Source organism: Kogia breviceps, unplaced genomic scaffold (genome assembly GCF_026419965.1).
Source record: "Kogia breviceps isolate mKogBre1 unplaced genomic scaffold, mKogBre1 haplotype 1 scaffold_57, whole genome shotgun sequence".
Taxonomy (NCBI): domain Eukaryota; kingdom Metazoa; phylum Chordata; class Mammalia; order Artiodactyla; family Physeteridae; genus Kogia; species Kogia breviceps.
Genome location: NW_026712012.1, coordinates 2,166,445 through 2,310,623, shown reverse-complemented (window position 1 = coordinate 2,310,623; position 144,179 = coordinate 2,166,445).

Here is a 144,179-nt window from a genome sequence, read left to right as displayed (position 1 = left end):
TACGAAGAGGCGTTGAACGCAAGGCAGAACTGCAGGAAACGGATGTCAACGGCTACATCGGAATGGCCCCGATAGCACATGAAAAGCGCCAGAACGTGGACAATGATGCGGTTGGCCAAAAAGGGCGTATGCGTTTTTTCCTGAATATATTCAGGAAAAAACGCATACGCCCTTTTTGGCCAACCAAGCAACCTGGGAGAGCAAATCAGCACTACAAAGAAATCTCTCGCCCCCCCCCCCGGGGCAAAAGGGCCAGGCGAAAAAAGTCTAAAAACCAGAAAGGCAGGACAGGCCACGGAGTCAAGGGAGCCTTGTTAAGCTGATGGGCGGGATGTCAATGGCCAACAGCCAATCTTCACAAGTGTATCCTCTTTCCCAAACCATGTAAAACACAGAACCACAGAGCATAGGGCACTTCCACACATGGGCGTTGACCTTGGGAAAATGAAAAAATCAACCAGACACAGGGACCCCAAAGTTGAGGGCTGCTGTCTTGACAAGAACCTCCACTCCGGTACACGTTTCATATTCCAGGAAAGAGCCAAGTGGACAAAGACGAGTGGACAAGTGGACAAGTGCAGAAGTGGTGCTACGTAGGTCCAATGGAGTGTCACTCAGCCATGAAATCCACGTCATGAGGCTGGTAGCAGCATCCTGAGTGGATTTAGGTACGATCATCCTCAGTGAAATAAGTCCCACAAAAAAAGAAACTTATGATATCACTTATCGAGGGAATGTAAAAATCGCTCCCCATGCACTGAATCCCCAAACAGAACAGAGTCACGCTTTTAGAAAACACACTTATGCCTGCTTCAGGGGAAAGGTGAGGTGGGGTGACGCATAAAACTCGAGTTTGAAATGAGCACAGATACCCTTCCGAAAACCGAATATGGAATGGACACGACCTACTCCTTGCTCAATCAACTGGACTCACCAGACCCTGTTCATCGCACAAGTATCTATCCGACTAGTAAGCATCTTAAAAGCTAAGTCTTGATATCTCTGTGTAAGTGCATCAAGTGTGTGTAAAGCGGCCTAAAACCAGCAGGGAAAATCAGCTCAGACCCATTCTGAAGATACATTTCCAACATAAAGAAGAAACAAGCAGGGCAAAACAGAGAGAAATTCTTCCAAAATGCGTTCAGGGACTGGCATGCAACCAGGATTGACCACATCTACAGCCCCAGCGGCAGAAGACATAAGGCTGGACACTCTTGGGGCTGAGACGATTGGTGAGGTTGGGAAAGCAAATGCAGACCCTTGAAAGGAATCCTGCGTGCTCCCCATTCCATGGGTCCCAACTCTCCAGGTTCAACGCAATCTTCCGACAGCGAAAGCACTCATTGGAAACCCAGCGGATGCTACACCGTGGGATCGGGAAAGCTTTCTGAAACTCACCTCAGTTTTCATCTCCTGGTGCTCGTGTTCTCCATTCAGGCCCCCTTACTAACAATCTCCCCACTTGGAGACTCGGCGCCTTTCCATGCCTCTTTCGTACCGTCTGCAATTTGTCCGCAGGATGAACTGCAAGAGGGGGAACCAATGAGAGACTCGCTGGAGGTGTTTGGTCGGGCACATGTCACTCTCATTTCCCATCACGAAGAAGAATTCACCAGAGGTTCAGCCTGCCACCGCGGATCGACAATAGGGCGTGAAGCCATCCAGCCGTGTTGCGTCCCACTCACAAAAAAGCGACTTGGGAAATGGAGCTCAGGGGCACTGCACTTCCCAAACCTGCAGAGTTCTAAACGATAACTATCGCCCCAAAATATATTGAGGTCAGGCTACGAACAGGCACTGAACGCAAGGCAGAATTGCAGGAAACGGATGTCAACGGGTACATCGGAATGGCCCCGATAGCACATGAAAAGCGCCAGAACGTGGACAATGATGCGGTTGGCCAAAAAGGGCGTATGCGTTTTTTCCTGAATATATTCAGGAAAAAACGCATACGCCCTTTTTGGCCAACCAAGCAACCTGGGAGAGCAAATCAGCACTACAAAGAAATCTCTCGACCCCCCCGGGGCAAAAGGGCCAGGCGAAAAAAGTCTAAAAACCAGAAAGGCAGGACAGGCCACGGAGTCAAGGGAGCCTTGTTAAGCTGATGGGCGGGATGTCAATGGCCAACAGCCAATCTTCACAAGTGTATCCTCTTTCCCAAACCATGTAAAACACAGAACCACAGAGCATAGGGCACTTCCACACATGGGCGTTGACCTTGGGAAAATGAAAAATCAACCATACACAGGGACCCCAAAGTTGAGGGCTGCTGTCTTGACAAGAACCTCCACTCCTGTACACGTTTCATATCCCAGGAAAGAGCCAAGTGGACAAAGACGAGTGGACAAGTGGACAAAGACAAGTGGACAAGTGGACAAGTGGTGCTACGTAGGTCCAATGGAGTGTCACTCAGCCATGAAATCCACGTCATGAGGCTGGTAGCAGCATCCTGAGTGGATTTAGGTACGATCATCCTCAGTGAAATAAGTCCCACAAAAAAAGAAACTTATGATATCACTTATCGAGGGAATGTAAAAATCGCTCCCCATGAACGGAATCCCCAAACAGAACAGAGTCACGCTTTTAGAAAACACACTTATGCCTGCTTCAGGGGAAAGGTGAGGTGGGGTGACGCATAAAACTCGAGTTTGAAATGAGCACAGATACCCTTACGAAAACCGAATATGGAATGGACACGACCTACTCCTTGCTCAATCAACTGGACTCACCAGACCCTGTTCATCGCACAAGTATCTATCCGACTAGTAAGCATCTTAAAAGCTAAGTCTTGATATCTCTGTGTAAGTGCATCAAGTGTGTGTAAAGCGGCCTAAAACCAGCAGGGAAAATCAGCTCAGACCCATTCTGAGGATACATTTCCAACATAAAGAAGAAACAAGCAGGGCAAAACAGAGAGAAATTCTTCCAAAATGCGTTCAGGGACTGGCATGCAACCAGGATTGACCACATCTACAGCCCCAGCGGCAGAAGACATAAGGCTGGACACTCTTGGGGCTGAGACGATTGGTGAGGTTGGGAAAGCAAATGCAGACCCTTGAAAGGAATCCTGCGTGCTCCCCATTCCATGGGTCCCAACTCTCCAGGTTCAACGCAATCTTCCGACAGCGAAAGCACTCATTGGAAACCCAGCGGATGCTACACCGTGGGATCGGGAAAGCTTTCTGAAACTCACCTCAGTTTTCATCTCCTGGTGCTCGTGTTCTCCATTCAGGCCCCCTTACTAACAATCTCCCCACTTGGAGACTCGGCGCCTTTCCATGCCTCTTTCGTACCGTCTGCAATTTGTCCGCAGGATGAACTGCAAGAGGGGGAACCAATGAGAGACTCGCTGGAGGTGTTTGGTCGGGCACATGTCACTCTCATTTCCCATCACGAAAAAGAATTCACCAGAGGTTCAGCTTGCCACCCCGGATCGACAATAGGGCGTGAAGCCATCCAGCCGTGTTGCGTCCCACTCACAAAAAAGCGACTTGGGAAATGGAGCTCAGGGGCACTGCACTTCCCAAACCTGCAGAGTTCTACACGATAACTATCGCCCCAAAATATATTGAGGTCAGGCTACGAACAGGCACTGAACGCAAGGCAGAATTGCAGGAAACGGATGTCAACGGGTACATCGGAATGGCCCCAATAGCACATGAAAAGCGCCAGAACGTGGACAATGATGCGGTTGGCCAAAAAGGGCGTATGCGTTTTTTCCTGAATATATTCAGGAAAAAACGCATACGCCCTTTTTGGCCAACCAAGCAACCTGGGAGAGCAAATCAGCACTACAAAGAAATCTCTCGACCCCCCCGGGGCAAAAGGGCCAGGCGAAAAAAGTCTAAAAACCAGAAAGGCAGGACAGGCCACGGAGTCAAGGGAGCCTTGTTAAGCTGATGGGCGGGATGTCAATGGCCAACAGCCAATCTTCACAAGTGTATCCTCTTTCCCAAACCATGTAAAACCCAGAACCACAGAGCATAGGGCACTTCCACACATGGGCGTTGACCTTGGGAAAATGAAAAAATCAACCAGACACAGGGACCCCAAAGTTGAGGGCTGCTGTCTTGACAAGAACCTCCACTCCGGTACACGTTTCATATCCCAGGAAAGAGCCAAGTGGACAAAGACGAGTGGACAAGTGGACAAAGACAAGTGGACAAGTGGACAAGTGGTGCTACGTAGGTCCAATGGAGTGTCACTCAGCCATGAAATCCACGTCATGAGGCTGGTAGCAGCATCCTGAGTGGATTTAGGTACGATCATCCTCAGTGAAATAAGTCCCACAAAAAAAGAAACTTATGATATCACTTATCGAGGGAATGTAAAAATCGCTCCCCATGAACGGAATCCCCAAACAGAACAGAGTCACGCTTTTAGAAAACACACTTATGCCTGCTTCAGGGGAAAGGTGAGGTGGGGTGACGCATAAAACTCGAGTTTGAAATGAGCACACATACCCTTCCGAAAACCGAATATGGAATGGACACGACCTACTCCTTGCTCAATCAACTGGACTCACCAGACCCTGTTCATCGCACAAGTATCTATCCGACTAGTAAGCATCTTAAAAGCTAAGTCTTGATATCTCTGTGTAAGTGCATCAAGTGTGTGTAAAGCGGCCTAAAACCAGCAGGGAAAATCAGCTCAGACCCATTCTGAGGATACATTTCCAACATAAAGAAGAAACAAGCAGGGCAAAACAGAGAGAAATTCTTCCAAAATGCGTTCAGGGACTGGCATGCAACCAGGATTGACCACATCTACAGCCCCAGCGGCAGAAGACATAAGGCTGGACACTCTTGGGGCTGAGACGATTGGTGAGGTTGGGAAAGCAAATGCAGACCCTTGAAAGGAATCCTGCGTGCTCCCCATTCCATGGGTCCCAAGTCTCCAGGTTCAACGCAATCTTCCGACAGCGAAAGCACTCATTGGAAACCCAGCGGATGCTACACCGTGGGATCGGGAAAGCTTTCTGAAACTCACCTCAGTTTTCATCTCCTGGTGCTCGTGTTCTCCATTCAGGCCCCCTTACTAACAATCTCCCCACTTGGAGACTCGGCGCCTTTCCATGCCTCTTTCGTACCGTCTGCAATTTGTCCGCAGGATGAACTGCAAGAGGGGGAACCAATGAGAGACTCGCTGGAGGTGTTTGGTCGGGCACATGTCACTCTCATTTCCCATCACGAAAAAGAATTCACCAGAGGTTCAGCCTGCCACCCCGGATCGACAATAGGGCGTGAAGCCATCCAGCCGTGTTGCTTCCACTCACAAAAAAGCGACTTGGGAAATGGAGCTCAGGGGCACTGCACTTCCCAAACGTGCAGAGTTCTAAACGATAACTATCGCCCCAAAATATATTGAGGTCAGGCTACGAACAGGCACTGAACGCAAGGCAGAATTGCAGGAAACGGATGTCAACGGGTACATCGGAATGGCCCCGATAGCACATGAAAAGCGCCAGAACGTGGACAATGATGCGGTTGGCCAAAAAGGGCGTATGCGTTTTTTCCTGAATATATTCAGGAAAAAACGCATACGCCCTTTTTGGCCAACCAAGCAACCTGGGAGAGCAAATCAGCACTACAAAGAAATCTCTCGACCCCCCCGGGGCAAAAGGGCCAGGCGAAAAAAGTCTAAAAACCAGAAAGGCAGGACAGGCCACGGAGTCAAGGGAGCCTTGTTAAGCTGATGGGCGGGATGTCAATGGCCAACAGCCAATCTTCACAAGTGTATCCTCTTTCCCAAACCATGTAAAACACAGAACCACAGAGCATAGGGCACTTCCACACATGGGCGTTGACCTTGGGAAAATGAAAAAATCAACCAGACACAGGGACCCCAAAGTTGAGGGCTGCTGTCTTGACAAGAACCTCCACTCCGGTACACGTTTCATATCCCAGGAAAGAGCCAAGTGGACAAAGACGAGTGGACAAGTGGACAAGTGGTGCTACGTAGGTCCAATGGAGTGTCACTCAGCCATGAAATCCACGTCATGAGGCTGGTAGCAGCATCCTGAGTGGATTTAGGTACGATCATCCTCAGTGAAATAAGTCCCACAAAAAAAGAAACTTATGATATCACTTATCGAGGGAATGTAAAAATCGCTCCCCATGAACGGAATCCCCAAACAGAACAGAGTCACGCTTTTAGAAAACACACTTATGCCTGCTTCAGGGGAAAGGTGAGGTGGGGTGACGCATAAAACTCGAGTTTGAAATGAGCACTCATACCCTTCCGAAAACCGAATATGGAATGGACACGACCTACTCCTTGCTCAATCAACTGGACTCACCAGACCCTGTTCATCGCACAAGTATCTATCCGACTAGTAAGCATCTTAAAAGCTAAGTCTTGATATCTCTGTGTAAGTGCATCAAGTGTGTGTAAAGCGGCCTAAAACCAGCAGGGAAAATCAGCTCAGACCCATTCTGAGGATACATTTCCAACATAAAGAAGAAACAAGCAGGGCAAAACAGAGAGAAATTCTTCCAAAATGCGTTCAGGGACTGGCATGCAACCAGGATTGACCACATCTACAGCCCCAGCGGCAGAAGACATAAGGCTGGACACTCTTGGGGCTGAGACGATTGGTGAGGTTGGGAAAGCAAATTCAGACCCTTGAAAGGAATCCTGCGTGCTCCCCATTCCATGGGTCCCAACTCTCCAGGTTCAACGCAATCTTCCGACAGCGAAAGCATTCATTGGAAACCCAGCGGATGCTACACCGTGGGATCGGGAAAGCTTTCTGAAACTCACCTCAGTTTTCATCTCCTGGTGCTCGTGTTCTCCATTCAGGCCCCCTTACTAACAATCTCCCCACTTGGAGACTCGGCGCCTTTCCATGCCTCTTTCGTACCGTCTGCAATTTGTCCGCAGGATGAACTGCAAGAGGGGGAACCAATGAGAGACTCGCTGGAGGTGTTTGGTCGGGCACATGTCACTCTCATTTCCCATCACGAAAAAGAATTCACCAGAGGTTCAGCCTGCCACCCCGGATCGACAATAGGGCGTGAAGCCATCCAGCCGTGTTGCGTCCCACTCACAAAAAAGCGACTTGGGAAATGGAGCTCAGGGGCACTGCACTTCCCAAACCTGCAGAGCTCTAAACGATAACTATCGCCCCAAAATATATTGAGGTCAGGCTACGAACAGGCACTGAACGCAAGGCAGAATTGCAGGAAACGGATGTCAACGGGTACATCGGAATGGCCCCGATAGCACATGAAAAGCGCCAGAACGTGGACAATGATGCGGTTGGCCAAAAAGGGCGTATGCGTTTTTTCCTGAATATATTCAGGAAAAAACGCATACGCCCTTTTTGGCCAACCAAGCAACCTGGGAGAGCAAATCAGCACTACAAAGAAATCTCTCGCCCCCCCCGGGGCAAAAGGGCCAGGCGAAAAAAGTCTAAAAACCAGAAAGGCAGGACAGCCCACGGAGTCAAGGGAGCCTTGTTAAGCTGATGGGCGGGATGTCAATGGCCAACAGCCAATCTTCACAAATGTATCCTCTTTCCCAAACCATGTAAAACACAGAACCACAGAGCATAGGGCACTTCCACACATGGGCGTTGACCTTGGGAAAATGAAAAAATCAACCAGACACAGGGACCCCAAAGTTGAGGGCTGCTGTCTTGACAAGAACCTCCACTCCGGTACACGTTTCATATCCCAGGAAAGAGCCAAGTGGACAAAGACGAGTGGACAAGTGGACAAAGACAAGTGGACAAGTGGACAAGTGGTGCTACGTAGGTCCAATGGAGTGTCACTCAGCCATGAAATCCACGTCATGAGGCTGGTAGCAGCATCCTGAGTGGATTTAGGTACGATCATCCTCAGTGAAATAAGTCCCACAAAAAAAGAAACTTATGATATCACTTATCGAGGGAATGTAAAAATCGCTCCCCATGAACGGAATCCCCAAACAGAACAGAGTCACGCTTTTAGAAAACACACTTATGCCTGCTTCAGGGGAAAGGTGAGGTGGGGTGACGCATAAAACTCGAGTTTGAAATGAGCACACATACCCTTCCGAAAACCGAATATGGAATGGACACGACCTACTCCTTGCTCAATCAACTGGACTCACCAGACCCTGTTCATCGCACAAGTATCTATCCGACTAGTAAGCATCTTAAAAGCCAAGTCTTGATATCTCTGTGTAAGTGCATCAAGTGTGTGTAAAGCGGCCTAAAACCAGCAGGGAAAATCAGCTCAGACCCATTCTGAGGATACATTTCCAACATAAAGAAGAAACAAGCAGGGCAAAACAGAGAGAAATTCTTCCAAAATGCGTTCAGGGACTGGCATGCAACCAGGATTGACCACATCTACAGCCCCAGCGGCAGAAGACATAAGGCTGGACACTCTTGGGGCTGAGACGATTGGTGAGGTTGGGAAAGCAAATGCAGACCCTTGAAAGGAATCCTGCGTGCTCCCCATTCCATGGGTCCCAAGTCTCCAGGTTCAACGCAATCTTCCGACAGCGAAAGCACTCATTGGAAACCCAGCGGATGCTACACCGTGGGATCGGGAAAGCTTTCTGAAACTCACCTCAGTTTTCATCTCCTGGTGCTCGTGTTCTCCATTCAGGCCCCCTTACTAACAATCTCCCCACTTGGAGACTCGGCGCCTTTCCATGCCTCTTTCGTACCGTCTGCAATTTGTCCGCAGGATGAACTGCAAGAGGGGGAACCAATGAGAGACTCGCTGGAGGTGTTTGGTCGGGCACATGTCACTCTCATTTCCCATCACGAAAAAGAATTCACCAGAGGTTCAGCCTGCCACCCCGGATCGACAATAGGGCGTGAAGCCATCCAGCCGTGTTGCGTCCCACTCACAAAAAAGCGACTTGGGAAATGGAGCTCAGGGGCACTGCACTTCCCAAACGTGCAGAGTTCTAAACGATAACTATCGCCCCAAAATATATTGAGGTCAGGCTACGAACAGGCACTGAACGCAAGGCAGAATTGCAGGAAACGGATGTCAACGGGTACATCGGAATGGCCCCGATAGCACATGAAAAGCGCCAGAAGGTGGACAATGATGCGGTTGGCCAAAAAGGGCGTATGCGTTTTTTCCTGAATATATTCAGGAAAAAACGCATACGCCCTTTTTGGCCAACCAAGCAACCTGGGAGAGCAAATCAGCACTACAAAGAAATCTCTCGACGCCCCCGGGGCAAAAGGGCCAGGCGAAAAAAGTCTAAAAACCAGAAAGGCAGGACAGCCCACGGAGTCAAGGGAGCCTTGTTAAGCTGATGGGCGGGATGTCAATGGCCAACAGCCAATCTTCACAAGTGTATCCTCTTTCCCAAACCATGTAAAACACAGAACCACAGAGCATACGGCACTTCCACACATGGGCGTTGACCTTGGGAAAATGAAAAAATCAACCAGACACAGGGACCCCAAAGTTGAGGGCTGCTCTCTTGACAAGAACCTCCACTCCGGTACACGTTTCATATCCCAGGAAAGAGCCAAGTGGACAAAGACGAGTGGACAAGTGGACAAAGACAAGTGGACAAGTGGACAAGTGGTGCTACGTAGGTCCAATGGAGTGTCACTCAGCCATGAAATCCACGTCATGAGGCTGGTAGCAGCATCCTGAGTGGATTTAGGTACGATCATCCTCTGTGAAATAAGTCCCACAAAAAAAGAAACTTATGATATCACTTATCGAGGGAATGTAAAAATCGCTCCCCATGAACGGAATCCCCAAACAGAACAGAGTCACGCTTTTAGAAAACACACTTATGCCTGCTTCAGGGGAAAGGTGAGGTGGGGTGACGCATAAAACTCGAGTTTGAAATGAGCACAGATACCCTTACGAAAACCGAATATGGAATGGACACGACCTACTCCTTGCTCAATCAACTGGACTCACCAGACCCTCTTCATCGCACAAGTATCTATCCGACTAGTAAGCATCTTAAAAGCTAAGTCTTGATATCTCTGTGTAAGTGCATCAAGTGTGTGTAAAGCGGCCTAAAACCAGCAGGGAGAATCAGCTCAGACCCATTCTGAGGATACATTTCCAACATAAAGAAGAAACAAGCAGGGCAAAACAGAGAGAAATTCTTCCAAAATGCGTTCTGGGACTGGCATGCAACCAGGATTGACCACATCTACAGCCCCAGCGGCAGAAGACATAAGGCTGGACACTCTTGGGGTTGAGACGATGGGTGAGGTTGGGAAAGCAAATGCAGACCCTTGAAAGGAATCCTGCGTGCTCCCCATTCCATGGGTCCCAACTCTCCAGGTTCAACGCAATCTTCCGACAGCGAAAGCACTCATTGGAAACCCAGCGGATGCTACACCGTGGGATCGGGAAAGCTTTCTGAAACTCACCTCAGTTTTCATCTCCTGGTGCTCGTGTTCTCCATTCAGGCCCCCTTACTAACAATCTCCCCACTTGGAGACTCGGCGCCTTTCCATGCCTCTTTCGTACCGTCTGCAATTTGTCCGCAGGATGAACTGCAAGAGGGGGAACCAATGAGAGACTCGCTGGAGGTGTTTGGTCGGGCACATGTCACTCTCATTTCCCATCACGAAGAAGAATTCACCAGAGGTTCAGCCTGCCACCGCGGATCGACAATAGGGCGTGAAGCCATCCAGCCGTGTTGCGTCCCACTCACAAAAAAGCGACTTGGGAAATGGAGCTCAGGGGCACTGCACTTCCCAAACCTGCAGAGTTCTAAACGATAACTATCGCCCCAAAATATATTGAGGTCAGGCTACGAACAGGCACTGAACGCAAGGCAGAATTGCAGGAAACGGATGTCAACGGGTACATCGGAATGGCCCCGATAGCACATGAAAAGCGCCAGAACGTGGACAATGATGCGGTTGGCCAAAAAGGGCGTATGCGTTTTTTCCTGAATATATTCAGGAAAAAACGCATACGCGCTTTTTGGCCATCCAAGCAACCTGGGAGAGCAAATCAGCACTACAAAGAAATCTCTCGACCCCCCCGGGGCAAAAGGGCCAGGCGAAAAAAGTCTAAAAACCAGAAAGGCAGGACAGCCCACGGAGTCAAGGGAGCCTTGTTAAGCTGATGGGCGGGATGTCAATGGCCAACAGCCAATCTTCACAAGTGTATCCTCTTTCCCAAACCATGTAAAACACAGAACCACAGAGCATAGGGCACTTCCACACATGGGCGTTGACCTTGGGAAAATGAAAAATCAACCATACACAGGGACCCCAAAGTTGAGGGCTGCTGTCTTGACAAGAACCTCCACTCCTGTACACGTTTCATATCCCAGGAAAGAGCCAAGTGGACAAAGACGAGTGGACAAGTGGACAAAGACAAGTGGACAAGTGGACAAGTGGTGCTACGTAGGTCCAATGGAGTGTCACTCAGCCATGAAATCAACGTCATGAGGCTGGTAGCAGCATCCTGAGTGGATTTAGGTACGATCATCCTCAGTGAAATAAGTCCCACAAAAAAAGAAACTTATGATATCACTTATCGAGGGAATGTAAAAATCGCTCCCCATGAACGGAATCCCCAAACAGAACAGAGTCACGCTTTTAGAAAACACACTTATGCCTGCTTCAGGGGAAAGGTGAGGTGGGGTGACGCATAAAACTCGAGTTTGAAATGAGCACAGATACCCTTACGAAAACCGAATATGGAATGGACACGACCTACTCCTTGCTCAATCAACTGGACTCACCAGACCCTGTTCATCGCACAAGTATCTATCCGACTAGTAAGCATCTTAAAAGCTAAGTCTTGATATCTCTGTGTAAGTGCATCAAGTGTGTGTAAAGCGGCCTAAAACCAGCAGGGAAAATCAGCTCAGACCCATTCTGAGGATACATTTCCAACATAAAGAAGAAACAAGCAGGGCAAAACAGAGAGAAATTCTTCCAAAATGCGTTCTGGGACTGGCATGCAACCAGGATTGACCACATCTACAGCCCCAGCGGCAGAAGACATAAGGCTGGACACTCTTGGGGTTGAGACGATGGGTGAGGTTGGGAAAGCAAATGCAGACCCTTGAAAGGAATCCTGCGTGCTCCCCATTCCATGGGTCCCAACTCTCCAGGTTCAACGCAATCTTCCGACAGCGAAAGCACTCATTGGAAACCCAGCGGATGCTACACCGTGGGATCGGGAAAGCTTTCTGAAACTCACCTCAGTTTTCATCTCCTGGTGCTCGTGTTCTCCATTCAGGCCCCCTTACTAACAATCTCCCCACTTGGAGACTCGGCGCCTTTCCATGCCTCTTTCGTACCGTCTGCAATTTGTCCGCAGGATGAACTGCAAGAGGGGGAACCAATGAGAGACTCGCTGGAGGTGTTTGGTCGGGCACATGTCACTCTCATTTCCCATCACGAAGAAGAATTCACCAGCGGTTCAGCCTGCCACCCCGGATCGACAATAGGGCGTGAAGCCATCCAGCCGTGTTGCGTCCCACTCACAAAAAAGCGACTTGGGAAATGGAGCTCAGGGGCACTGCACTTCCCAAACCTGCAGAGTTCTAAACGATAACTATCGCCCCAAAATATATTGAGGTCAGGCTACGAAGAGGCGTTGAACGCAAGGCAGAACTGCAGGAAACGGATGTCAACGGCTACATCGGAATGGCCCCGATAGCACATGAAAAGCGCCAGAACGTGGACAATGATGCGGTTGGCCAAAAAGGGCGTATGCGTTTTTTCCTGAATATATTCAGGAAAAAACGCATACGCCCTTTTTGGCCAACCAAGCAACCTGGGAGAGCAAATCAGCACTACAAAGAAATCTCTCGCCCCCCCCCCCGGGGCAAAAGGGCCAGGCGAAAAAAGTCTAAAAACCAGAAAGGCAGGACAGGCCACGGAGTCAAGGGAGCCTTGTTAAGCTGATGGGCGGGATGTCAATGGCCAACAGCCAATCTTCACAAGTGTATCCTCTTTCCCAAACCATGTAAAACACAGAACCACAGAGCATAGGGCACTTCCACACATGGGCGTTGACCTTGGGAAAATGAAAAAATCAACCAGACACAGGGACCCCAAAGTTGAGGGCTGCTGTCTTGACAAGAACCTCCACTCCGGTACACGTTTCATATTCCAGGAAAGAGCCAAGTGGACAAAGACGAGTGGACAAGTGGACAAGTGCAGAAGTGGTGCTACGTAGGTCCAATGGAGTGTCACTCAGCCATGAAATCCACGTCATGAGGCTGGTAGCAGCATCCTGAGTGGATTTAGGTACGATCATCCTCAGTGAAATAAGTCCCACAAAAAAAGAAACTTATGATATCACTTATCGAGGGAATGTAAAAATCGCTCCCCATGCACTGAATCCCCAAACAGAACAGAGTCACGCTTTTAGAAAACACACTTATGCCTGCTTCAGGGGAAAGGTGAGGTGGGGTGACGCATAAAACTCGAGTTTGAAATGAGCACAGATACCCTTCCGAAAACCGAATATGGAATGGACACGACCTACTCCTTGCTCAATCAACTGGACTCACCAGACCCTGTTCATCGCACAAGTATCTATCCGACTAGTAAGCATCTTAAAAGCTAAGTCTTGATATCTCTGTGTAAGTGCATCAAGTGTGTGTAAAGCGGCCTAAAACCAGCAGGGAAAATCAGCTCAGACCCATTCTGAAGATACATTTCCAACATAAAGAAGAAACAAGCAGGGCAAAACAGAGAGAAATTCTTCCAAAATGCGTTCAGGGACTGGCATGCAACCAGGATTGACCACATCTACAGCCCCAGCGGCAGAAGACATAAGGCTGGACACTCTTGGGGCTGAGACGATTGGTGAGGTTGGGAAAGCAAATGCAGACCCTTGAAAGGAATCCTGCGTGCTCCCCATTCCATGGGTCCCAACTCTCCAGGTTCAACGCAATCTTCCGACAGCGAAAGCACTCATTGGAAACCCAGCGGATGCTACACCGTGGGATCGGGAAAGCTTTCTGAAACTCACCTCAGTTTTCATCTCCTGGTGCTCGTGTTCTCCATTCAGGCCCCCTTACTAACAATCTCCCCACTTGGAGACTCGGCGCCTTTCCATGCCTCTTTCGTACCGTCTGCAATTTGTCCGCAGGATGAACTGCAAGAGGGGGAACCAATGAGAGACTCGCTGGAGGTGTTTGGTCGGGCACATGTCACTCTCATTTCCCATCACGAAGAAGAATTCACCAGCGGTTCAGCCTGCCACCCCGGATCGACAATAGGGCGTGAAGCCATCCAGCCGTGTTGCGTCCCACTCACAAAAAAGCGACTTGGGAAATGGAGCTCAGGGACACTGCACTTCCCAAACCTGCAGAGTTCTAAACGATAACTATCGCCCCAAAATATATTGAGGTCAGGCTACGAAGAGGCGCTGAACGCAAGGCAGAACTGCAGGAAACGGATGTCAACGGGTACATCGGAATGGCCCCGATAGCACATGAAAAGCGCCAGAACGTGGACAATGATGCGGTTGGCCAAAAAGGGCGTATGCGTTTTTTCCTGAATATATTCAGGAAAAAACGCATACGCCCTTTTTGGCCAACCAAGCAACCTGGGAGAGCAAATCAGCACTACAAAGAAATCTCTCGCCCCCCCCCGGGGGGCAAAAGGGCCAGGCGAAAAAAGTCTAAAAACCAGAAAGGCAGGACAGGCCACGGAGTCAAGGGAGCCTTGTTAAGCTGATGGGCGGGATGTCAATGGCCAACAGCCAATCTTCACAAGTGTATCCTCTTTCCCAAACCATGTAAAACACAGAACCACAGAGCATAGGGCACTTCCACACATGGGCGTTGACCTTGGGAAAATGAAAAAATCAACCAGACACAGGGACCCCAAAGTTGAGGGCTGCTGTCTTGACAAGAACCTCCACTCCGGTACACGTTTCATATCCCAGGAAAGAGCCAAGTGGACAAAGACGAGTGGACAAGTGGACAAAGACAAGTGGACAAGTGGACAAGTGGTGCTACGTAGGTCCAATGGAGTGTCACTCAGCCATGAAATCCACGTCATGAGGCTGGTAGCAGCATCCTGAGTGGATTTAGGTACGATCATCCTCAGTGAAATAAGTCCCACAAAAAAAGAAACTTATGATATCACTTATCGAGGGAATGTAAAAATCGCTCCCCATGCACTGAATCCCCAAACAGAACAGAGTCACGCTTTTAGAAAACACACTTATGCCTGCTTCAGGGGAAAGGTGAGGTGGGGTGACGCATAAAACTCGAGTTTGAAATGAGCACAGATACCCTTCCGAAAACCGAATATGGAATGGACACGACCTACTCCTTGCTCAATCAACTGGACTCACCAGACCCTGTTCATCGCACAAGTATCTATCCGACTAGTAAGCATCTTAAAAGCTAAGTCTTGATATCTCTGTGTAAGTGCATCAAGTGTGTGTAAAGCGGCCTAAAACCAGCAGGGAAAATCAGCTCAGACCCATTCTGAGGATACATTTCCAACATAAAGAAGAAACAAGCAGGGCAAAACAGAGAGAAATTCTTCCAAAATGCGTTCAGGGACTGGCATGCAACCAGGATTGACCACATCTACAGCCCCAGCGGCAGAAGACATAAGGCTGGACACTCTTGGGGCTGAGACGATTGGTGAGGTTGGGAAAGCAAATGCAGACCCTTGAAAGGAATCCTGCGTGCTCCCCATTCCATGGGTCCCAACTCTCCAGGTTCAACGCAATCTTCCGACAGCGAAAGCACTCATTGGAAACCCAGCGGATGCTACACCGTGGGATCGGGAAAGCTTTCTGAAACTCACCTCAGTTTTCATCTCCTGGTGCTCGTGTTCTCCATTCAGGCCCCCTTACTAACAATCTCCCCACTTGGAGACTCGGCGCCTTTCCATGCCTCTTTCGTACCGTCTGCAATTTGTCCGCAGGATGAACTGCAAGAGGGGGAACCAATGAGAGACTCGCTGGAGGTGTTTGGTCGGGCACATGTCACTCTCATTTCCCATCACGAAGAAGAATTCACCAGCGGTTCAGCCTGCCACCCCGGATCGACAATAGGGCGTGAAGCCATCCAGCCGTGTTGCGTCCCACTCACAAAAAAGCGACTTGGGAAATGGAGCTCAGGGGCACTGCACTTCCCAAACCTGCAGAGTTCTAAACGATAACTATCGCCCCAAAATATATTGAGGTCAGGCTACGAAGAGGCGCTGAACGCAAGGCAGAACTGCAGGAAACGGATGTCAACGGGTACATCGGAATGGCCCCGATAGCACATGAAAAGCGCCAGAACGTGGACAATGATGCGGTTGGCCAAAAAGGGCGTATGCGTTTTTTCCTGAATATATTCAGGAAAAAACGCATACGCCCTTTTTGGCCAACCAAGCAACCTGGGAGAGCAAATCAGCACTACAAAGAAATCTCTCGCCCCCCCCGGGGCAAAAGGGCCAGGCAAAAAAAGTCTAAAAACCAGAAAGGCAGGACAGGCCACGGAGTCAAGGGAGCCTTGTTAAGCTGATGGGCGGGATGTCAATGGCCAACAGCCAATCTTCACAAGTGTATCCTCTTTCCCAAACCATGTAAAACACAGAACCACAGAGCATAGGGCACTTCCACACATGGGCGTTGACCTTGGGAAAATGAAAAAATCAACCAGACACAGGGACCCCAAAGTTGAGGGCTGCTGTCTTGACAAGAACCTCCACTCCGGTACACGTTTCATATCCCAGGAAAGAGCCAAGTGGACAAAGACGAGTGGACAAGTGGACGTGGACAAGTGCAGAAGTGGTGCTACGTAGGTCCAATGGAGTGTCACTCAGCCATGAAATCCACGTCATGAGGCTGGTAGCAGCATCCTGAGTGGATTTAGGTACGATCATCCTCAGTGAAATAAGTCCCACAAAAAAAGAAACTTATGATATCACTTATCGAGGGAATGTAAAAATCGCTCCCCATGCACTGAATCCCCAAACAGAACAGAGTCACGCTTTTAGAAAACACACTTATGCCTGCTTCAGGGGAAAGGTGAGGTGGGGTGACGCATAAAACTCGAGTTTGAAATGAGCACAGATACCCTTCCGAAAACCGAATATGGAATGGACACGACCTACTCCTTGCTCAATCAACTGGACTCACCAGACCCTGTTCATCGCACAAGTATCTATCCGACTAGTAAGCATCTTAAAAGCTAAGTCTTGATATCTCTGTGTAAGTGCATCAAGTGTGTGTAAAGCGGCCTAAAACCAGCAGGGAAAATCAGCTCAGACCCATTCTGAGGATACATTTCCAACATAAAGAAGAAACAAGCAGGGCAAAACAGAGAGAAATTCTTCCAAAATGCGTTCAGGGACTGGCATGCAACCAGGATTGACCACATCTACAGCCCCAGCGGCAGAAGACATAAGGCTGGACACTCTTGGGGCTGAGACGATTGGTGAGGTTGGGAAAGCAAATGCAGACCCTTGAAAGGAATCCTGCGTGCTCCCCATTCCATGGGTCCCAACTCTCCAGGTTCAACGCAATCTTCCGACAGCGAAAGCACTCATTGGAAACCCAGCGGATGCTACACCGTGGGATCGGGAAAGCTTTCTGAAACTCACCTCAGTTTTCCTCTCCTGGTGCTCGTGTTCTCCATTCAGGCCCCCTTACTAACAATCTCCCCACTTGGAGACTCGGCGCCTTTCCATGCCTCTTTCGTACCGTCTGCAATTTGTCCGCAGGATGAACTGCAAGAGGGGGAACCAATGAGAGACTCGCTGGAGGTGTTTGGTCGGGCACATGTCACTCTCATTTCCCATCACGAAGAAGAATTCACCAGCGGTTCAGCCTGCCACCCCGGATCGACAATAGGGCGTGAAGCCATCCAGCCGTGTTGCGTCCCACTCACAAAAAAGCGACTTGGGAAATGGAGCTCAGGGACACTGCACTTCCCAAACCTGCAGAGTTCTAAACGATAACTATCGCCCCAAAATATATTGAGGTCACGCTACGAAGAGGCGTTGAACGCAAGGCAGAATTGCAGGAAACGGATGTGAACGGGTACATCGGAATGGCCCCGATAGCACATGAAAAGCGCCAGAACGTGGACAATGATGCGGTTGGCCAAAAAGGGCGTATGCGTTTTTTCCTGAATATATTCAGGAAAAAACGCATACGCCCTTTTTGGCCAACCAAGCAACCTGGGAGAGCAAATCAGCACTACAAAGAAATCTCTCGCCCCCCCCCCCGGGGCAAAAGGGCCAGGCGAAAAAAGTCTAAAAACCAGAAAGGCAGGACAGGCCACGGAGTCAAGGGAGCCTTGTTAAGCTGATGGGCGGGATGTCAATGGCCAACAGCCAATCTTCACAAGTGTATCCTCTTTCCCAAACCATGTAAAACACAGAACCACAGAGCATAGGGCACTTCCACACATGGGCGTTGACCTTGGGAAAATGAAAAAATCAACCAGACACAGGGACCCCAAAGTTGAGGGCTGCTGTCTTGACAAGAACCTCCACTCCGGTACACGTTTCATATTCCAGGAAAGAGCCAAGTGGACAAAGACGAGTGGACAAGTGGACAAGTGCAGAAGTGGTGCTACGTAGGTCCAATGGAGTGTCACTCAGCCATGAAATCCACGTCATGAGGCTGGTAGCAGCATCCTGAGTGGATTTAGGTACGATCATCCTCAGTGAAATAAGTCCCACAAAAAAAGAAACTTATGATATCACTTATCGAGGGAATGTAAAAATCGCTCCCCATGCACTGAATCCCCAAACAGAACAGAGTCACGCTTTTAGAAAACACACTTATGCCTGCTTCAGGGGAAAGGTGAGGTGGGGTGACGCATAAAACTCGAGTTTGAAATGAGCACAGATACCCTTCCGAAAACCGAATATGGAATGGACACGACCTACTCCTTGCTCAATCAACTGGACTCACCAGACCCTGTTCATCGCACAAGTATCTATCCGACTAGTAAGCATCTTAAAAGCTAAGTCTTGATATCTCTGTGTAAGTGCATCAAGTGTGTGTAAAGCGGCCTAAAACCAGCAGGGAAAATCAGCTCAGACCCATTCTGAAGATACATTTCCAACATAAAGAAGAAACAAGCAGGGCAAAACAGAGAGAAATTCTTCCAAAATGCGTTCAGGGACTGGCATGCAACCAGGATTGACCACATCTACAGCCCCAGCGGCAGAAGACATAAGGCTGGACACTCTTGGGGCTGAGACGATTGGTGAGGTTGGGAAAGCAAATGCAGACCCTTGAAAGGAATCCTGCGTGCTCCCCATTCCATGGGTCCCAACTCTCCAGGTTCAACGCAATCTTCCGACAGCGAAAGCACTCATTGGAAACCCAGCGGATGCTACACCGTGGGATCGGGAAAGCTTTCTGAAACTCACCTCAGTTTTCATCTCCTGGTGCTCGTGTTCTCCATTCAGGCCCCCTTACTAACAATCTCCCCACTTGGAGACTCGGCGCCTTTCCATGCCTCTTTCGTACCGTCTGCAATTTGTCCGCAGGATGAACTGCAAGAGGGGGAACCAATGAGAGACTCGCTGGAGGTGGTTGGTCGGGCACATGTCACTCTCATTTCCCATCACGAAGAAGAATTCACCAGCGGTTCAGCCTGCCACCCCGGATCGACAATAGGGCGTGAAGCCATCCAGCCGTGTTGCGTCCCACTCACAAAAAAGCGACTTGGGAAATGGAGCTCAGGGACACTGCACTTCCCAAACCTGCAGAGTTCTAAACGATAACTATCGCCCCAAAATATATTGAGGTCAGGCTACGAAGAGGCGCTGAACGCAAGGCAGAACTGCAGGAAACGGATGTCAACGGGTACATCGGAATGGCCCCGATAGCACATGAAAAGCGCCAGAACGTGGACAATGATGCGGTTGGCCAAAAAGGGCGTATGCGTTTTTTCCTGAGGAAAAAACGCATACGCCCTTTTTGGCCAACCAAGCAACCTGGGAGAGCAAATCAGCACTACAAAGAAATCTCTCGCCCCCCCCGGGGCACAAGGGCCAGGCAAAAAAAGTCTAAAAACCAGAAAGGCAGGACAGGCCACGGAGTCAAGGGAGCCTTGTTAAGCTGATGGGCGGGATGTCAATGGCCAACAGCCAATCTTCACAAGTGTATCCTCTTTCCCAAACCATGTAAAACACAGAACCACAGAGCATAGGGCACTTCCACACATGGGCGTTGACCTTGGGAAAATGAAAAAATCAACCAGACACAGGGACCCCAAAGTTGAGGGCTGCTGTCTTGACAAGAACCTCCACTCCGGTACACGTTTCATATCCCAGGAAAGAGCCAAGTGGACAAAGACGAGTGGACAAGTGGACAAGTGCAGAAGTGGTGCTACGTAGGTCCAATGGAGTGTCACTCAGCCATGAAATCCACGTCATGAGGCTGGTAGCAGCATCCTGAGTGGATTTAGGTACGATCATCCTCAGTGAAATAAGTCCCACAAAAAAAGAAACTTATGATATCACTTATCGAGGGAATGTAAAAATCGCTCCCCATGCACTGAATCCCCAAACAGAACAGAGTCACGCTTTTAGAAAACACACTTATGCCTGCTTCAGGGGAAAGGTGAGGTGGGGTGACGCATAAAACTCGAGTTTGAAATGAGCACAGATACCCTTCCGAAAACCGAATATGGAATGGACACGACCTACTCCTTGCTCAATCAACTGGACTCACCAGACCCTGTTCATCGCACAAGTATCTATCCGACTAGTAAGCATCTTAAAAGCTAAGTCTTGATATCTCTGTGTAAGTGCATCAAGTGTGTGTCAAGCGGCCTAAAACCAGCAGGGAAAATCAGCTCAGACCCATTCTGAGGATACATTTCCAACATAAAGAAGAAACAAGCAGGGCAAAACAGAGAGAAATTCTTCCAAAATGCGTTCAGGGACTGGCATGCAACCAGGATTGACCACATCTACAGCCCCAGCGGCAGAAGACATAAGGCTGGACACTCTTGGGGCTGAGACGATTGGTGAGGTTGGGAAAGCAAATGCAGACCCTTGAAAGGAATCCTGCGTGCTCCCCATTCCATGGGTCCCAACTCTCCAGGTTCAACGCAATCTTCCGACAGCGAAAGCACTCATTGGAAACCCAGCGGATGCTACACCGTGGGATCGGGAAAGCTTTCTGAAACTCACCTCAGTTTTCATCTCCTGGTGCTCGTGTTCTCCATTCAGGCCCCCTTACTAACAATCTCCCCACTTGGAGACTCGGCGCCTTTCCATGCCTCTTTCGTACCGTCTGCAATTTGTCCGCAGGATGAACTGCAAGAGGGGGAACCAATGAGAGACTCGCTGGAGGTGTTTGGTCGGGCACATGTCACTCTCATTTCCCATCACGAAGAAGAATTCACCAGCGGTTCAGCCTGCCACCCCGGATCGACAATAGGGCGTGAAGCCATCCAGCCGTGTTGCGTCCCACTCACAAAAAAGCGACTTGGGAAATGGAGCTCAGGGGCACTGCACTTCCCAAACCTGCAGAGTTCTAAACGATAACTATCGCCCCAAAATATATTGAGGTCAGGCTACGAAGAGGCGCTGAACGCAAGGCAGAACTGCAGGAAACGGATGTCAACGGGTACATCGGAATGGCCCCGATAGCACATGAAAAGCGCCAGAACGTGGACAATGATGCGGTTGGCCAAAAAGGGCGTATGCGTTTTTTCCTGAATATATTCAGGAAAAAACGCATACGCCCTTTTTGGCCAACCAAGCAACCTGGGAGAGCAAATCAGCACTACAAAGAAATCTCTCGCCCCCCCCCCGGGGCAAAAGGGCCAGGCAAAAAAAGTCTAAAAACCAGAAAGGCAGGACAGGCCACGGAGTCAAGGGAGCCTTGTTAAGCTGATGGGCGGGATGTCAATGGCCAACAGCCAATCTTCACAAGTGTATCCTCTTTCCCAAACCATGTAAAACACAGGACCACAGAGCATAGGGCACTTCCACACATGGGCGTTGACCTTGGGAAAATGAAAAAATCAACCAGACACAGGGACCCCAAAGTTGAGGGCTGCTGTCTTGACAAGAACCTCCACTCCGGTACACGTTTCATATCCCAGGAAAGAGCCAAGTGGACAAAGACGAGTAGACAAGTGGACAAGTGCAGAAGTGGTGCTACGTAGGTCCAATGGAGTGTCACTCAGCCATGAAATCCACGTCATGAGGCTGGTAGCAGCATCCTGAGTGGATTTAGGTACGATCATCCTCAGTGAAATAAGTCCCACAAAAAAAGAAACTTATGATATCACTTATCGAGGGAATGTAAAAATCGCTCCCCATGCACTGAATCCCCAAACAGAACAGAGTCACGCTTTTAGAAAACACACTTATGCCTGCTTCAGGGGAAAGGTGAGGTGGGGTGACGCATAAAACTCGAGTTTGAAATGAGCACAGATACCCTTCCGAAAACCGAATATGGAATGGACACGACCTACTCCTTGCTCAATCAACTGGACTCACCAGACCCTGTTCATCGCACAAGTATCTATCCGACTAGTAAGCATCTTAAAAGCTAAGTCTTGATATCTCTGTGTAAGTGCATCAAGTGTGTGTAAAGCGGCCTAAAACCAGCAGGGAAAATCAGCTCAGACCCATTCTGAGGATACATTTCCAACATAAAGAAGAAACAAGCAGGGCAAAACAGAGAGAAATTCTTCCAAAATGCGTTCAGGGACTGGCATGCAACCAGGATTGACCACATCTACAGCCCCAGCGGCAGAAGACATAAGGCTGGACACTCTTGGGGCTGAGACGATTGGTGAGGTTGGGAAAGCAAATGCAGACCCTTGAAAGGAATCCTGCGTGCTCCCCATTCCATGGGTCCCAACTCTCCAGGTTCAACGCAATCTTCCGACAGCGAAAGCACTCATTGGAAACCCAGCGGATGCTACACCGTGGGATCGGGAAAGCTTTCTGAAACTCACCTCAGTTTTCATCTCCTGGTGCTCGTGTTCTCCATTCAGGCCCCCTTACTAACAATCTCCGCACTTGGAGACTCGGCGCCTTTCCATGCCTCTTTCGTACCGTCTGCAATTTGTCCGCAGGATGAACTGCAAGAGGGGGAACCAATGAGAGACTCGCTGGAGGTGTTTGGTCGGGCACATGTCACTCTCATTTCCCATCACGAAGAAGAATTCACCAGAGGTTCAGCCTGCCACCCCGGATCGACAATAGGGCGTGAAGCCATCCAGCCGTGTTGCGTCCCACTCACAAAAAAGCGACTTGGGAAATGGAGCTCAGGGACACTGCACTTCCCAAACCTGCAGAGTTCTAAACGATAACTATCGCCCCAAAATATATTGAGGTCACGCTACGAAGAGGCGTTGAACGCAAGGCAGAATTGCAGGAAACGGATGTCAACGGGTACATCGGAATGGCCCCGATAGCACATGAAAAGCGCCAGAACGTGGACAATGATGTGGTTGGCCAAAAAGGGCGTATGCGTTTTTTCCTGAATATATTCAGGAAAAAACGCATACGCCCTTTTTGGCCAACCAAGCAACCTGGGAGAGCAAATCAGCACTACAAAGAAATCTCTCGCCCCCCCCCCCCCCGGGGCAAAAGGGCCAGGCGAAAAAAGTCTAAAAACCAGAAAGGCAGGACAGGCCACGGAGTCAAGGGAGCCTTGTTAAGCTGATGGGCGGAATGTCAATGGCCAACAGCCAATCTTCACAAGTGTATCCTCTTTCCCAAACCATGTAAAACACAGAACCACAGAGCATAGGGCACTTCCACACATGGGCGTTGACCTTGGGAAAATCAAAAAATCAACCAGACACAGGGACCCCAAAGTTGAGGGCTGCTGTCTTGACAAGAACCTCCACTCCGGTACACGTTTCATATCCCAGGAAAGAGCCAAGTGGACAAAGACGAGTGGACAAGTGGACAAGTGCAGAAGTGGTGCTACGTAGGTCCAATGGAGTGTCATTCAGCCATGAAATCCACGTCATGAGGCTGGTAGCAGCATCCTGAGTGGATTTAGGTACGATCATCCTCAGTGAAATAAGTCCCACAAAAAAAGAAACTTATGATATCACTTATCGAGGGAATGTAAAAATCGCTCCCCATGCACTGAATCCCCAAACAGAACAGAGTCACGCTTTTAGAAAACACACTTATGCCTGCTTCAGGGGAAAGGTGAGGTGGGTTGACGCATAAAACTCGAGTTTGAAATGAGCACAGATACCCTTCCGAAAACCGAATATGGAATGGACACGACCTACTCCTTGCTCAATCAACTGGACTCACCAGACTCTGTTCATCGCACAAGTATCTATCCGACTAGTAAGCATCTTAAAAGCTAAGTCTTGATATCTCTGTGTAAGTGCATCAAGTGTGTGTAAAGCGGCCTAAAACCAGCAGGGAAAATCAGCTCAGACCCATTCTGAGGATACATTTCCAACATAAAGAAGAAACAAGCAGGGCAAAACAGAGAGAAATTCTTCCAAAATGCGTTCAGGGACTGGCATGCAACCAGGATTGACCACATCTACAGCCCCAGCGGCAGAAGACATAAGGCTGGACACTCTTGGGGCTGAGACGATTGGTGAGGTTGGGAAAGCAAATGCAGACCCTTGAAAGGAATCCTGCGTGCTCCCCATTCCATGGGTCCCAACTCTCCAGGTTCAACGCAATCTTCCGACAGCGAAAGCACTCATTGGAAACCCAGCGGATGCTACACCGTGGGATCGGGAAAGCTTTCTGAAACTCACCTCAGTTTTCATCTCCTGGTGCTCGTGTTCTCCATTCAGGCCCCCTTACTAACAATCTCCCCACTTGGAGACTCGGCGCCTTTCCATGCCTCTTTCGTACCGTCTGCAATTTGTCCGCAGGATGAACTGCAAGAGGGGGAACCAATGAGAGACTCGCTGGAGGTGTTTGGTCGGGCACATGTCACTCTCATTTCCCATCACGAAGAAGAATTCACCAGCGGTTCAGCCTGCCACCCCGGATCGACAATAGGGCGTGAAGCCATCCAGCCGTGTTGCGTCCCACTCACAAAAAAGCGACTTGGGAAATGGAGCTCAGGGGCACTGCACTTCCCAAACCTGCAGAGTTCTAAACGATAACTATCGCCCCAAAATATATTGAGTTCAGGCTACGAAGAGGCGCTGAACGCAAGGCAGAACTGCAGGAAACGGATGTCAACGGGTACATCGGAATGGCCCCGATAGCACATGAAAAGCGCCAGAACGTGGACAATGATGCGGTTGGCCAAAAAGGGCGTATGCGTTTTTTCCTGAATATATTCAGGAAAAAACGCATACGCCCTTTTTGGCCAACCAAGCAACCTGGGAGAGCAAATCAGCACTACAAAGAAATCTCTCGCCCCCCCCCCGGGGCAAAAGGGCCAGGCGAAAAAAGTCTAAAAACCAGAAAGGCAGGACAGGCCACGGAGTCAAGGGAGCCTTGTTAAGCTGATGGGCGGGATGTCAATGGCCAACAGCCAATCTTCACAAGTGTATCCTCTTTCCCAAACCATGTAAAACACAGAACCACAGAGCATAGGGCACTTCCACACATGGGCGTTGACCTTGGGAAAATGAAAAAATCAACCAGACACAGGGACCCCAAAGTTGAGGGCTGCTGTCTTGACAAGAACCTCCACTCCGGTACACGTTTCATATCCCAGGAAAGAGCCAAGTGGACAAAGACGAGTGGACAAGTGGACAAAGACAAGTGGACAAGTGGACAAGTGGTGCTACGTAGGTCCAATGGAGTGTCACTCAGCCATGAAATCCACGTCATGAGGCTGGTAGCAGCATCCTGAGTGGATTTAGGTACGATCATCCTCAGTGAAATAAGTCCCACAAAAAAAGAAACTTATGATATCACTTATCGAGGGAATGTAAAAATCGCTCCCCATGCACTGAATCCCCAAACAGAACAGAGTCACGCTTTTAGAAAACACACTTATGCCTGCTTCAGGGGAAAGGTGAGGTGGGGTGACGCATAAAACTCGAGTTTGAAATGAGCACAGATACCCTTCCGAAAACCGAATATGGAATGGACACGACCTACTCCTTGCTCAATCAACTGGACTCACCAGACCCTGTTCATCGCACAAGTATCTATCCGACTAGTAAGCATCTTAAAAGCTAAGTCTTGATATCTCTGTGTAAGTGCATCAAGTGTGTGTAAAGCGGCCTAAAACCAGCAGGGAAAATCAGCTCAGACCCATTCTGAGGATACATTTCCAACATAAAGAAGAAACAAGCAGGGCAAAACAGAGAGAAATTCTTCCAAAATGCGTTCAGGGACTGGCATGCAACCAGGATTGACCACATCTACAGCCCCAGCGGCAGAAGACATAAGGCTGGACACTCTTGGGGCTGAGACGATTGGTGAGGTTGGGAAAGCAAATGCAGACCCTTGAAAGGAATCCTGCGTGCTCCCCATTCCATGGGTCCCAACTCTCCAGGTTCAACGCAATCTTCCGACAGCGAAAGCACTCATTGGAAACCCAGCGGATGCTACACCGTGGGATCGGGAAAGCTTTCTGAAACTCACCTCAGTTTTCATCTCCTGGTGCTCGTGTTCTCCATTCAGGCCCCCTTACTAACAATCTCCCCACTTGGAGACTCGGCGCCTTTCCATGCCTCTTTCGTACCGTCTGCAATTTGTCCGCAGGATGAACTGCAAGAGGGGGAACCAATGAGAGACTCGCTGGAGGTGTTTGGTCGGGCACATGTCACTCTCATTTCCCATCACGAAGAAGAATTCACCAGAGGTTCAGCCTGCCACCCCGGATCGACAATAGGGCGTGAAGCCATCCAGCCGTGTTGCGTCCCACTCACAAAAAAGCGACTTGGGAAATGGAGCTCAGGGACACTGCACTTCCCAAACCTGCAGAGTTCTAAACGATAACTATCGCCCCAAAATATATTGAGGTCACGCTACGAAGAGGCGTTGAACGCAAGGCAGAATTGCAGGAAACGGATGTCAACGGGTACATCGGAATGGCCCCGATAGCACATGAAAAGCGCCAGAACGTGGACAATGATGTGGTTGGCCAAAAAGGGCGTATGCGTTTTTTCCTGAATATATTCAGGAAAAAACGCATACGCCCTTTTTGGCCAACCAAGCAACCTGGGAGAGCAAATCAGCACTACAAAGAAATCTCTCGCCCCCCCCCCCCCGGGGCAAAAGGGCCAGGCGAAAAAAGTCTAAAAACCAGAAAGGCAGGACAGGCCACGGAGTCAAGGGAGCCTTGTTAAGCTGATGGGCGGAATGTCAATGGCCAACAGCCAATCTTCACAAGTGTATCCTCTTTCCCAAACCATGTAAAACACAGAACCACAGAGCATAGGGCACTTCCACACATGGGCGTTGACCTTGGGAAAATCAAAAAATCAACCAGACACAGGGACCCCAAAGTTGAGGGCTGCTGTCTTGACAAGAACCTCCACTCCGGTACACGTTTCATATCCCAGGAAAGAGCCAAGTGGACAAAGACGAGTGGACAAGTGGACAAGTGCAGAAGTGGTGCTACGTAGGTCCAATGGAGTGTCATTCAGCCATGAAATCCACGTCATGAGGCTGGTAGCAGCATCCTGAGTGGATTTAGGTACGATCATCCTCAGTGAAATAAGTCCCACAAAAAAAGAAACTTATGATATCACTTATCGAGGGAATGTAAAAATCGCTCCCCATGCACTGAATCCCCAAACAGAACAGAGTCACGCTTTTAGAAAACACACTTATGCCTGCTTCAGGGGAAAGGTGAGGTGGGTTGACGCATAAAACTCGAGTTTGAAATGAGCACAGATACCCTTCCGAAAACCGAATATGGAATGGACACGACCTACTCCTTGCTCAATCAACTGGACTCACCAGACTCTGTTCATCGCACAAGTATCTATCCGACTAGTAAGCATCTTAAAAGCTAAGTCTTGATATCTCTGTGTAAGTGCATCAAGTGTGTGTAAAGCGGCCTAAAACCAGCAGGGAAAATCAGCTCAGACCCATTCTGAGGATACATTTCCAACATAAAGAAGAAACAAGCAGGGCAAAACAGAGAGAAATTCTTCCAAAATGCGTTCAGGGACTGGCATGCAACCAGGATTGACCACATCTACAGCCCCAGCGGCAGAAGACATAAGGCTGGACACTCTTGGGGCTGAGACGATTGGTGAGGTTGGGAAAGCAAATGCAGACCCTTGAAAGGAATCCTGCGTGCTCCCCATTCCATGGGTCCCAACTCTCCAGGTTCAACGCAATCTTCCGACAGCGAAAGCACTCATTGGAAACCCAGCGGATGCTACACCGTGGGATCGGGAAAGCTTTCTGAAACTCACCTCAGTTTTCATCTCCTGGTGCTCGTGTTCTCCATTCAGGCCCCCTTACTAACAATCTCCCCACTTGGAGACTCGGCGCCTTTCCATGCCTCTTTCGTACCGTCTGCAATTTGTCCGCAGGATGAACTGCAAGAGGGGGAACCAATGAGAGACTCGCTGGAGGTGTTTGGTCGGGCACATGTCACTCTCATTTCCCATCACGAAGAAGAATTCACCAGCGGTTCAGCCTGCCACCCCGGATCGACAATAGGGCGTGAAGCCATCCAGCCGTGTTGCGTCCCACTCACAAAAAAGCGACTTGGGAAATGGAGCTCAGGGGCACTGCACTTCCCAAACCTGCAGAGTTCTAAACGATAACTATCGCCCCAAAATATATTGAGTTCAGGCTACGAAGAGGCGCTGAACGCAAGGCAGAACTGCAGGAAACGGATGTCAACGGGTACATCGGAATGGCCCCGATAGCACATGAAAAGCGCCAGAACGTGGACAATGATGCGGTTGGCCAAAAAGGGCGTATGCGTTTTTTCCTGAATATATTCAGGAAAAAACGCATACGCCCTTTTTGGCCAACCAAGCAACCTGGGAGAGCAAATCAGCACTACAAAGAAATCTCTCGCCCCCCCCCCGGGGCAAAAGGGCCAGGCGAAAAAAGTCTAAAAACCAGAAAGGCAGGACAGGCCACGGAGTCAAGGGAGCCTTGTTAAGCTGATGGGCGGGATGTCAATGGCCAACAGCCAATCTTCACAAGTGTATCCTCTTTCCCAAACCATGTAAAACACAGAACCACAGAGCATAGGGCACTTCCACACATGGGCGTTGACCTTGGGAAAATGAAAAAATCAACCAGACACAGGGACCCCAAAGTTGAGGGCTGCTGTCTTGACAAGAACCTCCACTCCGGTACACGTTTCATATCCCAGGAAAGAGCCAAGTGGACAAAGACGAGTGGACAAGTGGACAAAGACAAGTGGACAAGTGGACAAGTGGTGCTACGTAGGTCCAATGGAGTGTCACTCAGCCATGAAATCCACGTCATGAGGCTGGTAGCAGCATCCTGAGTGGATTTAGGTACGATCATCCTCAGTGAAATAAGTCCCACAAAAAAAGAAACTTATGATATCACTTATCGAGGGAATGTAAAAATCGCTCCCCATGCACTGAATCCCCAAACAGAACAGAGTCACGCTTTTAGAAAACACACTTATGCCTGCTTCAGGGGAAAGGTGAGGTGGGGTGACGCATAAAACTCGAGTTTGAAATGAGCACAGATACCCTTCCGAAAACCGAATATGGAATGGACACGACCTACTCCTTGCTCAATCAACTGGACTCACCAGACCCTGTTCATCGCACAAGTATCTATCCGACTAGTAAGCATCTTAAAAGCTAAGTCTTGATATCTCTGTGTAAGTGCATCAAGTGTGTGTAAAGCGGCCTAAAACCAGCAGGGAAAATCAGCTCAGACCCATTCTGAGGATACATTTCCAACATAAAGAAGAAACAAGCAGGGCAAAACAGAGAGAAATTCTTCCAAAATGCGTTCAGGGACTGGCATGCAACCAGGATTGACCACATCTACAGCCCCAGCGGCAGAAGACATAAGGCTGGACACTCTTGGGGCTGAGACGATTGGTGAGGTTGGGAAAGCAAATGCAGACCCTTGAAAGGAATCCTGCGTGCTCCCCATTCCATGGGTCCCAACTCTCCAGGTTCAACGCAATCTTCCGACAGCGAAAGCACTCATTGGAAACCCAGCGGATGCTACACCGTGGGATCGGGAAAGCTTTCTGAAACTCACCTCAGTTTTCATCTCCTGGTGCTCGTGTTCTCCATTCAGGCCCCCTTACTAACAATCTCCCCACTTGGAGACTCGGCGCCTTTCCATGCCTCTTTCGTACCGTCTGCAATTTGTCCGCAGGATGAACTGCAAGAGGGGGAACCAATGAGAGACTCGCTGGAGGTGTTTGGTCGGGCACATGTCACTCTCATTTCCCATCACGAAGAAGAATTCACCAGAGGTTCAGCCTGCCACCCCGGATCGACAATAGGGCGTGAAGCCATCCAGCCGTGTTGCGTCCCACTCACAAAAAAGCGACTTGGGAAATGGAGCTCAGGGGCACTGCACTTCCCAAACCTGCAGAGTTCTAAACGATAACTATCGCCCCAAAATATATTGAGGTCAGGCTACGAAGAGGCGCTGAACGCAAGGCAGAACTGCAGGAAACGGATGTCAACGGGTACATCGGAATGGCCCCGATAGCACATGAAAAGCGCCAGAACGTGGACAATGATGCGGTTGGCCAAAAAGGGCGTATGCGTTTTTTCCTGAATATATTCAGGAAAAAACGCATACGCCCTTTTTGGCCAACCAAGCAACCTGGGAGAGCAAATCAGCACTACAAAGAAATCTCTCGCCCCCCCCCGGGGCAAAAGGGCCAGGCGAAAAAAGTCTAAAAACCAGAAAGGCAGGACAGGCCACGGAGTCAAGGGAGCCTTGTTAAGCTGATGGGCGGGATGTCAATGGCCAACAGCCAATCTTCACAAGTGTATCCTCTTTCCCAAACCATGTAAAACACAGAACCACAGAGCATAGGGCACTTCCACACATGGGCGTTGACCTTGGGAAAATGAAAAAATCAACCAGACACAGGGACCCCAAAGTTGAGGGCTGCTGTCTTGACAAGAACCTCCACTCCGGTACACGTTTCATATCCCAGGAAAGAGCCAAGTGGACAAAGACGAGTGGACAAGTGGACAAAGACAAGTGGACAAGTGGACAAGTGGTGCTACGTAGGTCCAATGGAGTGTCACTCAGCCATGAAATCCACGTCATGAGGCTGGTAGCAGCATCCTGAGTGGATTTAGGTACGATCATCCTCAGTGAAATAAGTCCCACAAAAAAAGAAACTTATGATATCACTTATCGAGGGAATGTAAAAATCGCTCCCCATGCACTGAATCCCCAAACAGAACAGAGTCACGCTTTTAGAAAACACACTTATGCCTGCTTCAGGGGAAAGGTGAGGTGGGGTGACGCATAAAACTCGAGTTTGAAATGAGCACAGATACCCTTCCGAAAACCGAATATGGAATGGACACGACCTACTCCTTGCTCAATCAACTGGACTCACCAGACCCTGTTCATCGCACAAGTATCTATCCGACTAGTAAGCATCTTAAAAGCTAAGTCTTGATATCTCTGTGTAAGTGCATCAAGTGTGTGTAAAGCGGCCTAAAACCAGCAGGGAAAATCAGCTCAGACCCATTCTGAGGATACATTTCCAACATAAAGAAGAAACAAGCAGGGCAAAACAGAGAGAAATTCTTCCAAAATGCGTTCAGGGACTGGCATGCAACCAGGATTGACCACATCTACAGCCCCAGCGGCAGAAGACATAAGGCTGGACACTCTTGGGGCTGAGACGATTGGTGAGGTTGGGAAAGCAAATGCAGACCCTTGAAAGGAATCCTGCGTGCTCCCCATTCCATGGGTCCCAACTCTCCAGGTTCAACGCAATCTTCCGACAGCGAAAGCACTCATTGGAAACCCAGCGGATGCTACACCGTGGGATCGGGAAAGCTTTCTGAAACTCACCTCAGTTTTCATCTCCTGGTGCTCGTGTTCTCCATTCAGGCCCCCTTACTAACAATCTCCCCACTTGGAGACTCGGCGCCTTTCCATGCCTCTTTCGTACCGTCTGCAATTTGTCCGCAGGATGAACTGCAAGAGGGGGAACCAATGAGAGACTCGCTGGAGGTGTTTGGTCGGGCACATGTCACTCTCATTTCCCATCACGAAGAAGAATTCACCAGAGGTTCAGCCTGCCACCCCGGATCGACAATAGGGCGTGAAGCCATCCAGCCGTGTTGCGTCCCACTCACAAAAAAGCGACTTGGGAAATGGAGCTCAGGGACACTGCACTTCCCAAACCTGCAGAGTTCTAAACGATAACTATCGCCCCAAAATATATTGAGGTCACGCTACGAAGAGGCGTTGAACGCAAGGCAGAATTGCAGGAAACGGATGTCAACGGGTACATCGGAATGGCCCCAATAGCACATGAAAAGCGCCAGAACGTGGACAATGATGTGGTTGGCCAAAAAGGGCGTATGCGTTTTTTCCTGAATATATTCAGGAAAAAACGCATACGCCCTTTTTGGCCAACCAAGCAACCTGGGAGAGCAAATCAGCACTACAAAGAAATCTCTCGCCCCCCCCCCCGGGGCAAAAGGGCCAGGCGAAAAAAGTCTAAAAACCAGAAAGGCAGGACAGGCCACGGAGTCAAGGGAGCCTTGTTAAGCTGATGGGCGGGATGTCAATGGCCAACAGCCAATCTTCACAAGTGTATCCTCTTTCCCAAACCATGTAAAACACAGAACCACAGAGCATAGGGCACTTCCACACATGGGCGTTGACCTTGGGAAAATCAAAAAATCAACCAGACACAGGGACCCCAAAGTTGAGGGCTGCTGTCTTGACAAGAACCTCCACTCCGGTACACGTTTCATATCCCAGGAAAGAGCCAAGTGGACAAAGACGAGTGGACAAGTGGACAAAGACAAGTGGACAAGTGGACAAGTGGTGCTACGTAGGTCCAATGGAGTGTCACTCAGCCATGAAATCCACGTCATGAGGCTGGTAGCAGCATCCTGAGTGGATTTAGGTACGATCATCCTCAGTGAAATAAGTCCCACAAAAAAAGAAACTTATGATATCACTTATCGAGGGAATGTAAAAATCGCTCCCCATGCACTGAATCCCCAAACAGAACAGAGTCACGCTTTTAGAAAACACACTTATGCCTGCTTCAGGGGAAAGGTGAGGTGGGGTGACGCATAAAACTCGAGTTTGAAATGAGCACAGATACCCTTCCGAAAACCGAATATGGAATGGACACGACCTACTCCTTGCTCAATCAACTGGACTCACCAGACCCTGTTCATCGCACAAGTATCTATCCGACTAGTAAGCATCTTAAAAGCTAAGTCTTGATATCTCTGTGTAAGTGCATCAAGTGTGTGTCAAGAGGCCTAAAACCAGCAGGGAAAATCAGCTCAGACCCATTCTGAGGATACATTTCCAACATAAAGAAGAAACAAGCAGGGCAAAACAGAGAGAAATTCTTCCAAAATGCGTTCAGGGACTGGCATGCAACCAGGATTGACCACATCTACAGCCCCAGCGGCAGAAGACATAAGGCTGGACACTCTTGGGGCTGAGACGATTGGTGAGGTTGGGAAAGCAAATGCAGACCCTTGAAAGGAATCCTGCGTGCTCCCCATTCCATGGGTCCCAACTCTCCAGGTTCAACGCAATCTTCCGACAGCGAAAGCACTCATTGGAAACCCAGCGGATGCTACACCGTGGGATCGGGAAAGCTTTCTGAAACTCACCTCAGTTTTCATCTCCTGGTGCTCGTGTTCTCCATTCAGGCCCCCTTACTAACAATCTCCCCACTTGGAGACTCGGCGCCTTTCCATGCCTCTTTCGTACCGTCTGCAATTTGTCCGCAGGATGAACTGCAAGAGGGGGAACCAATGAGAGACTCGCTGGAGGTGTTTGGTCGGGCACATGTCACTCTCATTTCCCATCACGAAGAAGAATTCACCAGAGGTTCAGCCTGCCACCCCGGATCGACAATAGGGCGTGAAGCCATCCAGCCGTGTTGCGTCCCACTCACAAAAAAGCGACTTGGGAAATGGAGCTCAGGGACACTGCACTTCCCAAACCTGCAGAGTTCTAAACGATAACTATCGCCCCAAAATATATTGAGGTCACGCTACGAAGAGGCGTTGAACGCAAGGCAGAATTGCAGGAAACGGATGTCAACGGGTACATCGGAATGGCCCCAATAGCACATGAAAAGCGCCAGAACGTGGACAATGATGTGGTTGGCCAAAAAGGGCGTATGCGTTTTTTCCTGAATATATTCAGGAAAAAACGCATACGCCCTTTTTGGCCAACCAAGCAACCTGGGAGAGCAAATCAGCACTACAAAGAAATCTCTCGCCCCCCCCCCCGGGGCAAAAGGGCCAGGCGAAAAAAGTCTAAAAACCAGAAAGGCAGGACAGGCCACGGAGTCAAGGGAGCCTTGTTAAGCTGATGGGCGGGATGTCAATGGCCAACAGCCAATCTTCACAAGTGTATCCTCTTTCCCAAACCATGTAAAACACAGAACCACAGAGCATAGGGCACTTCCACACATGGGCGTTGACCTTGGGAAAATCAAAAAATCAACCAGACACAGGGACCCCAAAGTTGAGGGCTGCTGTCTTGACAAGAACCTCCACTCCGGTACACGTTTCATATCCCAGGAAAGAGCCAAGTGGACAAAGACGAGTGGACAAGTGGACAAAGACAAGTGGACAAGTGGACAAGTGGTGCTACGTAGGTCCAATGGAGTGTCACTCAGCCATGAAATCCACGTCATGAGGCTGGTAGCAGCATCCTGAGTGGATTTAGGTACGATCATCCTCAGTGAAATAAGTCCCACAAAAAAAGAAACTTATGATATCACTTATCGAGGGAATGTAAAAATCGCTCCCCATGCACTGAATCCCCAAACAGAACAGAGTCACGCTTTTAGAAAACACACTTATGCCTGCTTCAGGGGAAAGGTGAGGTGGGGTGACGCATAAAACTCGAGTTTGAAATGAGCACAGATACCCTTCCGAAAACCGAATATGGAATGGACACGACCTACTCCTTGCTCAATCAACTGGACTCACCAGACCCTGTTCATCGCACAAGTATCTATCCGACTAGTAAGCATCTTAAAAGCTAAGTCTTGATATCTCTGTGTAAGTGCATCAAGTGTGTGTCAAGCGGCCTAAAACCAGCAGGGAAAATCAGCTCAGACCCATTCTGAGGATACATTTCCAACATAAAGAAGAAACAAGCAGGGCAAAACAGAGAGAAATTCTTCCAAAATGCGTTCAGGGACTGGCATGCAACCAGGATTGACCACATCTACAGCCCCAGCGGCAGAAGACATAAGGCTGGACACTCTTGGGGCTGAGACGATTGGTGAGGTTGGGAAAGCAAATGCAGACCCTTGAAAGGAATCCTGCGTGCTCCCCATTCCATGGGTCCCAACTCTCCAGGTTCAACGCAATCTTCCGACAGCGAAAGCACTCATTGGAAACCCAGCGGATGCTACACCGTGGGATCGGGAAAGCTTTCTGAAACTCACCTCAGTTTTCATCTCCTGGTGCTCGTGTTCTCCATTCAGGCCCCCTTACTAACAATCTCCCCACTTGGAGACTCGGCGCCTTTCCATGCCTCTTTCGTACCGTCTGCAATTTGTCCGCAGGATGAACTGCAAGAGGGGGAACCAATGAGAGACTCGCTGGAGGTGTTTGGTCGGGCACATGTCACTCTCATTTCCCATCACGAAGAAGAATTCACCAGAGGTTCAGCCTGCCACCCCGGATCGACAATAGGGCGTGAAGCCATCCAGCCGTGTTGCGTCCCACTCACAAAAAAGCGACTTGGGAAATGGAGCTCAGGGGCACTGCACTTCCCAAACCTGCAGAGTTCTAAACGATAACTATCGCCCCAAAATATATTGAGGTCAGGCTACGAAGAGGCGCTGAACGCAAGGCAGAACTGCAGGAAACGGATGTCAACGGGTACATCGGAATGGCCCCGATAGCACATGAAAAGCGCCAGAACGTGGACAATGATGCGGTTGGCCAAAAAGGGCGTATGCGTTTTTTCCTGAGGAAAAAACGCATACGCCCTTTTTGGCCAACCAAGCAACCTGGGAGAGCAAATCAGCACTACAAAGAAATCTCTCGCCCCCCCCCCCCCCCGGGGCAAAAGGGCCAGGCGAAAAAAGTCTAAAAACCAGAAAGGCAGGACAGGCCACGGAGTCAAGGGAGCCTTGTTAAGCTGATGGGCGGGATGTCAATGGCCAACAGCCAATCTTCACAAGTGTATCCTCTTTCCCAAACCATGTAAAACACAGAACCACAGAGCATAGGGCACTTCCACACATGGGCGTTGACCTTGGGAAAATCAAAAAATCAACCAGACACAGGGACCCCAAAGTTGAGGGCTGCTGTCTTGACAAGAACCTCCACTCCGGTACACGTTTCATATCCCAGGAAAGAGCCAAGTGGACAAAGACGAGTGGACAAGTGGACAAGTGCAGAAGTGGTGCTACGTAGGTCCAATGGAGTGTCACTCAGCCATGAAATCCACGTCATGAGGCTGGTAGCAGCATCCTGAGTGGATTTAGGTACGATCATCCTCAGTGAAATAAGTCCCACAAAAAAAGAAACTTATGATATCACTTATCGAGGGAATGTAAAAATCGCTCCCCATGCACTGAATCCCCAAACAGAACAGAGTCACGCTTTTAGAAAACACACTTATGCCTGCTTCAGGGGAAAGGTGAGGTGGGGTGACGCATAAAACTCGAGTTTGAAATGAGCACAGATACCCTTCCGAAAACCGAATATGGAATGGACACGACCTACTCCTTGCTCAATCAACTGGACTCACCAGACCCTGTTCATCGCACAAGTATCTATCCGACTAGTAAGCATCTTAAAAGCTAAGTCTTGATATCTCTGTGTAAGTGCATCAAGTGTGTGTCAAGCGGCCTAAAACCAGCAGGGAAAATCAGCTCAGACCCATTCTGAGGATACATTTCCAACATAAAGAAGAAACAAGCAGGGCAAAACAGAGAGAAATTCTTCCAAAATGCGTTCAGGGACTGGCATGCAACCAGGATTGACCACATCTACAGCCCCAGCGGCAGAAGACATAAGGCTGGACACTCTTGGGGCTGAGACGATTGGTGAGGTTGGGAAAGCAAATGCAGACCCTTGAAAGGAATCCTGCGTGCTCCCCATTCCATGGGTCCCAACTCTCCAGGTTCAACGCAATCTTCCAACAGCGAAAGCACTCATTGGAAACCCAGCGGATGCTACACCGTGGGATCGGGAAAGCTTTCTGAAACTCACCTCAGTTTTCATCTCCTGGTGCTCGTGTTCTCCATTCAGGCCCCCTTACTAACAATCTCCCCACTTGGAGACTCGGCGCCTTTCCATGCCTCTTTCGTACCGTCTGCAATTTGTCCGCAGGATGAACTGCAAGAGGGGGAACCAATGAGAGACTCGCTGGAGGTGTTTGGTCGGGCACATGTCACTCTCATTTCCCATCACGAAGAAGAATTCACCAGCGGTTCAGCCTGCCACCCCGGATCGACAATAGGGCGTGAAGCCATCCAGCCGTGTTGCGTCCCACTCACAAAAAAGCGACTTGGGAAATGGAGCTCAGGGGCACTGCACTTCCCAAACCTGCAGAGTTCTAAACGATAACTATCGCCCCAAAATATATTGAGGTCAGGCTACGAAGAGGCGCTGAACGCAAGGCAGAACTGCAGGAAACGGATGTCAACGGGTACATCGGAATGGCCCCGATAGCACATGAAAAGCGCCAGAACGTGGACAATGATGCGGTTGGCCAAAAAGGGCGTATGCGTTTTTTCCTGAATATATTCAGGAAAAAACGCATACGCCCTTTTTGGCCAACCAAGCAACCTGGGAGAGCAAATCAGCACTACAAAGAAATCTCTCGCCCCCCCCCGGGGCAAAAGGGCCAGGCGAAAAAAGTCTAAAAACCAGAAAGGCAGGACAGCCCACGGAGTCAAGGGAGCCTTGTTAAGCTGATGGGCGGGATGTCAATGGCCAACAGCCAATCTTCACAAGTGTATCCTCTTTCCCAAACCATGTAAAACACAGAACCACAGAGCATAGGGCACTTCCACACATGGGCGTTGACCTTGGGAAAATGAAAAAATCAACCAGACACAGGGACCCCAAAGTTGAGGGCTGCTGTCTTGACAAGAACCTCCACTCCGGTACACGTTTCATATCCCAGGAAAGAGCCAAGTGGACAAAGACGAGTGGACAAGTGGACAAAGACAAGTGGACAAGTGGACAAGTGGTGCTACGTAGGTCCAATGGAGTGTCACTCAGCCATGAAATCCACGTCATGAGGCTGGTAGCAGCATCCTGAGTGGATTTAGGTACGATCATCCTCAGTGAAATAAGTCCCACAAAAAAAGAAACTTATGATATCACTTATCGAGGGAATGTAAAAATCGCTCCCCATGCACTGAATCCCCAAACAGAACAGAGTCACGCTTTTAGAAAACACACTTATGCCTGCTTCAGGGGAAAGGTGAGGTGGGGTGACGCATAAAACTCGAGTTTGAAATGAGCACAGATACCCTTCCGAAAACCGAATATGGAATGGACACGACCTACTCCTTGCTCAATCAACTGGACTCACCAGACCCTGTTCATCGCACAAGTATCTATCCGACTAGTAAGCATCTTAAAAGCTAAGTCTTGATATCTCTGTGTAAGTGCATCAAGTGTGTGTAAAGCGGCCTAAAACCAGCAGGGAAAATCAGCTCAGACCCATTCTGAGGATACATTTCCAACATAAAGAAGAAACAAGCAGGGCAAAACAGAGAGAAATTCTTCCAAAATGCGTTCAGGGACTGGCATGCAACCAGGATTGACCACATCTACAGCCCCAGCGGCAGAAGACATAAGGCTGGACACTCTTGGGGCTGAGACGATTGGTGAGGTTGGGAAAGCAAATGCAGACCCTTGAAAGGAATCCTGCGTGCTCCCCATTCCATGGGTCCCAACTCTCCAGGTTCAACGCAATCTTCCGACAGCGAAAGCACTCATTGGAAACCCAGCGGATGCTACACCGTGGGATCGGGAAAGCTTTCTGAAACTCACCTCAGTTTTCATCTCCTGGTGCTCGTGTTCTCCATTCAGGCCCCCTTACTAACAATCTCCCCACTTGGAGACTCGGCGCCTTTCAATGCCTCTTTCGTAACGTCTGCAATTTGTCCGCAGGATGAACTGCAAGAGGGGGAACCAATGAGAGACTCGCTGGAGGTGTTTGGTCGGGCACATGTCACTCTCATTTCCCATCACGAAGAAGAATTCACCAGCGGTTCAGCCTGCCACCCCGGATCGACAATAGGGCGTGAAGCCATCCAGCCGTGTTGCGTCCCACTCACAAAAAAGCGACTTGGGAAATGGAGCTCAGGGGCACTGCACTTCCCAAACCTGCAGAGTTCTAAACGATAACTATCGCCCCAAAATATATTGAGGTCAGGCTACGAAGAGGCGCTGAACGCAAGGCAGAACTGCAGGAAACGGATGTCAACGGGTACATCGGAATGGCCCCGATAGCACATGAAAAGCGCCAGAACGTGGACAATGATGCGGTTGGCCAAAAAGGGCGTATGCGTTTTTTCCTGAATATATTCAGGAAAAAACGCATACGCCCTTTTTGGCCAACCAAGCAACCTGGGAGTGCAAATCAGCACTACAAAGAAATCTCTCGCCCCCCCCGGGGCAAAAGGGCCAGGCGAAAAAAGTCTAAAAACCAGAAAGGCAGGACAGGCCACGGAGTCAAGGGAGCCTTGTTAAGCTGATGGGCGGGATGTCAATGGCCAACAGCCAATCTTCACAAGTGTATCCTCTTTCCCAAACCATGTAAAACACAGAACCACAGAGCATAGGGCACTTCCACACATGGGCGTTGACCTTGGGAAAATGAAAAAATCAACCAGACACAGGGACCCCAAAGTTGAGGGCTGCTGTCTTGACAAGAACCTCCACTCCGGTACACGTTTCATATCCCAGGAAAGAGCCAAGTGGACAAAGACGAGTGGACAAGTGGACAAAGACAAGTGGACAAGTGGACAAGTGGTGCTACGTAGGTCCAATGGAGTGTCACTCAGCCATGAAATCCACGTCATGAGGCTGGTAGCAGCATCCTGAGTGGATTTAGGTACGATCATCCTCAGTGAAATAAGTCCCACAAAAAAAGAAACTTATGATATCACTTATCGAGGGAATGTAAAAATCGCTCCCCATGCACTGAATCCCCAAACAGAACAGAGTCACGCTTTTAGAAAACACACTTATGCCTGCTTCAGGGGAAAGGTGAGGTGGGGTGACGCATAAAACTCGAGTTTGAAATGAGCACAGATACCCTTCCGAAAACCGAATATGGAATGGACACGACCTACTCCTTGCTCAATCAACTGGACTCACCAGACCCTGTTCATCGCACAAGTATCTATCCGACTAGTAAGCATCTTAAAAGCTAAGTCTTGATATCTCTGTGTAAGTGCATCAAGTGTGTGTAAAGCGGCCTAAAACCAGCAGGGAAAATCAGCTCAGACCCATTCTGAGGATACATTTCCAACATAAAGAAGAAACAAGCAGGGCAAAACAGAGAGAAATTCTTCCAAAATGCGTTCAGGGACTGGCATGCAACCAGGATTGACCACATCTACAGCCCCAGCGGCAGAAGACATAAGGCTGGACACTCTTGGGGCTGAGACGATTGGTGAGGTTGGGAAAGCAAATGCAGACCCTTGAAAGGAATCCTGCGTGCTCCCCATTCCATGGGTCCCAACTCTCCAGGTTCAACGCAATCTTCCGACAGCGAAAGCACTCATTGGAAACCCAGCGGATGCTACACCGTGGGATCGGGAAAGCTTTCTGAAACTCACCTCAGTTTTCATCTCCTGGTGCTCGTGTTCTCCATTCAGGCCCCCTTACTAACAATCTCCCCACTTGGAGACTCGGCGCCTTTCCATGCCTCTTTCGTACCGTCTGCAATTTGTCCGCAGGATGAACTGCAAGAGGGGGAACCAATGAGAGACTCGCTGGAGGTGTTTGGTCGGGCACATGTCACTCTCATTTCCCATCACGAAGAAGAATTCACCAGCGGTTCAGCCTGCCACCCCGGATCGACAATAGGGCGTGAAGCCATCCAGCCGTGTTGCGTCCCACTCACAAAAAAGCGACTTGGGAAATGGAGCTCAGGGGCACTGCACTTCCCAAACCTGCAGAGTTCTAAACGATAACTATCGCCCCAAAATATATTGAGGTCAGGCTACGAAGAGGCGCTGAACGCAAGGCAGAACTGCAGGAAACGGATGTCAACGGGTACATCGGAATGGCCCCGATAGCACATGAAAAGCGCCAGAACGTGGACAATGATGCGGTTGGCCAAAAAGGGCGTATGCGTTTTTTCCTGAATATATTCAGGAAAAAACGCATACGCCCTTTTTGGCCAACCAAGCAACCTGGGAGAGCAAATCAGCACTACAAAGAAATCTCTCGCCCCCCCCCCCGGGGCAAAAGGGCCAGGCGAAAAAAGTCTAAAAACCAGAAAGGCAGGACAGCCCACGGAGTCAAGGGAGCCTTGTTAAGCTGATGGGCGGGATGTCAATGGCCAACAGCCAATCTTCACAAGTGTATCCTCTTTCCCAAACCATGTAAAACACAGAACCACAGAGCATAGGGCACTTCCACACATGGGCGTTGACCTTGGGAGAATGAAAAAATCAACCAGACACAGGGACCCCAAAGTTGAGGGCTGCTGTCTTGACAAGAACCTCCACTCCGGTACACGTTTCATATTCCAGGAAAGAGCCAAGTGGACAAAGACGAGTGGACAAGTGGACAAAGACAAGTGGACAAGTGGACAAGTGGTGCTACGTAGGTCCAATGGAGTGTCACTCAGCCATGAAATCCACGTCATGAGGCTGGTAGCAGCATCCTGAGTGGATTTAGGTACGATCATCCTCAGTGAAATAAGTCCCACAAAAAAAGAAACTTATGATATCACTTATCGAGGGAATGTAAAAATCGCTCCCCATGCACTGAATCCCCAAACAGAACAGAGTCACGCTTTTAGAAAACACACTTATGCCTGCTTCAGGGGAAAGGTGAGGTGGGGTGACGCATAAAACTCGAGTTTGAAATGAGCACAGATACCCTTCCGAAAACCGAATATGGAATGGACACGACCTACTCCTTGCTCAATCAACTGGACTCACCAGACCCTGTTCATCGCACAAGTATCTATCCGACTAGTAAGCATCTTAAAAGCTAAGTCTTGATATCTCTGTGTAAGTGCATCAAGTGTGTGTAAAGCGGCCTAAAACCAGCAGGGAAAATCAGCTCAGACCCATTCTGAGGATACATTTCCAACATAAAGAAGAAACAAGCAGGGCAAAACAGAGAGAAATTCTTCCAAAATGCGTTCAGGGACTGGCATGCAACCAGGATTGACCACATCTACAGCCCCAGCGGCAGAAGACATAAGGCTGGACACTCTTGGGGCTGAGACGATTGGTGAGGTTGGGAAAGCAAATGCAGACCCTTGAAAGGAATCCTGCGTGCTCCCCATTCCATGGGTCCCAACTCTCCAGGTTCAACGCAATCTTCCGACAGCGAAAGCACTCATTGGAAACCCAGCGGATGCTACACCGTGGGATCGGGAAAGCTTTCTGAAACTCACCTCAGTTTTCATCTCCTGGTGCTCGTGTTCTCCATTCAGGCCCCCTTACTAACAATCTCCCCACTTGGAGACTCGGCGCCTTTCCATGCCTCTTTCGTACCGTCTGCAATTTGTCCGCAGGATGAACTGCAAGAGGGGGAACCAATGAGAGACTCGCTGGAGGTGTTTGGTCGGGCACATGTCACTCTCATTTCCCATCACGAAGAAGAATTCACCAGCGGTTCAGCCTGCCACCCCGGATCGACAATAGGGCGTGAAGCCATCCAGCCGTGTTGCGTCCCACTCACAAAAAAGCGACTTGGGAAATGGAGCTCAGGGGCACTGCACTTCCCAAACCTGCAGAGTTCTAAACGATAACTATCGCCCCAAAATATATTGAGGTCAGGCTACGAAGAGGCGCTGAACGCAAGGCAGAACTGCAGGAAACGGATGTCAACGGGTACATCGGAATGGCCCCGATAGCACATGAAAAGCGCCAGAACGTGGACAATGATGCGGTTGGCCAAAAAGGGCGTATGCGTTTTTTCCTGAATATATTCAGGAAAAAACGCATACGCCCTTTTTGGCCAACCAAGCAACCTGGGAGAGCAAATCAGCACTACAAAGAAATCTCTCGCCCCCCCCCCCGGGGCAAAAGGGCCAGGCGAAAAAAGTCTAAAAACCAGAAAGGCAGGACAGCCCACGGAGTCAAGGGAGCCTTGTTAAGCTGATGGGCGGGATGTCAATGGCCAACAGCCAATCTTCACAAGTGTATCCTCTTTCCCAAACCATGTAAAACACAGAACCACAGAGCATAGGGCACTTCCACACATGGGCGTTGACCTTGGGAGAATGAAAAAATCAACCAGACACAGGGACCCCAAAGTTGAGGGCTGCTGTCTTGACAAGAACCTCCACTCCGGTACACGTTTCATATCCCAGGAAAGAGCCAAGTGGACAAAGACGAGTGGACAAGTGGACAAAGACAAGTGGACAAGTGGACAAGTGGTGCTACGTAGGTCCAATGGAGTGTCACTCAGCCATGAAATCCACGTCATGAGGCTGGTAGCAGCATCCTGAGTGGATTTAGGTACGATCATCCTCAGTGAAATAAGTCCCACAAAAAAAGAAACTTATGATATCACTTATCGAGGGAATGTAAAAATCGCTCCCCATGCACTGAATCCCCAAACAGAACAGAGTCACGCTTTTAGAAAACACACTTATGCCTGCTTCAGGGGAAAGGTGAGGTGGGGTGACGCATAAAACTCGAGTTTGAAATGAGCACAGATACCCTTCCGAAAACCGAATATGGAATGGACACGACCTACTCCTTGCTCAATCAACTGGACTCACCAGACCCTGTTCATCGCACAAGTATCTATCCGACTAGTAAGCATCTTAAAAGCTAAGTCTTGATATCTCTGTGTAAGTGCATCAAGTGTGTGTCAAGAGGCCTAAAACCAGCAGGGAAAATCAGCTCAGACCCATTCTGAGGATACATTTCCAACATAAAGAAGAAACAAGCAGGGCAAAACAGAGAGAAATTCTTCCAAAATGCGTTCAGGGACTGGCATGCAACCAGGATTGACCACATCTACAGCCCCAGCGGCAGAAGACATAAGGCTGGACACTCTTGGGGCTGAGACGATTGGTGAGGTTGGGAAAGCAAATGCAGACCCTTGAAAGGAATCCTGCGTGCTCCCCATTCCATGGGTCCCAACTCTCCAGGTTCAACGCAATCTTCCGACAGCGAAAGCACTCATTGGAAACCCAGCGGATGCTACACCGTGGGATCGGGAAAGCTTTCTGAAACTCACCTCAGTTTTCATCTCCTGGTGCTCGTGTTCTCCATTCAGGCCCCCTTACTAACAATCTCCCCACTTGGAGACTCGGCGCCTTTCCATGCCTCTTTCGTACCGTCTGCAATTTGTCCGCAGGATGAACTGCAAGAGGGGGAACCAATGAGAGACTCGCTGGAGGTGTTTGGTCGGGCACATGTCACTCTCATTTCCCATCACGAAGAAGAATTCACCAGCGGTTCAGCCTGCCACCCCGGATCGACAATAGGGCGTGAAGCCATCCAGCCGTGTTGCGTCCCACTCACAAAAAAGCGACTTGGGAAATGGAGCTCAGGGGCACTGCACTTCCCAAACCTGCAGACTTCTAAAGGATAACTATCGCCCCAAAATATATTGAGGTCAGGCTACGAAGAGGCACTGAACGCAAGGCAGAACTGCAGGAAACGGATGTCAACGGGTACATCGGAATGGCCCCGATAGCACATGAAAAGCGCCAGAACGTGGACAATGATGCGGTTGGCCAAAAAGGGCGTATGCGTTTTTTCCTGAATATATTCAGGAAAAAACGCATACGCCCTTTTTGGCCAACCAAGCAACCTGGGAGAGCAAATCAGCACTACAAAGAAATCTCTCGCCCCCCCCGGGGCAAAAGGGCCAGGCGAAAAAAGTCTAAAAACCAGAAAGGCAGGACAGGCCACGGAGTCAAGGGAGCCTTGTTAAGCTGATGGGCGGGATGTCAATGGCCAACAGCCAATCTTCACAAGTGTATCCTCTTTCCCAAACCATGTAAAACACAGAACCACAGAGCATAGGGCACTTCCACACATGGGCGTTGACCTTGGGAAAATCAAAAAATCAACCAGACACAGGGACCCCAAAGTTGAGGGCTGCTGTCTTGACAAGAACCTCCACTCCGGTACACGTTTCATATCCCAGGAAAGAGCCAAGTGGACAAAGACGAGTGGACAAGTGGACAAAGACAAGTGGACAAGTGGACAAGTGGTGCTACGTAGGTCCAATGGAGTGTCACTCAGCCATGAAATCCACGTCATGAGGCTGGTAGCAGCATCCTGAGTGGATTTAGGTACGATCATCCTCAGTGAAATAAGTCCCACAAAAAAAGAAACTTATGATATCACTTATCGAGGGAATGTAAAAATCGCTCCCCATGCACTGAATCCCCAAACAGAACAGAGTCACGCTTTTAGAAAACACACTTATGCCTGCTTCAGGGGAAAGGTGAGGTGGGGTGACGCATAAAACTCGAGTTTGAAATGAGCACAGATACCCTTCCGAAAACCGAATATGGAATGGACACGACCTACTCCTTGCTCAATCAACTGGACTCACCAGACCCTGTTCATCGCACAAGTATCTATCCGACTAGTAAGCATCTTAAAAGCTAAGTCTTGATATCTCTGTGTAAGTGCATCAAGTGTGTGTCAAGCGGCCTAAAACCAGCAGGGAAAATCAGCTCAGACCCATTCTGAGGATACATTTCCAACATAAAGAAGAAACAAGCAGGGCAAAACAGAGAGAAATTCTTCCAAAATGCGTTCAGGGACTGGCATGCAACCAGGATTGACCACATCTACAGCCCCAGCGGCAGAAGACATAAGGCTGGACACTCTTGGGGCTGAGACGATTGGTGAGGTTGGGAAAGCAAATGCAGACCCTTGAAAGGAATCCTGCGTGCTCCCCATTCCATGGGTCCCAACTCTCCAGGTTCAACGCAATCTTCCGACAGCGAAAGCACTCATTGGAAACCCAGCGGATGCTACACCGTGGGATCGGGAAAGCTTTCTGAAACTCACCTCAGTTTTCATCTCCTGGTGCTCGTGTTCTCCATTCAGGCCCCCTTACTAACAATCTCCCCACTTGGAGACTCGGCGCCTTTCCATGCCTCTTTCGTACCGTCTGCAATTTGTCCGCAGGATGAACTGCAAGAGGGGGAACCAATGAGAGACTCGCTGGAGGTGTTTGGTCGGGCACATGTCACTCTCATTTCCCATCACGAAGAAGAATTCACCAGAGGTTCAGCCTGCCACCCCGGATCGACAATAGGGCGTGAAGCCATCCAGCCGTGTTGCGTCCCACTCACAAAAAAGCGACTTGGGAAATGGAGCTCAGGGGCACTGCACTTCCCAAACCTGCAGAGTTCTAAACGATAACTATCGCCCCAAAATATATTGAGGTCAGGCTACGAAGAGGCGCTGAACGCAAGGCAGAACTGCAGGAAACGGATGTCAACGGGTACATCGGAATGGCCCCGATAGCACATGAAAAGCGCCAGAACGTGGACAATGATGCGGTTGGCCAAAAAGGGCGTATGCGTTTTTTCCTGAGGAAAAAACGCATACGCCCTTTTTGGCCAACCAAGCAACCTGGGAGAGCAAATCAGCACTACAAAGAAATCTCTCGCCCCCCCCCCCCCGGGGCAAAAGGGCCAGGCGAAAAAAGTCTAAAAACCAGAAAGGCAGGACAGGCCACGGAGTCAAGGGAGCCTTGTTAAGCTGATGGGCGGGATGTCAATGGCCAACAGCCAATCTTCACAAGTGTATCCTCTTTCCCAAACCATGTAAAACACAGAACCACAGAGCATAGGGCACTTCCACACATGGGCGTTGACCTTGGGAAAATGAAAAAATCAACCAGACACAGGGACCCCAAAGTTGAGGGCTGCTGTCTTGACAAGAACCTCCACTCCGGTACACGTTTCATATCCCAGGAAAGAGCCAAGTGGACAAAGACGAGTGGACAAGTGGACAAGTGCAGAAGTGGTGCTACGTAGGTCCAATGGAGTGTCACTCAGCCATGAAATCCACGTCATGAGGCTGGTAGCAGCATCCTGAGTGGATTTAGGTACGATCATCCTCAGTGAAATAAGTCCCACAAAAAAAGAAACTTATGATATCACTTATCGAGGGAATGTAAAAATCGCTCCCCATGCACTGAATCCCCAAACAGAACAGAGTCACGCTTTTAGAAAACACACTTATGCCTGCTTCAGGGGAAAGGTGAGGTGGGGTGACGCATAAAACTCGAGTTTGAAATGAGCACAGATACCCTTCCGAAAACCGAATATGGAATGGACACGACCTACTCCTTGCTCAATCAACTGGACTCACCAGACCCTGTTCATCGCACAAGTATCTATCCGACTAGTAAGCATCTTAAAAGCTAAGTCTTGATATCTCTGTGTAAGTGCATCAAGTGTGTGTAAAGCGGCCTAAAACCAGCAGGGAAAATCAGCTCAGACCCATTCTGAGGATACATTTCCAACATAAAGAAGAAACAAGCAGGGCAAAACAGAGAGAAATTCTTCCAAAATGCGTTCAGGGACTGGCATGCAACCAGGATTGACCACATCTACAGCCCCAGCGGCAGAAGACATAAGGCTGGACACTCTTGGGGCTGAGACGATTGGTGAGGTTGGGAAAGCAAATGCAGACCCTTGAAAGGAATCCTGCGTGCTCCCCATTCCATGGGTCCCAACTCTCCAGGTTCAACGCAATCTTCCGACAGCGAAAGCACTCATTGGAAACCCAGCGGATGCTACACCGTGGGATCGGGAAAGCTTTCTGAAACTCACCTCAGTTTTCATCTCCTGGTGCTCGTGTTCTCCATTCAGGCCCCCTTACTAACAATCTCCCCACTTGGAGACTCGGCGCCTTTCCATGCCTCTTTCGTACCGTCTGCAATTTGTCCGCAGGATGAACTGCAAGAGGGGGAACCAATGAGAGACTCGCTGGAGGTGTTTGGTCGGGCACATGTCACTCTCATTTCCCATCACGAAGAAGAATTCACCAGCGGTTCAGCCTGCCACCCCGGATCGACAATAGGGCGTGAAGCCATCCAGCCGTGTTGCGTCCCACTCACAAAAAAGCGACTTGGGAAATGGAGCTCAGGGGCACTGCACTTCCTAAACCTGCAGAGTTCTAAACGATAACTATCGCCCCAAAATATATTGAGGTCAGGCTACGAAGAGGCGCTGAACGCAAGGCAGAACTGCAGGAAACGGATGTCAACGGGTACATCGGAATGGCCCCGATAGCACATGAAAAGCGCCAGAACGTGGACAATGATGCGGTTGGCCAAAAAGGGCGTATGCGTTTTTTCCTGAATATATTCAGGAAAAAACGCATACGCCCTTTTTGGCCAACCAAGCAACCTGGGAGAGCAAATCAGCACTACAAAGAAATCTCTCGCCCCCCCCCCCCGGGGCAAAAGGGCCAGGCGAAAAAAGTCTAAAAACCAGAAAGGCAGGACAGGCCACGGAGTCAAGGGAGCCTTGTTAAGCTGATGGGCGGGATGTCAATGGCCAACAGCCAATCTTCACAAGTGTATCCTCTTTCCCAAACCATGTAAAACACAGAACCACAGAGCATAGGGCACTTCCACACATGGGCGTTGACCTTGGGAAAATCAAAAAATCAACCAGACACAGGGACCCCAAAGTTGAGGGCTGCTGTCTTGACAAGAACCTCCACTCCGGTACACGTTTCATATCCCAGGAAAGAGCCAAGTGGACAAAGACGAGTGGACAAGTGGACAAGTGCAGAAGTGGTGCTACGTAGGTCCAATGGAGTGTCACTCAGCCATGAAATCCACGTCATGAGGCTGGTAGCAGCATCCTGAGTGGATTTAGGTACGATCATCCTCAGTGAAATAAGTCCCACAAAAAAAGAAACTTATGATATCACTTATCGAGGGAATGTAAAAATCGCTCCCCATGCACTGAATCCCCAAACAGAACAGAGTCACGCTTTTAGAAAACACACTTATGCCTGCTTCAGGGGAAAGGTGAGGTGGGGTGACGCATAAAACTCGAGTTTGAAATGAGCACAGATACCCTTCCGAAAACCGAATATGGAATGGACACGACCTACTCCTTGCTCAATCAACTGGACTCACCAGACCCTGTTCATCGCACAAGTATCTATCCGACTAGTAAGCATCTTAAAAGCTAAGTCTTGATATCTCTGTGTAAGTGCATCAAGTGTGTGTCAAGCGGCCTAAAACCAGCAGGGAAAATCAGCTCAGACCCATTCTGAGGATACATTTCCAACATAAAGAAGAAACAAGCAGGGCAAAACAGAGAGAAATTCTTCCAAAATGCGTTCAGGGACTGGCATGCAACCAGGATTGACCACATCTACAGCCCCAGCGGCAGAAGACATAAGGCTGGACACTCTTGGGGCTGAGACGATTGGTGAGGTTGGGAAAGCAAATGCAGACCCTTGAAAGGAATCCTGCGTGCTCCCCATTCCATGGGTCCCAACTCTCCAGGTTCAACGCAATCTTCCGACAGCGAAAGCACTCATTGGAAACCCAGCGGATGCTACACCGTGGGATCGGGAAAGCTTTCTGAAACTCACCTCAGTTTTCATCTCCTGGTGCTCGTGTTCTCCATTCAGGCCCCCTTACTAACAATCTCCCCACTTGGAGACTCGGCGCCTTTCCATGCCTCTTTCGTACCGTCTGCAATTTGTCCGCAGGATGAACTGCAAGAGGGGGAACCAATGAGAGACTCGCTGGAGGTGTTTGGTCGGGCACATGTCACTCTCATTTCCCATCACGAAGAAGAATTCACCAGCGGTTCAGCCTGCCACCCCGGATCGACAATAGGGCGTGAAGCCATCCAGCCGTGTTGCGTCCCACTCACAAAAAAGCGACTTGGGAAATGGAGCTCAGGGGCACTGCACTTCCCAAACCTGCAGAGTTCTAAACGATAACTATCGCCCCAAAATATATTGAGGTCAGGCTACGAAGAGGCGCTGAACGCAAGGCAGAACTGCAGGAAACGGATGTCAACGGGTACATCGGAATGGCCCCGATAGCACATGAAAAGCGCCAGAACGTGGACAATGATGCGGTTGGCCAAAAAGGGCGTATGCGTTTTTTCCTGAATATATTCAGGAAAAACCGCATACGCCCTTTTTGGCCAACCAAGCAACCTGGGAGAGCAAATCAGCACTACAAAGAAATCTCTCGCCCCCCCCCGGGGCAAAAGGGCCAGGCGAAAAAAGTCTAAAAACCAGAAAGGCAGGACAGGCCACGGAGTCAAGGGAGCCTTGTTAAGCTGATGGGCGGGATGTCAATGGCCAACAGCCAATCTTCACAAGTGTATCCTCTTTCCCAAACCATGTAAAACACAGAACCACAGAGCATAGGGCACTTCCACACATGGGCGTTGACCTTGGGAAAATGAAAAAATCAACCAGACACAGGGACCCCAAAGTTGAGGGCTGCTGTCTTGACAAGAACCTCCACTCCGGTACACGTTTCATATCCCAGGAAAGAGCCAAGTGGACAAAGACGAGTGGACAAGTGGACAAAGACAAGTGGACAAGTGGACAAGTGGTGCTACGTAGGTCCAATGGAGTGTCACTCAGCCATGAAATCCACGTCATGAGGCTGGTAGCAGCATCCTGAGTGGATTTAGGTACGATCATCCTCAGTGAAATAAGTCCCACAAAAAAAGAAACTTATGATATCACTTATCGAGGGAATGTAAAAATCGCTCCCCATGCACTGAATCCCCAAACAGAACAGAGTCACGCTTTTAGAAAACACACTTATGCCTGCTTCAGGGGAAAGGTGAGGTGGGGTGACGCATAAAACTCGAGTTTGAAATGAGCACAGATACCCTTCCGAAAACCGAATATGGAATGGACACGACCTACTCCTTGCTCAATCAACTGGACTCACCAGACCCTGTTCATCGCACAAGTATCTATCCGACTAGTAAGCATCTTAAAAGCTAAGTCTTGATATCTCTGTGTAAGTGCATCAAGTGTGTGTAAAGCGGCCTAAAACCAGCAGGGAAAATCAGCTCAGACCCATTCTGAGGATACATTTCCAACATAAAGAAGAAACAAGCAGGGCAAAACAGAGAGAAATTCTTCCAAAATGCGTTCAGGGACTGGCATGCAACCAGGATTGACCACATCTACAGCCCCAGCGGCAGAAGACATAAGGCTGGACACTCTTGGGGCTGAGACGATTGGTGAGGTTGGGAAAGCAAATGCAGACCCTTGAAAGGAATCCTGCGTGCTCCCCATTCCATGGGTCCCAACTCTCCAGGTTCAACGCAATCTTCCGACAGCGAAAGCACTCATTGGAAACCCAGCGGATGCTACACCGTGGGATCGGGAAAGCTTTCTGAAACTCACCTCAGTTTTCATCTCCTGGTGCTCGTGTTCTCCATTCAGGCCCCCTTACTAACAATCTCCCCACTTGGAGACTCGGCGCCTTTCAATGCCTCTTTCGTAACGTCTGCAATTTGTCCGCAGGATGAACTGCAAGAGGGGGAACCAATGAGAGACTCGCTGGAGGTGTTTGGTCGGGCACATGTCACTCTCATTTCCCATCACGAAGAAGAATTCACCAGCGGTTCAGCCTGCCACCCCGGATCGACAATAGGGCGTGAAGCCATCCAGCCGTGTTGCGTCCCACTCACAAAAAAGCGACTTGGGAAATGGAGCTCAGGGGCACTGCACTTCCCAAACCTGCAGAGTTCTAAACGATAACTATCGCCCCAAAATATATTGAGGTCAGGCTACGAAGAGGCTCTGAACGCAAGGCAGAACTGCAGGAAACGGATGTCAACGGGTACATCGGAATGGCCCCGATAGCACATGAAAAGCGCCAGAACGTGGACAATGATGCGGTTGGCCAAAAAGGGCGTATGCGTTTTTTCCTGAATATATTCAGGAAAAAACGCATACGCCCTTTTTGGCCAACCAAGCAACCTGGGAGTGCAAATCAGCACTACAAAGAAATCTCTCGCCCCCCCCGGGGCAAAAGGGCCAGGCGAAAAAAGTCTAAAAACCAGAAAGGCAGGACAGGCCACGGAGTCAAGGGAGCCTTGTTAAGCTGATGGGCGGGATGTCAATGGCCAACAGCCAATCTTCACAAGTGTATCCTCTTTCCCAAACCATGTAAAACACAGAACCACAGAGCATAGGGCACTTCCACACATGGGCGTTGACCTTGGGAAAATGAAAAAATCAACCAGACACAGGGACCCCAAAGTTGAGGGCTGCTGTCTTGACAAGAACCTCCACTCCGGTACACGTTTCATATCCCAGGAAAGAGCCAAGTGGACAAAGACGAGTGGACAAGTGGACAAAGACAAGTGGACAAGTGGACAAGTGGTGCTACGTAGGTCCAATGGAGTGTCACTCAGCCATGAAATCCACGTCATGAGGCTGGTAGCAGCATCCTGAGTGGATTTAGGTACGATCATCCTCAGTGAAATAAGTCCCACAAAAAAAGAAACTTATGATATCACTTATCGAGGGAATGTAAAAATCGCTCCCCATGCACTGAATCCCCAAACAGAACAGAGTCACGCTTTTAGAAAACACACTTATGCCTGCTTCAGGGGAAAGGTGAGGTGGGGTGACGCATAAAACTCGAGTTTGAAATGAGCACAGATACCCTTCCGAAAACCGAATATGGAATGGACACGACCTACTCCTTGCTCAATCAACTGGACTCACCAGACCCTGTTCATCGCACAAGTATCTATCCGACTAGTAAGCATCTTAAAAGCTAAGTCTTGATATCTCTGTGTAAGTGCATCAAGTGTGTGTAAAGCGGCCTAAAACCAGCAGGGAAAATCAGCTCAGACCCATTCTGAGGATACATTTCCAACATAAAGAAGAAACAAGCAGGGCAAAACAGAGAGAAATTCTTCCAAAATGCGTTCAGGGACTGGCATGCAACCAGGATTGACCACATCTACAGCCCCAGCGGCAGAAGACATAAGGCTGGACACTCTTGGGGCTGAGACGATTGGTGAGGTTGGGAAAGCAAATGCAGACCCTTGAAAGGAATCCTGCGTGCTCCCCATTCCATGGGTCCCAACTCTCCAGGTTCAACGCAATCTTCCGACAGCGAAAGCACTCATTGGAAACCCAGCGGATGCTACACCGTGGGATCGGGAAAGCTTTCTGAAACTCACCTCAGTTTTCATCTCCTGGTGCTCGTGTTCTCCATTCAGGCCCCCTTACTAACAATCTCCCCACTTGGAGACTCGGCGCCTTTCCATGCCTCTTTCGTACCGTCTGCAATTTGTCCGCAGGATGAACTGCAAGAGGGGGAACCAATGAGAGACTCGCTGGAGGTGTTTGGTCGGGCACATGTCACTCTCATTTCCCATCACGAAGAAGAATTCACCAGCGGTTCAGCCTGCCACCCCGGATCGACAATAGGGCGTGAAGCCATCCAGCCGTGTTGCGTCCCACTCACAAAAAAGCGACTTGGGAAATGGAGCTCAGGGGCACTGCACTTCCCAAACCTGCAGAGTTCTAAACGATAACTATCGCCCCAAAATATATTGAGGTCAGGCTACGAAGAGGCGCTGAACGCAAGGCAGAACTGCAGGAAACGGATGTCAACGGGTACATCGGAATGGCCCCGATAGCACATGAAAAGCGCCAGAACGTGGACAATGATGCGGTTGGCCAAAAAGGGCGTATGCGTTTTTTCCTGAATATATTCAGGAAAAAACGCATACGCCCTTTTTGGCCAACCAAGCAACCTGGGAGAGCAAATCAGCACTACAAAGAAATCTCTCGCCCCCCCCCCCCGGGGCAAAAGGGCCAGGCGAAAAAAGTCTAAAAACCAGAAAGGCAGGACAGCCCACGGAGTCAAGGGAGCCTTGTTAAGCTGATGGGCGGGATGTCAATGGCCAACAGCCAATCTTCACAAGTGTATCCTCTTTCCCAAACCATGTAAAACACAGAACCACAGAGCATAGGGCACTTCCACACATGGGCGTTGACCTTGGGAGAATGAAAAAATCAACCAGACACAGGGACCCCAAAGTTGAGGGCTGCTGTCTTGACAAGAACCTCCACTCCGGTACACGTTTCATATCCCAGGAAAGAGCCAAGTGGACAAAGACGAGTGGACAAGTGGACAAAGACAAGTGGACAAGTGGACAAGTGGTGCTACGTAGGTCCAATGGAGTGTCACTCAGCCATGAAATCCACGTCATGAGGCTGGTAGCAGCATCCTGAGTGGATTTAGGTACGATCATCCTCAGTGAAATAAGTCCCACAAAAAAAGAAACTTATGATATCACTTATCGAGGGAATGTAAAAATCGCTCCCCATGCACTGAATCCCCAAACAGAACAGAGTCACGCTTTTAGAAAACACACTTATGCCTGCTTCAGGGGAAAGGTGAGGTGGGGTGACGCATAAAACTCGAGTTTGAAATGAGCACAGATACCCTTCCGAAAACCGAATATGGAATGGACACGACCTACTCCTTGCTCAATCAACTGGACTCACCAGACCCTGTTCATCGCACAAGTATCTATCCGACTAGTAAGCATCTTAAAAGCTAAGTCTTGATATCTCTGTGTAAGTGCATCAAGTGTGTGTAAAGCGGCCTAAAACCAGCAGGGAAAATCAGCTCAGACCCATTCTGAGGATACATTTCCAACATAAAGAAGAAACAAGCAGGGCAAAACAGAGAGAAATTCTTCCAAAATGCGTTCAGGGACTGGCATGCAACCAGGATTGACCACATCTACAGCCCCAGCGGCAGAAGACACAAGGCTGGACACTCTTGGGGCTGAGACGATTGGTGAGGTTGGGAAAGCAAATGCAGACCCTTGAAAGGAATCCTGCGTGCTCCCCATTCCATGGGTCCCAACTCTCCAGGTTCAACGCAATCTTCCGACAGCGAAAGCACTCATTGGAAACCCAGCGGATGCTACACCGTGGGATCGGGAAAGCTTTCTGAAACTCACCTCAGTTTTCATCTCCTGGTGCTCGTGTTCTCCATTCAGGCCCCCTTACTAACAATATCCCCACTTGGAGACTCGGCGCCTTTCCATGCCTCTTTCGAACCGTCTGCAATTTGTCCGCAGGATGAACTGCAAGAGGGGGAACCAATGAGAGACTCGCTGGAGGTGTTTGGTCGGGCACATGTCACTCTCATTTCCCATCACGAAGAAGAATTCACCAGAGGTTCAGCCTGCCACCCCGGATCGACAATAGGGCGTGAAGCCATCCAGCCGTGTTGCGTCCCACTCACAAAAAAGCGACTTGGGAAATGGAGCTCAGGGGCACTGCACTTCCCAAACCTGCAGAGTTCTAAACGATAACTATCGCCCCAAAATATATTGAGGTCAGGCTACGAAGAGGCTCTGAACGCAAGGCAGAACTGCAGGAAACGGATGTCAACGGGTACATCGGAATGGCCCCGATAGCACATGAAAAGCGCCAGAACGTGGACAATGATGCGGTTGGCCAAAAAGGGCGTATGCGTTTTTTCCTGAATATATTCAGGAAAAAACGCATACGCCCTTTTTGGCCAACCAAGCAACCTGGGAGAGCAAATCAGCACTACAAAGAAATCTCTCGCCCCCCCCCGGGGCAAAAGGGCCAGGCAAAAAAGTCTAAAAACCAGAAAGGCAGGACAGCCCACGGAGTCAAGGGAGCCTTGTTAAGCTGATGGGCGGGATGTCAATGGCCAACAGCCAATCTTCACAAGTGTATCCTCTTTCCCAAACCATGTAAAACACAGAACCACAGAGCATAGGGCACTTCCACACATGGGCGTTGACCTTGGGAGAATGAAAAAATCAACCAGACACAGGGACCCCAAAGTTGAGGGCTGCTGTCTTGACAAGAACCTCCACTCCGGTACACGTTTCATATCCCAGGAAAGAGCCAAGTGGACAAAGACGAGTGGACAAGTGGACAAAGACAAGTGGACAAGTGGACAAGTGGTGCTACGTAGGTCCAATGGAGTGTCACTCAGCCATGAAATCCACGTCATGAGGCTGGTAGCAGCATCCTGAGTGGATTTAGGTACGATCATCCTCAGTGAAATAAGTCCCACAAAAAAAGAAACTTATGATATCACTTATCGAGGGAATGTAAAAATCGCTCCCCATGCACTGAATCCCCAAACAGAACAGAGTCACGCTTTTAGAAAACACACTTATGCCTGCTTCAGGGGAAAGGTGAGGTGGGGTGACGCATAAAACTCGAGTTTGAAATGAGCACAGATACCCTTCCGAAAACCGAATATGGAATGGACACGACCTACTCCTTGCTCAATCAACTGGACTCACCAGACCCTGTTCATCGCACAAGTATCTATCCGACTAGTAAGCATCTTAAAAGCTAAGTCTTGATATCTCTGTGTAAGTGCATCAAGTGTGTGTAAAGCGGCCTAAAACCAGCAGGGAAAATCAGCTCAGACCCATTCTGAGGATACATTTCCAACATAAAGAAGAAACAAGCAGGGCAAAACAGAGAGAAATTCTTCCAAAATGCGTTCAGGGACTGGCATGCAACCAGGATTGACCACATCTACAGCCCCAGCGGCAGAAGACACAAGGCTGGACACTCTTGGGGCTGAGACGATTGGTGAGGTTGGGAAAGCAAATGCAGACCCTTGAAAGGAATCCTGCGTGCTCCCCATTCCATGGGTCCCAACTCTCCAGGTTCAACGCAATCTTCCGACAGCGAAAGCACTCATTGGAAACCCAGCGGATGCTACACCGTGGGATCGGGAAAGCTTTCTGAAACTCACCTCAGTTTTCATCTCCTGGTGCTCGTGTTCTCCATTCAGGCCCCCTTACTAACAATATCCCCACTTGGAGACTCGGCGCCTTTCCATGCCTCTTTCGAACCGTCTGCAATTTGTCCGCAGGATGAACTGCAAGAGGGGGAACCAATGAGAGACTCGCTGGAGGTGTTTGGTCGGGCACATGTCACTCTCATTTCCCATCACGAAGAAGAATTCACCAGAGGTTCAGCCTGCCACCCCGGATCGACAATAGGGCGTGAAGCCATCCAGCCGTGTTGCGTCCCACTCACAAAAAAGCGACTTGGGAAATGGAGCTCAGGGGCACTGCACTTCCCAAACCTGCAGAGTTCTAAACGATAACTATCGCCCCAAAATATATTGAGGTCAGGCTACGAAGAGGCTCTGAACGCAAGGCAGAACTGCAGGAAACGGATGTCAACGGGTACATCGGAATGGCCCCGATAGCACATGAAAAGCGCCAGAACGTGGACAATGATGCGGTTGGCCAAAAAGGGCGTATGCGTTTTTTCCTGAATATATTCAGGAAAAAACGCATACGCCCTTTTTGGCCAACCAAGCAACCTGGGAGAGCAAATCAGCACTACAAAGAAATCTCTCGCCCCCCCCCGGGGCAAAAGGGCCAGGCAAAAAAGTCTAAAAACCAGAAAGGCAGGACAGCCCACGGAGTCAAGGGAGCCTTGTTAAGCTGATGGGCGGGATGTCAATGGCCAACAGCCAATCTTCACAAGTGTATCCTCTTTCCCAAACCATGTAAAACACAGAACCACAGAGCATAGGGCACTTCCACACATGGGCGTTGACCTTGGGAAAATGAAAAAATCAACCAGACACAGGGACCCCAAAGTTGAGGGCTGCTGTCTTGACAAGAACCTCCACTCCGGTACACGTTTCATATCCCAGGAAAGAGCCAAGTGGACAAAGACGAGTGGACAAGTGGACAAAGACAAGTGGACAAGTGGACAAGTGGTGCTACGTAGGTCCAATGGAGTGTCACTCAGCCATGAAATCCACGTCATGAGGCTGGTAGCAGCATCCTGAGTGGATTTAGGTACGATCATCCTCAGTGAAATAAGTCCCACAAAAAAAGAAACTTATGATATCACTTATCGAGGGAATGTAAAAATCGCTCCCCATGCACTGAATCCCCAAACAGAACAGAGTCACGCTTTTAGAAAACACACTTATGCCTGCTTCAGGGGAAAGGTGAGGTGGGGTGACGCATAAAACTCGAGTTTGAAATGAGCACAGATACCCTTCCGAAAACCGAATATGGAATGGACACGACCTACTCCTTGCTCAATCAACTGGACTCACCAGACCCTGTTCATCGCACAAGTATCTATCCGACTAGTAAGCATCTTAAAAGCTAAGTCTTGATATCTCTGTGTAAGTGCATCAAGTGTGTGTAAAGCGGCCTAAAACCAGCAGGGAAAATCAGCTCAGACCCATTCTGAGGATACATTTCCAACATAAAGAAGAAACAAGCAGGGCAAAACAGAGAGAAATTCTTCCAAAATGCGTTCAGGGACTGGCATGCAACCAGGATTGACCACATCTACAGCCCCAGCGGCAGAAGACATAAGGCTGGACACTCTTGGGGCTGAGACGATTGGTGAGGTTGGGAAAGCAAATGCAGACCCTTGAAAGGAATCCTGCGTGCTCCCCATTCCATGGGTCCCAACTCTCCAGGTTCAACGCAATCTTCCGACAGCGAAAGCACTCATTGGAAACCCAGCGGATGCTACACCGTGGGATCGGGAAAGCTTTCTGAAACTCACCTCAGTTTTCATCTCCTGGTGCTCGTGTTCTCCATTCAGGCCCCCTTACTAAAAATCTCCCCACTTGGAGACTCGGCGCCTTTCCATGCCTCTTTCGTACCGTCTGCAATTTGTCCGCAGGATGAATTGCAAGAGGGGGAACCAATGAGAGACTCGCTGGAGGTGTTTGGTCGGGCACATGTCACTCTCATTTCCCATCACGAAGAAGAATTCACCAGCGGTTCAGCCTGCCACCCCGGATCGACAATAGGGCGTGAAGCCATCCAGCCGTGTTGCGTCCCACTCACAAAAAAGCGACTTGGGAAATGGAGCTCAGGGGCACTGCACTTCCCAAACCTGCAGAGTTCTAAACGATAACTATCGCCCCAAAATATATTGAGGTCAGGCTACGAAGAGGCGCTGAACGCAAGGCAGAACTGCAGGAAACGGATGTCAACGGGTACATCGGAATGGCCCCGATAGCACATGAAAAGCGCCAGAACGTGGACAATGATGCGGTTGGCCAAAAAGGGCGTATGCGTTTTTTCCTGAATATATTCAGGAAAAAACGCATACGCCCTTTTTGGCCAACCAAGCAACCTGGGAGAGCAAATCAGCACTACAAAGAAATCTCTCGCCCCCCCCCGGGGCAAAAGGGCCAGGCGAAAAAAGTCTAAAAACCAGACAGGCAGGACAGGCCACGGAGTCAAGGGAGCCTTGTTAAGCTGATGGGCGGGATGTCAATGGCCAACAGCCAATCTTCACAAGTGTATCCTCTTTCCCAATCCATGTAAAACACAGAACCACAGAGCATAGGGCACTTCCACACATGGGCGTTGACCTTGGGAAAATGAAAAAATCAACCAGACACAGGGACCCCAAAGTTGAGGGCTGCTGTCTTGACAAGAACCTCCACTCCGGTACACGTTTCATATCCCAGGAAAGAGCCAAGAGGACAAGTGGACAAAGACAAGTGGACAAGTTGACAAGTGGTGCTACGTAGGTCCAATGGAGTGTCACTCAGCCATGAAATCCACGTCATGAGGCTGGTAGCATCATCCTGAGTGGATTTAGGTACGATCATCCTCAGTGAAATAAGTCCCACAAAAAAAGAAACTTATGATATCACTTATCGAGGGAATGTAAAAATCGCTCCCCATGCACTGAATCCCCAAACAGAACAGAGTCACGCTTTTAGAAAACACACTTATGCCTGCTTCAGGGGAAAGGTGAGGTGGGGTGACGCATAAAACTCGAGTTTGAAAAGAGCACAGATACCCTTCCGAAAACCGAATATGGAATGGACACGACCTACTCCTTGCTCAATCAACTGGACTCACCAGACCCTGTTCATCGCACAAGTATCTATCCGACTAGTAAGCATCTTAAAAGCTAAGTCTTGATATCTCTGTGTAAGTGCATCAAGTGTGTGTAAAGCGGCCTAAAACCAGCAGGGAATATCAGCTCAGACCCATTCTGAGGATACATTTCCAACATAAAGAAGAAACAAGCATGGCAAAACAGAGAGAAATTCTTCCAAAATGCGTTCAGGGACTGGCATGCAACCAGGATTGACCACATCTACAGCCCCAGCAGCAGAAGACATAAGGCTGGACACTCTTGGGGCTGAGACGATTGGTGAGGTTGGGAAAGCAAATGCAGACCCTTGAAAGGAATCCTGCGTGCTCCCCATTCCATGGGTCCCAACTCTCCAGGTTCAACGCAATCTTCCGACAGCGAAAGCACTCATTGGAAACCCAGCGGATGCTACACCGTGGGATCGGGAAAGCTTTCTGAAACTCACCTCAGTTTTCATCTCCTGGTGCTCGTGTTCTCCATTCAGGCCCCCTTACTAAAAATCTCCCCACTTGGAGACTCGGCGCCTTTCCATGCCTCTTTCGTACCGTCTGCAATTTGTCCGCAGGATGAACTGCAAGAGGGGGAACCAATGAGAGACTCGCTGGAGGTGTTTGGTCGGGCACATGTCACTCTCATTTCCCATCACGAAGAAGAATTCACCAGAGGTTCAGCCTGCCACCCCGGATCGACAATAGGGCGTGAAGCCATCCAGCCGTGTTGCGTCCCACTCACAAAAAAGCGACTTGGGAAATGGAGCTCAGGGGCACTGCACTTCCCAAACCTGCAGAGTTCTAAACGATAACTATCGCCCCAAAATATATTGAGGTCAGGCTACGAAGAGGCGCTGAACGCAAGGCAGAACTGCAGGAAACGGATGTCAACGGGTACATCGGAATGGCCCCGATAGCACATGAAAAGCGCCAGAACGTGGACAATGATGCGGTTGGCCAAAAAGGGCGTATGCGTTTTTTCCTGAATATATTCAGGAAAAAACGCATACGCCCTTTTTGGCCAACCAAGCAACCTGGGAGAGCAAATCAGCACTACAAAGAAATCTCTCGCCCCCCCCCGGGGCAAAAGGGCCAGGCGAAAAAAGTCTAAAAACCAGAAAGGCAGGACAGCCCACGGAGTCAAGGGAGCCTTGTTAAGCTGATGGGCGGGATGTCAATGGCCAACAGCCAATCTTCACAAGTGTATCCTCTTTCCCAAACCATGTAAAACACAGAACCACAGAGCATAGGGCACTTCCACACATGGGCGTTGACCTTGGGAAAATGAAAAAATCAACCAGACACAGGGACCCCAAAGTTGAGGGCTGCTGTCTTGACAAGAACCTCCACTCCGGTACACGTTTCATATCCCAGGAAAGAGCCAAGTGGACAAAGACGAGTGGACAAGTGGACAAAGACAAGTGGACAAGTGAACAAGTGGTGCTACGTAGGTCCAATGGAGTGTCACTCAGCCATGAAATCCACGTCATGAGGCTGGTAGCAGCATCCTGAGTGGATTTAGGTACGATCATCCTCAGTGAAATAAGTCCCACAAAAAAAGAAACTTATGATATCACTTATCGAGGGAATGTAAAAATCGCTCCCCATGCACTGAATCCCCAAACAGAACAGAGTCACGCTTTTAGAAAACACACTTATGCCTGCTTCAGGGGAAAGGTGAGGTGGGGTGACGCATAAAACTCGAGTTTGAAATGAGCACAGATACCCTTCCGAAAACCGAATATGGAATGGACACGACCTACTCCTTGCTCAATCAACTGGACTCACCAGACCCTGTTCATCGCACAAGTATCTATCCGACTAGTAAGCATCTTAAAAGCTAAGTCTTGATATCTCTGTGTAAGTGCATCAAGTGTGTGTAAAGCGGCCTAAAACCAGCAGGGAAAATCAGCTCAGACCCATTCTGAGGATACATTTCCAACATAAAGAAGAAACAAGCAGGGCAAAACAGAGAGAAATTCTTCCAAAATGCGTTCAGGGACTGGCATGCAACCAGGATTGACCACATCTACAGCCCCAGCGGCAGAAGACACAAGGCTGGACACTCTTGGGGCTGAGACGATTGGTGAGGTTGGGAAAGCAAATGCAGACCCTTGAAAGGAATCCTGCGTGCTCCCCATTCCATGGGTCCCAACTCTCCAGGTTCAACGCAATCTTCCGACAGCGAAAGCACTCATTGGAAACCCAGCGGATGCTACACCGTGGGATCGGGAAAGCTTTCTGAAACTCACCTCAGTTTTCATCTCCTGGTGCTCGTGTTCTCCATTCAGGCCCCCTTACTAACAATCTCCCCACTTGGAGACTCGGCGCCTTTCCATGCCTCTTTCGTACCGTCTGCAATTTGTCCGCAGGATGAACTGCAAGAGGGGGAACCAATGAGAGACTCGCTGGAGGTGTTTGGTCGGGCACATGTCACTCTCATTTCCCATCATGAAGAAGAATTCACCAGAGGTTCAGCCTGCCACCCCGGATCGACAATAGGGCGTGAAGCCATCCAGCCATGTTGCGTCCCACTCACAAAAAAGCGACTTGGGAAATGGAGCTCAGGGGCACTGCACTTCCCAAACCTGCAGAGTTCTAAACGATAACTATCGCCCCAAAATATATTGAGGTCAGGCTACGAAGAGGCGCTGAACGCAAGGCAGAACTGCAGGAAACGGATGTCAACGGGTACATCGGAATGGCCCCGATAGCACATGAAAAGCGCCAGAACGTGGACAATGATGCGGTTGGCCAAAAAGGGCGTATGCGTTTTTTCCTGAATATATTCAGGAAAAAACGCATACGCCCTTTTTGGCCAACCAAGCAACCTGGGAGAGCAAATCAGCACTACAAAGAAATCTCTCGCCCCCCCCCCGGGGCAAAAGGGCCAGGCGAAAAAAGTCTAAAAACCAGAAAGGCAGGACAGGCCACGGAGTCAAGGGAGCCTTGTTAAGCTGATGGGCGGGATGTCAATGGCCAACAGCCAATCTTCACAAGTGTATCCTCTTTCCCAAACCATGTAAAACACAGAACCACAGAGCATAGGGCACTTCCACACATGGGCGTTGACCTTGGGAAAATGAAAAAATCAACCAGACACAGGGACCCCAAAGTTGAGGGCTGCTGTCTTGACAAGAACCTCCACACCGGTACACGTTTCATATCCCAGGAAAGAGCCAAGTGGACAAAGACGAGTGGACAAGTGGACAAAGACAAGTGGACAAGTGGACAAGTGGTGCTACGTAGGTCCAATGGAGTGTCACTCAGCCATGAAATCCACGTCATGAGGCTGGTAGCAGCATCCTGAGTGGATTTAGGTACGATCATCCTCAGTGAAATAAGTCCCACAAAAAAAGAAACTTATGATATCACTTATCGAGGGAATGTAAAAATCGCTCCCCATGCACTGAATCCCCAAACAGAACAGAGTCACGCTTTTAGAAAACACACTTATGCCTGCTTCAGGGGAAAGGTGAGGTGGGGTGACGCATAAAACTCGAGTTTGAAATGAGCACAGATACCCTTCCGAAAACCGAATATGGAATGGACACGACCTACTCCTTGCTCAATCAACTGGACTCACCAGACCCTGTTCATCGCACAAGTATCTATCCGACTAGTAAGCATCTTAAAAGCTAAGTCTTGATATCTCTGTGTAAGTGCATCAAGTGTGTGTAAAGCGGCCTAAAACCAGCAGGGAAAATCAGCTCAGACCCATTCTGAGGATACATTTCCAACATAAAGAAGAAACAAGCAGGGCAAAACAGAGAGAAATTCTTCCAAAATGCGTTCAGGGACTGGCATGCAACCAGGATTGACCACATCTACAGCCCCAGCGGCAGAAGACATAAGGCTGGACACTCTTGGGGCTGAGACGATTGGTGAGGTTGGGAAAGCAAATGCAGACCCTTGAAAGGAATCCTGCGTGCTCCCCATTCCATGGGTCCCAACTCTCCAGGTTCAACGCAATCTTCCGACAGCGAAAGCACTCATTGGAAACCCAGCGGATGCTACACCGTGGGATCGGGAAAGCTTTCTGAAACTCACCTCAGTTTTCATCTCCTGGTGCTCGTGTTCTCCATTCAGGCCCCCTTACTAACAATCTCCCCACTTGGAGACTCGGCGCCTTTCCATGCCTCTTTCGTACCGTCTGCAATTTGTCCGCAGGATGAACTGCAAGAGGGGGAACCAATGAGAGACTCGCTGGAGGTGTTTGGTCGGGCACATGTCACTCTCATTTCCCATCACGAAGAAGAATTCACCAGAGGTTCAGCCTGCCACCCCGGATCGACAATAGGGCGTGAAGCCATCCAGCCGTGTTGCGTCCCACTCACAAAAAAGCGACTTGGGAAATGGTGCTCAGGGGCACTGCACTTCCCAAACCTGCAGATTTCTAAAAGATAACTATCGCCCCAAAATATATTGAGGTCAGGCTACGAAGAGGCGCTGAACGCAAGGCAGAACTGCAGGAAACGGATGTCAACGGGTACATCGGAATGGCCCCGATAGCACATGAAAAGCGCCAGAACGTGGACAATGATGCGGTTGGCCAAAAAGGGCGTATGCGTTTTTTCCTGAATATATTCAGGAAAAAACGCATACGCCCTTTTTGGCCAACCAAGCAACCTGGGAGAGCAAATCAGCACTACAAAGAAATCTCTCGCCCCCCCCCGGGGCAAAAGGGCCAGGCGAAAAAAGTCTAAAAACCAGACAGGCAGGACAGGCCACGGAGTCAAGGGAGCCTTGTTAAGCTGATGGGCGGGATGTCAATGGCCAACAGCCAATCTTCACAAGTGTATCCTCTTTCCCAATCCATGTAAAACACAGAACCACAGAGCATAGGGCACTTCCACACATGGGCGTTGACCTTGGGAAAATGAAAAAATCAACCAGACACAGGGACCCCAAAGTTGAGGGCTGCTGTCTTGACAAGAACCTCCACTCCGGTACACGTTTCATATCCCAGGAAAGAGCCAAGAGGACAAGTGGACAAAGACAAGTGGACAAGTTGACAAGTGGTGCTACGTAGGTCCAATGGAGTGTCACTCAGCCATGAAATCCACGTCATGAGGCTGGTAGCATCATCCTGAGTGGATTTAGGTACGATCATCCTCAGTGAAATAAGTCCCACAAAAAAAGAAACTTATGATATCACTTATCGAGGGAATGTAAAAATCGCTCCCCATGCACTGAATCCCCAAACAGAACAGAGTCACGCTTTTAGAAAACACACTTATGCCTGCTTCAGGGGAAAGGTGAGGTGGGGTGACGCATAAAACTCGAGTTTGAAATGAGCACAGATACCCTTCCGAAAACCGAATATGGAATGGACACGACCTACTCCTTGCTCAATCAACTGGACTCACCAGACCCTGTTCATCGCACAAGTATCTATCCGACTAGTAAGCATCTTAAAAGCTAAGTCTTGATATCTCTGTGTAAGTGCATCAAGTGTGTGTAAAGCGGCCTAAAACCAGCAGGGAATATCAGCTCAGACCCATTCTGAGGATACATTTCCAACATAAAGAAGAAACAAGCAGGGCAAAACAGAGAGAAATTCTTCCAAAATGCGTTCAGGGACTGGCATGCAACCAGGATTGACCACATCTACAGCCCCAGCAGCAGAAGACATAAGGCTGGACACTCTTGGGGCTGAGACGATTGGTGAGGTTGGGAAAGCAAATGCAGACCCTTGAAAGGAATCCTGCGTGCTCCCCATTCCATGGGTCCCAACTCTCCAGGTTCAACGCAATCTTCCGACAGCGAAAGCACTCATTGGAAACCCAGCGGATGCTACACCGTGGGATCGGGAAAGCTTTCTGAAACTCACCTCAGTTTTCATCTCCTGGTGCTCGTGTTCTCCATTCAGGCCCCCTTACTAAAAATCTCCCCACTTGGAGACTCGGCGCCTTTCCATGCCTCTTTCGTACCGTCTGCAATTTGTCCGCAGGATGAACTGCAAGAGGGGGAACCAATGAGAGACTCGCTGGAGGTGTTTGGTCGGGCACATGTCACTCTCATTTCCCATCACGAAGAAGAATTCACCAGAGGTTCAGCCTGCCACCCCGGATCGACAATAGGGCGTGAAGCCATCCAGCCGTGTTGCGTCCCACTCACAAAAAAGCGACTTGGGAAATGGAGCTCAGGGGCACTGCACTTCCCAAACCTGCAGAGTTCTAAACGATAACTATCGCCCCAAAATATATTGAGGTCAGGCTACGAAGAGGCGCTGAACGCAAGGCAGAACTGCAGGAAACGGATGTCAACGGGTACATCGGAATGGCCCCGATAGCACATGAAAAGCGCCAGAACGTGGACAATGATGCGGTTGGCCAAAAAGGGCGTATGCGTTTTTTCCTGAATATATTCAGGAAAAAACGCATACGCCCTTTTTGGCCAACCAAGCAACCTGGGAGAGCAAATCAGCACTACAAAGAAATCTCTCGCCCCCCCCCGGGGCAAAAGGGCCAGGCGAAAAAAGTCTAAAAACCAGAAAGGCAGGACAGCCCACGGAGTCAAGGGAGCCTTGTTAAGCTGATGGGCGGGATGTCAATGGCCAACAGCCAATCTTCACAAGTGTATCCTCTTTCCCAAACCATGTAAAACACAGAACCACAGAGCATAGGGCACTTCCACACATGGGCGTTGACCTTGGGAAAATGAAAAAATCAACCAGACACAGGGACCCCAAAGTTGAGGGCTGCTGTCTTGACAAGAACCTCCACTCCGGTACACGTTTCATATCCCAGGAAAGAGCCAAGTGGACAAAGACGAGTGGACAAGTGGACAAAGACAAGTGGACAAGTGAACAAGTGGTGCTACGTAGGTCCAATGGAGTGTCACTCAGCCATGAAATCCACGTCATGAGGCTGGTAGCAGCATCCTGAGTGGATTTAGGTACGATCATCCTCAGTGAAATAAGTCCCACAAAAAAAGAAACTTATGATATCACTTATCGAGGGAATGTAAAAATCGCTCCCCATGCACTGAATCCCCAAACAGAACAGAGTCACGCTTTTAGAAAACACACTTATGCCTGCTTCAGGGGAAAGGTGAGGTGGGGTGACGCATAAAACTCGAGTTTGAAATGAGCACAGATACCCTTCCGAAAACCGAATATGGAATGGACACGACCTACTCCTTGCTCAATCAACTGGACTCACCAGACCCTGTTCATCGCACAAGTATCTATCCGACTAGTAAGCATCTTAAAAGCTAAGTCTTGATATCTCTGTGTAAGTGCATCAAGTGTGTGTAAAGCGGCCTAAAACCAGCAGGGAAAATCAGCTCAGACCCATTCTGAGGATACATTTCCAACATAAAGAAGAAACAAGCAGGGCAAAACAGAGAGAAATTCTTCCAAAATGCGTTCAGGGACTGGCATGCAACCAGGATTGACCACATCTACAGCCCCAGCGGCAGAAGACACAAGGCTGGACACTCTTGGGGCTGAGACGATTGGTGAGGTTGGGAAAGCAAATGCAGACCCTTGAAAGGAATCCTGCGTGCTCCCCATTCCATGGGTCCCAACTCTCCAGGTTCAACGCAATCTTCCGACAGCGAAAGCACTCATTGGAAACCCAGCGGATGCTACACCGTGGGATCGGGAAAGCTTTCTGAAACTCACCTCAGTTTTCATCTCCTGGTGCTCGTGTTCTCCATTCAGGCCCCCTTACTAACAATCTCCCCACTTGGAGACTCGGCGCCTTTCCATGCCTCTTTCGTACCGTCTGCAATTTGTCCGCAGGATGAACTGCAAGAGGGGGAACCAATGAGAGACTCGCTGGAGGTGTTTGGTCGGGCACATGTCACTCTCATTTCCCATCACGAAGAAGAATTCACCAGAGGTTCAGCCTGCCACCCCGGATCGACAATAGGGCGTGAAGCCATCCAGCCATGTTGCGTCCCACTCACAAAAAAGCGACTTGGGAAATGGAGCTCAGGGGCACTGCACTTCCCAAACCTGCAGAGTTCTAAACGATAACTATCGCCCCAAAATATATTGAGGTCAGGCTACGAAGAGGCGCTGAACGCAAGGCAGAACTGCAGGAAACGGATGTCAACGGGTACATCGGAATGGCCCCGATAGCACATGAAAAGCGCCAGAACGTGGACAATGATGCGGTTGGCCAAAAAGGGCGTATGCGTTTTTTCCTGAATATATTCAGGAAAAAACGCATACGCCCTTTTTGGCCAACCAAGCAACCTGGGAGAGCAAATCAGCACTACAAAGAAATCTCTCGCCCCCCCCCGGGGCAAAAGGGCCAGGCGAAAAAAGTCTAAAAACCAGAAAGGCAGGACAGCCCACGGAGTCAAGGGAGCCTTGTTAAGCTGATGGGCGGGATGTCAATGGCCAACAGCCAATCTTCACAAGTGTATCCTCTTTCCCAAACCATGTAAAACACAGAACCACAGAGCATAGGGCACTTCCACACATGGGCGTTGACCTTGGGAAAATGAAAAAATCAACCAGACACAGGGACCCCAAAGTTGAGGGCTGCTGTCTTGACAAGAACCTCCACACCGGTACACGTTTCATATCCCAGGAAAGAGCCAAGTGGACAAAGACGAGTGGACAAGTGGACAAAGACAAGTGGACAAGTGGACAAGTGGTGCTACGTAGGTCCAATGGAGTGTCACTCAGCCATGAAATCCACGTCATGAGGCTGGTAGCAGCATCCTGAGTGGATTTAGGTACGATCATCCTCAGTGAAATAAGTCCCACAAAAAAAGAAACTTATGATATCACTTATCGAGGGAATGTAAAAATCGCTCCCCATGCACTGAATCCCCAAACAGAACAGAGTCACGCTTTTAGAAAACACACTTATGCCTGCTTCAGGGGAAAGGTGAGGTGGGGTGACGCATAAAACTCGAGTTTGAAATGAGCACAGATACCCTTCCGAAAACCGAATATGGAATGGACACGACCTACTCCTTGCTCAATCAACTGGACTCACCAGACCCTGTTCATCGCACAAGTATCTATCCGACTAGTAAGCATCTTAAAAGCTAAGTCTTGATATCTCTGTGTAAGTGCATCAAGTGTGTGTAAAGCGGCCTAAAACCAGCAGGGAAAATCAGCTCAGACCCATTCTGAGGATACATTTCCAACATAAAGAAGAAACAAGCAGGGCAAAACAGAGAGAAATTCTTCCAAAATGCGTTCAGGGACTGGCATGCAACCAGGATTGACCACATCTACAGCCCCAGCGGCAGAAGACATAAGGCTGGACACTCTTGGGGCTGAGACGATTGGTGAGGTTGGGAAAGCAAATGCAGACCCTTGAAAGGAATCCTGCGTGCTCCCCATTCCATGGGTCCCAACTCTCCAGGTTCAACGCAATCTTCCGACAGCGAAAGCACTCATTGGAAACCCAGCGGATGCTACACCGTGGGATCGGGAAAGCTTTCTGAAACTCACCTCAGTTTTCATCTCCTGGTGCTCGTGTTCTCCATTCAGGCCCCCTTACTAACAATCTCCCCACTTGGAGACTCGGCGCCTTTCCATGCCTCTTTCGTACCGTCTGCAATTTGTCCGCAGGATGAACTGCAAGAGGGGGAACCAATGAGAGACTCGCTGGAGGTGTTTGGTCGGGCACATGTCACTCTCATTTCCCATCACGAAGAAGAATTCACCAGAGGTTCAGCCTGCCACCCCGGATCGACAATAGGGCGTGAAGCCATCCAGCCGTGTTGCGTCCCACTCACAAAAAAGCGACTTGGGAAATGGTGCTCAGGGGCACTGCACTTCCCAAACCTGCAGATTTCTAAAAGATAACTATCGCCCCAAAATATATTGAGGTCAGGCTACGAAGAGGCGCTGAACGCAAGGCAGAACTGCAGGAAACGGATGTCAACGGGTACATCGGAATGGCCCCGATAGCACATGAAAAGCGCCAGAACGTGGACAATGATGCGGTTGGCCAAAAAGGGCGTATGCGTTTTTTCCTGAATATATTCAGGAAAAAACGCATACGCCCTTTTTGGCCAACCAAGCAACCTGGGAGAGCAAATCAGCACTACAAAGAAATCTCTCGCCCCCCCCCGGGGCAAAAGGGCCAGGCGAAAAAAGTCTAAAAACCAGACAGGCAGGACAGGCCACGGAGTCAAGGGAGCCTTGTTAAGCTGATGGGCGGGATGTCAATGGCCAACAGCCAATCTTCACAAGTGTATCCTCTTTCCCAATCCATGTAAAACACAGAACCACAGAGCATAGGGCACTTCCACACATGGGCGTTGACCTTGGGAAAATGAAAAAATCAACCAGACACAGGGACCCCAAAGTTGAGGGCTGCTGTCTTGACAAGAACCTCCACTCCGGTACACGTTTCATATCCCAGGAAAGAGCCAAGAGGACAAGTGGACAAAGACAAGTGGACAAGTTGACAAGTGGTGCTACGTAGGTCCAATGGAGTGTCACTCAGCCATGAAATCCACGTCATGAGGCTGGTAGCATCATCCTGAGTGGATTTAGGTACGATCATCCTCAGTGAAATAAGTCCCACAAAAAAAGAAACTTATGATATCACTTATCGAGGGAATGTAAAAATCGCTCCCCATGCACTGAATCCCCAAACAGAACAGAGTCACGCTTTTAGAAAACACACTTATGCCTGCTTCAGGGGAAAGGTGAGGTGGGGTGACGCATAAAACTCGAGTTTGAAATGAGCACAGATACCCTTCCGAAAACCGAATATGGAATGGACACGACCTACTCCTTGCTCAATCAACTGGACTCACCAGACCCTGTTCATCGCACAAGTATCTATCCGACTAGTAAGCATCTTAAAAGCTAAGTCTTGATATCTCTGTGTAAGTGCATCAAGTGTGTGTAAAGCGGCCTAAAACCAGCAGGGAATATCAGCTCAGACCCATTCTGAGGATACATTTCCAACATAAAGAAGAAACAAGCAGGGCAAAACAGAGAGAAATTCTTCCAAAATGCGTTCAGGGACTGGCATGCAACCAGGATTGACCACATCTACAGCCCCAGCAGCAGAAGACATAAGGCTGGACACTCTTGGGGCTGAGACGATTGGTGAGGTTGGGAAAGCAAATGCAGACCCTTGAAAGGAATCCTGCGTGCTCCCCATTCCATGGGTCCCAACTCTCCAGGTTCAACGCAATCTTCCGACAGCGAAAGCACTCATTGGAAACCCAGCGGATGCTACACCGTGGGATCGGGAAAGCTTTCTGAAACTCACCTCAGTTTTCATCTCCTGGTGCTCGTGTTCTCCATTCAGGCCCCCTTACTAACAATCTCCCCACTTGGAGACTCGGCGCCTTTCCATGCCTCTTTCGTACCGTCTGCAATTTGTCCGCAGGATGAACTGCAAGAGGGGGAACCAATGAGAGACTCGCTGGAGGTGTTTGGTCGGGCACATGTCACTCTCATTTCCCATCACGAAGAAGAATTCACCAGAGGTTCAGCCTGCCACCCCGGATCGACAATAGGGCGTGAAGCCATCCAGCCGTGTTGCGTCCCACTCACAAAAAAGCGACTTGGGAAATGGAGCTCAGGGGCACTGCACTTCCCAAACCTGCAGAGTTCTAAACGATAACTATCGCCCCAAAATATATTGAGGTCAGGCTACGAAGAGGCGCTGAACGCAAGGCAGAACTGCAGGAAACGGATGTCAACGGGTACATCGGAATGGCCCCGATAGCACATGAAAAGCGCCAGAACGTGGACAATGATGCGGTTGGCCAAAAAGGGCGTATGCGTTTTTTCCTGAATATATTCAGGAAAAAACGCATACGCCCTTTTTGGCCAACCAAGCAACCTGGGAGAGCAAATCAGCACTACAAAGAAATCTCTCGCCCCCCCCCGGGGCAAAAGGGCCAGGCGAAAAAAGTCTAAAAACCAGAAAGGCAGGACAGCCCACGGAGTCAAGGGAGCCTTGTTAAGCTGATGGGCGGGATGTCAATGGCCAACAGCCAATCTTCACAAGTGTATCCTCTTTCCCAAACCATGTAAAACACAGAACCACAGAGCATAGGGCACTTCCACACATGGGCGTTGACCTTGGGAAAATGAAAAAATCAACCAGACACAGGGACCCCAAAGTTGAGGGCTGCTGTCTTGACAAGAACCTCCACTCCGGTACACGTTTCATATCCCAGGAAAGAGCCAAGTGGACAAAGACGAGTGGACAAGTGGACAAAGACAAGTGGACAAGTGAACAAGTGGTGCTACGTAGGTCCAATGGAGTGTCACTCAGCCATGAAATCCACGTCATGAGGCTGGTAGCAGCATCCTGAGTGGATTTAGGTACGATCATCCTCAGTGAAATAAGTCCCACAAAAAAAGAAACTTATGATATCACTTATCGAGGGAATGTAAAAATCGCTCCCCATGCACTGAATCCCCAAACAGAACAGAGTCACGCTTTTAGAAAACACACTTATGCCTGCTTCAGGGGAAAGGTGAGGTGGGGTGACGCATAAAACTCGAGTTTGAAATGAGCACAGATACCCTTCCGAAAACCGAATATGGAATGGACACGACCTACTCCTTGCTCAATCAACTGGACTCACCAGACCCTGTTCATCGCACAAGTATCTATCCGACTAGTAAGCATCTTAAAAGCTAAGTCTTGATATCTCTGTGTAAGTGCATCAAGTGTGTGTAAAGCGGCCTAAAACCAGCAGGGAATATCAGCTCAGACCCATTCTGAGGATACATTTCCAACATAAAGAAGAAACAAGCATGGCAAAACAGAGAGAAATTCTTCCAAAATGCGTTCAGGGACTGGCATGCAACCAGGATTGACCACATCTACAGCCCCAGCAGCAGAAGACATAAGGCTGGACACTCTTGGGGCTGAGACGATTGGTGAGGTTGGGAAAGCAAATGCAGACCCTTGAAAGGAATCCTGCGTGCTCCCCATTCCATGGGTCCCAACTCTCCAGGTTCAACGCAATCTTCCGACAGCGAAAGCACTCATTGGAAACCCAGCGGATGCTACACCGTGGGATCGGGAAAGCTTTCTGAAACTCACCTCAGTTTTCATCTCCTGGTGCTCGTGTTCTCCATTCAGGCCCCCTTACTAACAATCTCCCCACTTGGAGACTCGGCGCCTTTCCATGCCTCTTTCGTACCGTCTGCAATTTGTCCGCAGGATGAACTGCAAGAGGGGGAACCAATGAGAGACTCGCTGGAGGTGTTTGGTCGGGCACATGTCACTCTCATTTCCCATCACGAAGAAGAATTCACCAGAGGTTCAGCCTGCCACCCCGGATCGACAATAGGGCGTGAAGCCATCCAGCCGTGTTGCGTCCCACTCACAAAAAAGCGACTTGGGAAATGGAGCTCAGGGGCACTGCACTTCCCAAACCTGCAGAGTTCTAAACGATAACTATCGCCCCAAAATATATTGAGGTCAGGCTACGAAGAGGCGCTGAACGCAAGGCAGAACTGCAGGAAACGGATGTCAACGGGTACATCGGAATGGCCCCGATAGCACATGAAAAGCGCCAGAACGTGGACAATGATGCGGTTGGCCAAAAAGGGCGTATGCGTTTTTTCCTGAATATATTCAGGAAAAAACGCATACGCCCTTTTTGGCCAACCAAGCAACCTGGGAGAGCAAATCAGCACTACAAAGAAATCTCTCGCCCCCCCCCGGGGCAAAAGGGCCAGGCGAAAAAAGTCTAAAAACCAGAAAGGCAGGACAGCCCACGGAGTCAAGGGAGCCTTGTTAAGCTGATGGGCGGGATGTCAATGGCCAACAGCCAATCTTCACAAGTGTATCCTCTTTCCCAAACCATGTAAAACACAGAACCACAGAGCATAGGGCACTTCCACACATGGGCGTTGACCTTGGGAAAATGAAAAAATCAACCAGACACAGGGACCCCAAAGTTGAGGGCTGCTGTCTTGACAAGAACCTCCACTCCGGTACACGTTTCATATCCCAGGAAAGAGCCAAGTGGACAAAGACGAGTGGACAAGTGGACAAAGACAAGTGGACAAGTGAACAAGTGGTGCTACGTAGGTCCAATGGAGTGTCACTCAGCCATGAAATCCACGTCATGAGGCTGGTAGCAGCATCCTGAGTGGATTTAGGTACGATCATCCTCAGTGAAATAAGTCCCACAAAAAAAGAAACTTATGATATCACTTATCGAGGGAATGTAAAAATCGCTCCCCATGCACTGAATCCCCAAACAGAACAGAGTCACGCTTTTAGAAAACACACTTATGCCTGCTTCAGGGGAAAGGTGAGGTGGGGTGACGCATAAAACTCGAGTTTGAAATGAGCACAGATACCCTTCCGAAAACCGAATATGGAATGGACACGACCTACTCCTTGCTCAATCAACTGGACTCACCAGACCCTGTTCATCGCACAAGTATCTATCCGACTAGTAAGCATCTTAAAAGCTAAGTCTTGATATCTCTGTGTAAGTGCATCAAGTGTGTGTAAAGCGGCCTAAAACCAGCAGGGAAAATCAGCTCAGACCCATTCTGAGGATACATTTCCAACATAAAGAAGAAACAAGCAGGGCAAAACAGAGAGAAATTCTTCCAAAATGCGTTCAGGGACTGGCATGCAACCAGGATTGACCACATCTACAGCCCCAGCGGCAGAAGACACAAGGCTGGACACTCTTGGGGCTGAGACGATTGGTGAGGTTGGGAAAGCAAATGCAGACCCTTGAAAGGAATCCTGCGTGCTCCCCATTCCATGGGTCCCAACTCTCCAGGTTCAACGCAATCTTCCGACAGCGAAAGCACTCATTGGAAACCCAGCGGATGCTACACCGTGGGATCGGGAAAGCTTTCTGAAACTCACCTCAGTTTTCATCTCCTGGTGCTCGTGTTCTCCATTCAGGCCCCCTTACTAACAATCTCCCCACTTGGAGACTCGGCGCCTTTCCATGCCTCTTTCGTACCGTCTGCAATTTGTCCGCAGGATGAACTGCAAGAGGGGGAACCAATGAGAGACTCGCTGGAGGTGTTTGGTCGGGCACATGTCACTCTCATTTCCCATCACGAAGAAGAATTCACCAGAGGTTCAGCCTGCCACCCCGGATCGACAATAGGGCGTGAAGCCATCCAGCCATGTTGCGTCCCACTCACAAAAAAGCGACTTGGGAAATGGAGCTCAGGGGCACTGCACTTCCCAAACCTGCAGAGTTCTAAACGATAACTATCGCCCCAAAATATATTGAGGTCAGGCTACGAAGAGGCGCTGAACGCAAGGCAGAACTGCAGGAAACGGATGTCAACGGGTACATCGGAATGGCCCCGATAGCACATGAAAAGCGCCAGAACGTGGACAATGATGCGGTTGGCCAAAAAGGGCGTATGCGTTTTTTCCTGAATATATTCAGGAAAAAACGCATACGCCCTTTTTGGCCAACCAAGCAACCTGGGAGAGCAAATCAGCACTACAAAGAAATCTCTCGCCCCCCCCCCGGGGCAAAAGGGCCAGGCGAAAAAAGTCTAAAAACCAGAAAGGCAGGACAGGCCACGGAGTCAAGGGAGCCTTGTTAAGCTGATGGGCGGGATGTCAATGGCCAACAGCCAATCTTCACAAGTGTATCCTCTTTCCCAAACCATGTAAAACACAGAACCACAGAGCATAGGGCACTTCCACACATGGGCGTTGACCTTGGGAAAATGAAAAAATCAACCAGACACAGGGACCCCAAAGTTGAGGGCTGCTGTCTTGACAAGAACCTCCACACCGGTACACGTTTCATATCCCAGGAAAGAGCCAAGTGGACAAAGACGAGTGGACAAGTGGACAAAGACAAGTGGACAAGTGGACAAGTGGTGCTACGTAGGTCCAATGGAGTGTCACTCAGCCATGAAATCCACGTCATGAGGCTGGTAGCAGCATCCTGAGTGGATTTAGGTACGATCATCCTCAGTGAAATAAGTCCCACAAAAAAAGAAACTTATGATATCACTTATCGAGGGAATGTAAAAATCGCTCCCCATGCACTGAATCCCCAAACAGAACAGAGTCACGCTTTTAGAAAACACACTTATGCCTGCTTCAGGGGAAAGGTGAGGTGGGGTGACGCATAAAACTCGAGTTTGAAATGAGCACAGATACCCTTCCGAAAACCGAATATGGAATGGACACGACCTACTCCTTGCTCAATCAACTGGACTCACCAGACCCTGTTCATCGCACAAGTATCTATCCGACTAGTAAGCATCTTAAAAGCTAAGTCTTGATATCTCTGTGTAAGTGCATCAAGTGTGTGTAAAGCGGCCTAAAACCAGCAGGGAAAATCAGCTCAGACCCATTCTGAGGATACATTTCCAACATAAAGAAGAAACAAGCAGGGCAAAACAGAGAGAAATTCTTCCAAAATGCGTTCAGGGACTGGCATGCAACCAGGATTGACCACATCTACAGCCCCAGCGGCAGAAGACATAAGGCTGGACACTCTTGGGGCTGAGACGATTGGTGAGGTTGGGAAAGCAAATGCAGACCCTTGAAAGGAATCCTGCGTGCTCCCCATTCCATGGGTCCCAACTCTCCAGGTTCAACGCAATCTTCCGACAGCGAAAGCACTCATTGGAAACCCAGCGGATGCTACACCGTGGGATCGGGAAAGCTTTCTGAAACTCACCTCAGTTTTCATCTCCTGGTGCTCGTGTTCTCCATTCAGGCCCCCTTACTAACAATCTCCCCACTTGGAGACTCGGCGCCTTTCCATGCCTCTTTCGTACCGTCTGCAATTTGTCCGCAGGATGAACTGCAAGAGGGGGAACCAATGAGAGACTCGCTGGAGGTGTTTGGTCGGGCACATGTCACTCTCATTTCCCATCACGAAGAAGAATTCACCAGAGGTTCAGCCTGCCACCCCGGATCGACAATAGGGCGTGAAGCCATCCAGCCGTGTTGCGTCCCACTCACAAAAAAGCGACTTGGGAAATGGTGCTCAGGGGCACTGCACTTCCCAAACCTGCAGATTTCTAAAAGATAACTATCGCCCCAAAATATATTGAGGTCAGGCTACGAAGAGGCGCTGAACGCAAGGCAGAACTGCAGGAAACGGATGTCAACGGGTACATCGGAATGGCCCCGATAGCACATGAAAAGCGCCAGAACGTGGACAATGATGCGGTTGGCCAAAAAGGGCGTATGCGTTTTTTCCTGAATATATTCAGGAAAAAACGCATACGCCCTTTTTGGCCAACCAAGCAACCTGGGAGAGCAAATCAGCACTACAAAGAAATCTCTCGCCCCCCCCCGGGGCAAAAGGGCCAGGCGAAAAAAGTCTAAAAACCAGACAGGCAGGACAGGCCACGGAGTCAAGGGAGCCTTGTTAAGCTGATGGGCGGGATGTCAATGGCCAACAGCCAATCTTCACAAGTGTATCCTCTTTCCCAATCCATGTAAAACACAGAACCACAGAGCATAGGGCACTTCCACACATGGGCGTTGACCTTGGGAAAATGAAAAAATCAACCAGACACAGGGACCCCAAAGTTGAGGGCTGCTGTCTTGACAAGAACCTCCACTCCGGTACACGTTTCATATCCCAGGAAAGAGCCAAGAGGACAAGTGGACAAAGACAAGTGGACAAGTTGACAAGTGGTGCTACGTAGGTCCAATGGAGTGTCACTCAGCCATGAAATCCACGTCATGAGGCTGGTAGCAGCATCCTGAGTGGATTTAGGTACGATCATCCTCAGTGAAATAAGTCCCACAAAAAAAGAAACTTATGATATCACTTATCGAGGGAATGTAAAAATCGCTCCCCATGCACTGAATCCCCAAACAGAACAGAGTCACGCTTTTAGAAAACACACTTATGCCTGCTTCAGGGGAAAGGTGAGGTGGGGTGACGCATAAAACTCGAGTTTGAAATGAGCACAGATACCCTTCCGAAAACCGAATATGGAATGGACACGACCTACTCCTTGCTCAATCAACTGGACTCACCAGACCCTGTTCATCGCACAAGTATCTATCCGACTAGTAAGCATCTTAAAAGCTAAGTCTTGATATCTCTGTGTAAGTGCATCAAGTGTGTGTAAAGCGGCCTAAAACCAGCAGGGAAAATCAGCTCAGACCCATTCTGAGGATACATTTCCAACATAAAGAAGAAACAAGCAGGGCAAAACAGAGAGAAATTCTTCCAAAATGCGTTCAGGGACTGGCATGCAACCAGGATTGACCACATCTACAGCCCCAGCGGCAGAAGACACAAGGCTGGACACTCTTGGGGCTGAGACGATTGGTGAGGTTGGGAAAGCAAATGCAGACCCTTGAAAGGAATCCTGCGTGCTCCCCATTCCATGGGTCCCAACTCTCCAGGTTCAACGCAATCTTCCGACAGCGAAAGCACTCATTGGAAACCCAGCGGATGCTACACCGTGGGATCGGGAAAGCTTTCTGAAACTCACCTCAGTTTTCATCTCCTGGTGCTCGTGTTCTCCATTCAGGCCCCCTTACTAACAATCTCCCCACTTGGAGACTCGGCGCCTTTCCATGCCTCTTTCGTACCGTCTGCAATTTGTCCGCAGGATGAACTGCAAGAGGGGGAACCAATGAGAGACTCGCTGGAGGTGTTTGGTCGGGCACATGTCACTCTCATTTCCCATCACGAAGAAGAATTCACCAGAGGTTCAGCCTGCCACCCCGGATCGACAATAGGGCGTGAAGCCATCCAGCCATGTTGCGTCCCACTCACAAAAAAGCGACTTGGGAAATGGAGCTCAGGGGCACTGCACTTCCCAAACCTGCAGAGTTCTAAACGATAACTATCGCCCCAAAATATATTGAGGTCAGGCTACGAAGAGGCGCTGAACGCAAGGCAGAACTGCAGGAAACGGATGTCAACGGGTACATCGGAATGGCCCCGATAGCACATGAAAAGCGCCAGAACGTGGACAATGATGCGGTTGGCCAAAAAGGGCGTATGCGTTTTTTCCTGAATATATTCAGGAAAAAACGCATACGCCCTTTTTGGCCAACCAAGCAACCTGGGAGAGCAAATCAGCACTACAAAGAAATCTCTCGCCCCCCCCCGGGGCAAAAGGGCCAGGCGAAAAAAGTCTAAAAACCAGAAAGGCAGGACAGGCCACGGAGTCAAGGGAGCCTTGTTAAGCTGATGGGCGGGATGTCAATGGCCAACAGCCAATCTTCACAAGTGTATCCTCTTTCCCAAACCATGTAAAACACAGAACCACAGAGCATAGGGCACTTCCACACATGGGCGTTGACCTTGGGAAAATGAAAAAATCAACCAGACACAGGGACCCCAAAGTTGAGGGCTGCTGTCTTGACAAGAACCTCCACACCGGTACACGTTTCATATCCCAGGAAAGAGCCAAGTGGACAAAGACGAGTGGACAAGTGGACAAAGACAAGTGGACAAGTGGACAAGTGGTGCTACGTAGGTCCAATGGAGTGTCACTCAGCCATGAAATCCACGTCATGAGGCTGGTAGCAGCATCCTGAGTGGATTTAGGTACGATCATCCTCAGTGAAATAAGTCCCACAAAAAAAGAAACTTATGATATCACTTATCGAGGGAATGTAAAAATCGCTCCCCATGCACTGAATCCCCAAACAGAACAGAGTCACGCTTTTAGAAAACACACTTATGCCTGCTTCAGGGGAAAGGTGAGGTGGGGTGACGCATAAAACTCGAGTTTGAAATGAGCACAGATACCCTTCCGAAAACCGAATATGGAATGGACACGACCTACTCCTTGCTCAATCAACTGGACTCACCAGACCCTGTTCATCGCACAAGTATCTATCCGACTAGTAAGCATCTTAAAAGCTAAGTCTTGATATCTCTGTGTAAGTGCATCAAGTGTGTGTCAAGCGGCCTAAAACCAGCAGGGAAAATCAGCTCAGACCCATTCTGAGGATACATTTCCAACATAAAGAAGAAACAAGCAGGGCAAAACAGAGAGAAATTCTTCCAAAATGCGTTCAGGGACTGGCATGCAACCAGGATTGACCACATCTACAGCCCCAGCGGCAGAAGACATAAGGCTGGACACTCTTGGGGCTGAGACGATTGGTGAGGTTGGGAAAGCAAATGCAGACCCTTGAAAGGAATCCTGCGTGCTCCCCATTCCATGGGTCCCAACTCTCCAGGTTCAACGCAATCTTCCGACAGCGAAAGCACTCATTGGAAACCCAGCGGATGCTACACCGTGGGATCGGGAAAGCTTTCTGAAACTCACCTCAGTTTTCATCTCCTGGTGCTCGTGTTCTCCATTCAGGCCCCCTTACTAACAATCTCCCCACTTGGAGACTCGGCGCCTTTCCATGCCTCTTTCGTACCGTCTGCAATTTGTCCGCAGGATGAACTGCAAGAGGGGGAACCAATGAGAGACTCGCTGGAGGTGTTTGGTCGGGCACATGTCACTCTCATTTCCCATCACGAAGAAGAATTCACCAGAGGTTCAGCCTGCCACCCCGGATCGACAATAGGGCGTGAAGCCATCCAGCCGTGTTGCGTCCCACTCACAAAAAAGCGACTTGGGAAATGGTGCTCAGGGGCACTGCACTTCCCAAACCTGCAGATTTCTAAAAGATAACTATCGCCCCAAAATATATTGAGGTCAGGCTACGAAGAGGCGCTGAACGCAAGGCAGAACTGCAGGAAACGGATGTCAACGGGTACATCGGAATGGCCCCGATAGCACATGAAAAGCGCCAGAACGTGGACAATGATGCGGTTGGCCAAAAAGGGCGTATGCGTTTTTTCCTGAATATATTCAGGAAAAAACGCATACGCCCTTTTTGGCCAACCAAGCAACCTGGGAGAGCAAATCAGCACTACAAAGAAATCTCTCGCCCCCCCCCGGGGCAAAAGGGCCAGGCGAAAAAAGTCTAAAAACCAGACAGGCAGGACAGGCCACGGAGTCAAGGGAGCCTTGTTAAGCTGATGGGCGGGATGTCAATGGCCAACAGCCAATCTTCACAAGTGTATCCTCTTTCCCAATCCATGTAAAACACAGAACCACAGAGCATAGGGCACTTCCACACATGGGCGTTGACCTTGGGAAAATGAAAAAATCAACCAGACACAGGGACCCCAAAGTTGAGGGCTGCTGTCTTGACAAGAACCTCCACTCCGGTACACGTTTCATATCCCAGGAAAGAGCCAAGAGGACAAGTGGACAAAGACAAGTGGACAAGTTGACAAGTGGTGCTACGTAGGTCCAATGGAGTGTCACTCAGCCATGAAATCCACGTCATGAGGCTGGTAGCATCATCCTGAGTGGATTTAGGTACGATCATCCTCAGTGAAATAAGTCCCACAAAAAAAGAAACTTATGATATCACTTATCGAGGGAATGTAAAAATCGCTCCCCATGCACTGAATCCCCAAACAGAACAGAGTCACGCTTTTAGAAAACACACTTATGCCTGCTTCAGGGGAAAGGTGAGGTGGGGTGACGCATAAAACTCGAGTTTGAAATGAGCACAGATACCCTTCCGAAAACCGAATATGGAATGGACACGACCTACTCCTTGCTCAATCAACTGGACTCACCAGACCCTGTTCATCGCACAAGTATCTATCCGACTAGTAAGCATCTTAAAAGCTAAGTCTTGATATCTCTGTGTAAGTGCATCAAGTGTGTGTAAAGCGGCCTAAAACCAGCAGGGAATATCAGCTCAGACCCATTCTGAGGATACATTTCCAACATAAAGAAGAAACAAGCAGGGCAAAACAGAGAGAAATTCTTCCAAAATGCGTTCAGGGACTGGCATGCAACCAGGATTGACCACATCTACAGCCCCAGCAGCAGAAGACATAAGGCTGGACACTCTTGGGGCTGAGACGATTGGTGAGGTTGGGAAAGCAAATGCAGACCCTTGAAAGGAATCCTGCGTGCTCCCCATTCCATGGGTCCCAACTCTCCAGGTTCAACGCAATCTTCCGACAGCGAAAGCACTCATTGGAAACCCAGCGGATGCTACACCGTGGGATCGGGAAAGCTTTCTGAAACTCACCTCAGTTTTCATCTCCTGGTGCTCGTGTTCTCCATTCAGGCCCCCTTACTAAAAATCTCCCCACTTGGAGACTCGGCGCCTTTCCATGCCTCTTTCGTACCGTCTGCAATTTGTCCGCAGGATGAACTGCAAGAGGGGGAACCAATGAGAGACTCGCTGGAGGTGTTTGGTCGGGCACATGTCACTCTCATTTCCCATCACGAAGAAGAATTCACCAGAGGTTCAGCCTGCCACCCCGGATCGACAATAGGGCGTGAAGCCATCCAGCCGTGTTGCGTCCCACTCACAAAAAAGCGACTTGGGAAATGGAGCTCAGGGGCACTGCACTTCCCAAACCTGCAGAGTTCTAAACGATAACTATCGCCCCAAAATATATTGAGGTCAGGCTACGAAGAGGCGCTGAACGCAAGGCAGAACTGCAGGAAACGGATGTCAACGGGTACATCGGAATGGCCCCGATAGCACATGAAAAGCGCCAGAACGTGGACAATGATGCGGTTGGCCAAAAAGGGCGTATGCGTTTTTTCCTGAATATATTCAGGAAAAAACGCATACGCCCTTTTTGGCCAACCAAGCAACCTGGGAGAGCAAATCAGCACTACAAAGAAATCTCTCGCCCCCCCCCGGGGCAAAAGGGCCAGGCGAAAAAAGTCTAAAAACCAGAAAGGCAGGACAGCCCACGGAGTCAAGGGAGCCTTGTTAAGCTGATGGGCGGGATGTCAATGGCCAACAGCCAATCTTCACAAGTGTATCCTCTTTCCCAAACCATGTAAAACACAGAACCACAGAGCATAGGGCACTTCCACACATGGGCGTTGACCTTGGGAAAATGAAAAAATCAACCAGACACAGGGACCCCAAAGTTGAGGGCTGCTGTCTTGACAAGAACCTCCACTCCGGTACACGTTTCATATCCCAGGAAAGAGCCAAGTGGACAAAGACGAGTGGACAAGTGGACAAAGACAAGTGGACAAGTGAACAAGTGGTGCTACGTAGGTCCAATGGAGTGTCACTCAGCCATGAAATCCACGTCATGAGGCTGGTAGCAGCATCCTGAGTGGATTTAGGTACGATCATCCTCAGTGAAATAAGTCCCACAAAAAAAGAAACTTATGATATCACTTATCGAGGGAATGTAAAAATCGCTCCCCATGCACTGAATCCCCAAACAGAACAGAGTCACGCTTTTAGAAAACACACTTATGCCTGCTTCAGGGGAAAGGTGAGGTGGGGTGACGCATAAAACTCGAGTTTGAAATGAGCACAGATACCCTTCCGAAAACCGAATATGGAATGGACACGACCTACTCCTTGCTCAATCAACTGGACTCACCAGACCCTGTTCATCGCACAAGTATCTATCCGACTAGTAAGCATCTTAAAAGCTAAGTCTTGATATCTCTGTGTAAGTGCATCAAGTGTGTGTAAAGCGGCCTAAAACCAGCAGGGAAAATCAGCTCAGACCCATTCTGAGGATACATTTCCAACATAAAGAAGAAACAAGCAGGGCAAAACAGAGAGAAATTCTTCCAAAATGCGTTCAGGGACTGGCATGCAACCAGGATTGACCACATCTACAGCCCCAGCGGCAGAAGACACAAGGCTGGACACTCTTGGGGCTGAGACGATTGGTGAGGTTGGGAAAGCAAATGCAGACCCTTGAAAGGAATCCTGCGTGCTCCCCATTCCATGGGTCCCAACTCTCCAGGTTCAACGCAATCTTCCGACAGCGAAAGCACTCATTGGAAACCCAGCGGATGCTACACCGTGGGATCGGGAAAGCTTTCTGAAACTCACCTCAGTTTTCATCTCCTGGTGCTCGTGTTCTCCATTCAGGCCCCCTTACTAACAATCTCCCCACTTGGAGACTCGGCGCCTTTCCATGCCTCTTTCGTACCGTCTGCAATTTGTCCGCAGGATGAACTGCAAGAGGGGGAACCAATGAGAGACTCGCTGGAGGTGTTTGGTCGGGCACATGTCACTCTCATTTCCCATCACGAAGAAGAATTCACCAGAGGTTCAGCCTGCCACCCCGGATCGACAATAGGGCGTGAAGCCATCCAGCCATGTTGCGTCCCACTCACAAAAAAGCGACTTGGGAAATGGAGCTCAGGGGCACTGCACTTCCCAAACCTGCAGAGTTCTAAACGATAACTATCGCCCCAAAATATATTGAGGTCAGGCTACGAAGAGGCGCTGAACGCAAGGCAGAACTGCAGGAAACGGATGTCAACGGGTACATCGGAATGGCCCCGATAGCACATGAAAAGCGCCAGAACGTGGACAATGATGCGGTTGGCCAAAAAGGGCGTATGCGTTTTTTCCTGAATATATTCAGGAAAAAACGCATACGCCCTTTTTGGCCAACCAAGCAACCTGGGAGAGCAAATCAGCACTACAAAGAAATCTCTCGCCCCCCCCCGGGGCAAAAGGGCCAGGCGAAAAAAGTCTAAAAACCAGAAAGGCAGGACAGGCCACGGAGTCAAGGGAGCCTTGTTAAGCTGATGGGCGGGATGTCAATGGCCAACAGCCAATCTTCACAAGTGTATCCTCTTTCCCAAACCATGTAAAACACAGAACCACAGAGCATAGGGCACTTCCACACATGGGCGTTGACCTTGGGAAAATGAAAAAATCAACCAGACACAGGGACCCCAAAGTTGAGGGCTGCTGTCTTGACAAGAACCTCCACACCGGTACACGTTTCATATCCCAGGAAAGAGCCAAGTGGACAAAGACGAGTGGACAAGTGGACAAAGACAAGTGGACAAGTGGACAAGTGGTGCTACGTAGGTCCAATGGAGTGTCACTCAGCCATGAAATCCACGTCATGAGGCTGGTAGCAGCATCCTGAGTGGATTTAGGTACGATCATCCTCAGTGAAATAAGTCCCACAAAAAAAGAAACTTATGATATCACTTATCGAGGGAATGTAAAAATCGCTCCCCATGCACTGAATCCCCAAACAGAACAGAGTCACGCTTTTAGAAAACACACTTATGCCTGCTTCAGGGGAAAGGTGAGGTGGGGTGACGCATAAAACTCGAGTTTGAAATGAGCACAGATACCCTTCCGAAAACCGAATATGGAATGGACACGACCTACTCCTTGCTCAATCAACTGGACTCACCAGACCCTGTTCATCGCACAAGTATCTATCCGACTAGTAAGCATCTTAAAAGCTAAGTCTTGATATCTCTGTGTAAGTGCATCAAGTGTGTGTAAAGCGGCCTAAAACCAGCAGGGAATATCAGCTCAGACCCATTCTGAGGATACATTTCCAACATAAAGAAGAAACAAGCAGGGCAAAACAGAGAGAAATTCTTCCAAAATGCGTTCAGGGACTGGCATGCAACCAGGATTGACCACATCTACAGCCCCAGCAGCAGAAGACATAAGGCTGGACACTCTTGGGGCTGAGACGATTGGTGAGGTTGGGAAAGCAAATGCAGACCCTTGAAAGGAATCCTGCGTGCTCCCCATTCCATGGGTCCCAACTCTCCAGGTTCAACGCAATCTTCCGACAGCGAAAGCACTCATTGGAAACCCAGCGGATGCTACACCGTGGGATCGGGAAAGCTTTCTGAAACTCACCTCAGTTTTCATCTCCTGGTGCTCGTGTTCTCCATTCAGGCCCCCTTACTAAAAATCTCCCCACTTGGAGACTCGGCGCCTTTCCATGCCTCTTTCGTACCGTCTGCAATTTGTCCGCAGGATGAACTGCAAGAGGGGGAACCAATGAGAGACTCGCTGGAGGTGTTTGGTCGGGCACATGTCACTCTCATTTCCCATCACGAAGAAGAATTCACCAGAGGTTCAGCCTGCCACCCCGGATCGACAATAGGGCGTGAAGCCATCCAGCCGTGTTGCGTCCCACTCACAAAAAAGCGACTTGGGAAATGGAGCTCAGGGGCACTGCACTTCCCAAACCTGCAGAGTTCTAAACGATAACTATCGCCCCAAAATATATTGAGGTCAGGCTACGAAGAGGCGCTGAACGCAAGGCAGAACTGCAGGAAACGGATGTCAACGGGTACATCGGAATGGCCCCGATAGCACATGAAAAGCGCCAGAACGTGGACAATGATGCGGTTGGCCAAAAAGGGCGTATGCGTTTTTTCCTGAATATATTCAGGAAAAAACGCATACGCCCTTTTTGGCCAACCAAGCAACCTGGGAGAGCAAATCAGCACTACAAAGAAATCTCTCGCCCCCCCCCCGGGGCAAAAGGGCCAGGCGAAAAAAGTCTAAAAACCAGAAAGGCAGGACAGCCCACGGAGTCAAGGGAGCCTTGTTAAGCTGATGGGCGGGATGTCAATGGCCAACAGCCAATCTTCACAAGTGTATCCTCTTTCCCAAACCATGTAAAACACAGAACCACAGAGCATAGGGCACTTCCACACATGGGCGTTGACCTTGGGAAAATGAAAAAATCAACCAGACACAGGGACCCCAAAGTTGAGGGCTGCTGTCTTGACAAGAACCTCCACTCCGGTACACGTTTCATATCCCAGGAAAGAGCCAAGTGGACAAAGACGAGTGGACAAGTGGACAAAGACAAGTGGACAAGTGAACAAGTGGTGCTACGTAGGTCCAATGGAGTGTCACTCAGCCATGAAATCCACGTCATGAGGCTGGTAGCAGCATCCTGAGTGGATTTAGGTACGATCATCCTCAGTGAAATAAGTCCCACAAAAAAAGAAACTTATGATATCACTTATCGAGGGAATGTAAAAATCGCTCCCCATGCACTGAATCCCCAAACAGAACAGAGTCACGCTTTTAGAAAACACACTTATGCCTGCTTCAGGGGAAAGGTGAGGTGGGGTGACGCATAAAACTCGAGTTTGAAATGAGCACAGATACCCTTCCGAAAACCGAATATGGAATGGACACGACCTACTCCTTGCTCAATCAACTGGACTCACCAGACCCTGTTCATCGCACAAGTATCTATCCGACTAGTAAGCATCTTAAAAGCTAAGTCTTGATATCTCTGTGTAAGTGCATCAAGTGTGTGTAAAGCGGCCTAAAACCAGCAGGGAAAATCAGCTCAGACCCATTCTGAGGATACATTTCCAACATAAAGAAGAAACAAGCAGGGCAAAACAGAGAGAAATTCTTCCAAAATGCGTTCAGGGACTGGCATGCAACCAGGATTGACCACATCTACAGCCCCAGCGGCAGAAGACACAAGGCTGGACACTCTTGGGGCTGAGACGATTGGTGAGGTTGGGAAAGCAAATGCAGACCCTTGAAAGGAATCCTGCGTGCTCCCCATTCCATGGGTCCCAACTCTCCAGGTTCAACGCAATCTTCCGACAGCGAAAGCACTCATTGGAAACCCAGCGGATGCTACACCGTGGGATCGGGAAAGCTTTCTGAAACTCACCTCAGTTTTCATCTCCTGGTGCTCGTGTTCTCCATTCAGGCCCCCTTACTAACAATCTCCCCACTTGGAGACTCGGCGCCTTTCCATGCCTCTTTCGTACCGTCTGCAATTTGTCCGCAGGATGAACTGCAAGAGGGGGAACCAATGAGAGACTCGCTGGAGGTGTTTGGTCGGGCACATGTCACTCTCATTTCCCATCACGAAGAAGAATTCACCAGAGGTTCAGCCTGCCACCCCGGATCGACAATAGGGCGTGAAGCCATCCAGCCATGTTGCGTCCCACTCACAAAAAAGCGACTTGGGAAATGGAGCTCAGGGGCACTGCACTTCCCAAACCTGCAGAGTTCTAAACGATAACTATCGCCCCAAAATATATTGAGGTCAGGCTACGAAGAGGCGCTGAACGCAAGGCAGAACTGCAGGAAACGGATGTCAACGGGTACATCGGAATGGCCCCGATAGCACATGAAAAGCGCCAGAACGTGGACAATGATGCGGTTGGCCAAAAAGGGCGTATGCGTTTTTTCCTGAATATATTCAGGAAAAAACGCATACGCCCTTTTTGGCCAACCAAGCAACCTGGGAGAGCAAATCAGCACTACAAAGAAATCTCTCGCCCCCCCCCGGGGCAAAAGGGCCAGGCGAAAAAAGTCTAAAAACCAGAAAGGCAGGACAGGCCACGGAGTCAAGGGAGCCTTGTTAAGCTGATGGGCGGGATGTCAATGGCCAACAGCCAATCTTCACAAGTGTATCCTCTTTCCCAAACCATGTAAAACACAGAACCACAGAGCATAGGGCACTTCCACACATGGGCGTTGACCTTGGGAAAATGAAAAAATCAACCAGACACAGGGACCCCAAAGTTGAGGGCTGCTGTCTTGACAAGAACCTCCACACCGGTACACGTTTCATATCCCAGGAAAGAGCCAAGTGGACAAAGACGAGTGGACAAGTGGACAAAGACAAGTGGACAAGTGGACAAGTGGTGCTACGTAGGTCCAATGGAGTGTCACTCAGCCATGAAATCCACGTCATGAGGCTGGTAGCAGCATCCTGAGTGGATTTAGGTACGATCATCCTCAGTGAAATAAGTCCCACAAAAAAAGAAACTTATGATATCACTTATCGAGGGAATGTAAAAATCGCTCCCCATGCACTGAATCCCCAAACAGAACAGAGTCACGCTTTTAGAAAACACACTTATGCCTGCTTCAGGGGAAAGGTGAGGTGGGGTGACGCATAAAACTCGAGTTTGAAATGAGCACAGATACCCTTCCGAAAACCGAATATGGAATGGACACGACCTACTCCTTGCTCAATCAACTGGACTCACCAGACCCTGTTCATCGCACAAGTATCTATCCGACTAGTAAGCATCTTAAAAGCTAAGTCTTGATATCTCTGTGTAAGTGCATCAAGTGTGTGTAAAGCGGCCTAAAACCAGCAGGGAAAATCAGCTCAGACCCATTCTGAGGATACATTTCCAACATAAAGAAGAAACAAGCAGGGCAAAACAGAGAGAAATTCTTCCAAAATGCGTTCAGGGACTGGCATGCAACCAGGATTGACCACATCTACAGCCCCAGCGGCAGAAGACACAAGGCTGGACACTCTTGGGGCTGAGACGATTGGTGAGGTTGGGAAAGCAAATGCAGACCCTTGAAAGGAATCCTGCGTGCTCCCCATTCCATGGGTCCCAACTCTCCAGGTTCAACGCAATCTTCCGACAGCGAAAGCACTCATTGGAAACCCAGCGGATGCTACACCGTGGGATCGGGAAAGCTTTCTGAAACTCACCTCAGTTTTCATCTCCTGGTGCTCGTGTTCTCCATTCAGGCCCCCTTACTAACAATCTCCCCACTTGGAGACTCGGCGCCTTTCCATGCCTCTTTCGTACCGTCTGCAATTTGTCCGCAGGATGAACTGCAAGAGGGGGAACCAATGAGAGACTCGCTGGAGGTGTTTGGTCGGGCACATGTCACTCTCATTTCCCATCACGAAGAAGAATTCACCAGAGGTTCAGCCTGCCACCCCGGATCGACAATAGGGCGTGAAGCCATCCAGCCATGTTGCGTCCCACTCACAAAAAAGCGACTTGGGAAATGGAGCTCAGGGGCACTGCACTTCCCAAACCTGCAGAGTTCTAAACGATAACTATCGCCCCAAAATATATTGAGGTCAGGCTACGAAGAGGCGCTGAACGCAAGGCAGAACTGCAGGAAACGGATGTCAACGGGTACATCGGAATGGCCCCGATAGCACATGAAAAGCGCCAGAACGTGGACAATGATGCGGTTGGCCAAAAAGGGCGTATGCGTTTTTTCCTGAATATATTCAGGAAAAAACGCATACGCCCTTTTTGGCCAACCAAGCAACCTGGGAGAGCAAATCAGCACTACAAAGAAATCTCTCGCCCCCCCCCCGGGGCAAAAGGGCCAGGCGAAAAAAGTCTAAAAACCAGAAAGGCAGGACAGGCCACGGAGTCAAGGGAGCCTTGTTAAGCTGATGGGCGGGATGTCAATGGCCAACAGCCAATCTTCACAAGTGTATCCTCTTTCCCAAACCATGTAAAACACAGAACCACAGAGCATAGGGCACTTCCACACATGGGCGTTGACCTTGGGAAAATGAAAAAATCAACCAGACACAGGGACCCCAAAGTTGAGGGCTGCTGTCTTGACAAGAACCTCCACACCGGTACACGTTTCATATCCCAGGAAAGAGCCAAGTGGACAAAGACGAGTGGACAAGTGGACAAAGACAAGTGGACAAGTGGACAAGTGGTGCTACGTAGGTCCAATGGAGTGTCACTCAGCCATGAAATCCACGTCATGAGGCTGGTAGCAGCATCCTGAGTGGATTTAGGTACGATCATCCTCAGTGAAATAAGTCCCACAAAAAAAGAAACTTATGATATCACTTATCGAGGGAATGTAAAAATCGCTCCCCATGCACTGAATCCCCAAACAGAACAAAGTCACGCTTTTAGAAAACACACTTATGCCTGCTTCAGGGGAAAGGTGAGGTGGGGTGACGCATAAAACTCGAGTTTGAAATGAGCACAGATACCCTTCCGAAAACCGAATATGGAATGGACACGACCTACTCCTTGCTCAATCAACTGGACTCACCAGACCCTGTTCATCGCACAAGTATCTATCCGACTAGTAAGCATCTTAAAAGCTAAGTCTTGATATCTCTGTGTAAGTGCATCAAGTGTGTGTAAAGCGGCCTAAAACCAGCAGGGAAAATCAGCTCAGACCCATTCTGAGGATACATTTCCAACATAAAGAAGAAACAAGCAGGGCAAAACAGAGAGAAATTCTTCCAAAATGCGTTCAGGGACTGGCATGCAACCAGGATTGACCACATCTACAGCCCCAGCGGCAGAAGACATAAGGCTGGACACTCTTGGGGCTGAGACGATTGGTGAGGTTGGGAAAGCAAATGCAGACCCTTGAAAGGAATCCTGCGTGCTCCCCATTCCATGGGTCCCAACTCTCCAGGTTCAACGCAATCTTCCGACAGCGAAAGCACTCATTGGAAACCCAGCGGATGCTACACCGTGGGATCGGGAAAGCTTTCTGAAACTCACCTCAGTTTTCATCTCCTGGTGCTCGTGTTCTCCATTCAGGCCCCCTTACTAACAATCTCCCCACTTGGAGACTCGGCGCCTTTCCATGCCTCTTTCGTACCGTCTGCAATTTGTCCGCAGGATGAACTGCAAGAGGGGGAACCAATGAGAGACTCGCTGGAGGTGTTTGGTCGGGCACATGTCACTCTCATTTCCCATCACGAAGAAGAATTCACCAGAGGTTCAGCCTGCCACCCCGGATCGACAATAGGGCGTGAAGCCATCCAGCCGTGTTGCGTCCCACTCACAAAAAAGCGACTTGGGAAATGGTGCTCAGGGGCACTGCACTTCCCAAACCTGCAGATTTCTAAAAGATAACTATCGCCCCAAAATATATTGAGGTCAGGCTACGAAGAGGCGCTGAACGCAAGGCAGAACTGCAGGAAACGGATGTCAACGGGTACATCGGAATGGCCCCGATAGCACATGAAAAGCGCCAGAACGTGGACAATGATGCGGTTGGCCAAAAAGGGCGTATGCGTTTTTTCCTGAATATATTCAGGAAAAAACGCATACGCCCTTTTTGGCCAACCAAGCAACCTGGGAGAGCAAATCAGCACTACAAAGAAATCTCTCGCCCCCCCCCGGGGCAAAAGGGCCAGGCGAAAAAAGTCTAAAAACCAGACAGGCAGGACAGGCCACGGAGTCAAGGGAGCCTTGTTAAGCTGATGGGCGGGATGTCAATGGCCAACAGCCAATCTTCACAAGTGTATCCTCTTTCCCAATCCATGTAAAACACAGAACCACAGAGCATAGGGCACTTCCACACATGGGCGTTGACCTTGGGAAAATGAAAAAATCAACCAGACACAGGGACCCCAAAGTTGAGGGCTGCTGTCTTTACAAGAACCTCCACTCCGGTACACGTTTCATATCCCAGGAAAGAGCCAAGAGGACAAGTGGACAAAGACAAGTGGACAAGTTGACAAGTGGTGCTACGTAGGTCCAATGGAGTGTCACTCAGCCATGAAATCCACGTCATGAGGCTGGTAGCATCATCCTGAGTGGATTTAGGTACGATCATCCTCAGTGAAATAAGTCCCACAAAAAAAGAAACTTATGATATCACTTATCGAGGGAATGTAAAAATCGCTCCCCATGCACTGAATCCCCAAACAGAACAGAGTCACGCTTTTAGAAAACACACTTATGCCTGCTTCAGGGGAAAGGTGAGGTGGGGTGACGCATAAAACTCGAGTTTGAAATGAGCACAGATACCCTTCCGAAAACCGAATATGGAATGGACACGACCTACTCCTTGCTCAATCAACTGGACTCACCAGACCCTGTTCATCGCACAAGTATCTATCCGACTAGTAAGCATCTTAAAAGCTAAGTCTTGATATCTCTGTGTAAGTGCATCAAGTGTGTGTAAAGCGGCCTAAAACCAGCAGGGAATATCAGCTCAGACCCATTCTGAGGATACATTTCCAACATAAAGAAGAAACAAGCAGGGCAAAACAGAGAGAAATTCTTCCAAAATGCGTTCAGGGACTGGCATGCAACCAGGATTGACCACATCTACAGCCCCAGCAGCAGAAGACATAAGGCTGGACACTCTTGGGGCTGAGACGATTGGTGAGGTTGGGAAAGCAAATGCAGACCCTTGAAAGGAATCCTGCGTGCTCCCCATTCCATGGGTCCCAACTCTCCAGGTTCAACGCAATCTTCCGACAGCGAAAGCACTCATTGGAAACCCAGCGGATGCTACACCGTGGGATCGGGAAAGCTTTCTGAAACTCACCTCAGTTTTCATCTCCTGGTGCTCGTGTTCTCCATTCAGGCCCCCTTACTAAAAATCTCCCCACTTGGAGACTCGGCGCCTTTCCATGCCTCTTTCGTACCGTCTGCAATTTGTCCGCAGGATGAACTGCAAGAGGGGGAACCAATGAGAGACTCGCTGGAGGTGTTTGGTCGGGCACATGTCACTCTCATTTCCCATCACGAAGAAGAATTCACCAGAGGTTCAGCCTGCCACCCCGGATCGACAATAGGGCGTGAAGCCATCCAGCCGTGTTGCGTCCCACTCACAAAAAAGCGACTTGGGAAATGGAGCTCAGGGGCACTGCACTTCCCAAACCTGCAGAGTTCTAAACGATAACTATCGCCCCAAAATATATTGAGGTCAGGCTACGAAGAGGCGCTGAACGCAAGGCAGAACTGCAGGAAACGGATGTCAACGGGTACATCGGAATGGCCCCGATAGCACATGAAAAGCGCCAGAACGTGGACAATGATGCGGTTGGCCAAAAAGGGCGTATGCGTTTTTTCCTGAATATATTCAGGAAAAAACGCATACGCCCTTTTTGGCCAACCAAGCAACCTGGGAGAGCAAATCAGCACTACAAAGAAATCTCTCGCCCCCCCCCGGGGCAAAAGGGCCAGGCGAAAAAAGTCTAAAAACCAGAAAGGCAGGACAGGCCACGGAGTCAAGGGAGCCTTGTTAAGCTGATGGGCGGGATGTCAATGGCCAACAGCCAATCTTCACAAGTGTATCCTCTTTCCCAAACCATGTAAAACACAGAACCACAGAGCATAGGGCACTTCCACACATGGGCGTTGACCTTGGGAAAATGAAAAAATCAACCAGACACAGGGACCCCAAAGTTGAGGGCTGCTGTCTTGACAAGAACCTCCACACCGGTACACGTTTCATATCCCAGGAAAGAGCCAAGTGGACAAAGACGAGTGGACAAGTGGACAAAGACAAGTGGACAAGTGGACAAGTGGTGCTACGTAGGTCCAATGGAGTGTCACTCAGCCATGAAATCCACGTCATGAGGCTGGTAGCAGCATCCTGAGTGGATTTAGGTACGATCATCCTCAGTGAAATAAGTCCCACAAAAAAAGAAACTTATGATATCACTTATCGAGGGAATGTAAAAATCGCTCCCCATGCACTGAATCCCCAAACAGAACAGAGTCACGCTTTTAGAAAACACACTTATGCCTGCTTCAGGGGAAAGGTGAGGTGGGGTGACGCATAAAACTCGAGTTTGAAATGAGCACAGATACCCTTCCGAAAACCGAATATGGAATGGACACGACCTACTCCTTGCTCAATCAACTGGACTCACCAGACCCTGTTCATCGCACAAGTATCTATCCGACTAGTAAGCATCTTAAAAGCTAAGTCTTGATATCTCTGTGTAAGTGCATCAAGTGTGTGTCAAGCGGCCTAAAACCAGCAGGGAAAATCAGCTCAGACCCATTCTGAGGATACATTTCCAACATAAAGAAGAAACAAGCAGGGCAAAACAGAGAGAAATTCTTCCAAAATGCGTTCAGGGACTGGCATGCAACCAGGATTGACCACATCTACAGCCCCAGCGGCAGAAGACATAAGGCTGGACACTCTTGGGGCTGAGACGATTGGTGAGGTTGGGAAAGCAAATGCAGACCCTTGAAAGGAATCCTGCGTGCTCCCCATTCCATGGGTCCCAACTCTCCAGGTTCAACGCAATCTTCCGACAGCGAAAGCACTCATTGGAAACCCAGCGGATGCTACACCGTGGGATCGGGAAAGCTTTCTGAAACTCACCTCAGTTTTCATCTCCTGGTGCTCGTGTTCTCCATTCAGGCCCCCTTACTAACAATCTCCCCACTTGGAGACTCGGCGCCTTTCCATGCCTCTTTCGTACCGTCTGCAATTTGTCCGCAGGATGAACTGCAAGAGGGGGAACCAATGAGAGACTCGCTGGAGGTGTTTGGTCGGGCACATGTCACTCTCATTTCCCATCACGAAGAAGAATTCACCAGAGGTTCAGCCTGCCACCCCGGATCGACAATAGGGCGTGAAGCCATCCAGCCGTGTTGCGTCCCACTCACAAAAAAGCGACTTGGGAAATGGTGCTCAGGGGCACTGCACTTCCCAAACCTGCAGATTTCTAAAAGATAACTATCGCCCCAAAATATATTGAGGTCAGGCTACGAAGAGGCGCTGAACGCAAGGCAGAACTGCAGGAAACGGATGTCAACGGGTACATCGGAATGGCCCCGATAGCACATGAAAAGCGCCAGAACGTGGACAATGATGCGGTTGGCCAAAAAGGGCGTATGCGTTTTTTCCTGAATATATTCAGGAAAAAACGCATACGCCCTTTTTGGCCAACCAAGCAACCTGGGAGAGCAAATCAGCACTACAAAGAAATCTCTCGCCCCCCCCCGGGGCAAAAGGGCCAGGCGAAAAAAGTCTAAAAACCAGACAGGCAGGACAGGCCACGGAGTCAAGGGAGCCTTGTTAAGCTGATGGGCGGGATGTCAATGGCCAACAGCCAATCTTCACAAGTGTATCCTCTTTCCCAATCCATGTAAAACACAGAACCACAGAGCATAGGGCACTTCCACACATGGGCGTTGACCTTGGGAAAATGAAAAAATCAACCAGACACAGGGACCCCAAAGTTGAGGGCTGCTGTCTTGACAAGAACCTCCACTCCGGTACACGTTTCATATCCCAGGAAAGAGCCAAGAGGACAAGTGGACAAAGACAAGTGGACAAGTTGACAAGTGGTGCTACGTAGGTCCAATGGAGTGTCACTCAGCCATGAAATCCACGTCATGAGGCTGGTAGCATCATCCTGAGTGGATTTAGGTACGATCATCCTCAGTGAAATAAGTCCCACAAAAAAAGAAACTTATGATATCACTTATCGAGGGAATGTAAAAATCGCTCCCCATGCACTGAATCCCCAAACAGAACAGAGTCACGCTTTTAGAAAACACACTTATGCCTGCTTCAGGGGAAAGGTGAGGTGGGGTGACGCATAAAACTCGAGTTTGAAATGAGCACAGATACCCTTCATAAAACCGAATATGGAATGGACACGACCTACTCCTTGCTCAATCAACTGGACTCACCAGACCCTGTTCATCGCACAAGTATCTATCCGACTAGTAAGCATCTTAAAAGCTAAGTCTTGATATCTCTGTGTAAGTGCATCAAGTGTGTGTAAAGCGGCCTAAAACCAGCAGGGAATATCAGCTCAGACCCATTCTGAGGATACATTTCCAACATAAAGAAGAAACAAGCAGGGCAAAACAGAGAGAAATTCTTCCAAAATGCGTTCAGGGACTGGCATGCAACCAGGATTGACCACATCTACAGCCCCAGCAGCAGAAGACATAAGGCTGGACACTCTTGGGGCTGAGACGATTGGTGAGGTTGGGAAAGCAAATGCAGACCCTTGAAAGGAATCCTGCGTGCTCCCCATTCCATGGGTCCCAACTCTCCAGGTTCAACGCAATCTTCCGACAGCGAAAGCACTCATTGGAAACCCAGCGGATGCTACACCGTGGGATCGGGAAAGCTTTCTGAAACTCACCTCAGTTTTCATCTCCTGGTGCTCGTGTTCTCCATTCAGGCCCCCTTACTAACAATCTCCCCACTTGGAGACTCGGCGCCTTTCCATGCCTCTTTCGTACCGTCTGCAATTTGTCCGCAGGATGAACTGCAAGAGGGGGAACCAATGAGAGACTCGCTGGAGGTGTTTGGTCGGGCACATGTCACTCTCATTTCCCATCACGAAGAAGAATTCACCAGAGGTTCAGCCTGCCACCCCGGATCGACAATAGGGCGTGAAGCCATCCAGCCGTGTTGCGTCCCACTCACAAAAAAGCGACTTGGGAAATGGAGCTCAGGGGCACTGCACTTCCCAAACCTGCAGAGTTCTAAACGATAACTATCGCCCCAAAATATATTGAGGTCAGGCTACGAAGAGGCGCTGAACGCAAGGCAGAACTGCAGGAAACGGATGTCAACGGGTACATCGGAATGGCCCCGATAGCACATGAAAAGCGCCAGAACGTGGACAATGATGCGGTTGGCCAAAAAGGGCGTATGCGTTTTTTCCTGAATATATTCAGGAAAAAACGCATACGCCCTTTTTGGCCAACCAAGCAACCTGGGAGAGCAAATCAGCACTACAAAGAAATCTCTCGCCCCCCCCCGGGGCAAAAGGGCCAGGCGAAAAAAGTCTAAAAACCAGAAAGGCAGGACAGGCCACGGAGTCAAGGGAGCCTTGTTAAGCTGATGGGCGGGATGTCAATGGCCAACAGCCAATCTTCACAAGTGTATCCTCTTTCCCAAACCATGTAAAACACAGAACCACAGAGCATAGGGCACTTCCACACATGGGCGTTGACCTTGGGAAAATGAAAAAATCAACCAGACACAGGGACCCCAAAGTTGAGGGCTGCTGTCTTGACAAGAACCTCCACTCCGGTACACGTTTCATATCCCAGGAAAGAGCCAAGTGGACAAAGACGAGTGGACAAGTGGACAAAGACAAGTGGACAAGTGAACAAGTGGTGCTACGTAGGTCCAATGGAGTGTCACTCAGCCATGAAATCCACGTCATGAGGCTGGTAGCAGCATCCTGAGTGGATTTAGGTACGATCATCCTCAGTGAAATAAGTCCCACAAAAAAAGAAACTTATGATATCACTTATCGAGGGAATGTAAAAATCGCTCCCCATGCACTGAATCCCCAAACAGAACAGAGTCACGCTTTTAGAAAACACACTTATGCCTGCTTCAGGGGAAAGGTGAGGTGGGGTGACGCATAAAACTCGAGTTTGAAATGAGCACAGATACCCTTCCGAAAACCGAATATGGAATGGACACGACCTACTCCTTGCTCAATCAACTGGACTCACCAGACCCTGTTCATCGCACAAGTATCTATCCGACTAGTAAGCATCTTAAAAGCTAAGTCTTGATATCTCTGTGTAAGTGCATCAAGTGTGTGTAAAGCGGCCTAAAACCAGCAGGGAAAATCAGCTCAGACCCATTCTGAGGATACATTTCCAACATAAAGAAGAAACAAGCAGGGCAAAACAGAGAGAAATTCTTCCAAAATGCGTTCAGGGACTGGCATGCAACCAGGATTGACCACATCTACAGCCCCAGCGGCAGAAGACACAAGGCTGGACACTCTTGGGGCTGAGACGATTGGTGAGGTTGGGAAAGCAAATGCAGACCCTTGAAAGGAATCCTGCGTGCTCCCCATTCCATGGGTCCCAACTCTCCAGGTTCAACGCAATCTTCCGACAGCGAAAGCACTCATTGGAAACCCAGCGGATGCTACACCGTGGGATCGGGAAAGCTTTCTGAAACTCACCTCAGTTTTCATCTCCTGGTGCTCGTGTTCTCCATTCAGGCCCCCTTACTAACAATCTCCCCACTTGGAGACTCGGCGCCTTTCCATGCCTCTTTCGTACCGTCTGCAATTTGTCCGCAGGATGAACTGCAAGAGGGGGAACCAATGAGAGACTCGCTGGAGGTGTTTGGTCGGGCACATGTCACTCTCATTTCCCATCACGAAGAAGAATTCACCAGAGGTTCAGCCTGCCACCCCGGATCGACAATAGGGCGTGAAGCCATCCAGCCATGTTGCGTCCCACTCACAAAAAAGCGACTTGGGAAATGGAGCTCAGGGGCACTGCACTTCCCAAACCTGCAGAGTTCTAAACGATAACTATCGCCCCAAAATATATTGAGGTCAGGCTACGAAGAGGCGCTGAACGCAAGGCAGAACTGCAGGAAACGGATGTCAACGGGTACATCGGAATGGCCCCGATAGCACATGAAAAGCGCCAGAACGTGGACAATGATGCGGTTGGCCAAAAAGGGCGTATGCGTTTTTTCCTGAATATATTCAGGAAAAAACGCATACGCCCTTTTTGGCCAACCAAGCAACCTGGGAGAGCAAATCAGCACTACAAAGAAATCTCTCGCCCCCCCCCGGGGCAAAAGGGCCAGGCGAAAAAAGTCTAAAAACCAGAAAGGCAGGACAGGCCACGGAGTCAAGGGAGCCTTGTTAAGCTGATGGGCGGGATGTCAATGGCCAACAGCCAATCTTCACAAGTGTATCCTCTTTCCCAAACCATGTAAAACACAGAACCACAGAGCATAGGGCACTTCCACACATGGGCGTTGACCTTGGGAAAATGAAAAAATCAACCAGACACAGGGACCCCAAAGTTGAGGGCTGCTGTCTTGACAAGAACCTCCACACCGGTACACGTTTCATATCCCAGGAAAGAGCCAAGTGGACAAAGACGAGTGGACAAGTGGACAAAGACAAGTGGACAAGTGGACAAGTGGTGCTACGTAGGTCCAATGGAGTGTCACTCAGCCATGAAATCCACGTCATGAGGCTGGTAGCAGCATCCTGAGTGGATTTAGGTACGATCATCCTCAGTGAAATAAGTCCCACAAAAAAAGAAACTTATGATATCACTTATCGAGGGAATGTAAAAATCGCTCCCCATGCACTGAATCCCCAAACAGAACAGAGTCACGCTTTTAGAAAACACACTTATGCCTGCTTCAGGGGAAAGGTGAGGTGGGGTGACGCATAAAACTCGAGTTTGAAATGAGCACAGATACCCTTCCGAAAACCGAATATGGAATGGACACGACCTACTCCTTGCTCAATCAACTGGACTCACCAGACCCTGTTCATCGCACAAGTATCTATCCGACTAGTAAGCATCTTAAAAGCTAAGTCTTGATATCTCTGTGTAAGTGCATCAAGTGTGTGTAAAGCGGCCTAAAACCAGCAGGGAATATCAGCTCAGACCCATTCTGAGGATACATTTCCAACATAAAGAAGAAACAAGCAGGGCAAAACAGAGAGAAATTCTTCCAAAATGCGTTCAGGGACTGGCATGCAACCAGGATTGACCACATCTACAGCCCCAGCAGCAGAAGACATAAGGCTGGACACTCTTGGGGCTGAGACGATTGGTGAGGTTGGGAAAGCAAATGCAGACCCTTGAAAGGAATCCTGCGTGCTCCCCATTCCATGGGTCCCAACTCTCCAGGTTCAACGCAATCTTCCGACAGCGAAAGCACTCATTGGAAACCCAGCGGATGCTACACCGTGGGATCGGGAAAGCTTTCTGAAACTCACCTCAGTTTTCATCTCCTGGTGCTCGTGTTCTCCATTCAGGCCCCCTTACTAAAAATCTCCCCACTTGGAGACTCGGCGCCTTTCCATGCCTCTTTCGTACCGTCTGCAATTTGTCCGCAGGATGAACTGCAAGAGGGGGAACCAATGAGAGACTCGCTGGAGGTGTTTGGTCGGGCACATGTCACTCTCATTTCCCATCACGAAGAAGAATTCACCAGAGGTTCAGCCTGCCACCCCGGATCGACAATAGGGCGTGAAGCCATCCAGCCGTGTTGCGTCCCACTCACAAAAAAGCGACTTGGGAAATGGAGCTCAGGGGCACTGCACTTCCCAAACCTGCAGAGTTCTAAACGATAACTATCGCCCCAAAATATATTGAGGTCAGGCTACGAAGAGGCGCTGAACGCAAGGCAGAACTGCAGGAAACGGATGTCAACGGGTACATCGGAATGGCCCCGATAGCACATGAAAAGCGCCAGAACGTGGACAATGATGCGGTTGGCCAAAAAGGGCGTATGCGTTTTTTCCTGAATATATTCAGGAAAAAACGCATACGCCCTTTTTGGCCAACCAAGCAACCTGGGAGAGCAAATCAGCACTACAAAGAAATCTCTCGCCCCCCCCCGGGGCAAAAGGGCCAGGCGAAAAAAGTCTAAAAACCAGAAAGGCAGGACAGCCCACGGAGTCAAGGGAGCCTTGTTAAGCTGATGGGCGGGATGTCAATGGCCAACAGCCAATCTTCACAAGTGTATCCTCTTTCCCAAACCATGTAAAACACAGAACCACAGAGCATAGGGCACTTCCACACATGGGCGTTGACCTTGGGAAAATGAAAAAATCAACCAGACACAGGGACCCCAAAGTTGAGGGCTGCTGTCTTGACAAGAACCTCCACTCCGGTACACGTTTCATATCCCAGGAAAGAGCCAAGTGGACAAAGACGAGTGGACAAGTGGACAAAGACAAGTGGACAAGTGAACAAGTGGTGCTACGTAGGTCCAATGGAGTGTCACTCAGCCATGAAATCCACGTCATGAGGCTGGTAGCAGCATCCTGAGTGGATTTAGGTACGATCATCCTCAGTGAAATAAGTCCCACAAAAAAAGAAACTTATGATATCACTTATCGAGGGAATGTAAAAATCGCTCCCCATGCACTGAATCCCCAAACAGAACAGAGTCACGCTTTTAGAAAACACACTTATGCCTGCTTCAGGGGAAAGGTGAGGTGGGGTGACGCATAAAACTCGAGTTTGAAATGAGCACAGATACCCTTCCGAAAACCGAATATGGAATGGACACGACCTACTCCTTGCTCAATCAACTGGACTCACCAGACCCTGTTCATCGCACAAGTATCTATCCGACTAGTAAGCATCTTAAAAGCTAAGTCTTGATATCTCTGTGTAAGTGCATCAAGTGTGTGTAAAGCGGCCTAAAACCAGCAGGGAAAATCAGCTCAGACCCATTCTGAGGATACATTTCCAACATAAAGAAGAAACAAGCAGGGCAAAACAGAGAGAAATTCTTCCAAAATGCGTTCAGGGACTGGCATGCAACCAGGATTGACCACATCTACAGCCCCAGCGGCAGAAGACATAAGGCTGGACACTCTTGGGGCTGAGACGATTGGTGAGGTTGGGAAAGCAAATGCAGACCCTTGAAAGGAATCCTGCGTGCTCCCCATTCCATGGGTCCCAACTCTCCAGGTTCAACGCAATCTTCCGACAGCGAAAGCACTCATTGGAAACCCAGCGGATGCTACACCGTGGGATCGGGAAAGCTTTCTGAAACTCACCTCAGTTTTCCTCTCCTGGTGCTCGTGTTCTCCATTCAGGCCCCCTTACTAACAATCTCCCCACTTGGAGACTCGGCGCCTTTCCATGCCTCTTTCGTACCGTCTGCAATTTGTCCGCAGGATGAACTGCAAGAGGGGGAACCAATGAGAGACTCGCTGGAGGTGTTTGGTCGGGCACATGTCACTCTCATTTCCCATCACGAAGAAGAATTCACCAGAGGTTCAGCCTGCCACCCCGGATCGACAATAGGGCGTGAAGCCATCCAGCCATGTTGCGTCCCACTCACAAAAAAGCGACTTGGGAAATGGAGCTCAGGGGCACTGCACTTCCCAAACCTGCAGAGTTCTAAACGATAACTATCGCCCCAAAATATATTGAGGTCAGGCTACGAAGAGGCGCTGAACGCAAGGCAGAACTGCAGGAAACGGATGTCAACGGGTACATCGGAATGGCCCCGATAGCACATGAAAAGCGCCAGAACGTGGACAATGATGCGGTTGGCCAAAAAGGGCGTATGCGTTTTTTCCTGAATATATTCAGGAAAAAACGCATACGCCCTTTTTGGCCAACCAAGCAACCTGGGAGAGCAAATCAGCACTACAAAGAAATCTCTCGCCCCCCCCCGGGGCAAAAGGGCCAGGCGAAAAAAGTCTAAAAACCAGAAAGGCAGGACAGGCCACGGAGTCAAGGGAGCCTTGTTAAGCTGATGGGCGGGATGTCAATGGCCAACAGCCAATCTTCACAAGTGTATCCTCTTTCCCAAACCATGTAAAACACAGAACCACAGAGCATAGGGCACTTCCACACATGGGCGTTGACCTTGGGAAAATGAAAAAATCAACCAGACACAGGGACCCCAAAGTTGAGGGCTGCTGTCTTGACAAGAACCTCCACACCGGTACACGTTTCATATCCCAGGAAAGAGCCAAGTGGACAAAGACGAGTGGACAAGTGGACAAAGACAAGTGGACAAGTGGACAAGTGGTGCTACGTAGGTCCAATGGAGTGTCACTCAGCCATGAAATCCACGTCATGAGGCTGGTAGCAGCATCCTGAGTGGATTTAGGTACGATCATCCTCAGTGAAATAAGTCCCACAAAAAAAGAAACTTATGATATCACTTATCGAGGGAATGTAAAAATCGCTCCCCATGCACTGAATCCCCAAACAGAACAGAGTCACGCTTTTAGAAAACACACTTATGCCTGCTTCAGGGGAAAGGTGAGGTGGGGTGACGCATAAAACTCGAGTTTGAAATGAGCACAGATACCCTTCCGAAAACCGAATATGGAATGGACACGACCTACTCCTTGCTCAATCAACTGGACTCACCAGACCCTGTTCATCGCACAAGTATCTATCCGACTAGTAAGCATCTTAAAAGCTAAGTCTTGATATCTCTGTGTAAGTGCATCAAGTGTGTGTAAAGCGGCCTAAAACCAGCAGGGAAAATCAGCTCAGACCCATTCTGAGGATACATTTCCAACATAAAGAAGAAACAAGCAGGGCAAAACAGAGAGAAATTCTTCCAAAATGCGTTCAGGGACTGGCATGCAACCAGGATTGACCACATCTACAGCCCCAGCGGCAGAAGACACAAGGCTGGACACTCTTGGGGCTGAGACGATTGGTGAGGTTGGGAAAGCAAATGCAGACCCTTGAAAGGAATCCTGCGTGCTCCCCATTCCATGGGTCCCAACTCTCCAGGTTCAACGCAATCTTCCGACAGCGAAAGCACTCATTGGAAACCCAGCGGATGCTACACCGTGGGATCGGGAAAGCTTTCTGAAACTCACCTCAGTTTTCATCTCCTGGTGCTCGTGTTCTCCATTCAGGCCCCCTTACTAACAATCTCCCCACTTGGAGACTCGGCGCCTTTCCATGCCTCTTTCGTACCGTCTGCAATTTGTCCGCAGGATGAACTGCAAGAGGGGGAACCAATGAGAGACTCGCTGGAGGTGTTTGGTCGGGCACATGTCACTCTCATTTCCCATCACGAAGAAGAATTCACCAGAGGTTCAGCCTGCCACCCCGGATCGACAATAGGGCGTGAAGCCATCCAGCCATGTTGCGTCCCACTCACAAAAAAGCGACTTGGGAAATGGAGCTCAGGGGCACTGCACTTCCCAAACCTGCAGAGTTCTAAACGATAACTATCGCCCCAAAATATATTGAGGTCAGGCTACGAAGAGGCGCTGAACGCAAGGCAGAACTGCAGGAAACGGATGTCAACGGGTACATCGGAATGGCCCCGATAGCACATGAAAAGCGCCAGAACGTGGACAATGATGCGGTTGGCCAAAAAGGGCGTATGCGTTTTTTCCTGAATATATTCAGGAAAAAACGCATACGCCCTTTTTGGCCAACCAAGCAACCTGGGAGAGCAAATCAGCACTACAAAGAAATCTCTCGCCCCCCCCCCGGGGCAAAAGGGCCAGGCGAAAAAAGTCTAAAAACCAGAAAGGCAGGACAGCCCACGGAGTCAAGGGAGCCTTGTTAAGCTGATGGGCGGGATGTCAATGGCCAACAGCCAATCTTCACAAGTGTATCCTCTTTCCCAAACCATGTAAAACACAGAACCACAGAGCATAGGGCACTTCCACACATGGGCGTTGACCTTGGGAAAATGAAAAAATCAACCAGACACAGGGACCCCAAAGTTGAGGGCTGCTGTCTTGACAAGAACCTCCACACCGGTACACGTTTCATATCCCAGGAAAGAGCCAAGTGGACAAAGACGAGTGGACAAGTGGACAAAGACAAGTGGACAAGTGGACAAGTGGTGCTACGTAGGTCCAATGGAGTGTCACTCAGCCATGAAATCCACGTCATGAGGCTGGTAGCAGCATCCTGAGTGGATTTAGGTACGATCATCCTCAGTGAAATAAGTCCCACAAAAAAAGAAACTTATGATATCACTTATCGAGGGAATGTAAAAATCGCTCCCCATGCACTGAATCCCCAAACAGAACAAAGTCACGCTTTTAGAAAACACACTTATGCCTGCTTCAGGGGAAAGGTGAGGTGGGGTGACGCATAAAACTCGAGTTTGAAATGAGCACAGATACCCTTCCGAAAACCGAATATGGAATGGACACGACCTACTCCTTGCTCAATCAACTGGACTCACCAGACCCTGTTCATCGCACAAGTATCTATCCGACTAGTAAGCATCTTAAAAGCTAAGTCTTGATATCTCTGTGTAAGTGCATCAAGTGTGTGTAAAGCGGCCTAAAACCAGCAGGGAAAATCAGCTCAGACCCATTCTGAGGATACATTTCCAACATAAAGAAGAAACAAGCAGGGCAAAACAGAGAGAAATTCTTCCAAAATGCGTTCAGGGACTGGCATGCAACCAGGATTGACCACATCTACAGCCCCAGCGGCAGAAGACATAAGGCTGGACACTCTTGGGGCTGAGACGATTGGTGAGGTTGGGAAAGCAAATGCAGACCCTTGAAAGGAATCCTGCGTGCTCCCCATTCCATGGGTCCCAACTCTCCAGGTTCAACGCAATCTTCCGACAGCGAAAGCACTCATTGGAAACCCAGCGGATGCTACACCGTGGGATCGGGAAAGCTTTCTGAAACTCACCTCAGTTTTCATCTCCTGGTGCTCGTGTTCTCCATTCAGGCCCCCTTACTAACAATCTCCCCACTTGGAGACTCGGCGCCTTTCCATGCCTCTTTCGTACCGTCTGCAATTTGTCCGCAGGATGAACTGCAAGAGGGGGAACCAATGAGAGACTCGCTGGAGGTGTTTGGTCGGGCACATGTCACTCTCATTTCCCATCACGAAGAAGAATTCACCAGAGGTTCAGCCTGCCACCCCGGATCGACAATAGGGCGTGAAGCCATCCAGCCGTGTTGCGTCCCACTCACAAAAAAGCGACTTGGGAAATGGTGCTCAGGGGCACTGCACTTCCCAAACCTGCAGATTTCTAAAAGATAACTATCGCCCCAAAATATATTGAGGTCAGGCTACGAAGAGGCGCTGAACGCAAGGCAGAACTGCAGGAAACGGATGTCAACGGGTACATCGGAATGGCCCCGATAGCACATGAAAAGCGCCAGAACGTGGACAATGATGCGGTTGGCCAAAAAGGGCGTATGCGTTTTTTCCTGAATATATTCAGGAAAAAACGCATACGCCCTTTTTGGCCAACCAAGCAACCTGGGAGAGCAAATCAGCACTACAAAGAAATCTCTCGCCCCCCCCCGGGGCAAAAGGGCCAGGCGAAAAAAGTCTAAAAACCAGACAGGCAGGACAGGCCACGGAGTCAAGGGAGCCTTGTTAAGCTGATGGGCGGGATGTCAATGGCCAACAGCCAATCTTCACAAGTGTATCCTCTTTCCCAATCCATGTAAAACACAGAACCACAGAGCATAGGGCACTTCCACACATGGGCGTTGACCTTGGGAAAATGAAAAAATCAACCAGACACAGGGACCCCAAAGTTGAGGGCTGCTGTCTTGACAAGAACCTCCACTCCGGTACACGTTTCATATCCCAGGAAAGAGCCAAGAGGACAAGTGGACAAAGACAAGTGGACAAGTTGACAAGTGGTGCTACGTAGGTCCAATGGAGTGTCACTCAGCCATGAAATCCACGTCATGAGGCTGGTAGCATCATCCTGAGTGGATTTAGGTACGATCATCCTCAGTGAAATAAGTCCCACAAAAAAAGAAACTTATGATATCACTTATCGAGGGAATGTAAAAATCGCTCCCCATGCACTGAATCCCCAAACAGAACAGAGTCACGCTTTTAGAAAACACACTTATGCCTGCTTCAGGGGAAAGGTGAGGTGGGGTGACGCATAAAACTCGAGTTTGAAATGAGCACAGATACCCTTCCGAAAACCGAATATGGAATGGACACGACCTACTCCTTGCTCAATCAACTGGACTCACCAGACCCTGTTCATCGCACAAGTATCTATCCGACTAGTAAGCATCTTAAAAGCTAAGTCTTGATATCTCTGTGTAAGTGCATCAAGTGTGTGTAAAGCGGCCTAAAACCAGCAGGGAATATCAGCTCAGACCCATTCTGAGGATACATTTCCAACATAAAGAAGAAACAAGCAGGGCAAAACAGAGAGAAATTCTTCCAAAATGCGTTCAGGGACTGGCATGCAACCAGGATTGACCACATCTACAGCCCCAGCGGCAGAAGACATAAGGCTGGACACTCTTGGGGCTGAGACGATTGGTGAGGTTGGGAAAGCAAATGCAGACCCTTGAAAGGAATCCTGCGTGCTCCCCATTCCATGGGTCCCAACTCTCCAGGTTCAACGCAATCTTCCGACAGCGAAAGCACTCATTGGAAACCCAGCGGATGCTACACCGTGGGATCGGGAAAGCTTTCTGAAACTCACCTCAGTTTTCATCTCCTGGTGCTCGTGTTCTCCATTCAGGCCCCCTTACTAAAAATCTCCCCACTTGGAGACTCGGCGCCTTTCCATGCCTCTTTCGTACCGTCTGCAATTTGTCCGCAGGATGAACTGCAAGAGGGGGAACCAATGAGAGACTCGCTGGAGGTGTTTGGTCGGGCACATGTCACTCTCATTTCCCATCACGAAGAAGAATTCACCAGAGGTTCAGCCTGCCACCCCGGATCGACAATAGGGCGTGAAGCCATCCAGCCGTGTTGCGTCCCACTCACAAAAAAGCGACTTGGGAAATGGAGCTCAGGGGCACTGCACTTCCCAAACCTGCAGAGTTCTAAACGATAACTATCGCCCCAAAATATATTGAGGTCAGGCTACGAAGAGGCGCTGAACGCAAGGCAGAACTGCAGGAAACGGATGTCAACGGGTACATCGGAATGGCCCCGATAGCACATGAAAAGCGCCAGAACGTGGACAATGATGCGGTTGGCCAAAAAGGGCGTATGCGTTTTTTCCTGAATATATTCAGGAAAAAACGCATACGCCCTTTTTGGCCAACCAAGCAACCTGGGAGAGCAAATCAGCACTACAAAGAAATCTCTCGCCCCCCCCCGGGGCAAAAGGGCCAGGCGAAAAAAGTCTAAAAACCAGAAAGGCAGGACAGCCCACGGAGTCAAGGGAGCCTTGTTAAGCTGATGGGCGGGATGTCAATGGCCAACAGCCAATCTTCACAAGTGTATCCTCTTTCCCAAACCATGTAAAACACAGAACCACAGAGCATAGGGCACTTCCACACATGGGCGTTGACCTTGGGAAAATGAAAAAATCAACCAGACACAGGGACCCCAAAGTTGAGGGCTGCTGTCTTGACAAGAACCTCCACTCCGGTACACGTTTCATATCCCAGGAAAGAGCCAAGTGGACAAAGACGAGTGGACAAGTGGACAAAGACAAGTGGACAAGTGAACAAGTGGTGCTACGTAGGTCCAATGGAGTGTCACTCAGCCATGAAATCCACGTCATGAGGCTGGTAGCAGCATCCTGAGTGGATTTAGGTACGATCATCCTCAGTGAAATAAGTCCCACAAAAAAAGAAACTTATGATATCACTTATCGAGGGAATGTAAAAATCGCTCCCCATGCACTGAATCCCCAAACAGAACAGAGTCACGCTTTTAGAAAACACACTTATGCCTGCTTCAGGGGAAAGGTGAGGTGGGGTGACGCATAAAACTCGAGTTTGAAATGAGCACAGATACCCTTCCGAAAACCGAATATGGAATGGACACGACCTACTCCTTGCTCAATCAACTGGACTCACCAGACCCTGTTCATCGCACAAGTATCTATCCGACTAGTAAGCATCTTAAAAGCTAAGTCTTGATATCTCTGTGTAAGTGCATCAAGTGTGTGTAAAGCGGCCTAAAACCAGCAGGGAAAATCAGCTCAGACCCATTCTGAGGATACATTTCCAACATAAAGAAGAAACAAGCAGGGCAAAACAGAGAGAAATTCTTCCAAAATGCGTTCAGGGACTGGCATGCAACCAGGATTGACCACATCTACAGCCCCAGCGGCAGAAGACACAAGGCTGGACACTCTTGGGGCTGAGACGATTGGTGAGGTTGGGAAAGCAAATGCAGACCCTTGAAAGGAATCCTGCGTGCTCCCCATTCCATGGGTCCCAACTCTCCAGGTTCAACGCAATCTTCCGACAGCGAAAGCACTCATTGGAAACCCAGCGGATGCTACACCGTGGGATCGGGAAAGCTTTCTGAAACTCACCTCAGTTTTCATCTCCTGGTGCTCGTGTTCTCCATTCAGGCCCCCTTACTAACAATCTCCCCACTTGGAGACTCGGCGCCTTTCCATGCCTCTTTCGTACCGTCTGCAATTTGTCCGCAGGATGAACTGCAAGAGGGGGAACCAATGAGAGACTCGCTGGAGGTGTTTGGTCGGGCACATGTCACTCTCATTTCCCATCACGAAGAAGAATTCACCAGAGGTTCAGCCTGCCACCCCGGATCGACAATAGGGCGTGAAGCCATCCAGCCATGTTGCGTCCCACTCACAAAAAAGCGACTTGGGAAATGGAGCTCAGGGGCACTGCACTTCCCAAACCTGCAGAGTTCTAAACGATAACTATCGCCCCAAAATATATTGAGGTCAGGCTACGAAGAGGCGCTGAACGCAAGGCAGAACTGCAGGAAACGGATGTCAACGGGTACATCGGAATGGCCCCGATAGCACATGAAAAGCGCCAGAACGTGGACAATGATGCGGTTGGCCAAAAAGGGCGTATGCGTTTTTTCCTGAATATATTCAGGAAAAAACGCATACGCCCTTTTTGGCCAACCAAGCAACCTGGGAGAGCAAATCAGCACTACAAAGAAATCTCTCGCCCCCCCCCGGGGCAAAAGGGCCAGGCGAAAAAAGTCTAAAAACCAGAAAGGCAGGACAGGCCACGGAGTCAAGGGAGCCTTGTTAAGCTGATGGGCGGGATGTCAATGGCCAACAGCCAATCTTCACAAGTGTATCCTCTTTCCCAAACCATGTAAAACACAGAACCACAGAGCATAGGGCACTTCCACACATGGGCGTTGACCTTGGGAAAATGAAAAAATCAACCAGACACAGGGACCCCAAAGTTGAGGGCTGCTGTCTTGACAAGAACCTCCACACCGGTACACGTTTCATATCCCAGGAAAGAGCCAAGTGGACAAAGACGAGTGGACAAGTGGACAAAGACAAGTGGACAAGTGGACAAGTGGTGCTACGTAGGTCCAATGGAGTGTCACTCAGCCATGAAATCCACGTCATGAGGCTGGTAGCAGCATCCTGAGTGGATTTAGGTACGATCATCCTCAGTGAAATAAGTCCCACAAAAAAAGAAACTTATGATATCACTTATCGAGGGAATGTAAAAATCGCTCCCCATGCACTGAATCCCCAAACAGAACAGAGTCACGCTTTTAGAAAACACACTTATGCCTGCTTCAGGGGAAAGGTGAGGTGGGGTGACGCATAAAACTCGAGTTTGAAATGAGCACAGATACCCTTCCGAAAACCGAATATGGAATGGACACGACCTACTCCTTGCTCAATCAACTGGACTCACCAGACCCTGTTCATCGCACAAGTATCTATCCGACTAGTAAGCATCTTAAAAGCTAAGTCTTGATATCTCTGTGTAAGTGCATCAAGTGTGTGTAAAGCGGCCTAAAACCAGCAGGGAAAATCAGCTCAGACCCATTCTGAGGATACATTTCCAACATAAAGAAGAAACAAGCAGGGCAAAACAGAGAGAAATTCTTCCAAAATGCGTTCAGGGACTGGCATGCAACCAGGATTGACCACATCTACAGCCCCAGCGGCAGAAGACATAAGGCTGGACACTCTTGGGGCTGAGACGATTGGTGAGGTTGGGAAAGCAAATGCAGACCCTTGAAAGGAATCCTGCGTGCTCCCCATTCCATGGGTCCCAACTCTCCAGGTTCAACGCAATCTTCCGACAGCGAAAGCACTCATTGGAAACCCAGCGGATGCTACACCGTGGGATCGGGAAAGCTTTCTGAAACTCACCTCAGTTTTCATCTCCTGGTGCTCGTGTTCTCCATTCAGGCCCCCTTACTAAAAATCTCCCCACTTGGAGACTCGGCGCCTTTCCATGCCTCTTTCGTACCGTCTGCAATTTGTCCGCAGGATGAACTGCAAGAGGGGGAACCAATGAGAGACTCGCTGGAGGTGTTTGGTCGGGCACATGTCACTCTCATTTCCCATCACGAAGAAGAATTCACCAGAGGTTCAGCCTGCCACCCCGGATCGACAATAGGGCGTGAAGCCATCCAGCCGTGTTGCGTCCCACTCACAAAAAAGCGACTTGGGAAATGGTGCTCAGGGGCACTGCACTTCCCAAACCTGCAGATTTCTAAAAGATAACTATCGCCCCAAAATATATTGAGGTCAGGCTACGAAGAGGCGCTGAACGCAAGGCAGAACTGCAGGAAACGGATGTCAACGGGTACATCGGAATGGCCCCGATAGCACATGAAAAGCGCCAGAACGTGGACAATGATGCGGTTGGCCAAAAAGGGCGTATGCGTTTTTTCCTGAATATATTCAGGAAAAAACGCATACGCCCTTTTTGGCCAACCAAGCAACCTGGGAGAGCAAATCAGCACTACAAAGAAATCTCTCGCCCCCCCCCGGGGCAAAAGGGCCAGGCGAAAAAAGTCTAAAAACCAGACAGGCAGGACAGGCCACGGAGTCAAGGGAGCCTTGTTAAGCTGATGGGCGGGATGTCAATGGCCAACAGCCAATCTTCACAAGTGTATCCTCTTTCCCAATCCATGTAAAACACAGAACCACAGAGCATAGGGCACTTCCACACATGGGCGTTGACCTTGGGAAAATGAAAAAATCAACCAGACACAGGGACCCCAAAGTTGAGGGCTGCTGTCTTGACAAGAACCTCCACTCCGGTACACGTTTCATATCCCAGGAAAGAGCCAAGAGGACAAGTGGACAAAGACAAGTGGACAAGTTGACAAGTGGTGCTACGTAGGTCCAATGGAGTGTCACTCAGCCATGAAATCCACGTCATGAGGCTGGTAGCATCATCCTGAGTGGATTTAGGTACGATCATCCTCAGTGAAATAAGTCCCACAAAAAAAGAAACTTATGATATCACTTATCGAGGGAATGTAAAAATCGCTCCCCATGCACTGAATCCCCAAACAGAACAGAGTCACGCTTTTAGAAAACACACTTATGCCTGCTTCAGGGGAAAGGTGAGGTGGGGTGACGCATAAAACTCGAGTTTGAAATGAGCACAGATACCCTTCCGAAAACCGAATATGGAATGGACACGACCTACTCCTTGCTCAATCAACTGGACTCACCAGACCCTGTTCATCGCACAAGTATCTATCCGACTAGTAAGCATCTTAAAAGCTAAGTCTTGATATCTCTGTGTAAGTGCATCAAGTGTGTGTAAAGCGGCCTAAAACCAGCAGGGAATATCAGCTCAGACCCATTCTGAGGATACATTTCCAACATAAAGAAGAAACAAGCAGGGCAAAACAGAGAGAAATTCTTCCAAAATGCGTTCAGGGACTGGCATGCAACCAGGATTGACCACATCTACAGCCCCAGCAGCAGAAGACATAAGGCTGGACACTCTTGGGGCTGAGACGATTGGTGAGGTTGGGAAAGCAAATGCAGACCCTTGAAAGGAATCCTGCGTGCTCCCCATTCCATGGGTCCCAACTCTCCAGGTTCAACGCAATCTTCCGACAGCGAAAGCACTCATTGGAAACCCAGCGGATGCTACACCGTGGGATCGGGAAAGCTTTCTGAAACTCACCTCAGTTTTCATCTCCTGGTGCTCGTGTTCTCCATTCAGGCCCCCTTACTAAAAATCTCCCCACTTGGAGACTCGGCGCCTTTCCATGCCTCTTTCGTACCGTCTGCAATTTGTCCGCAGGATGAACTGCAAGAGGGGGAACCAATGAGAGACTCGCTGGAGGTGTTTGGTCGGGCACATGTCACTCTCATTTCCCATCACGAAGAAGAATTCACCAGAGGTTCAGCCTGCCACCCCGGATCGACAATAGGGCGTGAAGCCATCCAGCCGTGTTGCGTCCCACTCACAAAAAAGCGACTTGGGAAATGGAGCTCAGGGGCACTGCACTTCCCAAACCTGCAGAGTTCTAAACGATAACTATCGCCCCAAAATATATTGAGGTCAGGCTACGAAGAGGCGCTGAACGCAAGGCAGAACTGCAGGAAACGGATGTCAACGGGTACATCGGAATGGCCCCGATAGCACATGAAAAGCGCCAGAACGTGGACAATGATGCGGTTGGCCAAAAAGGGCGTATGCGTTTTTTCCTGAATATATTCAGGAAAAAACGCATACGCCCTTTTTGGCCAACCAAGCAACCTGGGAGAGCAAATCAGCACTACAAAGAAATCTCTCGCCCCCCCCCGGGGCAAAAGGGCCAGGCGAAAAAAGTCTAAAAACCAGAAAGGCAGGACAGGCCACGGAGTCAAGGGAGCCTTGTTAAGCTGATGGGCGGGATGTCAATGGCCAACAGCCAATCTTCACAAGTGTATCCTCTTTCCCAAACCATGTAAAACACAGAACCACAGAGCATAGGGCACTTCCACACATGGGCGTTGACCTTGGGAAAATGAAAAAATCAACCAGACACAGGGACCCCAAAGTTGAGGGCTGCTGTCTTGACAAGAACCTCCACTCCGGTACACGTTTCATATCCCAGGAAAGAGCCAAGTGGACAAAGACGAGTGGACAAGTGGACAAAGACAAGTGGACAAGTGAACAAGTGGTGCTACGTAGGTCCAATGGAGTGTCACTCAGCCATGAAATCCACGTCATGAGGCTGGTAGCAGCATCCTGAGTGGATTTAGGTACGATCATCCTCAGTGAAATAAGTCCCACAAAAAAAGAAACTTATGATATCACTTATCGAGGGAATGTAAAAATCGCTCCCCATGCACTGAATCCCCAAACAGAACAGAGTCACGCTTTTAGAAAACACACTTATGCCTGCTTCAGGGGAAAGGTGAGGTGGGGTGACGCATAAAACTCGAGTTTGAAATGAGCACAGATACCCTTCCGAAAACCGAATATGGAATGGACACGACCTACTCCTTGCTCAATCAACTGGACTCACCAGACCCTGTTCATCGCACAAGTATCTATCCGACTAGTAAGCATCTTAAAAGCTAAGTCTTGATATCTCTGTGTAAGTGCATCAAGTGTGTGTAAAGCGGCCTAAAACCAGCAGGGAAAATCAGCTCAGACCCATTCTGAGGATACATTTCCAACATAAAGAAGAAACAAGCAGGGCAAAACAGAGAGAAATTCTTCCAAAATGCGTTCAGGGACTGGCATGCAACCAGGATTGACCACATCTACAGCCCCAGCGGCAGAAGACACAAGGCTGGACACTCTTGGGGCTGAGACGATTGGTGAGGTTGGGAAAGCAAATGCAGACCCTTGAAAGGAATCCTGCGTGCTCCCCATTCCATGGGTCCCAACTCTCCAGGTTCAACGCAATCTTCCGACAGCGAAAGCACTCATTGGAAACCCAGCGGATGCTACACCGTGGGATCGGGAAAGCTTTCTGAAACTCACCTCAGTTTTCATCTCCTGGTGCTCGTGTTCTCCATTCAGGCCCCCTTACTAACAATCTCCCCACTTGGAGACTCGGCGCCTTTCCATGCCTCTTTCGTACCGTCTGCAATTTGTCCGCAGGATGAACTGCAAGAGGGGGAACCAATGAGAGACTCGCTGGAGGTGTTTGGTCGGGCACATGTCACTCTCATTTCCCATCACGAAGAAGAATTCACCAGAGGTTCAGCCTGCCACCCCGGATCGACAATAGGGCGTGAAGCCATCCAGCCATGTTGCGTCCCACTCACAAAAAAGCGACTTGGGAAATGGAGCTCAGGGGCACTGCACTTCCCAAACCTGCAGAGTTCTAAACGATAACTATCGCCCCAAAATATATTGAGGTCAGGCTACGAAGAGGCGCTGAACGCAAGGCAGAACTGCAGGAAACGGATGTCAACGGGTACATCGGAATGGCCCCGATAGCACATGAAAAGCGCCAGAACGTGGACAATGATGCGGTTGGCCAAAAAGGGCGTATGCGTTTTTTCCTGAATATATTCAGGAAAAAACGCATACGCCCTTTTTGGCCAACCAAGCAACCTGGGAGAGCAAATCAGCACTACAAAGAAATCTCTCGCCCCCCCCCGGGGCAAAAGGGCCAGGCGAAAAAAGTCTAAAAACCAGAAAGGCAGGACAGCCCACGGAGTCAAGGGAGCCTTGTTAAGCTGATGGGCGGGATGTCAATGGCCAACAGCCAATCTTCACAAGTGTATCCTCTTTCCCAAACCATGTAAAACACAGAACCACAGAGCATAGGGCACTTCCACACATGGGCGTTGACCTTGGGAAAATGAAAAAATCAACCAGACACAGGGACCCCAAAGTTGAGGGCTGCTGTCTTGACAAGAACCTCCACACCGGTACACGTTTCATATCCCAGGAAAGAGCCAAGTGGACAAAGACGAGTGGACAAGTGGACAAAGACAAGTGGACAAGTGGACAAGTGGTGCTACGTAGGTCCAATGGAGTGTCACTCAGCCATGAAATCCACGTCATGAGGCTGGTAGCAGCATCCTGAGTGGATTTAGGTACGATCATCCTCAGTGAAATAAGTCCCACAAAAAAAGAAACTTATGATATCACTTATCGAGGGAATGTAAAAATCGCTCCCCATGCACTGAATCCCCAAACAGAACAGAGTCACGCTTTTAGAAAACACACTTATGCCTGCTTCAGGGGAAAGGTGAGGTGGGGTGACGCATAAAACTCGAGTTTGAAATGAGCACAGATACCCTTCCGAAAACCGAATATGGAATGGACACGACCTACTCCTTGCTCAATCAACTGGACTCACCAGACCCTGTTCATCGCACAAGTATCTATCCGACTAGTAAGCATCTTAAAAGCTAAGTCTTGATATCTCTGTGTAAGTGCATCAAGTGTGTGTAAAGCGGCCTAAAACCAGCAGGGAATATCAGCTCAGACCCATTCTGAGGATACATTTCCAACATAAAGAAGAAACAAGCAGGGCAAAACAGAGAGAAATTCTTCCAAAATGCGTTCAGGGACTGGCATGCAACCAGGATTGACCACATCTACAGCCCCAGCAGCAGAAGACATAAGGCTGGACACTCTTGGGGCTGAGACGATTGGTGAGGTTGGGAAAGCAAATGCAGACCCTTGAAAGGAATCCTGCGTGCTCCCCATTCCATGGGTCCCAACTCTCCAGGTTCAACGCAATCTTCCGACAGCGAAAGCACTCATTGGAAACCCAGCGGATGCTACACCGTGGGATCGGGAAAGCTTTCTGAAACTCACCTCAGTTTTCATCTCCTGGTGCTCGTGTTCTCCATTCAGGCCCCCTTACTAAAAATCTCCCCACTTGGAGACTCGGCGCCTTTCCATGCCTCTTTCGTACCGTCTGCAATTTGTCCGCAGGATGAACTGCAAGAGGGGGAACCAATGAGAGACTCGCTGGAGGTGTTTGGTCGGGCACATGTCACTCTCATTTCCCATCACGAAGAAGAATTCACCAGAGGTTCAGCCTGCCACCCCGGATCGACAATAGGGCGTGAAGCCATCCAGCCGTGTTGCGTCCCACTCACAAAAAAGCGACTTGGGAAATGGAGCTCAGGGGCACTGCACTTCCCAAACCTGCAGAGTTCTAAACGATAACTATCGCCCCAAAATATATTGAGGTCAGGCTACGAAGAGGCGCTGAACGCAAGGCAGAACTGCAGGAAACGGATGTCAACGGGTACATCGGAATGGCCCCGATAGCACATGAAAAGCGCCAGAACGTGGACAATGATGCGGTTGGCCAAAAAGGGCGTATGCGTTTTTTCCTGAATATATTCAGGAAAAAACGCATACGCCCTTTTTGGCCAACCAAGCAACCTGGGAGAGCAAATCAGCACTACAAAGAAATCTCTCGCCCCCCCCCGGGGCAAAAGGGCCAGGCGAAAAAAGTCTAAAAACCAGAAAGGCAGGACAGCCCACGGAGTCAAGGGAGCCTTGTTAAGCTGATGGGCGGGATGTCAATGGCCAACAGCCAATCTTCACAAGTGTATCCTCTTTCCCAAACCATGTAAAACACAGAACCACAGAGCATAGGGCACTTCCACACATGGGCGTTGACCTTGGGAAAATGAAAAAATCAACCAGACACAGGGACCCCAAAGTTGAGGGCTGCTGTCTTGACAAGAACCTCCACTCCGGTACACGTTTCATATCCCAGGAAAGAGCCAAGTGGACAAAGACGAGTGGACAAGTGGACAAAGACAAGTGGACAAGTGAACAAGTGGTGCTACGTAGGTCCAATGGAGTGTCACTCAGCCATGAAATCCACGTCATGAGGCTGGTAGCAGCATCCTGAGTGGATTTAGGTACGATCATCCTCAGTGAAATAAGTCCCACAAAAAAAGAAACTTATGATATCACTTATCGAGGGAATGTAAAAATCGCTCCCCATGCACTGAATCCCCAAACAGAACAGAGTCACGCTTTTAGAAAACACACTTATGCCTGCTTCAGGGGAAAGGTGAGGTGGGGTGACGCATAAAACTCGAGTTTGAAATGAGCACAGATACCCTTCCGAAAACCGAATATGGAATGGACACGACCTACTCCTTGCTCAATCAACTGGACTCACCAGACCCTGTTCATCGCACAAGTATCTATCCGACTAGTAAGCATCTTAAAAGCTAAGTCTTGATATCTCTGTGTAAGTGCATCAAGTGTGTGTAAAGCGGCCTAAAACCAGCAGGGAAAATCAGCTCAGACCCATTCTGAGGATACATTTCCAACATAAAGAAGAAACAAGCAGGGCAAAACAGAGAGAAATTCTTCCAAAATGCGTTCAGGGACTGGCATGCAACCAGGATTGACCACATCTACAGCCCCAGCGGCAGAAGACACAAGGCTGGACACTCTTGGGGCTGAGACGATTGGTGAGGTTGGGAAAGCAAATGCAGACCCTTGAAAGGAATCCTGCGTGCTCCCCATTCCATGGGTCCCAACTCTCCAGGTTCAACGCAATCTTCCGACAGCGAAAGCACTCATTGGAAACCCAGCGGATGCTACACCGTGGGATCGGGAAAGCTTTCTGAAACTCACCTCAGTTTTCATCTCCTGGTGCTCGTGTTCTCCATTCAGGCCCCCTTACTAACAATCTCCCCACTTGGAGACTCGGCGCCTTTCCATGCCTCTTTCGTACCGTCTGCAATTTGTCCGCAGGATGAACTGCAAGAGGGGGAACCAATGAGAGACTCGCTGGAGGTGTTTGGTCGGGCACATGTCACTCTCATTTCCCATCACGAAGAAGAATTCACCAGAGGTTCAGCCTGCCACCCCGGATCGACAATAGGGCGTGAAGCCATCCAGCCATGTTGCGTCCCACTCACAAAAAAGCGACTTGGGAAATGGAGCTCAGGGGCACTGCACTTCCCAAACCTGCAGAGTTCTAAACGATAACTATCGCCCCAAAATATATTGAGGTCAGGCTACGAAGAGGCGCTGAACGCAAGGCAGAACTGCAGGAAACGGATGTCAACGGGTACATCGGAATGGCCCCGATAGCACATGAAAAGCGCCAGAACGTGGACAATGATGCGGTTGGCCAAAAAGGGCGTATGCGTTTTTTCCTGAATATATTCAGGAAAAAACGCATACGCCCTTTTTGGCCAACCAAGCAACCTGGGAGAGCAAATCAGCACTACAAAGAAATCTCTCGCCCCCCCCCGGGGCAAAAGGGCCAGGCGAAAAAAGTCTAAAAACCAGAAAGGCAGGACAGGCCACGGAGTCAAGGGAGCCTTGTTAAGCTGATGGGCGGGATGTCAATGGCCAACAGCCAATCTTCACAAGTGTATCCTCTTTCCCAAACCATGTAAAACACAGAACCACAGAGCATAGGGCACTTCCACACATGGGCGTTGACCTTGGGAAAATGAAAAAATCAACCAGACACAGGGACCCCAAAGTTGAGGGCTGCTGTCTTGACAAGAACCTCCACACCGGTACACGTTTCATATCCCAGGAAAGAGCCAAGTGGACAAAGACGAGTGGACAAGTGGACAAAGACAAGTGGACAAGTGGACAAGTGGTGCTACGTAGGTCCAATGGAGTGTCACTCAGCCATGAAATCCACGTCATGAGGCTGGTAGCAGCATCCTGAGTGGATTTAGGTACGATCATCCTCAGTGAAATAAGTCCCACAAAAAAAGAAACTTATGATATCACTTATCGAGGGAATGTAAAAATCGCTCCCCATGCACTGAATCCCCAAACAGAACAGAGTCACGCTTTTAGAAAACACACTTATGCCTGCTTCAGGGGAAAGGTGAGGTGGGGTGACGCATAAAACTCGAGTTTGAAATGAGCACAGATACCCTTCCGAAAACCGAATATGGAATGGACACGACCTACTCCTTGCTCAATCAACTGGACTCACCAGACCCTGTTCATCGCACAAGTATCTATCCGACTAGTAAGCATCTTAAAAGCTAAGTCTTGATATCTCTGTGTAAGTGCATCAAGTGTGTGTAAAGCGGCCTAAAACCAGCAGGGAAAATCAGCTCAGACCCATTCTGAGGATACATTTCCAACATAAAGAAGAAACAAGCAGGGCAAAACAGAGAGAAATTCTTCCAAAATGCGTTCAGGGACTGGCATGCAACCAGGATTGACCACATCTACAGCCCCAGCGGCAGAAGACACAAGGCTGGACACTCTTGGGGCTGAGACGATTGGTGAGGTTGGGAAAGCAAATGCAGACCCTTGAAAGGAATCCTGCGTGCTCCCCATTCCATGGGTCCCAACTCTCCAGGTTCAACGCAATCTTCCGACAGCGAAAGCACTCATTGGAAACCCAGCGGATGCTACACCGTGGGATCGGGAAAGCTTTCTGAAACTCACCTCAGTTTTCATCTCCTGGTGCTCGTGTTCTCCATTCAGGCCCCCTTACTAACAATCTCCCCACTTGGAGACTCGGCGCCTTTCCATGCCTCTTTCGTACCGTCTGCAATTTGTCCGCAGGATGAACTGCAAGAGGGGGAACCAATGAGAGACTCGCTGGAGGTGTTTGGTCGGGCACATGTCACTCTCATTTCCCATCACGAAGAAGAATTCACCAGAGGTTCAGCCTGCCACCCCGGATCGACAATAGGGCGTGAAGCCATCCAGCCATGTTGCGTCCCACTCACAAAAAAGCGACTTGGGAAATGGAGCTCAGGGGCACTGCACTTCCCAAACCTGCAGAGTTCTAAACGATAACTATCGCCCCAAAATATATTGAGGTCAGGCTACGAAGAGGCGCTGAACGCAAGGCAGAACTGCAGGAAACGGATGTCAACGGGTACATCGGAATGGCCCCGATAGCACATGAAAAGCGCCAGAACGTGGACAATGATGCGGTTGGCCAAAAAGGGCGTATGCGTTTTTTCCTGAATATATTCAGGAAAAAACGCATACGCCCTTTTTGGCCAACCAAGCAACCTGGGAGAGCAAATCAGCACTACAAAGAAATCTCTCGCCCCCCCCCCGGGGCAAAAGGGCCAGGCGAAAAAAGTCTAAAAACCAGAAAGGCAGGACAGGCCACGGAGTCAAGGGAGCCTTGTTAAGCTGATGGGCGGGATGTCAATGGCCAACAGCCAATCTTCACAAGTGTATCCTCTTTCCCAAACCATGTAAAACACAGAACCACAGAGCATAGGGCACTTCCACACATGGGCGTTGACCTTGGGAAAATGAAAAAATCAACCAGACACAGGGACCCCAAAGTTGAGGGCTGCTGTCTTGACAAGAACCTCCACACCGGTACACGTTTCATATCCCAGGAAAGAGCCAAGTGGACAAAGACGAGTGGACAAGTGGACAAAGACAAGTGGACAAGTGGACAAGTGGTGCTACGTAGGTCCAATGGAGTGTCACTCAGCCATGAAATCCACGTCATGAGGCTGGTAGCAGCATCCTGAGTGGATTTAGGTACGATCATCCTCAGTGAAATAAGTCCCACAAAAAAAGAAACTTATGATATCACTTATCGAGGGAATGTAAAAATCGCTCCCCATGCACTGAATCCCCAAACAGAACAGAGTCACGCTTTTAGAAAACACACTTATGCCTGCTTCAGGGGAAAGGTGAGGTGGGGTGACGCATAAAACTCGAGTTTGAAATGAGCACAGATACCCTTCCGAAAACCGAATATGGAATGGACACGACCTACTCCTTGCTCAATCAACTGGACTCACCAGACCCTGTTCATCGCACAAGTATCTATCCGACTAGTAAGCATCTTAAAAGCTAAGTCTTGATATCTCTGTGTAAGTGCATCAAGTGTGTGTAAAGCGGCCTAAAACCAGCAGGGAAAATCAGCTCAGACCCATTCTGAGGATACATTTCCAACATAAAGAAGAAACAAGCAGGGCAAAACAGAGAGAAATTCTTCCAAAATGCGTTCAGGGACTGGCATGCAACCAGGATTGACCACATCTACAGCCCCAGCGGCAGAAGACATAAGGCTGGACACTCTTGGGGCTGAGACGATTGGTGAGGTTGGGAAAGCAAATGCAGACCCTTGAAAGGAATCCTGCGTGCTCCCCATTCCATGGGTCCCAACTCTCCAGGTTCAACGCAATCTTCCGACAGCGAAAGCACTCATTGGAAACCCAGCGGATGCTACACCGTGGGATCGGGAAAGCTTTCTGAAACTCACCTCAGTTTTCATCTCCTGGTGCTCGTGTTCTCCATTCAGGCCCCCTTACTAACAATCTCCCCACTTGGAGACTCGGCGCCTTTCCATGCCTCTTTCGTACCGTCTGCAATTTGTCCGCAGGATGAACTGCAAGAGGGGGAACCAATGAGAGACTCGCTGGAGGTGTTTGGTCGGGCACATGTCACTCTCATTTCCCATCACGAAGAAGAATTCACCAGAGGTTCAGCCTGCCACCCCGGATCGACAATAGGGCGTGAAGCCATCCAGCCGTGTTGCGTCCCACTCACAAAAAAGCGACTTGGGAAATGGTGCTCAGGGGCACTGCACTTCCCAAACCTGCAGATTTCTAAAAGATAACTATCGCCCCAAAATATATTGAGGTCAGGCTACGAAGAGGCGCTGAACGCAAGGCAGAACTGCAGGAAACGGATGTCAACGGGTACATCGGAATGGCCCCGATAGCACATGAAAAGCGCCAGAACGTGGACAATGATGCGGTTGGCCAAAAAGGGCGTATGCGTTTTTTCCTGAATATATTCAGGAAAAAACGCATACGCCCTTTTTGGCCAACCAAGCAACCTGGGAGAGCAAATCAGCACTACAAAGAAATCTCTCGCCCCCCCCCGGGGCAAAAGGGCCAGGCGAAAAAAGTCTAAAAACCAGACAGGCAGGACAGGCCACGGAGTCAAGGGAGCCTTGTTAAGCTGATGGGCGGGATGTCAATGGCCAACAGCCAATCTTCACAAGTGTATCCTCTTTCCCAATCCATGTAAAACACAGAACCACAGAGCATAGGGCACTTCCACACATGGGCGTTGACCTTGGGAAAATGAAAAAATCAACCAGACACAGGGACCCCAAAGTTGAGGGCTGCTGTCTTGACAAGAACCTCCACTCCGGTACACGTTTCATATCCCAGGAAAGAGCCAAGAGGACAAGTGGACAAAGACAAGTGGACAAGTTGACAAGTGGTGCTACGTAGGTCCAATGGAGTGTCACTCAGCCATGAAATCCACGTCATGAGGCTGGTAGCATCATCCTGAGTGGATTTAGGTACGATCATCCTCAGTGAAATAAGTCCCACAAAAAAAGAAACTTATGATATCACTTATCGAGGGAATGTAAAAATCGCTCCCCATGCACTGAATCCCCAAACAGAACAGAGTCACGCTTTTAGAAAACACACTTATGCCTGCTTCAGGGGAAAGGTGAGGTGGGGTGACGCATAAAACTCGAGTTTGAAATGAGCACAGATACCCTTCCGAAAACCGAATATGGAATGGACACGACCTACTCCTTGCTCAATCAACTGGACTCACCAGACCCTGTTCATCGCACAAGTATCTATCCGACTAGTAAGCATCTTAAAAGCTAAGTCTTGATATCTCTGTGTAAGTGCATCAAGTGTGTGTAAAGCGGCCTAAAACCAGCAGGGAATATCAGCTCAGACCCATTCTGAGGATACATTTCCAACATAAAGAAGAAACAAGCAGGGCAAAACAGAGAGAAATTCTTCCAAAATGCGTTCAGGGACTGGCATGCAACCAGGATTGACCACATCTACAGCCCCAGCAGCAGAAGACATAAGGCTGGACACTCTTGGGGCTGAGACGATTGGTGAGGTTGGGAAAGCAAATGCAGACCCTTGAAAGGAATCCTGCGTGCTCCCCATTCCATGGGTCCCAACTCTCCAGGTTCAACGCAATCTTCCGACAGCGAAAGCACTCATTGGAAACCCAGCGGATGCTACACCGTGGGATCGGGAAAGCTTTCTGAAACTCACCTCAGTTTTCATCTCCTGGTGCTCGTGTTCTCCATTCAGGCCCCCTTACTAAAAATCTCCCCACTTGGAGACTCGGCGCCTTTCCATGCCTCTTTCGTACCGTCTGCAATTTGTCCGCAGGATGAACTGCAAGAGGGGGAACCAATGAGAGACTCGCTGGAGGTGTTTGGTCGGGCACATGTCACTCTCATTTCCCATCACGAAGAAGAATTCACCAGAGGTTCAGCCTGCCACCCCGGATCGACAATAGGGCGTGAAGCCATCCAGCCGTGTTGCGTCCCACTCACAAAAAAGCGACTTGGGAAATGGAGCTCAGGGGCACTGCACTTCCCAAACCTGCAGAGTTCTAAACGATAACTATCGCCCCAAAATATATTGAGGTCAGGCTACGAAGAGGCGCTGAACGCAAGGCAGAACTGCAGGAAACGGATGTCAACGGGTACATCGGAATGGCCCCGATAGCACATGAAAAGCGCCAGAACGTGGACAATGATGCGGTTGGCCAAAAAGGGCGTATGCGTTTTTTCCTGAATATATTCAGGAAAAAACGCATACGCCCTTTTTGGCCAACCAAGCAACCTGGGAGAGCAAATCAGCACTACAAAGAAATCTCTCGCCCCCCCCCGGGGCAAAAGGGCCAGGCGAAAAAAGTCTAAAAACCAGAAAGGCAGGACAGCCCACGGAGTCAAGGGAGCCTTGTTAAGCTGATGGGCGGGATGTCAATGGCCAACAGCCAATCTTCACAAGTGTATCCTCTTTCCCAAACCATGTAAAACACAGAACCACAGAGCATAGGGCACTTCCACACATGGGCGTTGACCTTGGGAAAATGAAAAAATCAACCAGACACAGGGACCCCAAAGTTGAGGGCTGCTGTCTTGACAAGAACCTCCACTCCGGTACACGTTTCATATCCCAGGAAAGAGCCAAGTGGACAAAGACGAGTGGACAAGTGGACAAAGACAAGTGGACAAGTGAACAAGTGGTGCTACGTAGGTCCAATGGAGTGTCACTCAGCCATGAAATCCACGTCATGAGGCTGGTAGCAGCATCCTGAGTGGATTTAGGTACGATCATCCTCAGTGAAATAAGTCCCACAAAAAAAGAAACTTATGATATCACTTATCGAGGGAATGTAAAAATCGCTCCCCATGCACTGAATCCCCAAACAGAACAGAGTCACGCTTTTAGAAAACACACTTATGCCTGCTTCAGGGGAAAGGTGAGGTGGGGTGACGCATAAAACTCGAGTTTGAAATGAGCACAGATACCCTTCCGAAAACCGAATATGGAATGGACACGACCTACTCCTTGCTCAATCAACTGGACTCACCAGACCCTGTTCATCGCACAAGTATCTATCCGACTAGTAAGCATCTTAAAAGCTAAGTCTTGATATCTCTGTGTAAGTGCATCAAGTGTGTGTAAAGCGGCCTAAAACCAGCAGGGAAAATCAGCTCAGACCCATTCTGAGGATACATTTCCAACATAAAGAAGAAACAAGCAGGGCAAAACAGAGAGAAATTCTTCCAAAATGCGTTCAGGGACTGGCATGCAACCAGGATTGACCACATCTACAGCCCCAGCGGCAGAAGACACAAGGCTGGACACTCTTGGGGCTGAGACGATTGGTGAGGTTGGGAAAGCAAATGCAGACCCTTGAAAGGAATCCTGCGTGCTCCCCATTCCATGGGTCCCAACTCTCCAGGTTCAACGCAATCTTCCGACAGCGAAAGCACTCATTGGAAACCCAGCGGATGCTACACCGTGGGATCGGGAAAGCTTTCTGAAACTCACCTCAGTTTTCATCTCCTGGTGCTCGTGTTCTCCATTCAGGCCCCCTTACTAACAATCTCCCCACTTGGAGACTCGGCGCCTTTCCATGCCTCTTTCGTACCGTCTGCAATTTGTCCGCAGGATGAACTGCAAGAGGGGGAACCAATGAGAGACTCGCTGGAGGTGTTTGGTCGGGCACATGTCACTCTCATTTCCCATCACGAAGAAGAATTCACCAGAGGTTCAGCCTGCCACCCCGGATCGACAATAGGGCGTGAAGCCATCCAGCCATGTTGCGTCCCACTCACAAAAAAGCGACTTGGGAAATGGAGCTCAGGGGCACTGCACTTCCCAAACCTGCAGAGTTCTAAACGATAACTATCGCCCCAAAATATATTGAGGTCAGGCTACGAAGAGGCGCTGAACGCAAGGCAGAACTGCAGGAAACGGATGTCAACGGGTACATCGGAATGGCCCCGATAGCACATGAAAAGCGCCAGAACGTGGACAATGATGCGGTTGGCCAAAAAGGGCGTATGCGTTTTTTCCTGAATATATTCAGGAAAAAACGCATACGCCCTTTTTGGCCAACCAAGCAACCTGGGAGAGCAAATCAGCACTACAAAGAAATCTCTCGCCCCCCCCCGGGGCAAAAGGGCCAGGCGAAAAAAGTCTAAAAACCAGAAAGGCAGGACAGGCCACGGAGTCAAGGGAGCCTTGTTAAGCTGATGGGCGGGATGTCAATGGCCAACAGCCAATCTTCACAAGTGTATCCTCTTTCCCAAACCATGTAAAACACAGAACCACAGAGCATAGGGCACTTCCACACATGGGCGTTGACCTTGGGAAAATGAAAAAATCAACCAGACACAGGGACCCCAAAGTTGAGGGCTGCTGTCTTGACAAGAACCTCCACACCGGTACACGTTTCATATCCCAGGAAAGAGCCAAGTGGACAAAGACGAGTGGACAAGTGGACAAAGACAAGTGGACAAGTGGACAAGTGGTGCTACGTAGGTCCAATGGAGTGTCACTCAGCCATGAAATCCACGTCATGAGGCTGGTAGCAGCATCCTGAGTGGATTTAGGTACGATCATCCTCAGTGAAATAAGTCCCACAAAAAAAGAAACTTATGATATCACTTATCGAGGGAATGTAAAAATCGCTCCCCATGCACTGAATCCCCAAACAGAACAGAGTCACGCTTTTAGAAAACACACTTATGCCTGCTTCAGGGGAAAGGTGAGGTGGGGTGACGCATAAAACTCGAGTTTGAAATGAGCACAGATACCCTTCCGAAAACCGAATATGGAATGGACACGACCTACTCCTTGCTCAATCAACTGGACTCACCAGACCCTGTTCATCGCACAAGTATCTATCCGACTAGTAAGCATCTTAAAAGCTAAGTCTTGATATCTCTGTGTAAGTGCATCAAGTGTGTGTAAAGCGGCCTAAAACCAGCAGGGAAAATCAGCTCAGACCCATTCTGAGGATACATTTCCAACATAAAGAAGAAACAAGCAGGGCAAAACAGAGAGAAATTCTTCCAAAATGCGTTCAGGGACTGGCATGCAACCAGGATTGACCACATCTACAGCCCCAGCGGCAGAAGACACAAGGCTGGACACTCTTGGGGCTGAGACGATTGGTGAGGTTGGGAAAGCAAATGCAGACCCTTGAAAGGAATCCTGCGTGCTCCCCATTCCATGGGTCCCAACTCTCCAGGTTCAACGCAATCTTCCGACAGCGAAAGCACTCATTGGAAACCCAGCGGATGCTACACCGTGGGATCGGGAAAGCTTTCTGAAACTCACCTCAGTTTTCATCTCCTGGTGCTCGTGTTCTCCATTCAGGCCCCCTTACTAACAATCTCCCCACTTGGAGACTCGGCGCCTTTCCATGCCTCTTTCGTACCGTCTGCAATTTGTCCGCAGGATGAACTGCAAGAGGGGGAACCAATGAGAGACTCGCTGGAGGTGTTTGGTCGGGCACATGTCACTCTCATTTCCCATCACGAAGAAGAATTCACCAGAGGTTCAGCCTGCCACCCCGGATCGACAATAGGGCGTGAAGCCATCCAGCCATGTTGCGTCCCACTCACAAAAAAGCGACTTGGGAAATGGAGCTCAGGGGCACTGCACTTCCCAAACCTGCAGAGTTCTAAACGATAACTATCGCCCCAAAATATATTGAGGTCAGGCTACGAAGAGGCGCTGAACGCAAGGCAGAACTGCAGGAAACGGATGTCAACGGGTACATCGGAATGGCCCCGATAGCACATGAAAAGCGCCAGAACGTGGACAATGATGCGGTTGGCCAAAAAGGGCGTATGCGTTTTTTCCTGAATATATTCAGGAAAAAACGCATACGCCCTTTTTGGCCAACCAAGCAACCTGGGAGAGCAAATCAGCACTACAAAGAAATCTCTCGCCCCCCCCCCGGGGCAAAAGGGCCAGGCGAAAAAAGTCTAAAAACCAGAAAGGCAGGACAGGCCACGGAGTCAAGGGAGCCTTGTTAAGCTGATGGGCGGGATGTCAATGGCCAACAGCCAATCTTCACAAGTGTATCCTCTTTCCCAAACCATGTAAAACACAGAACCACAGAGCATAGGGCACTTCCACACATGGGCGTTGACCTTGGGAAAATGAAAAAATCAACCAGACACAGGGACCCCAAAGTTGAGGGCTGCTGTCTTGACAAGAACCTCCACACCGGTACACGTTTCATATCCCAGGAAAGAGCCAAGTGGACAAAGACGAGTGGACAAGTGGACAAAGACAAGTGGACAAGTGGACAAGTGGTGCTACGTAGGTCCAATGGAGTGTCACTCAGCCATGAAATCCACGTCATGAGGCTGGTAGCAGCATCCTGAGTGGATTTAGGTACGATCATCCTCAGTGAAATAAGTCCCACAAAAAAAGAAACTTATGATATCACTTATCGAGGGAATGTAAAAATCGCTCCCCATGCACTGAATCCCCAAACAGAACAGAGTCACGCTTTTAGAAAACACACTTATGCCTGCTTCAGGGGAAAGGTGAGGTGGGGTGACGCATAAAACTCGAGTTTGAAATGAGCACAGATACCCTTCCGAAAACCGAATATGGAATGGACACGACCTACTCCTTGCTCAATCAACTGGACTCACCAGACCCTGTTCATCGCACAAGTATCTATCCGACTAGTAAGCATCTTAAAAGCTAAGTCTTGATATCTCTGTGTAAGTGCATCAAGTGTGTGTAAAGCGGCCTAAAACCAGCAGGGAAAATCAGCTCAGACCCATTCTGAGGATACATTTCCAACATAAAGAAGAAACAAGCAGGGCAAAACAGAGAGAAATTCTTCCAAAATGCGTTCAGGGACTGGCATGCAACCAGGATTGACCACATCTACAGCCCCAGCGGCAGAAGACATAAGGCTGGACACTCTTGGGGCTGAGACGATTGGTGAGGTTGGGAAAGCAAATGCAGACCCTTGAAAGGAATCCTGCGTGCTCCCCATTCCATGGGTCCCAACTCTCCAGGTTCAACGCAATCTTCCGACAGCGAAAGCACTCATTGGAAACCCAGCGGATGCTACACCGTGGGATCGGGAAAGCTTTCTGAAACTCACCTCAGTTTTCATCTCCTGGTGCTCGTGTTCTCCATTCAGGCCCCCTTACTAACAATCTCCCCACTTGGAGACTCGGCGCCTTTCCATGCCTCTTTCGTACCGTCTGCAATTTGTCCGCAGGATGAACTGCAAGAGGGGGAACCAATGAGAGACTCGCTGGAGGTGTTTGGTCGGGCACATGTCACTCTCATTTCCCATCACGAAGAAGAATTCACCAGCGGTTCAGCCTGCCACCCTGGATCGACAATAGGGCGTGAAGCCATCCAGCCGTGTTGCGTCCCACTCACAAAAAAGCGACTTGGGAAATGGTGCTCAGGGGCACTGCACTTCCCAAACCTGCAGATTTCTAAAAGATAACTATCGCCCCAAAATATATTGAGGTCAGGCTACGAAGAGGCGCTGAACGCAAGGCAGAACTGCAGGAAACGGATGTCAACGGGTACATCGGAATGGCCCCGATAGCACATGAAAAGCGCCAGAACGTGGACAATGATGCGGTTGGCCAAAAAGGGCGTATGCGGTTTTTCCTGAATATATTCAGGAAAAAACGCATACGCCCTTTTTGGCCAACCAAGCAACCTGGGAGAGCAAATCAGCACTACAAAGAAATCTCTCGCCCCCCCCCGGGGCAAAAGGGCCAGGCGAAAAAAGTCTAAAAACCAGACAGGCAGGACAGGCCACGGAGTCAAGGGAGCCTTGTTAAGCTGATGGGCGGGATGTCAATGGCCAACAGCCAATCTTCACAAGTGTATCCTCTTTCCCAATCCATGTAAAACACAGAACCACAGAGCATAGGGCACTTCCACACATGGGCGTTGACCTTGGGAAAATGAAAAAATCAACCAGACACAGGGACCCCAAAGTTGAGGGCTGCTGTCTTGACAAGAACCTCCACTCCGGTACACGTTTCATATCCCAGGAAAGAGCCAAGAGGACAAGTGGACAAAGACAAGTGGACAAGTTGACAAGTGGTGCTACGTAGGTCCAATGGAGTGTCACTCAGCCATGAAATCCACGTCATGAGGCTGGTAGCATCATCCTGAGTGGATTTAGGTACGATCATCCTCAGTGAAATAAGTCCCACAAAAAAAGAAACTTATGATATCACTTATCGAGGGAATGTAAAAATCGCTCCCCATGCACTGAATCCCCAAACAGAACAGAGTCACGCTTTTAGAAAACACACTTATGCCTGCTTCAGGGGAAAGGTGAGGTGGGGTGACGCATAAAACTCGAGTTTGAAATGAGCACAGATACCCTTCCGAAAACCGAATATGGAATGGACACGACCTACTCCTTGCTCAATCAACTGGACTCACCAGACCCTGTTCATCGCACAAGTATCTATCCGACTAGTAAGCATCTTAAAAGCTAAGTCTTGATATCTCTGTGTAAGTGCATCAAGTGTGTGTAAAGCGGCCTAAAACCAGCAGGGAATATCAGCTCAGACCCATTCTGAGGATACATTTCCAACATAAAGAAGAAACAAGCAGGGCAAAACAGAGAGAAATTCTTCCAAAATGCGTTCAGGGACTGGCATGCAACCAGGATTGACCACATCTACAGCCCCAGCAGCAGAAGACATAAGGCTGGACACTCTTGGGGCTGAGACGATTGGTGAGGTTGGGAAAGCAAATGCAGACCCTTGAAAGGAATCCTGCGTGCTCCCCATTCCATGGGTCCCAACTCTCCAGGTTCAACGCAATCTTCCGACAGCGAAAGCACTCATTGGAAACCCAGCGGATGCTACACCGTGGGATCGGGAAAGCTTTCTGAAACTCACCTCAGTTTTCATCTCCTGGTGCTCGTGTTCTCCATTCAGGCCCCCTTACTAAAAATCTCCCCACTTGGAGACTCGGCGCCTTTCCATGCCTCTTTCGTACCGTCTGCAATTTGTCCGCAGGATGAACTGCAAGAGGGGGAACCAATGAGAGACTCGCTGGAGGTGTTTGGTCGGGCACATGTCACTCTCATTTCCCATCACGAAGAAGAATTCACCAGAGGTTCAGCCTGCCACCCCGGATCGACAATAGGGCGTGAAGCCATCCAGCCGTGTTGCGTCCCACTCACAAAAAAGCGACTTGGGAAATGGAGCTCAGGGGCACTGCACTTCCCAAACCTGCAGAGTTCTAAACGATAACTATCGCCCCAAAATATATTGAGGTCAGGCTACGAAGAGGCGCTGAACGCAAGGCAGAACTGCAGGAAACGGATGTCAACGGGTACATCGGAATGGCCCCGATAGCACATGAAAAGCGCCAGAACGTGGACAATGATGCGGTTGGCCAAAAAGGGCGTATGCGTTTTTTCCTGAATATATTCAGGAAAAAACGCATACGCCCTTTTTGGCCAACCAAGCAACCTGGGAGAGCAAATCAGCACTACAAAGAAATCTCTCGCCCCCCCCCGGGGCAAAAGGGCCAGGCGAAAAAAGTCTAAAAACCAGAAAGGCAGGACAGCCCACGGAGTCAAGGGAGCCTTGTTAAGCTGATGGGCGGGATGTCAATGGCCAACAGCCAATCTTCACAAGTGTATCCTCTTTCCCAAACCATGTAAAACACAGAACCACAGAGCATAGGGCACTTCCACACATGGGCGTTGACCTTGGGAAAATGAAAAAATCAACCAGACACAGGGACCCCAAAGTTGAGGGCTGCTGTCTTGACAAGAACCTCCACTCCGGTACACGTTTCATATCCCAGGAAAGAGCCAAGTGGACAAAGACGAGTGGACAAGTGGACAAAGACAAGTGGACAAGTGAACAAGTGGTGCTACGTAGGTCCAATGGAGTGTCACTCAGCCATGAAATCCACGTCATGAGGCTGGTAGCAGCATCCTGAGTGGATTTAGGTACGATCATCCTCAGTGAAATAAGTCCCACAAAAAAAGAAACTTATGATATCACTTATCGAGGGAATGTAAAAATCGCTCCCCATGCACTGAATCCCCAAACAGAACAGAGTCACGCTTTTAGAAAACACACTTATGCCTGCTTCAGGGGAAAGGTGAGGTGGGGTGACGCATAAAACTCGAGTTTGAAATGAGCACAGATACCCTTCCGAAAACCGAATATGGAATGGACACGACCTACTCCTTGCTCAATCAACTGGACTCACCAGACCCTGTTCATCGCACAAGTATCTATCCGACTAGTAAGCATCTTAAAAGCTAAGTCTTGATATCTCTGTGTAAGTGCATCAAGTGTGTGTAAAGCGGCCTAAAACCAGCAGGGAAAATCAGCTCAGACCCATTCTGAGGATACATTTCCAACATAAAGAAGAAACAAGCAGGGCAAAACAGAGAGAAATTCTTCCAAAATGCGTTCAGGGACTGGCATGCAACCAGGATTGACCACATCTACAGCCCCAGCGGCAGAAGACACAAGGCTGGACACTCTTGGGGCTGAGACGATTGGTGAGGTTGGGAAAGCAAATGCAGACCCTTGAAAGGAATCCTGCGTGCTCCCCATTCCATGGGTCCCAACTCTCCAGGTTCAACGCAATCTTCCGACAGCGAAAGCACTCATTGGAAACCCAGCGGATGCTACACCGTGGGATCGGGAAAGCTTTCTGAAACTCACCTCAGTTTTCATCTCCTGGTGCTCGTGTTCTCCATTCAGGCCCCCTTACTAACAATCTCCCCACTTGGAGACTCGGCGCCTTTCCATGCCTCTTTCGTACCGTCTGCAATTTGTCCGCAGGATGAACTGCAAGAGGGGGAACCAATGAGAGACTCGCTGGAGGTGTTTGGTCGGGCACATGTCACTCTCATTTCCCATCACGAAGAAGAATTCACCAGAGGTTCAGCCTGCCACCCCGGATCGACAATAGGGCGTGAAGCCATCCAGCCATGTTGCGTCCCACTCACAAAAAAGCGACTTGGGAAATGGAGCTCAGGGGCACTGCACTTCCCAAACCTGCAGAGTTCTAAACGATAACTATCGCCCCAAAATATATTGAGGTCAGGCTACGAAGAGGCGCTGAACGCAAGGCAGAACTGCAGGAAACGGATGTCAACGGGTACATCGGAATGGCCCCGATAGCACATGAAAAGCGCCAGAACGTGGACAATGATGCGGTTGGCCAAAAAGGGCGTATGCGTTTTTTCCTGAATATATTCAGGAAAAAACGCATACGCCCTTTTTGGCCAACCAAGCAACCTGGGAGAGCAAATCAGCACTACAAAGAAATCTCTCGCCCCCCCCCGGGGCAAAAGGGCCAGGCGAAAAAAGTCTAAAAACCAGAAAGGCAGGACAGGCCACGGAGTCAAGGGAGCCTTGTTAAGCTGATGGGCGGGATGTCAATGGCCAACAGCCAATCTTCACAAGTGTATCCTCTTTCCCAAACCATGTAAAACACAGAACCACAGAGCATAGGGCACTTCCACACATGGGCGTTGACCTTGGGAAAATGAAAAAATCAACCAGACACAGGGACCCCAAAGTTGAGGGCTGCTGTCTTGACAAGAACCTCCACACCGGTACACGTTTCATATCCCAGGAAAGAGCCAAGTGGACAAAGACGAGTGGACAAGTGGACAAAGACAAGTGGACAAGTGGACAAGTGGTGCTACGTAGGTCCAATGGAGTGTCACTCAGCCATGAAATCCACGTCATGAGGCTGGTAGCAGCATCCTGAGTGGATTTAGGTACGATCATCCTCAGTGAAATAAGTCCCACAAAAAAAGAAACTTATGATATCACTTATCGAGGGAATGTAAAAATCGCTCCCCATGCACTGAATCCCCAAACAGAACAGAGTCACGCTTTTAGAAAACACACTTATGCCTGCTTCAGGGGAAAGGTGAGGTGGGGTGACGCATAAAACTCGAGTTTGAAATGAGCACAGATACCCTTCCGAAAACCGAATATGGAATGGACACGACCTACTCCTTGCTCAATCAACTGGACTCACCAGACCCTGTTCATCGCACAAGTATCTATCCGACTAGTAAGCATCTTAAAAGCTAAGTCTTGATATCTCTGTGTAAGTGCATCAAGTGTGTGTAAAGCGGCCTAAAACCAGCAGGGAAAATCAGCTCAGACCCATTCTGAGGATACATTTCCAACATAAAGAAGAAACAAGCAGGGCAAAACAGAGAGAAATTCTTCCAAAATGCGTTCAGGGACTGGCATGCAACCAGGATTGACCACATCTACAGCCCCAGCGGCAGAAGACATAAGGCTGGACACTCTTGGGGCTGAGACGATTGGTGAGGTTGGGAAAGCAAATGCAGACCCTTGAAAGGAATCCTGCGTGCTCCCCATTCCATGGGTCCCAACTCTCCAGGTTCAACGCAATCTTCCGACAGCGAAAGCACTCATTGGAAACCCAGCGGATGCTACACCGTGGGATCGGGAAAGCTTTCTGAAACTCACCTCAGTTTTCATCTCCTGGTGCTCGTGTTCTCCATTCAGGCCCCCTTACTAACAATCTCCCCACTTGGAGACTCGGCGCCTTTCCATGCCTCTTTCGTACCGTCTGCAATTTGTCCGCAGGATGAACTGCAAGAGGGGGAACCAATGAGAGACTCGCTGGAGGTGTTTGGTCGGGCACATGTCACTCTCATTTCCCATCACGAAGAAGAATTCACCAGCGGTTCAGCCTGCCACCCCGGATCGACAATAGGGCGTGAAGCCATCCAGCCGTGTTGCGTCCCACTCACAAAAAAGCGACTTGGGAAATGGTGCTCAGGGGCATTGCACTTCCCAAACCTGCAGATTTCTAAAAGATAACTATCGCCCCAAAATATATTGAGGTCAGGCTACGAAGAGGCGCTGAACGCAAGGCAGAACTGCAGGAAACGGATGTCAACGGGTACATCGGAATGGCCCCGATAGCACATGAAAAGCGCCAGAACGTGGACAATGATGCGGTTGGCCAAAAAGGGCGTATGCGTTTTTTCCTGAATATATTCAGGAAAAAACGCATACGCCCTTTTTGGCCAACCAAGCAACCTGGGAGAGCAAATCAGCACTACAAAGAAATCTCTCGCCCCCCCCCGGGGCAAAAGGGCCAGGCGAAAAAAGTCTAAAAACCAGACAGGCAGGACAGGCCACGGAGTCAAGGGAGCCTTGTTAAGCTGATGGGCGGGATGTCAATGGCCAACAGCCAATCTTCACAAGTGTATCCTCTTTCCCAATCCATGTAAAACACAGAACCACAGAGCATAGGGCACTTCCACACATGGGCGTTGACCTTGGGAAAATGAAAAAATCAACCAGACACAGGGACCCCAAAGTTGAGGGCTGCTGTCTTGACAAGAACCTCCACTCCGGTACACGTTTCATATCCCAGGAAAGAGCCAAGAGGACAAGTGGACAAAGACAAGTGGACAAGTTGACAAGTGGTGCTACGTAGGTCCAATGGAGTGTCACTCAGCCATGAAATCCACGTCATGAGGCTGGTAGCATCATCCTGAGTGGATTTAGGTACGATCATCCTCAGTGAAATAAGTCCCACAAAAAAAGAAACTTATGATATCACTTATCGAGGGAATGTAAAAATCGCTCCCCATGCACTGAATCCCCAAACAGAACAGAGTCACGCTTTTAGAAAACACACTTATGCCTGCTTCAGGGGAAAGGTGAGGTGGGGTGACGCATAAAACTCGAGTTTGAAATGAGCACAGATACCCTTCCGAAAACCGAATATGGAATGGACACGACCTACTCCTTGCTCAATCAACTGGACTCACCAGACCCTGTTCATCGCACAAGTATCTATCCGACTAGTAAGCATCTTAAAAGCTAAGTCTTGATATCTCTGTGTAAGTGCATCAAGTGTGTGTAAAGCGGCCTAAAACCAGCAGGGAATATCAGCTCAGACCCATTCTGAGGATACATTTCCAACATAAAGAAGAAACAAGCAGGGCAAAACAGAGAGAAATTCTTCCAAAATGCGTTCAGGGACTGGCATGCAACCAGGATTGACCACATCTACAGCCCCAGCAGCAGAAGACATAAGGCTGGACACTCTTGGGGCTGAGACGATTGGTGAGGTTGGGAAAGCAAATGCAGACCCTTGAAAGGAATCCTGCGTGCTCCCCATTCCATGGGTCCCAACTCTCCAGGTTCAACGCAATCTTCCGACAGCGAAAGCACTCATTGGAAACCCAGCGGATGCTACACCGTGGGATCGGGAAAGCTTTCTGAAACTCACCTCAGTTTTCATCTCCTGGTGCTCGTGTTCTCCATTCAGGCCCCCTTACTAACAATCTCCCCACTTGGAGACTCGGCGCCTTTCCATGCCTCTTTCGTACCGTCTGCAATTTGTCCGCAGGATGAACTGCAAGAGGGGGAACCAATGAGAGACTCGCTGGAGGTGTTTGGTCGGGCACATGTCATTCTCATTTCCCATCACGAAGAAGAATTCACCAGAGGTTCAGCCTGCCACCCCGGATCGACAATAGGGCGTGAAGCCATCCAGCCGTGTTGCGTCCCACTCACAAAAAAGCGACTTGGGAAATGGAGCTCAGGGGCACTGCACTTCCCAAACCTGCAGAGTTCTAAACGATAACTATCGCCCCAAAATATATTGAGGTCAGGCTACGAAGAGGCGCTGAACGCAAGGCAGAACTGCAGGAAACGGATGTCAACGGGTACATCGGAATGGCCCCGATAGCACATGAAAAGCGCCAGAACGTGGACAATGATGCGGTTGGCCAAAAAGGGCGTATGCGTTTTTTCCTGAATATATTCAGGAAAAAACGCATACGCCCTTTTTGGCCAACCAAGCAACCTGGGAGAGCAAATCAGCACTACAAAGAAATCTCTCGCCCCCCCCCGGGGCAAAAGGGCCAGGCGAAAAAAGTCTAAAAACCAGAAAGGCAGGACAGCCCACGGAGTCAAGGGAGCCTTGTTAAGCTGATGGACGGGATGTCAATGGCCAACAGCCAATCTTCACAAGTGTATCCTCTTTCCCAAACCATGTAAAACACAGAACCACAGAGCATAGGGCACTTCCACACATGGGCGTTGACCTTGGGAAAATGAAAAAATCAACCAGACACAGGGACCCCAAAGTTGAGGGCTGCTGTCTTGACAAGAACCTCCACTCCGGTACACGTTTCATATCCCAGGAAAGAGCCAAGTGGACAAAGACGAGTGGACAAGTGGACAAAGACAAGTGGACAAGTGGACAAGTGGTGCTACGTAGGTCCAATGGAGTGTCACTCAGCCATGAAATCCACGTCATGAGGCTGGTAGCAGCATCCTGAGTGGATTTAGGTACGATCATCCTCAGTGAAATAAGTCCCACAAAAAAAGAAACTTATGATATCACTTATCGAGGGAATGTAAAAATCGCTCCCCATGCACTGAATCCCCAAACAGAACAGAGTCACGCTTTTAGAAAACACACTTATGCCTGCTTCAGGGGAAAGGTGAGGTGGGGTGACGCATAAAACTCGAGTTTGAAATGAGCACAGATACCCTTCCGAAAACCGAATATGGAATGGACACGACCTACTCCTTGCTCAATCAACTGGACTCACCAGACCCTGTTCATCGCACAAGTATCTATCCGACTAGTAAGCATCTTAAAAGCTAAGTCTTGATATCTCTGTGTAAGTGCATCAAGTGTGTGTAAAGCGGCCTAAAACCAGCAGGGAAAATCAGCTCAGACCCATTCTGAGGATACATTTCCAACATAAAGAAGAAACAAGCAGGGCAAAACAGAGAGAAATTCTTCCAAAATGCGTTCAGGGACTGGCATGCAACCAGGATTGACCACATCTACAGCCCCAGCGGCAGAAGACACAAGGCTGGACACTCTTGGGGCTGAGACGATTGGTGAGGTTGGGAAAGCAAATGCAGACCCTTGAAAGGAATCCTGCGTGCTCCCCATTCCATGGGTCCCAACTCTCCAGGTTCAACGCAATCTTCCGACAGCGAAAGCACTCATTGGAAACCCAGCGGATGCTACACCGTGGGATCGGGAAAGCTTTCTGAAACTCACCTCAGTTTTCATCTCCTGGTGCTCGTGTTCTCCATTCAGGCCCCCTTACTAACAATCTCCCCACTTGGAGACTCGGCGCCTTTCCATGCCTCTTTCGTACCGTCTGCAATTTGTCCGCAGGATGAACTGCAAGAGGGGGAACCAATGAGAGACTCGCTGGAGGTGTTTGGTCGGGCACATGTCACTCTCATTTCCCATCACGAAGAAGAATTCACCAGAGGTTCAGCCTGCCACCCCGGATCGACAATAGGGCGTGAAGCCATCCAGCCATGTTGCGTCCCACTCACAAAAAAGCGACTTGGGAAATGGAGCTCAGGGGCACTGCACTTCCCAAACCTGCAGAGTTCTAAACGATAACTATCGCCCCAAAATATATTGAGGTCAGGCTACGAAGAGGCGCTGAACGCAAGGCAGAACTGCAGGAAACGGATGTCAACGGGTACATCGGAATGGCCCCGATAGCACATGAAAAGCGCCAGAACGTGGACAATGATGCGGTTGGCCAAAAAGGGCGTATGCGTTTTTTCCTGAATATATTCAGGAAAAAACGCATACGCCCTTTTTGGCCAACCAAGCAACCTGGGAGAGCAAATCAGCACTACAAAGAAATCTCTCGCCCCCCCCCGGGGCAAAAGGGCCAGGCGAAAAAAGTCTAAAAACCAGAAAGGCAGGACAGGCCACGGAGTCAAGGGAGCCTTGTTAAGCTGATGGGCGGGATGTCAATGGCCAACAGCCAATCTTCACAAGTGTATCCTCTTTCCCAAACCATGTAAAACACAGAACCACAGAGCATAGGGCACTTCCACACATGGGCGTTGACCTTGGGAAAATGAAAAAATCAACCAGACACAGGGACCCCAAAGTTGAGGGCTGCTGTCTTGACAAGAACCTCCACACCGGTACACGTTTCATATCCCAGGAAAGAGCCAAGTGGACAAAGACGAGTGGACAAGTGGACAAAGACAAGTGGACAAGTGGACAAGTGGTGCTACGTAGGTCCAATGGAGTGTCACTCAGCCATGAAATCCACGTCATGAGGCTGGTAGCAGCATCCTGAGTGGATTTAGGTACGATCATCCTCAGTGAAATAAGTCCCACAAAAAAAGAAACTTATGATATCACTTATCGAGGGAATGTAAAAATCGCTCCCCATGCACTGAATCCCCAAACAGAACAGAGTCACGCTTTTAGAAAACACACTTATGCCTGCTTCAGGGGAAAGGTGAGGTGGGGTGACGCATAAAACTCGAGTTTGAAATGAGCACAGATACCCTTCCGAAAACCGAATATGGAATGGACACGACCTACTCCTTGCTCAATCAACTGGACTCACCAGACCCTGTTCATCGCACAAGTATCTATCCGACTAGTAAGCATCTTAAAAGCTAAGTCTTGATATCTCTGTGTAAGTGCATCAAGTGTGTGTAAAGCGGCCTAAAACCAGCAGGGAAAATCAGCTCAGACCCATTCTGAGGATACATTTCCAACATAAAGAAGAAACAAGCAGGGCAAAACAGAGAGAAATTCTTCCAAAATGCGTTCAGGGACTGGCATGCAACCAGGATTGACCACATCTACAGCCCCAGCGGCAGAAGACATAAGGCTGGACACTCTTGGGGCTGAGACGATTGGTGAGGTTGGGAAAGCAAATGCAGACCCTTGAAAGGAATCCTGCGTGCTCCCCATTCCATGGGTCCCAACTCTCCAGGTTCAACGCAATCTTCCGACAGCGAAAGCACTCATTGGAAACCCAGCGGATGCTACACCGTGGGATCGGGAAAGCTTTCTGAAACTCACCTCAGTTTTCATCTCCTGGTGCTCGTGTTCTCCATTCAGGCCCCCTTACTAACAATCTCCCCACTTGGAGACTCGGCGCCTTTCCATGCCTCTTTCGTACCGTCTGCAATTTGTCCGCAGGATGAACTGCAAGAGGGGGAACCAATGAGAGACTCGCTGGAGGTGTTTGGTCGGGCACATGTCACTCTCATTTCCCATCACGAAGAAGAATTCACCAGCGGTTCAGCCTGCCACCCCGGATCGACAATAGGGCGTGAAGCCATCCAGCCGTGTTGCGTCCCACTCACAAAAAAGCGACTTGGGAAATGGTGCTCAGGGGCACTGCACTTCCCAAACCTGCAGATTTCTAAAAGATAACTATCGCCCCAAAATATATTGAGGTCAGGCTACGAAGAGGCGCTGAACGCAAGGCAGAACTGCAGGAAACGGATGTCAACGGGTACATCGGAATGGCCCCGATAGCACATGAAAAGCGCCAGAACGTGGACAATGATGCGGTTGGCCAAAAAGGGCGTATGCGTTTTTTCCTGAATATATTCAGGAAAAAACGCATACGCCCTTTTTGGCCAACCAAGCAACCTGGGAGAGCAAATCAGCACTACAAAGAAATCTCTCGCCCCCCCCCGGGGCAAAAGGGCCAGGCGAAAAAAGTCTAAAAACCAGACAGGCAGGACAGGCCACGGAGTCAAGGGAGCCTTGTTAAGCTGATGGGCGGGATGTCAATGGCCAACAGCCAATCTTCACAAGTGTATCCTCTTTCCCAATCCATGTAAAACACAGAACCACAGAGCATAGGGCACTTCCACACATGGGCGTTGACCTTGGGAAAATGAAAAAATCAACCAGACACAGGGACCCCAAAGTTGAGGGCTGCTGTCTTGACAAGAACCTCCACTCCGGTACACGTTTCATATCCCAGGAAAGAGCCAAGAGGACAAGTGGACAAAGACAAGTGGACAAGTTGACAAGTGGTGCTACGTAGGTCCAATGGAGTGTCACTCAGCCATGAAATCCACGTCATGAGGCTGGTAGCATCATCCTGAGTGGATTTAGGTACGATCATCCTCAGTGAAATAAGTCCCACAAAAAAAGAAACTTATGATATCACTTATCGAGGGAATGTAAAAATCGCTCCCCATGCACTGAATCCCCAAACAGAACAGAGTCACGCTTTTAGAAAACACACTTATGCCTGCTTCAGGGGAAAGGTGAGGTGGGGTGACGCATAAAACTCGAGTTTGAAATGAGCACAGATACCCTTCCGAAAACCGAATATGGAATGGACACGACCTACTCCTTGCTCAATCAACTGGACTCACCAGACCCTGTTCATCGCACAAGTATCTATCCGACTAGTAAGCATCTTAAAAGCTAAGTCTTGATATCTCTGTGTAAGTGCATCAAGTGTGTGTAAAGCGGCCTAAAACCAGCAGGGAATATCAGCTCAGACCCATTCTGAGGATACATTTCCAACATAAAGAAGAAACAAGCAGGGCAAAACAGAGAGAAATTCTTCCAAAATGCGTTCAGGGACTGGCATGCAACCAGGATTGACCACATCTACAGCCCCAGCAGCAGAAGACATAAGGCTGGACACTCTTGGGGCTGAGACGATTGGTGAGGTTGGGAAAGCAAATGCAGACCCTTGAAAGGAATCCTGCGTGCTCCCCATTCCATGGGTCCCAACTCTCCAGGTTCAACGCAATCTTCCGACAGCGAAAGCACTCATTGGAAACCCAGCGGATGCTACACCGTGGGATCGGGAAAGCTTTCTGAAACTCACCTCAGTTTTCATCTCCTGGTGCTCGTGTTCTCCATTCAGGCCCCCTTACTAACAATCTCCCCACTTGGAGACTCGGCGCCTTTCCATGCCTCTTTCGTACCGTCTGCAATTTGTCCGCAGGATGAACTGCAAGAGGGGGAACCAATGAGAGACTCTCTGGAGGTGTTTGGTCGGGCACATGTCATTCTCATTTCCCATCACGAAGAAGAATTCACCAGAGGTTCAGCCTGCCACCCCGGATCGACAATAGGGCGTGAAGCCATCCAGCCGTGTTGCGTCCCACTCACAAAAAAGCGACTTGGGAAATGGAGCTCAGGGGCACTGCACTTCCCAAACCTGCAGAGTTCTAAACGATAACTATCGCCCCAAAATATATTGAGGTCAGGCTACGAAGAGGCGCTGAACGCAAGGCAGAACTGCAGGAAACGGATGTCAACGGGTACATCGGAATGGCCCCGATAGCACATGAAAAGCGCCAGAACGTGGACAATGATGCGGTTGGCCAAAAAGGGCGTATGCGTTTTTTCCTGAATATATTCAGGAAAAAACGCATACGCCCTTTTTGGCCAACCAAGCAACCTGGGAGAGCAAATCAGCACTACAAAGAAATCTCTCGCCCCCCCCCGGGGCAAAAGGGCCAGGCGAAAAAAGTCTAAAAACCAGAAAGGCAGGACAGCCCACGGAGTCAAGGGAGCCTTGTTAAGCTGATGGGCGGGATGTCAATGGCCAACAGCCAATCTTCACAAGTGTATCCTCTTTCCCAAACCATGTAAAACACAGAACCACAGAGCATAGGGCACTTCCACACATGGGCGTTGACCTTGGGAAAATGAAAAAATCAACCAGACACAGGGACCCCAAAGTTGAGGGCTGCTGTCTTGACAAGAACCTCCACTCCGGTACACGTTTCATATCCCAGGAAAGAGCCAAGTGGACAAAGACGAGTGGACAAGTGGACAAAGACAAGTGGACAAGTGGACAAGTGGTGCTACGTAGGTCCAATGGAGTGTCACTCAGCCATGAAATCCACGTCATGAGGCTGGTAGCAGCATCCTGAGTGGATTTAGGTACGATCATCCTCAGTGAAATAAGTCCCACAAAAAAAGAAACTTATGATATCACTTATCGAGGGAATGTAAAAATCGCTCCCCATGCACTGAATCCCCAAACAGAACAGAGTCACGCTTTTAGAAAACACACTTATGCCTGCTTCAGGGGAAAGGTGAGGTGGGGTGACGCATAAAACTCGAGTTTGAAATGAGCACAGATACCCTTCCGAAAACCGAATATGGAATGGACACGACCTACTCCTTGCTCAATCAACTGGACTCACCAGACCCTGTTCATCGCACAAGTATCTATCCGACTAGTAAGCATCTTAAAAGCTAAGTCTTGATATCTCTGTGTAAGTGCATCAAGTGTGTGTAAAGCGGCCTAAAACCAGCAGGGAAAATCAGCTCAGACCCATTCTGAGGATACATTTCCAACATAAAGAAGAAACAAGCAGGGCAAAACAGAGAGAAATTCTTCCAAAATGCGTTCAGGGACTGGCATGCAACCAGGATTGACCACATCTACAGCCCCAGCGGCAGAAGACACAAGGCTGGACACTCTTGGGGCTGAGACGATTGGTGAGGTTGGGAAAGCAAATGCAGACCCTTGAAAGGAATCCTGCGTGCTCCCCATTCCATGGGTCCCAACTCTCCAGGTTCAACGCAATCTTCCGACAGCGAAAGCACTCATTGGAAACCCAGCGGATGCTACACCGTGGGATCGGGAAAGCTTTCTGAAACTCACCTCAGTTTTCATCTCCTGGTGCTCGTGTTCTCCATTCAGGCCCCCTTACTAACAATCTCCCCACTTGGAGACTCGGCGCCTTTCCATGCCTCTTTCGTACCGTCTGCAATTTGTCCGCAGGATGAACTGCAAGAGGGGGAACCAATGAGAGACTCGCTGGAGGTGTTTGGTCGGGCACATGTCACTCTCATTTCCCATCACGAAGAAGAATTCACCAGAGGTTCAGCCTGCCACCCCGGATCGACAATAGGGCGTGAAGCCATCCAGCCATGTTGCGTCCCACTCACAAAAAAGCGACTTGGGAAATGGAGCTCAGGGGCACTGCACTTCCCAAACCTGCAGAGTTCTAAACGATAACTATCGCCCCAAAATATATTGAGGTCAGGCTACGAAGAGGCGCTGAACGCAAGGCAGAACTGCAGGAAACGGATGTCAACGGGTACATCGGAATGGCCCCGATAGCACATGAAAAGCGCCAGAACGTGGACAATGATGCGGTTGGCCAAAAAGGGCGTATGCGTTTTTTCCTGAATATATTCAGGAAAAAACGCATACGCCCTTTTTGGCCAACCAAGCAACCTGGGAGAGCAAATCAGCACTACAAAGAAATCTCTCGCCCCCCCCCGGGGCAAAAGGGCCAGGCGAAAAAAGTCTAAAAACCAGAAAGGCAGGACAGGCCACGGAGTCAAGGGAGCCTTGTTAAGCTGATGGGCGGGATGTCAATGGCCAACAGCCAATCTTCACAAGTGTATCCTCTTTCCCAAACCATGTAAAACACAGAACCACAGAGCATAGGGCACTTCCACACATGGGCGTTGACCTTGGGAAAATGAAAAAATCAACCAGACACAGGGACCCCAAAGTTGAGGGCTGCTGTCTTGACAAGAACCTCCACACCGGTACACGTTTCATATCCCAGGAAAGAGCCAAGTGGACAAAGACGAGTGGACAAGTGGACAAAGACAAGTGGACAAGTGGACAAGTGGTGCTACGTAGGTCCAATGGAGTGTCACTCAGCCATGAAATCCACGTCATGAGGCTGGTAGCAGCATCCTGAGTGGATTTAGGTACGATCATCCTCAGTGAAATAAGTCCCACAAAAAAAGAAACTTATGATATCACTTATCGAGGGAATGTAAAAATCGCTCCC